At 39.8% G+C, this 108,900-nt stretch overlaps 6 protein-coding genes across 8 annotated transcripts; 4 read left to right on the forward strand and 2 right to left on the reverse strand.

Annotated features, from left to right (window-relative positions):
- Window positions 1-37,929: 37,929 nt before the first annotated feature.
- LOC310951847 (eukaryotic translation initiation factor 4 gamma 2-like) lies at window positions 37,930-46,370 on the forward strand (the record flags this gene model as incomplete). The annotated part of the gene is made up of 21 exons (XM_083920287.1): window positions 37,930-37,936; window positions 39,154-39,259; window positions 39,372-39,428; window positions 39,945-40,070; window positions 40,242-40,344; window positions 40,432-40,560; window positions 40,654-40,720; window positions 40,826-40,977; window positions 41,165-41,275; window positions 41,363-41,545; window positions 41,699-41,840; window positions 41,943-42,106; window positions 42,198-42,305; window positions 42,490-42,591; window positions 42,681-42,785; window positions 42,863-43,078; window positions 43,747-44,005; window positions 44,146-44,350; window positions 44,464-44,672; window positions 44,754-44,875; window positions 45,272-46,370. The coding sequence occupies 21 exons, from the start codon at window positions 37,930-37,932 to the stop codon at window positions 45,335-45,337; spliced, it is 2,739 nt and encodes a 912-aa protein (XP_083776413.1). The 3' UTR covers window positions 45,338-46,370.
- A 2,067-nt stretch (window positions 46,371-48,437) lies between these two features.
- On the reverse strand, window positions 48,438-57,997 carry ctr9 (CTR9 homolog, Paf1/RNA polymerase II complex component). Its single transcript, XM_083926238.1, has 23 exons — window positions 57,859-57,997; window positions 56,430-56,528; window positions 56,047-56,286; window positions 55,846-55,963; window positions 55,672-55,761; window positions 54,718-54,974; window positions 54,510-54,617; window positions 54,185-54,421; window positions 53,820-54,038; window positions 53,421-53,604; window positions 53,252-53,340; window positions 52,964-53,149; window positions 52,000-52,087; window positions 51,766-51,914; window positions 51,557-51,673; window positions 51,332-51,477; window positions 51,168-51,239; window positions 50,907-51,042; window positions 50,638-50,781; window positions 50,394-50,545; window positions 50,217-50,310; window positions 49,984-50,096; window positions 48,438-49,170 (listed from the first exon to the last, which is right to left on the reverse strand). The coding sequence occupies exons 1-23, from the start codon at window positions 57,901-57,903 to the stop codon at window positions 48,732-48,734; spliced, it is 3,522 nt and encodes a 1,173-aa protein (XP_083782364.1). The 5' UTR covers window positions 57,904-57,997; the 3' UTR covers window positions 48,438-48,731.
- A 7,985-nt stretch (window positions 57,998-65,982) lies between these two features.
- LOC310951856 (uncharacterized protein) lies at window positions 65,983-69,037 on the forward strand (the record flags this gene model as incomplete). Its single annotated transcript, XM_083920298.1, has 3 exons — window positions 65,983-66,432; window positions 67,570-67,726; window positions 68,859-69,037. The coding sequence occupies 3 exons, from the start codon at window positions 65,983-65,985 to the stop codon at window positions 69,035-69,037; spliced, it is 786 nt and encodes a 261-aa protein (XP_083776424.1).
- An 8,158-nt stretch (window positions 69,038-77,195) lies between these two features.
- On the forward strand, window positions 77,196-92,341 carry mrvi1 (murine retrovirus integration site 1 homolog). Its single transcript, XM_083920210.1, has 19 exons — window positions 77,196-77,331; window positions 81,335-81,441; window positions 81,538-81,599; window positions 82,305-82,469; window positions 82,684-82,772; window positions 83,142-83,189; window positions 83,662-84,117; window positions 84,220-84,322; window positions 85,214-85,325; window positions 85,468-85,498; window positions 87,028-87,168; window positions 87,377-87,508; window positions 88,827-88,980; window positions 89,136-89,185; window positions 89,626-89,760; window positions 90,187-90,248; window positions 90,886-91,005; window positions 91,186-91,314; window positions 91,831-92,341. Exons 1-19 carry the CDS (start codon window positions 77,260-77,262, stop codon window positions 91,991-91,993), a joined length of 2,331 nt encoding a protein of 776 aa, XP_083776336.1. The 5' UTR covers window positions 77,196-77,259; the 3' UTR covers window positions 91,994-92,341.
- Window positions 92,342-94,492: 2,151 nt separating this feature from the next.
- On the forward strand, window positions 94,493-97,233 carry lyve1a (lymphatic vessel endothelial hyaluronic receptor 1a). Its single transcript, XM_083911774.1, has 6 exons — window positions 94,493-94,624; window positions 94,739-94,922; window positions 95,025-95,164; window positions 96,033-96,248; window positions 96,449-96,521; window positions 96,738-97,233. The coding sequence occupies exons 1-6, from the start codon at window positions 94,543-94,545 to the stop codon at window positions 96,883-96,885; spliced, it is 843 nt and encodes a 280-aa protein (XP_083767900.1). The 5' UTR covers window positions 94,493-94,542; the 3' UTR covers window positions 96,886-97,233.
- Window positions 97,234-97,355: 122 nt separating this feature from the next.
- Window positions 97,356-107,946, reverse strand: ampd3a (adenosine monophosphate deaminase 3a). Of its 3 annotated transcripts, none has more exons than XM_083911746.1 (16): window positions 107,886-107,946; window positions 102,689-102,911; window positions 102,384-102,552; window positions 102,039-102,204; window positions 101,726-101,945; window positions 101,498-101,592; window positions 101,354-101,403; window positions 101,088-101,282; window positions 100,617-100,748; window positions 100,372-100,535; window positions 100,133-100,259; window positions 99,564-99,727; window positions 99,110-99,230; window positions 98,269-98,442; window positions 98,012-98,122; window positions 97,356-97,912 (listed from the first exon to the last, which is right to left on the reverse strand). In XM_083911746.1, exons 1-16 carry the CDS (start codon window positions 107,941-107,943, stop codon window positions 97,736-97,738), a joined length of 2,346 nt encoding a protein of 781 aa, XP_083767872.1. In that variant the 5' UTR covers window positions 107,944-107,946; the 3' UTR covers window positions 97,356-97,735. The 3 variants fall into 3 exon arrangements, with proteins under 3 accessions (XP_083767872.1, XP_083767874.1, XP_083767873.1); XM_083911748.1 differs by lacking the exon at window positions 107,886-107,946 and adding an exon at window positions 105,997-106,100; XM_083911747.1 differs by lacking the exon at window positions 101,354-101,403 and having other exon boundaries at window positions 101,463-101,592.
- Between the last annotated feature and the right edge of the window lie 954 nt (window positions 107,947-108,900).

Here is a 108,900-nt window from a genome sequence, read left to right on the forward strand (position 1 = left end):
TCTCCTCCCCAGACCTGCCACCCACAAATCATCCACTAGATTCACTCAGGCTCAATTCAAATGTCTGGAGTTCACCACACTTGCAGACTCGCTGACTTTGCAGACACATTCCCAGGAAGCAAATGAGTGTCATTCATCTTCAACCGCTTGTCCCTGTCGGGGTCGCGGGCGGCTGGAGCCGATCCCAGCTGACATCGGGCGTGAGGCGGGGTACACCCGGGACAGGACGCCAGTCTATCACAGGACACATAGAGAAGAACAGAGACAGACAACCATTCACACCTACGGGCAATTTAAGAGTCATCAATTAACCTAACACAGGCATGTCTTTTGGGTGGTGGGAGGAAACCGGAGAACCCGGAGAAAACCCATGCTGACACGGGGAGAACATGCAAACTTCACACAGAAAGGCCCCAAACCCGGGATGCAAACCTGGATCCTTCTTGCTGTGAGGCGACAGTGCTAACCACTACACATTACACCGTGTCCAAATCCACAATTCATACAGTCATTAAGAGGCCCCAAGTGGATTTCCAGAGAGTTAGTGCAAAGTCCAGACTTCACTGATTTACTTACCCACAATTTATTGCAGTATTAATGTGACATAGTTTTTACAATTGCAGATTAAAAAACAAAACAAACATATTATAAAGATAATAATTTTATTATTGCAGCATATCCTACAAAAAATGTGCAGTGTAATTCCCCATGTAACGTATGACCTATATGGCTGAAAAAACAATAGGCAAGTTCTGATCACTGTGTGTTTGTAGTTTTCACTCGAACGTTTACACAGCAACAAGTGAAACAGACTTATCAGACCTATCAGCATCTTTGTGGTCTCTCTTCCTCGCAGATTTGATGTGATGACAGTGAACATGTTTGAAATACGTACGACTGAGGTCCACGAGGGCCCAGTCCTCAAGTCCTGAGGGTGGACATTTGCATTCAGCATCTTCTTGCCAGTCTTGGTCACCTGACATCCCCTGCCACTTACACACCTGTACTGACTGTCCTCTTCCGCCCTAAGGAGGCTAAAATGGAGGGGAAGTCACACCACCATGTTGCGTCATATCATTGGGAAACAACACACACATGATCATAGAATATGGGGATGATTTGTGTCACTGAGGTCTTGATAAAGTATTGGCTTTTTACTTTGAAGGTTTTGTTGCACTTACAGAAGCTAAAAGCAATGGATATATAGAGTTGAAATCTCCACTCCCAGTTGTTTTAGTGGAATGAAAACATGACTAACTTGAGCCACCTAAGCATTGACAGTTAAACCGTATAGAAAATATTACAATTACAATAACCAGTTTTATGTAATCAAGAGTTTAAAATCATTCAGTTCATAATTTCATTCAAAATAATCTATTTAAATGAATTGTAGCTCATCTCTATACGTCTAACTGTAGCAAATGTAAAAGAGGTTAGTTATTTGCTTGGATTTCCCCCTTGTGTTGATGCTCTCAGGGTGGGTAGATAAACCACTGAGGCTGCAGGTACATTTCAGGCATGACTACAATTACTCTGATCTGTGCTGATGGATTGAAACTGCAGACAGGACTTCCCAGAGCAGTCTTCAGTAGCAGGACAGACAGACGGATATTTGGAAAAATAGGCAGACAGGATCAGCTGTCGCTGTACTGAGCAGGCGGTTTCAGACCCGGTCACATTACCTTAGCCCGAATAGAGTTTGTCTCCCAGCTGCTCAGCTGAGTCCTCACCCTGTCACCCCACTCTACTGGGATCTAATCCTGTCTGAGTCTATGCTGGGAGACATCTGTCAACATGTGTAGTGCACTCCAGGAACAGAACTAAAGTCTGTACCATGTGGGAGCAAGCTATCAGTGTCAATACATCTCAGCCTCCACACAGAAACAGGACGAGGAAGAGAGAGAGAGAGAGAGAGAGAGAGAGAGAGAGAGAGAGAGAGAGAGAGAGAGAGAGAGAGAGAGAGAGAGAGAGAGAGGCATTCAAGAAAAGAAGATGTTGCATTGTCAGACATTTTTTTAGGTAATTGAGTAATTTTTTTAGAGCTAATTCAGAGAAAAATACCCTATGAACTACAATAAACCCCATAATCCTAATCTCAATGAAAATCCTCTGATATGTTTGATAAATTATATGATTATGTGTTTAAGGTTCTTAGAGGATGAACATAATTTCCATAATTTGATACAGATTACCATAAATACATCTTCACGTTATGTTCAACAAGCAGTATGAAGCACAACAATGGTCTGAAAGGGAAATGGTGTGTAACGAAGCATAGCAAGCTGTTTCCATCCTGCCATAAACAAGCATCAGCAATATCTGACTCCAATGTGCTCAGAATGGATAATGAATATTCAGCAATTTGGTGAAAAGGCCTTCCAACAGTGAGTGGTTGAGTGATGGTCTGACCCTTTCAACATCCTGAAATCTCAGCTCTTTTTCAAAAACTTCTGCATGGTTCAGTGTATCAGTTAATGCTGAGTGGCTTCTGTAGCAAGGCAGAATAAATGCCAATACATCTAATCAATATTTATAATATCAAAGCAGTTTCCATGTCCGACCATGCGGCACACACACCTATTGTGCACAACCTCAGAGGATGAATGCATTTGTTAGTCTAGGCCCCTCTAAATGCATTGTTTTATTTCCAGGGGTGTTATTAACTGTGCAGAGCAAAATGCTTCTGAACGCAATTGGATTGACCTAAAACCAATCAGAGCCATGAAATGTGACCTACAACCAATCATAGCCACAAAACGGCTTGCTCAGTGAAAAACAATGGTGGTCGGGTCGCATACTTCCTCAAATTACAGCTAAATAGTACATTAAAATGCGTTTCTGAAACTATATTTCATATCAGTCCAATTTGATCAGCGCTGTCTAGTTTGGCAGTTTGATCTGAGTTTCGTGAGTCTGAAAAACTGTCCTGAATGCACCTGCAGACTGGACAGTGGATGGTAAGTCATCGTCTTAAAGCGGCCCCACATGAAATAAACAGTTGTAATTGGTCTGCCCACAGCCAGGTCAGCTGGAAATCTGTCTATATGTGAAAGGGGCAAGACCTAGCTGTAAGAAAAAATGAAACGTGTATTTGGTATTGTCGTCTGGTTTCTAGTATACCAGAGAACAATTTATTTTGTTGTTTATTTTTACCACTTTAAATTCTGCTGATAAACAGAAACACTGTCTGAGGTTGACTTCTTTTTTTTTTTGCTTAGGAAGGTTCCTAACTGAGTGAAATTACCTGGAAGAATCTACGGCGACATTCATACTGCAATCCTTATTGCTGAATTCAGATTTATTGCTCAGGTCTGATTTGTTTTGGTTGTGTTTGTTTGGTTGGCTGTACACATTATTTTCAAATGTGGCCAATATCAGATTCCACATGATGCAAAGTGGATGCCAGTTAACCTGATACGGACTAGGATGAAGAGAAAGAGAGAAATAGAGACATTTTTTTTATTATGGCTTTTTGTGGAGCAACGGATGTCACCTCTGTAGGGAGGTGTGTGTGAATGTGGAGTCCAGGAGTGGTGGGATTGTGACATGAATAGAAGATAGACATGAAGAAAGACATGAACAGAGCAGAATTGTGAGTGGTCGATCTAGAGAAACGTAAAAGTTACATAAATTCCAATATGACTGTTCAGACTGAGGTGAAGGGCCAAACCTGTATCTGATTTAGGATCACGGATGAAAGTGGCCCAAATCAGAATTCAGAACATCAGAATCCATGTTATTTGTGCTGTTGACACAAAAAATCACAATCTGATTTGGGCCCCTTTTGCTTGCAGTCTGAATGTATTAAGTTGAAGTCACAATAAGAGCTGGTCAGATTCTCTAAATGATAAGGAAAGGTGCTTCAATGCTTCCTTTCCGATCTCCATTATCAAAGGATTGACTCTATGAAAGGAAAGGAGATGTACCATCCCAAATTCCTTGCAGCAGTAACATTCAAAAAGATGCACCATTTGGCTGTCCATGAAGACAAACGACATATCTTACATAAATTGATAATAAAAACAATTATAATTTAAATAAACTTAACTTAACTTCAGAATGTTCTGAACGTCTATCCTCGCATAATTACGTCATGGCTGAGTGTAGGTGCTGTTGAATTCTCTGATGGTTATCTTTTCCTTATGAAATATCCTTCACATCTTTCTTTGATTTTATGACATTTTTAAGATCAAGGAAAAGTGTTTAGGAAAAGATATAGGATGTAGTAGTGTTTACTAGGCCTATTCGACTGCAGCCACAGTGGGTCCAGAAAGCCACAGTGAGGTGATCAGAATTGTGAATCATACCAAGTAGGCTACAAAAAAAGCATATAAGCTTCTCCATGTTCTTCATATCTACTCATTAGTGGATGCATGACTGATTACTCCCCTCAGGGTAACATCATTGCTGTCTAAACCCTTCAAGTCTTTTTTATTTATGCATTTATTTATTTATTTAGTAGACACAAGCATGGGGTTGTTAAGGATGTAAGTGAAGAAATGGCACTGCTTGGAGCTATTTTTTCTTTCTTTTTCATTAAATTTTTCAAGGATACATATGACCTTTACTGTACGACATTCCTTGAATATCAGTAGAATATATCAGCTTTTTTTCTTTGTGACTCAAACATTTCTGTTAAACAATACTGATTCCTGATATACTGAGCAGCAAAAAGACACGAAACATGAAAGCCATCATCAAGCCTATCATTAAATGCAATTATGAAATCTATCACAAAGGAGGATATAAAAAGCTAAGATTTGACAGCATTGTTAATCTCTGAAATGTGAAATGTGCAAAAGGGGCTTTTCTGTCTATATAACAACTCTCATTAAATGCCGCAATAAGTCATTCAGCTCTTAAATACATTTATGAAGATGGCTGGCTACAATCGTATATTTATTAAACAAGATTTAATCCTGCATGATTACTTTTAACCAAAACTGATTGGCTGACTGATATTTTTAAGAAGTAGTAAATCATGGCAATGAAAACATACTGTATTTTCTAAGACTCTTAAGCTCTATTAAAAAGCTAAAAAAAAAAAACCTCTATGGACTGCATTCAGTTGGGACTCAGGCTTGAGAACATTGAGCTTTAATGCAGCTGCAACAGGGTGATTTTGATGAATGACTTTATTACTTGTTTGGTTGTTGAGGGAAGATGTTTTTCTGCTGCCCAGTACATTAGTTCTTTGTCCCTACAGAATGATGCCAGCAGACATAACCCAAGGCAGACAGTACATTATACTGACTGGTTTCACACAGAAGAAGAAGCGCCTCCTCTATTTCTCTAGACCCAAGGAAATTGTGCGTCCCACAATGATGCTGATCACTTGGCCACCTTCTGGCTGCAGGGTGGTTTGATGGGTAACAATGTCTAAACAAGGTTGCAGGTAGAGCGCACATGACAGCTGGTGGCCATCATCCTCGAAAAGTCTTGGACCCTCAAGATCTCTGAAACTGAATCTCTGAATCAGTTATAAAGCGCATCAAACTTTCCTTTCTCTGATGTCGTTGATCAGCTTGTCTACAAGTTGTCCTGATTAGAGACAAAACCAGCATTTAGGGGTTTACTCAACTAGTCCAAATTAACTGACAAAATATACTTTGTCACATTCAATAATACAAATATGGAAAAATACATCTGTTTTATAATATGATAACACAGTGGTTAAGGTTTAGTTAGGTTTAAGCACAAAAACACCTTGGTTAGGTTTAGGGAAATATCTTGGTTTGGGTTAAAAGGACAACTTTTTAAAGTTAAAGGACTTCAGTTGTCGTTATAACAATCATATTCACATAGTTATGGTTGGGGCATAGACTAATATATTAGGCAAACACATGAGAAGTGAGGAGATCAGCAAAGGAATTACAATTCATTACCCTGGGAACCAGATAAATCTGTGAGCTCATGTTTTATTTTATTCATCTATCTGATACATCTGGTACCCCTCCCATTCAGACAGATTTTCAGCCGGCCCGGCCTGGGTTAGGGGGAGTCACAAGCGTTTATCTAATACAGGCCATGTTTGAGATGCTGACTGATAACTCCCGGAGCCGTGGCACTTTACTTTAAAAACCTGATAATGCCATTTTTGGCTTGCACACCCTCGCACCAGGCACTACAGCAAGCCTAAACCTAGCTTAGTAAAGAGGATCTAATTTTCAAAAACAACCAAGAGGGCTGCGCTGATATGGAACTTTTTTTCAAACTCCTGAGGGCAAAAGCAACAACACTGATTCACAAGCATGCTGATGCAACACAATCACAGCTCATCGCTGCACGCTGTAGTCTGTTTACATTTGTCTGTTGCTCAGATATGCTTAAAACCAAAAATATCAAAATCATGGTGGAAATGAACAGTTACTAAAAAAAACATATTCATCACTATATGTGTTGATTATGAGTTTTGTTTAAAACTGTGTAAAAGGACACTATACTTAAACTACACAGTATGCAGCCAGATTGATTTTTCTGTATTTGGTCTCTTTTTAACTTTTGGCTTATTACAGAGGGAATACTCTTCTTGCGCTCTTCTCCAACAAATCTCATGCTAATACCATCAGGCCCTCAGGTAGAGCCCAGCCTGAGTGTAAGCAGAGCTGGAATCAAGCACAGGGCATGTCACTGATGACTCAGACAGTCCCTCAAGCCCAACACAATTTGGCGCACAGGACAGCCACCATTGCTCTACCTCAGCATATTCATGCAGTGTGTGCTCGGAATATTAAACACACAATCTACACGAGTAAGTTTCTGAGTCCCATATGTTAATTTGCAATATCTGAGGCCACACGCCCTCTCTGCCATGTATGAACCACTCCATTAGCAATAAATAAGAGCCAATTAGATACCAAGCATGGAAACCCTGGTGTCTGGGAATGAGAGGCATGTCCTGGATAAACCTCTCTGATAGAGAAAAGGGAGAATAATTCATCCAAGCTATAGCTGTTCTTAATGTGATTCATGTTCTGTATGCTGGGAGTTCGGTCAATTAAATTTGCATTCCTAAGAGGATTTTCTCCCTGCTGTCCCTGTTCCTTAATGGATGATTTCTAAACTTGTTGACCTGCTCACCATTGTAAGTATGGAGCTTTGATAATCCTGAGGAGCTTGCATGATCCCTGTAATGTGTTTGTGCCAATATCTGCACATTATGGGAGATTAAGAGAAATAAAGAAATATAACTGGATTTTTTTTCATATATAGATTTATAGTCTTCTAAGAGTTCAGTCATTCACAGACATGTCTGTTTTGTGTGTGTGTGTGTGTGTGTGTGTGTGTGTGTGTGTGTGTGTGTGTGTGTGTGTGTGTGTGTGTGTGTGTGTGTGTGTGTGTGTGTGTGTGTGGGTGTCTGTGTGTGTGTCCATCAATTTCACAGCATTAAAATCCCAGAAGCAATTAAACAAAACTAAGCTGGTCCACAAAAGGAAATCCATTATTGTCGTAGGCCTGAATTTTAGTTGATTTTCGCATTACAATAGCTCAAGCAATAATTAATTACAATATAAAAGTTCTCATTTATAACACCTTTGTGTAAATATTTGACTTGGCACTTACTGTATATACAAGAATAGAAGAGAATAGAAATACTTTTAATGTTCCCCAGGGTGAAATTGGTTTGATACGGTTGCTTCATTCTTGAATAAAATAATTTAGAACAATGAATAATAAAACTGAAAAGAAATACTGAATGAAATAGAATAAGAAAATGTACACACATGCTGCAGTAAAAAGAAATGTGTATATGTAAATGGAAGCAGGAAATGGGTGGTATAGCATATATTATAGATATAATAAATAATGATATGTATATAATAGCATATATTTTGTATGTATTATTTATTAATTCGCTGATTTTTAGAGCATTTTATCTGTTTTTGACTATATTTAAATTATGCTGGTCAATTTGAAGTGTGCTATATGTTTAGCTGTTTTTACTTATGTAACTGTCCCATTTGTGTTGTAAGTTGTGTAAGTGTTGTCGGACACTGTGTAATTGAAGCCCACTTTTAAACTGCAAAACAAGTTAACCTAAGGGTACAAAGAAGTAACCTGAACCAGAAAGGTATTGAACTATGTGAATACATGCAGTGTAACAGAAATGCAGTATTAATATTATTAACCAGAGTATAATGTGTGAAAACAAGTCCAGGGGAACAGTCTATTGACTCAGAGTGTCTGACACTGAGGGGGAAGTTGAACAGTTTGATGACTTACTATTATAGAATATTTCTAATACAAACATTAACCTGTATACATTCTGCACATCAATTTGAATTTTATAAATAGAGAATTTTTCAATTTAAAGGAACATGGAAGCAAAATATATTTAAAATAGACATTTCTCACAGCATCAATTGTAACCGTTTAAACACGGGTCTAATTAACAAAATCAGTGATGACAATATTTCAGTCAGGTGTGCGTGCTACTGTGAATGCTGGAACAGAGCCGTCATCTGTATCCATTAATTACACCTTTATGTCATATGTCAAAATGTTTGTACCACTCAAGTAAAATAAATGGGACTCAATATCTAAGCCCTCTATCAACCAAATGAACCATGTGTTGCAGTTTGTGTATACGTTGATTTAATTGTAGTATTTATGTTGCCAATTTGTGTTTGATGTGTAAATCTTGCTAATGTTTGTATGGTACAACTTGTGAAATACAATAACTTCTAAATACAAGTACTGCTTTCTATATGAACAGGGGGGAAAGTCACAGGAAGCACTGTAGCACCATCTACTGGCTTCAAAAAACACAACTCAAATCATCATGTGTCTTTTTTTTCCGGCTCATTCATTCTTTTTATTAATGGATTGATATTTTCTTTTAGGCTTGAAAAATGGGAATATACTGTCATGCTTCTACTCAAGAGACCAGCATTAATCAACTTTCATAAGTTATTCAGTAATCTTGATAAGGCTCTCACAATGGTTTATATCCATCTGTGATGGCTAAAATTAAATTAATGATTAATTATTGCAATTGTAGTTGAGTTCTCAATAATAAATTGTCTAATTGAAAATGAGTAATTGCATTACTTTGTGAAAATTGGGTCATTTATCAGCTTTTACTGAACGCGGGGAAACATATTATAGGATGTTCCATACTTTCAATACCTTTTAACTTAGTTCTTCAGGGTTGTGGGTGTGTCATGGCCCGGCTCTGAGACCATAACAAATACAAGAAGCGGATACGAGGAATAAACTAAAAGAGAGGATTTTATTTCACAAAAGGTTTAGTCTAACAAATGTAGAAACTATGTTAGCCTACAAAGGATGCTGCCAGATAAACTAGAATAATGCAAAAACAAACTGTACAGAAAATCAAAGGAACTTCAAAGTAACATGACATGGTGCCAGGGACAGGAGCCCAGCAGATAACCAATGGGGCGGGCTTTAAAGGAGACAGTGGCCAGATGCTCCAATTCCTTAATGACCTACAGCTCATCAGACCATCCAGCAACACTTATAAACACAAACAACACACAGCAGCCTGGCAGAGGGCCGAGGGGCTGTCACAGGTGGAATTTCATGTCTTCCTGCATGCTCAGTGTCATTGTTGCATATTACTTTATCTATATAAGTGTTCAGACCCTGCTAACAGAAACGGCAAACTCACTATGATACTTGAAAGTAAAGCAGGTTCAAGATGGATGCTGCACCATAGTCCCACTTGACAGATTCCTTTGTCTTGCAGCTAAGGAGGTAATTTTCATTTCATCTTTCATCTAATGCCTTTTCTTGACTTATCCTCATACCGTTTCCGATTACAAAGGCTACAGTTTTATCACTAGGGGAACTTACTCTTGTCCCTCTGGAAAGAAGCACAGTGTTTCTGTGTTTCTGTCCGGACTTTTGTTCTACCTATCCTTTATGGAATAGGTTGTTCCCCTTTTTGTTATTTCCAGCAGTGCTCATTTAAACAATGCACGCTCCTCTAAACATATACATTTCACCAGATCTATGACTTCTCACATATCCCATCTCTGAAATCAGTTAGGTTAACAGTTTCGGCTTTAATGGCACAATGGGGGCATATCTGTTCTGCTCATATCTACTCAAATAACAAAGAGGCACTCTAGTTAGAAGGCTCTTTTACTCAAGAACAGGATGCACATTTAGTCATTTTGAGGTGACACTTTTTCCACATTTGATTGCAGTGCGTTAAATGTTTATGAAAATATTGATTACAAAATCACTTTGACATTTAAAGTCAAGCCTAGATTAAAAGATCATTCTTGCCTTTAGAAACAGCAGCTGACAAAATCCATCTCCCACAAGGTTCTCTCAGTAGCTGTACTAGAGCCTTCGATCATATCACACAATCTACCTCAGCTAATGGAGTCGCCCACTTAGAAATGCACTGTACATATTCAGTTTAAGAACTTATTTTTTGAGTTGGGTCATATTGAGATTAGCTGCTGTTTCTATGGGAGATATTTTCAAGAATGAACAAATAAAGTCCCCCTTTTTTCCAGTCTCATGTCAAACGCATTACTACTGTAGAGGTACATGTCCACATGGGTTACTTACAGTTCTAAAGGTACAATACTGAAAGTGTGTTTGATGGAAACGCAGCTTAACACAGCTACTTACGTTGCAGGACTATGTGCGTACCTTTTAAAGACAAGCTAATTCACATAGCTCACAGGTCAGGACTGCAGAAGGAAGTCAAGGGACAGTACAAACCTTTGAGCAGTGTGACTAACTTCTTATTTAGAAAGTGGTCACAACTGAGACTGTTGCAGTCCATGTAAATATATCCATGATAATAATGCGATTCAGTTCTTTGGAGAACTGATGTTTGAATCGGCTACAACAGCATAGCACAGACTTTGTTGAATTACTCAAGGACTCATCAACAGAGCCAACCACTTGTTGAAACCACAACCTAAACCAGGGTCTCCCCCAGTTCTCTCTCACCACAAAGCCACTGTCATAAGCAGCTGACATTTCATCCTCTTTATTGTAACTTTATCCTTCTTTCCAGTACCAGGTGTTCCAGGGAGAGAAGCGGTGCCTGGCTGTGCTTTCCCAGGTAGGTCTTTCCATCTTGATTCTTTGGATCCCCTTTACTGATAGGCATGGACATCTATTTATAGATCTAAAAAGAAGAAAGGCTGGGTTACCACTATAGCTTTACCACTTCATGCAAATATAAGACAATTGTGCTTTTAAATTATTTGATGAAGGAGAGAGTATGCAGAAAATAAGTTACCAAAAAAAATAACCCCACAATCTGCTTTTACTATTGAAGCCACACATGAATCGTGTTGTATGCTTGTATGAGGGGGTTCAATTTTGTTTAATAAGCAACTGAATCTCAACATCTCTTCTGAAAAATAGAAACCTTTTACAAATCACTCGTCAAAGTGACAAACCTTTTACTTACTCTAATGCTGGTGGTTGTTGTTAATTCTTGAATTAAGCTCTATATTCGACTAAGTTGATCGCTCTTAGTCTATTCTATTGGATAGACTTGAAAAGTGGTTTGGCACCAGGGACATGTTCTTTATCAAAGAGAACTTTCTCAGTAGTCATTGGTGAAGGCCACTGGGACATATCATACAGCAGACAACGAAAAACCGTTGTTATGCATATAAGTGCCCCATTACAAACCAGGAGAATAGGTGATTTTCATAATTTTGTTACTGTAGGAAAAAAAAGTGCTGGATGTCCTAAGAGTTTTTCCAGCTAAAAATGTAAACAAATTCCTATTTTACAACAACATCTTGGCTCCCTGTCTACAAACATCAAACCTGCATCCAAAATCCGGGTTTAATAGTGCCATTTCATTTGAAAAACAGATTTAACACATGTTCAATCATGTTTTGTTTTTTTTATATTCCGAACAATTGATAAAATTCAAGTATTTTCTCTGTGGTGACCAGTGTCTGTATTCCCAAAGCATTTTATCTTACCAGGGGGACTACTAAACAGCACTAAAAGCTCCTACTAACTCTTTCCAACTTAAGAGTTTCAGGAAACTGTGATTTCATGGATTGCAGTACTTTCTGTTGATTCTAATTTGTTCCTTGTTTTGACTCTCGACTGCGAGAGTTTAGCCCTGGGTATCAATAAAGTGACCTGAACCTGAACTTGAATATGGCTGTCTTGGGTTTTGGGCTATTTTGAATATTTTAAAATAAAATGTCACTTGTTTACCATGAAACAAAGAGTAATATAGGCTACTGGCAAGCTAATTGTCAGTCTCTTACTTGGCAGCTTGTTAACAATTAGCGGGTATCCACGTAAGAATCAGACTACAAGAAGCAGAGCTGATAGAGAGATGCAAACAAAAACCAAACTGGACTCAAGAACAGCTATTTCTAGTTGCCACACTTGAAAGCATGAAAGCAAGGACATTATTAGAGCAGCATTGGAATACCCCTGGAAATAAATGTGTCATTACAACTATAGTTAAAGCGCTCAGGATTGATTGTGATTTGCTCTCAGTGACTTATGAGTCCTCTTGACCACTTCTAACTTTCACAGATGTAAGAGCTGCTTTTTGCAGTTCAACTGCAAAAAACTGACCAAAAATCTAGGAGTCCTTTAATTAAGACTGACACACCTTTTTTTCCAGAGTTACTCCAAAATCAGCAAGTTAGGGGCTTTTTTCAGCCTTAAGATATTATGGGAATATGGGTCTCGATCTTGAGAAGGCTTTTATATCATCTTGGTTGATTCATGTAGTTCATTATATTCAGGGTTAAGACAAAAACATCTCATCTTATACAAAATGCAGCAACTTGGCTTTTGATAAACAGTAGAAGGAACTTCACTGGTTACCAGTAAGTTTTAAAATGTATTTTAAGACTAAAAGGTTTACCTGTAAAGCACGTCTTGGTTCAGCTTCCAGTGACAACGCTGGATTGCTCGCCTATGAGCACAGCGCAGCCTCAGAACCTAAGGCAGGGCTCTGCTGGCTATTCCTAGGTCCTGAATCTGAGGCTAGAGTATCAGGTCTTCCGGTCAGGACAAAATTAGAGCCATTGTCTCACACAAGTAGTGTCGTTTTCCAGCACAAACAATGTCATCCCAGGAGTTTAACCAACCCTTCTGCCCAATGCGTTTTGGTGGGACAATTCCAACACAGTCCTGCCCTGAGTAGCTTGTGTCCCAGGAGGCCATAGCGTTGTTTGGCTCATTGGGCTTCCAGTAAATTACATTTCTATGGATTTTTTTGCCAGTGATCCAGATGTGGAGGCCCTCCTTCACCAGGTCCTGTAACCCAATCCAGGCTGAATGGATGACTTCTTGAGGGTGTTGCTGTACATACTGAAAAGTCAGGTTAGTCAAGAATGCCTGGTCTTCAGCATTAAAAACAACAGCCAGGTCACCCCCCACGTCAAGACACTTCCTGCGAGCATCTTCCCACTTCAATGAATCTTCTGACATTAAGAAGCAACGTGAAGCGTGTTCGGTCCAACCAGGCAGGCAGCGTGAGCACTGCAGTGTGTCCTTGTTGCAGAATCTCCAGAGGAAGGACAGCTTGTCTGAAAACAGGATTGAAAGCTGGTGTTGATTTTCTGCTTTCAGCTGCAGGGAGGTTTGTTTTTCATTGTATAGTACCAAGCGCAACTGTTTGTTCTCTGCAGATGCCAGGGAGATGGTGTGCAATGATTCATTCAGTAGAAGGTTCAGTTGCCTGTTGTTCTCTGTCACAAGGTTCAACTTTTTAAGGGTTGAATTTAGGAACGTCTTCAGTTCTTTGTTCTCCACTTGCAACTGGGTTTTTTCTTGCGATGTGTTCTCCAGGCGCAGGCTTAACTCTACCTTTTCTTGCATTATATGCTTCAAGAGCAAGCTCAATTGTGTTTTTTCAGCAGACAAGATGGTGAAGTTGTATCGTGTTGCATTTAGGAGTAGCTTCAGTTGGCCATGCTCACTTCCCAAAAGGCTGAGGTTTTGATAAGTGGAGTTAAGATTGTGCTTCAGTTCTTCGTTCTTCACTTGCAACTGAGCTTTTTCTTGTGATGTGTTCTCCAGGAGCAGACTCAGCTGGGTTTTTTCCAAAGACAACAGGGTGAAGTTGTATTGGGTTGCATTTAGGAGCATCTTCAGTTGGCTATACTCACTTCCCAAAAGGGTGAGGTTTTGATAGGTGGAGTTCAAAATGTGCTTCAGCTCTTTCTTCTCCACTTGCAACTGAGTTTTTTCTTGCGATGTGTTCTCCAGGCGCAGGCTTAACTCTACCTTTTCTTGCATTATTTGCTTCAAGAGCAAGCTCAATTGTGTTTTTTCAGCAGACAAGATGGTGAAGTTGTATCGTGTTGCATTTAGGAGTAGCTTCAGTTGGCCATGCTCACTTCCCAAAAGGGTGAGGTTTTGATAGGTGGAGTTCAAAATGTGCTTCAGCTCTTTCTTCTCCACTTGCAACTGAGTTTTTTCTTGCAATGTGCTGTCCAAGAGCAGGTTCAGCTGTGTTTTTTCCACAGACAGCAGGGTGAAGTTGTATTGGGTTGCATTTAGGAGTAGCTTCAGTTGGCCATGCTCACTTCCCAAAAGGCTGAGGTTTTGATAAGTGGAGATAAGATTGTGCTTCAGCTCTCTGTTCTCTAATTGCAAATGTGTTTTTTCTTGTGATGTGTTCTCCAGGAGCAGGCTCAGCTGGGCTTTTTCCACGGACAACAGGGTGAAGTTGTATTGGGTTGCATTTAGGAGCAGCTTCAGTTGGCCATACTCACTTCCCAAAAGGGTGAGGTTTTGATAGGTGGAGTTCAAAATGTGCTTCAGCTCTTTCTTCTCCACTTGCAACTGAGTTTTTTCTTGCGATGTGTTCTCCAAGAGCAGACTCAGTTGAGTTTTTTCTTGTGATGTGTTCTCCAGGCGCAGGCTTAACTCTACCTTTTCTTGCATTATATGCTTCAAGAGCAAGTTCAATTGTGTTTTTTCAGCAGACAAGATGGTGAAGTTGTATCGTGTTGCATTTAGGAGTAGCTTCAGTTGGCCATGCTCACTTCCCAAAAGGCTGAGGTTTTGATAAGTGGAGTTAAGATTGTGCTTCAGTTCTTCATTCTTCACTTGCAACTGAGCTTTTTCTTGTGATGTGTTCTCCAGGAGCAGGCCCAGCTGGGTTTTTTCCACAGACAACAGGGTGATGGTGTATTGGGTTGCATTTAGGAGCAGCTTCAGTTGGCCATACTCACTTCCCAAAAGGGTGAGGTTTTGATAGGTGGAGTTCAAAATGTGCTTCAGCTCTTTGTTCTCCACTTGCAACTGAGTTTTTTCTTGCGATGTGTTCTCCAGGCGCAGGCTTAACTCTACCTTTTCTTGCATTATTTGCTTCAAGAGCAAGCTCAATTGTGTTTTTTCAGCAGACAAGATGGTGAAGTTGTATCGTGTTGCATTTAGGAGTAGCTTCAGTTGGCCATGCTCACTTCCCAAAAGGGTGAGGTTTTGATAGGTGGAGTTAAGATTGTGCTTCAGTTCTTCGTTCTTCACTTGCAACTGAGCTTTTTCTTGTGATGTGTTCTCCAGGAGCAGGCTCAGCTGGGTTTTTTCCACAGACAACAGGGTGAAGTTGTATTGGGTTGCATTTAGGAGCAGCTTCAGTTGGCCATACTCACTTCCCAAAATCGTGAGGTTTTGACAGGTGGAGTTCAAAATGTGCTTCAGCTCTTTGTTCTCCACTTGCAACTGAGTTTTTTCTTGCGATGTGTTCTCCAGGCGCAGGCATAACTCTACCTTTTCTTGCATTATATGCTTCAAGAGCAAGCTCAATTGTGTTTTTTCAGCAGACAAGATGGTGAAGTTGTATCGTGTTGCATTTAGGAGTAGCTTCAGTTGGCCATGCTCACTTCCCAAAAGGCTGAGGTTTTGATAAGTGGAGTTAAGATTGTGCTTCAGTTCTTTGTTCTTCACTTGCAACTGAGCTTTTTCTTGTGATGTGTACTCCAGGAGCAGGCTCAGCTGGGTTTTTTCCACAGACAACAGGGTGAAGTTGTATTGGGTTGCATTTAGGAGCAGCTTCAGTTGGCCATACTCACTTCCCAAAATCGTGAGGTTTTGACAGGTGGAGTTCAAAATGTGCTTCAGCTCTTTGTTCTCCACTTGCAACTGAGTTTTTTCTTGCGATGTGTTCTCCAGGCGCAGGCTTAACTCTACCTTTTCTTGCATTATATGCTTCAAGAGCAAGCTCAATTGTGTTTTTTCAGCAGACAAGATGGTGAAGTTGTATCGTGTTGCATTTAGGAGTAGCAGCAGTTGGCCATGCTCACTTCCCAAAAGGCTGAGGTATTGATAAGTGGAGTTAAGATTGTGCTTCAGTTCTTCGTTCTTCACTTGCAACTGAGCTTTTTCTTGTGATGTGTTCTCCAGGAGCAGGCTCAGCTGGGTTTTTTCCACAGACAACAGGGTGAAGTTGTATTGGGTTGCATTTAGGAGCAGCTTCAGTTGGCCATACTCACTTCCCAAAAGGGTGAGGTTTTGATAGGTGGAGTTCAAAATGTGCTTCAGCTCTTTGTTCTCCCCTTGATACTGAGTTTTTTCTTGCAGTGTGTTCTCCAAAAGAAGGCTCAGCTGGTTTTTTTCAGCAGACAACAGGGTAAAGTTGTATCGTGTTGCACTTATGAGTAGCTTCAGTTGGCCATATTCACTTCCCAAAATGGTGTAGTTTTGATAGGTTGAGTTCAGATTGTGCTTCAGCTCTTTGTTCTCCATTTGCAACTGTGTTTTGTCTTGCAATATGTTCTTCAAGAGCAGGTTCAGTTGAGTTTTTTCTTGTGATGTGTTCTCCAAAAGAAGGCTCAGCTGTTTTTTGTCAGTAGAACACAAGGTAAAGTTGTATTGGATTGTATTTAAGAGCTGTTTCAGTTGGCCATACTCACTTCCCAGGATGGTAAAGTTTTGATGAGTGGAGTTCAGAAGTAGCTTGAGCTCTTTGTTCTCATATTGCAACTGTGTTTTTTCTTGCAATGTGTTCCCCAAGAGTAGACTCAGCTGGGATTTTTCCATAGACAGCAAGGTAACATTGTATTGTAATGCATTTGTAAGCAGTTTGTGTTGACTATACTCACTTCCCAGGAGGGTAAGGTTTTGATGAGTGGAGTTCAGAAGTTGCTTCAGCATTTTGTTCTCCAATTGCAAATGGATATTTTTCTGCAATATGTTCTTCAAGAGCAGGCTAAGCTGTGTTTTTTCTTGCTGTGTGTTCCCCAAAAGCGTACTCAGCTGTTTTCTTTCTGCCCACAACAAGGTGAAGTTGTACCCTGTTGCTTTTATGAAGGGTTCATGTTGGCCATACTCACTTCCCAGAAAGGTACAGTTTTGAGGAGCGGAGTTTAAAAGTTGCTTCAGCTCTTTGTTCTCCAATTGCAAATGGGCTTTTTCTTGCAATGTGTTCTCCAAAAGAAGGCTCAGCTGTTCATTTTCATTAGACACAAGAGTGAAGTTGCATTGGGTTGGATTTGTGAGCAACTTCAGTTGGCCATATTCACTTCCCAGGAAGGTAAAGTTTTCATAGGTGGAATCCAGAATGTGCTTCAGCTCTCTGTTCTCCAATTGCAACTGTGTTTTTTCTTGCAATGTGTTCCCCAAAAGCAGGCTGAGCTGGGCTTTTTCCATAGACAGCAAGGTAATTTTGTATTTTGCTGCATTGGTAAGCGGTTCCTGCTGGCTAAACTCACTTCCCAGAAAGGTAAAGTTTTGATGAGTGGAATTCAGAAGTTGCTTCAGCTCTGTGTTCTCCAATTGCAACTGTGATTTTTCCTGCAACATGTTCTCGAAAAGCAGGTTCAGCTGTATTTTTTCTTGCTGTGTGTTCCCTAGAAGCCGGCTTAATTGGGTTTTTTCTTGCACTGTGTTCTCCAACAGCAGGTTCAGCTTGGATTTTTCCATAGACAGCAAGGTAATGTTGTATTTTGCTGCATTTATAAGTGGTTTGTTTTGGCCATACTCACTTCCCAGAAAGGTAAAGTTCTGATGAGTGGAGTTCAGAAGTTGCCTCAGGTCTTTGTTCTCCGCTTGCAACTGTGTTTTTTCTTGCAATATGTTCTCCAAGAGCAGGTTCAGCTGGGTCTTTTCTTGCAGTGTGTTCCCCAAAAGCAGGCTCAGCTGGGATTTTTCCATAGACAGCAAAGTAATGTTGTATTTTGCGGCATTGGTAATCGGTTTGTGTTGGCCATACTCACTTCCCAGAAAGGTAAAGTTTTGATGAGTGGAATTCAGAATTTGCTTCAGCTCTCTGTTCTCCACTTGCAACTGTGCTTTTTCCAGCAATGTGTTCTCCAAGAGCAGGCTCAGCTGGAATTTTTCCATAGACAGCAAGGTAGAGTTGTATTGTTCTGCATTCATGAACGGCGTCTGTTGGTCATACTCACTTCCCAGAATAGTAAAGTTTTGATGAGTGGAGTTCAGAAGTTGCCTTAGCTCTTTGTTCTCCACTTGCAACTGTGTTTTTTCCTGCAGTATGTTCTCGAAAAACAGGATCAGCTGGGATTTTTCTTGAAGTGTGTTCACTAGAAGCCGGCTTAATTGGGTTTTTTCTTGCACTGTGTTCTCCAACAGCAGGTTCAGCTGTATTTTTTCTTGCTGTGTGCTCCTCAAAAGCCGGCTTAGCTGTTTTTTTTCTTGCAGTGTGTTCCCCAAGAGCAGGCTCAGCTGGGATTTTTCCATAGACAGCAAGGTAATGTTGTATTTTGCTGCATTTACAAGTGGTTTGTGTTGGCCATAATCACTTCCCACAATGGTAAAGTTTTGATGAGTGGAGTTCAGAAGTTGCCTCAGCTCTTTGTTCTCCACTTGCAACTGTGTTTTTTCTTGCAATATGTTCTCGAAAAGTAGGTTTAGCTGTATCTTTTCTTGCTGTGTGCTTTTCAAAAGGCGGCTTAGCTGGGTTTTTTCTTGCAGTGTGTTCTCCAAGAGCAGGCTCAGCTGGGATTTTTCCGTAGACAGCAAGGTAAAGTTGTATTGTTCTGCATTTATAAGTGGTTTGTGTTGGCCATAATCACGTCCCAGAAAGGTAAAGTTTTGATGAGTGGAGTTCAGAAGTTGCTTCAGCTCTTTGTTCTCCACTTGCAACTGTGTTTTTTCTTGCGATATGTTCTCCAAGAGCAGGTTCAGCTGGGCCTTTTTTTGCAGTGTGTTCTCCAAGAGCAGGCTCAGCTGGGATTTTTCCATAGACAGCAAGGTAACGTTGTATTGTTCTGCATTCATGAGCAGCTTCCGTTGGTCATACTCACTTCCCAGAATGGTAAAGTTTTGATGAGTGGAGTTCAGAAGTTGCTTCAGCTCTTTGTTCTCCAATTGCACCTGTGATTTTTCCTGCAATATATTCTCGAAAAGTAGGTTCAGCTGTATTTTTTCTTGCTGTGTGCTTTTCAAAAGGCGGCGTAGCTGGGTTTTTTCTTGCAGTGTGTTCCCCAAGAGCAGGCTCAGCTGGGATTTTTCCGTAGACAGCAAGGTAAAGTTGTATTGTTCTGCATTTATAAGCGGTTTGTGTTGGCCATAATCACTTCCCAGAAAGGTAAAGTTTTGATTAGTGGAGTTCAGAAGTTGTCTTAGCTCTTTGTTCTCCACTTGCAACTGTGTTTTTTCTTGTAATGTGCTCTCCAAGAGCAGGCTCAGCTGGGATTTTTCCATAGACAGCAAGGTAACGTTGTATTGTTCTGCATTTATGAGCGCCATCCATTGGCCATACTCACTTCCCAGAATGGTAAAGTTTCGTTGAGTGGAGTTGAGAAGTTGCCTGATTTCTTTGTTCTCCACCTGCAACTGTGTTTTCTCTTGCAATGTGTTCTCAAAAAGCAGGCTCAACTGGGTCTTTTCTCGCAGTGTGTTCCCCAAAAGCAGGCTCAGCTGGGATTTTTCCATAGACAGCAAGGTAAGGTTCTTTTTTGCGGCGTTGGTAAGCGGTGTGTGTTGGCTATACTCACTTCCCAGAAAGGTAAAGTTTTGATGAGTGGAATTCAGAATGTGCTTCAGCTCTCTGTTCTCCACTTGCAACTGTGCTTTTTCTTGCAATGTGTTCTCCAAGAGCAGGCTCAGCTGGGATTTTTCCATAGACAGCAAGGTAAAGTTGTATTGTTCTGCATTCATGAACGGCTTCTGTTGGTCATACTCACTTCCTAGAATAGTAAGGTTTTGATGAGTAGAATTCAGAAGTTGCTTCAGCTCTTTGTTCTCCAATTGCAACTGTGTTTTTTCCTGCAATATGTTCTCAAAAAGCAGGTTCAGCTGTCTTTTTTCTTGCTGTGTGTTCCCTAAAAGCCGGCTTAATTGGGTTTTTTCTTGCACTGTGTTCTCCAAGAGCAGGCTCAGCTGGGATTTTTCCGTAGACAGCAAGGTAAAGTTGTATTGTTCTGCATTTATAAGTGGTTTGTGTTGGCCATTATCACTTCCCAGAAAGGTAAAGTTTTGATGAGTGGAGTTCAGAAGTTGCTTCAGCTCTTTGTTCTCCACTTGCAACTGTGTTTTTTCTTGCGAGATGTTCTCCAAGAGCAGGTTCAGCTGGGCCTTTTTTTGCAGTGTGTTCTCCAAGAGCAGGCTCAGCTGGGATTTTTCCATAGACAGCAAGGTAACGTTGTATTGTTCTGCATTCATGAGCAGCTTCCGTTGGTCATACTCACTTCCCAGAATGGTAAAGTTTTGATGAGTGGAGTTCAGAAGTTGCTTCAGCTCTTTGTTCTCTAATTGCACCTGTGATTTTTCCTGCAATATGTTCTCGAAAAGTAGGTTCAGCTGTATTTTTTCTTGCTGTGTGCTTTTCAAAAGGCGGCGTAGCTGGGTTTTTTCTTGCAGTGTGTTCCCCAAGAGCAGGCTCAGCTGGGATTTTTCCGCAGACAGCAAGGTAAAGTTGTATTGTTCTGCATTTATAAGCGGCTTGTGTTGGCCATAATCACTTCCCAGAAAGGTAAAGTTTTGATTAGTGGAGTTCACAAGTTGTCTTAGCTCTTTGTTCTCCACTTGCAACTGTGTTTTTTCTTGTAATGTGTTCTCCAAGAGCAGGCTCAGCTGGGATTTTTCCATAGACAGCAAGGTAACGTTGTATTGTTCTGCATTTATGAGCGCCATCCATTGGCCATACTCACTTCCCAGAATGGTAAAGTTTCGATGAGTGGAGTTACGAAGTTGCCTCATTTCTTTGTTCTCCACCTGCAACTGTGTTTTCTCTTGCAATATGTTCTCCAAGAGCAGGCTCAGCTGGGTCTTTTCTCGCAGTGTGTTCCCCAAAAGCAGGCTCAGCTGGGATTTTTCCATCGACAGCAAGGTAATGTTCTTTTTTGCGGCGTTGGTAAGCGGTGTGTGTTGGCTATACTCACTTCCCAGACAGGTAAAGTTTTGATGAGTGGAATTCAGAATGTGCTTCAGCTCTCTGTTCTCCACTTGCAACTGTGCTTTTTCTTGCAATGTGTTCTCCAAGAGCAGGCTCAGCTGGGATTTTTCCATAGACAGCAAGGTAACGTTGTATTGTTCTGCATTCATGAACGGCTTCTGTTGGTCAAACTCACTTCCTAGAATGGTAAGGTTTTGATGAGTAGAATTCAGAAGTTGCTTCAGCTCTTTGTTCTCCAATTGCAACTGTGATTTTTCCTGCAATATGTTCTCAAAAAGCAGGTTCAGCTGTCTTTTTTCTTGCTGTGTGTTCCCTAAAAGCCGGCTTAATTGGGTTTTTTCTTGCACTGTGTTCTCCAACAGCAGGTTCAGCTGTATTTTTTCTTGCTGTGTGCTCCTCAAAAGCCGGCTTAGCTGTGTTTTTTCTTGCAGTGTGTTCCCCAAGAGCAGGCTCAGCTGGGATCTTTCCATAGACAGCAAGGTAATGTTGTATTTTGCTGCATTTACAAGTGGTTTGTGTTGGCTATACTCACTTCCCAGAATGGTAAAGTTTTGATGAGTGAAGTTCAGAAGTTGCTTCAGCTCTTTGTTCTCCAACTGCAACTGTGTTTTTTCCTGTAATATGTTCTCGAAAAGCAGGTTCAGCTGTAATTTTTCTTGCTGTGTGTTCTTCAAGAGCAGGTTCAGCTGGGACTTTTCTTGCAGTGTGTTCTCTAAGAGCAGACTCAGCTGTTTTCTTTCTGCACACAGCAAGGTAACGTTGTATTGTTCTGCATTCATGAGCAGCTTCTGTTGGTCATACTCACTTCCCAGAATGGTAAAGTTTTGATGAGTGGAGTTGAGAAGTTGCTTCAGCTCTTTGTTCTCCAATTGCAACTGTGATTTTTCCTGCAATATGTTCTCAAAAAGCAGGTTCAGCTGTCTTTTTTCTTGCTGTGTGTTCCCTAAAAGCCGGCTTAATTGGGTTTTTTCTTGCACTGTGTTCTCCAACAGCAGGTTCAGCTGTATTTTTTCTTGCTGTGTGCTCCTCAAAAGCCGGCTTAGCTGTGTTTTTTCTTGCAGTGTGTTCTCCAAAAGCAGGCTCAGCTGTAATTTTTCTTGCAGTGTGTTTTCTAAGAGCAGACTCAGCTGGGATTTTTCCATCGACAGCAAGGTAACGTTGTATTGTTCTGCATTCATGAACGGCTTCTGTTGGTCATACTCACTTCCCAGAATGGTAAAGTTTTGATGAGTGGAGTTCAGAAGTTGCTTCAGCTCTTCGTTCTCCAATTGCAACTGTGATTTTTTCTGCAATATGTTCTCGAAAAGTAGGTTCAGCTGTATTTTTTCTTGCTGTGTGCTTTTCAACAGGCGGCTTAGCTGGGTCTTTTCTTGCAGTGTGTTCCCCAAGAGCAGGCTCAGCTGGGATTTTTCCGTAGACAGCAAGGTAAAGTTGTATTGTTCTGCATTTATAAGCGGTTTGTGTTGGCCATAATCACGTCCCAGAAAGGTAAAGTTTTGATTAGTGGAGTTCAGAAGTTGTCTTAGCTCTTTGTTCTCCACTTGCAACTGTGTTTTTTCTTGTAATGTGTTCTCCAAGAGCAGGCTCAGCTGGGATTTTTCCATAGACAGCAAGGTAACGTTGTATTGTTCTGCATTTATGAGCGCCATCCATTGGCCATACTCACTTCCCAGAATGGTAAAGTTTCGATGAGTGGAGTTACGAAGTTGCCTCATTTCTTTGTTCTCCACCTGCAACTGTGTTTTCTCTTGCAATATGTTCTCCAAGAGCAGGCTCAGCTGGGTCTTTTCTCGCAGTGTGTTCCCCAAAAGCAGGCTCAGCTGGGATTTTTCCATAGACAGCAAGGTAATGTTCTTTTTTGCGGCGTTGGTAAGCGGTTTGTGTTGGCTATACTCACTTCCCAGAAAGGTAAAGTTTTGATGAGTGGAATTCAGAATGTGCTTCAGCTCTCTGTTCTCCACTTGCAACTGTGCTTTTTCTTGCAATGTGTTCTCCAAGAGCAGGCTCAGCTGGGATTTTTCCATAGACAGCAAGGTAACGTTGTATTGTTCTGCATTCATGAACGGCTTCTGTTGGTCATACTCACTTCCTAGAATGGTAAAGTTTTGATGAGTAGAATTCAGAAGTTGCTTCAGCTCTTTGTTCTCCAATTGCAACTGTGATTTTTCCTGCAATATGTTCTCAAAAAGCAGGTTCAGCTGTCTTTTTTCTTGCTGTGTGTTCCCTAAAAGCCGGCTTAATTGGGTTTTTTCTTGCACTGTGTTCTCCAACAGCAGGTTCAGCTGTATTTTTTCTTGCTGTGTGCTCCTCAAAAGCCGGCTTAGCTGTGTTTTTTCTTGCAGTGTGTTCCCCAAGAGCAGGCTCAGCTGGGATCTTTCCATAGACAGCAAGGTAATGTTGTATTTTGCTGCATTTACAAGTGGTTGGTGTTGGCCATAATCACTTCCCGGAATGGTAAAGTTTTGATGAGTGGAGTTCAGAAGTTGCCTCAGCTCTTTGTTCTCCACTTGCAACTGTGTTTTTTCTTGCGATATGTTTTCCAAGAGCAGGTTCAGCTGGGTCTTTTCTTGCAGTGTGTTCCCCAAAAGCAGGCTCAGCTGGGATTTTTCTTGCAGTGTGTTTTCTAAGAGCAGACTCAGCTGGGATTTTTCCATCGACAGCAAGGTAACGTTGTATTGTTCTGCATTCATGAACGGCTTCTGTTGGTCATACTCACTTCCCAGAATGGTAAAGTTTTGATGAGTGGAGTTCAGAAGTTGCTTCAGCTCTTCGTTCTCCAATTGCAACTGTGATTTTTTCTGCAATATGTTCTCGAAAAGTAGGTTCAGCTGTATTTTTTCTTGCTGTGTGCTTTTCAACAGGCGGCTTAGCTGGGTCTTTTCTTGCAGTGTGTTCCCCAAGAGCAGGCTCAGCTGGGATTTTTCCGTAGACAGCAAGGTAAAGTTGTATTGTTCTGCATTTATAAGCGGTTTGTGTTGGCCATAATCACGTCCCAGAAAGGTAAAGTTTTGATTAGTGGAGTTCAGAAGTTGTCTTAGCTCTTTGTTCTCCACTTGCAACTGTGTTTTTTCTTGTAATGTGTTCTCCAAGAGCAGGCTCAGCTGGGATTTTTCCATAGACAGCAAGGTAACGTTGTATTGTTCTGCATTTATGAGCGCCATCCATTGGCCATACTCACTTCCCAGAAAGGTAAAGTTTTGATGAGTGGAATTCAGAATGTGCTTCAGCTCTCTGTTCTCCACTTGCAACTGTGCTTTTTCTTGCAATGTGTTCTCCAAGAGCAGGCTCAGCTGGGATTTTTCCATAGACAGCAAGGTAACGTTGTATTGTTCTGCATTCATGAACGGCTTCTGTTGGTCATACTCACTTCCTAGAATGGTAAAGTTTTGATGAGTAGAATTCAGAAGTTGCTTCAGCTCTTTGTTCTCCAATTGCAACTGTGATTTTTCCTGCAATATGTTCTCAAAAAGCAGGTTCAGCTGTCTTTTTTCTTGCTGTGTGTTCCCTAAAAGCCGGCTTAATTGGGTTTTTTCTTGCACTGTGTTCTCCAACAGCAGGTTCAGCTGTATTTTTTCTTGCTGTGTGCTCCTCAAAAGCCGGCTTAGCTGTGTTTTTTCTTGCAGTGTGTTCCCCAAGAGCAGGCTCAGCTGGGATCTTTCCATAGACAGCAAGGTAATGTTGTATTTTGCTGCATTTACAAGTGGTTGGTGTTGGCCATAATCACTTCCCGGAATGGTAAAGTTTTGATGAGTGGAGTTCAGAAGTTGCCTCAGCTCTTTGTTCTCCACTTGCAACTGTGTTTTTTCTTGCGATATGTTTTCCAAGAGCAGGTTCAGCTGGGTCTTTTCTTGCAGTGTGTTCCCCAAAAGCAGGCTCAGCTGGGATTTTTCTTGCAGTGTGTTTTCTAAGAGCAGACTCAGTTGGGATTTTTCCATCGACAGCAAGGTAACGTTGTATTGTTCTGCATTCATGAACGGCTTCTGTTGGTCATACTCACTTCCCAGAATGGTAAAGTTTTGATGAGTGGAGTTCAGAAGTTGCTTCAGCTCTTCGTTCTCCAATTGCAACTGTGATTTTTTCTGCAATATGTTCTCGAAAAGTAGGTTCAGCTGTATTTTTTCTTGCTGTGTGCTTTTCAACAGGCGGCTTAGCTGGGTCTTTTCTTGCAGTGTGTTCCCCAAGAGCAGGCTCAGCTGGGATTTTTCCGTAGACAGCAAGGTAAAGTTGTATTGTTCTGCATTTATAAGCGGTTTGTGTTGGCCATAATCGCGTCCCAGAAATGTAAAGTTTTGATTAGTGGAGTTCAGAAGTTGTCTTAGCTCTTTGTTCTCCACTTGCAACTGTGTTTTTTCTTGTAATGTGTTCTCCAAGAGCAGGCTCAGCTGGGATTTTTCCATAGACAGCAAGGTAACGTTGTATTGTTCTGCATTTATGAGCGCCATCCATTGGCCATACTCACTTCCCAGAATGGTAAAGTTTCGATGAGTGCAGTTACGAAGTTGCCTCATTTCTTTGTTCTCCACCTGCAACTGTGTTTTCTCTTGCAATATGTTCTCCAAGAGCAGGCTCAGTTGGGTCTTTTCTCGCAGTGTGTTCCCCAAAAGCAGGCTCAGCTGGGATTTTTCCATAGACAGCAAGGTAATGTTCTTTTTTGCGGCGTTGGTAAGCGGTTTGTGTTGGCTATACTCACTTCCCAGAAAGGTAAAGTTTTGATGAGTGGAATTCAGAATGTGCTTCAGCTCTCTGTTCTCCACTTGCAACTGTGCTTTTTCTTGCAATGTGTTCTCCAAGAGCAGGCTCAGCTGGGATTTTTCCATAGACAGCAAGGTAACGTTGTATTGATCTGCATTCATGAACGGCTTCTGTTGGTCATACTCACTTCCTAGAATGGTAAAGTTTTGATGAGTAGAATTCAGAAGTTGCTTCAGCTCTTTGTTCTCCAATTGCAACTGTGATTTTTCCTGCAATATGTTCTCAAAAAGCAGGTTCAGCTGTCTTTTTTCTTGCTGTGTGTTCCCTAAAAGCCGGCTTAATTGGGTTTTTTCTTGCACTGTGTTCTCCAACAGCAGGTTCAGCTGTATTTTTTCTTGCTGTGTGCTCCTCAAAAGCCGGCTTAGCTGTGTTTTTTCTTGCAGTGTGTTCCCCAAGAGCAGGCTCAGCTGGGATCTTTCCATAGACAGCAAGGTAATGTTGTATTTTGCTGCATTTACAAGTGGTTGGTGTTGGCCATAATCACTTCCTGGAATGGTAAAGTTTTGATGAGTGGAGTTCAGAAGTTGCCTCAGCTCTTTGTTCTCCACTTGCAACTGTGTTTTTTCTTGCGATATGTTTTCCAAGAGCAGGTTCAGCTGGGTCTTTTCTTGCAGTGTGTTTTCTAAGAGCAGACTCAGCTGGGATTTTTCCATCGACAGCAAGGTAACGTTGTATTGTTCTGCATTCATGAACGGCTTCTGTTGGTCATACTCACTTCCCAGAATGGTAAAGTTTTGATGAGTGGAGTTCAGAAGTTGCTTCAGCTCTTTGTTTTCCAATTGCAACTGTGAGTTTTTCTGCAATATGTTCTCGAAAAGTAGGTTCAGCTGTATTTTTTCTTGCTGTGTGCTTTTCAAAAGGCGGCTTAGCTGGGTCTTTTCTTGCAGTGTGTTCCCCAAGAGCAGGCTCAGCTGGGATTTTTCCGTAGACAGCAAGGTAAAGTTGTATTGTTCTGCATTTATAAGCGGTTTGTGTTGGCCATAATCACGTCCCAGAAAGGTAAAGTTTTGATTAGTGGAGTTCAGAAGTTGTCTTAGCTCTTTGTTCTCCACTTGCAACTGTGTTTTTTCTTGTAATGTGTTCTCCAAGAGCAGGCTCAGCTGGGTTTTTTCCATAGACAGCAAGGTAACGTTGTATTGTTCTGCATTTATGAGCGCCATCCATTGGCCATACTCAATTCCCTGAATGGTAAAGTTTCGATGAGTGGAGTTGAGAAGTTGCCTCAGCTCTTTGTTCTCCACTAGCAACTGTGTTTTTTCTTGCAATATGTTCTCCAAGAGCAGGTTCAGCTGGGTCTTTTCTCGCAGTGTGTTCCCCAAAAGCAGGCTCAGCTGGGATTTTTCCATAGACAGCAAGGTAATGTTGTATTTTGCGGCGTTGGTAAGCGGTTTGTGTTGGCTATACTCACTTCCCAGAAAGGTAAAGTTTTGATGACTGGAATTCAGAATGTGCTTCAGCTCTCTGTTCTCCACTTGCAACTGTGCTTTTTCTCGCAATGTGTTCTCCAAGAGCAGGCTCAGCTGGGATTTTTCCATAGACAGCAAGGTAAAGTTGTATTGTTCTGCATTCATGAACGGCTTCTGTTGGTCATACTCACTTCCCAGAATGGTAAAGTTTTGATGAGTGGAGTTCAGAAGTTGCCTTAGCTCTTTGTTCTCCACTTGCAACTGTGTTTTTTCCTGCAATATGTTCTCGAAAAGCAGGTTCAGCTGTAATTTTTCTTGAAGTGTGTTCTCTAAAAGCAGACTCAGCTGTTTTCTTTCTGCACACAACAATGTGAAGTTGTATCCTGTTGTATTTATGACCAGCTTCTGTTGGTCATACTCACTTCCCAGAATGGTAAAGTTTTGATGAGTGGAGTTGAGAAGTTGCTTCAGCTCTTTGTTCTCCAATTGCAACTGTGATTTTTCCTGCAACATGTTCTCGAAAAGCAGGTTCAGCTGTCTTTTTTCTTGTTGTGTGCTCCTCAAAAGCCGGCTTAGCTGTGTTTTTTCTTGCAGTGTGTTCTCCAAGAGCAGGCTCAGCTGGGATTTTTCCATCGACAGCAAGGTAACGTTGTATTGTTCTGCATTCATGAACAGCTTCTGTTGGTCATACTCACTTCCCAGAATGGTAAAGTTTTGATGAGTGGAGTTCAGAAGTTGCTTCAGCTCTTTGTTCTCCAATTGCAACTGTGATTTTTCCTGCAATATGTTCTCGAAAAGTAGGTTCAGCTGTATTTTTTCTCGCTGTGTGCTTTTCAAAAGGCGGCTTAGCTGTGTTTTTTCTTGCAGTGTGTTCCCCAAGAGCAGGCTCAGCTGGGATTTTTCCATAGACAGCAAGGTAAAGTTGTATTGTTCTGCATTTATAAGTGATTTGTGTTGGCCATAATCACTTCCCAGAAAGGTAAAGTTTTGATGAGTGGAGTTCAGAAGTTGTCTTAGCTCTTTGTTCTCCACTTGCAACTGTGTTTTTTCTTGCAATGTGTTCTCCAAGAGCAGGCTCAGCTGGGATTTTTCCATAGACAGGAAGGTAACGATGTATTGTTCTGCATTCATGAACGGCTTCTGTTGGTCATACTCACTTCCTAGAATGGTAAAGTTTCGATGAGTGAAGTTCAGAAGTTGCTTCAGCTCTTTGTTCTCCAACTGCAACTGTGTTTTTTCCTGCAATATGTTCTCGAAAAGCAGGTTCAGCTGTAATTTTTCTTGCTTAGTGTTCCCTAAAAGCCGGCTTAATTGGGTTTTTTCTTGCACTGTGTTCTTCAAGAGCAGGTTCAGCTGGGATTTTTCTTGCAGTGTGTTCTCTAAGAGCAGACTCAGCTGTTTTCTTTCTGCACACAGCAAGGTAACGTTGTATTGTTCTGCATTCATTAGCGGCTTCTGTTGGTCATACTCACTTCCCAGAATGGTAAAGTTTCGATGAGTGGAGTTTAGAAGTTGCTTCAGCTCTTTGTTCTCCAATTGCAACTGTGATTTTTCCTGCAATATGTTCTCAAAGAGCAGGTTCAGCTGTAATTTTTCTTGCTGTGTGCTCCTCAAAAGCCGGCTTAGCTGGGTTTTTTCTTGCAGTGTGTTCCCCAAGAGCAGGCTCAGCTGGGATTTTTCCATAGACAGCAAGGTAATGTTGTATTTTGCTGCATTGGTAAGCGGTTTGGGTTGGCTATAATCACGTCCCAGAAAGGTAAAGTTTTGATCAGTGGCGTTCAGAAGTTGCCTTAGCTCTTTGTTCTCCACTTGCAACTGTGTTTTTTCTTGTAATGTGTTCTCCAAGAGCAGGCTCAGCTGGAATTTTTCCCTAGACAGCAAGGTAATGTTGTATTTAGCTGCATTTATAAGCAGTTTGTGTTGGCCATAATCACATCCCAGAAAGGTAAAGTTTTGATGAGTGGAGTTCAGAAGTTGCCTTAGCTCTTTGTTCTCCACTTGCAACTGTGTTTTTTCTTGTAATGTGCTCTCCAAGAGCAGGCTCAGCTGGGATTTTTCCATAGACAGCAAGGTGACGTTGTATTGTTCTGCATTTATGAGTGCCATCCATTGGCCATACTCACTTCCCAGAATGGTAAAGTTTCGATGAGTGGAGTTGAGAAGTTGCCTCAGCTCTTTGTTCTCCACTTGCAACTGTGTTTTTTCTTGCAATATGTTCTCCAAGAGCAGGTTCAGCTGGGTCTTTTCTTGCAGTGTGTTCCCCAAAAGCAGGCTCAGCTGGGATTTTTCCATAGACAGCAAGGTAATGTTGCATTTTGCTGCATTGGTAAGCGGTTTGTGTTGGCTATACTCACTTCCCAGAATGGTAAAGTTTTGATGAGTGGAGTTTAGAAGTTGCTTCAGCTCTTTGTTCTCCAATTGCAACTGTGATTTTTCCTGCAATATGTTCTCAAAGAGCAGGTTCAGCTGTAATTTTTCTTGCTGTGTGTTCCATAGAAGCCGGCTTAGCTGGGTTTTTTCTTGCAGTGTGTTCCCCAAGAGCAGGCTCAGCTGGGATTTTTCCGTAGACAGCAAGGTAAAGTTGTATTGTTCTGCATTTATAAGCGGTTTGTGTTGGCTATAATCACGTCCCAGAGAGGTAAAGTTTTGATCAGTGGCGTTCAGAAGTTGCCTTAGCTCGTTGTTCTCCACTTGCAACTGTGTTTTTTCTTGTAATGTGCTCTCCAAGAGCAGGCTCAGCTGGGATTTTTCCATAGACAGCAAGGTGACGTTGTATTGTTCTGCATTTATGAGCGCCATCCATTGGCCATAATCACTTCCCAGAATGGTAAAGTTTCGATGAGTGGAGTTGAGAAGTTGCCTCAGCTCTTTGTTCTCCACCTGCAACTGTGTTTTTTCTTGCAATATGTTCTCCAAGAGCAGGTTCAGCTTGGTCTTTTCTTGCAGTGTGTTCCCCAAAAGCAGGCTCAGCTGGGATTTTTCCATAGACAGCAAGGTAATGTTGTATTTGGCTGCAATGGTAAGCGGTTTGTGTTGGCCATAATCACTTCCCAGAAAGGTAAAGTTTTGATGAGTGGAATTCAGAAGTTGCTTCAACTCTTTGTTCTCCAATTGCAACTGTGATTTTTGCTGCAATATGTTCTCGAAAAGCAGGTTCAGCTGTACTTGTTCTTGCTGTGTGTTCCCCAAAAGCTGGTTTAACTGTGTTTTTTCTTGCAGTGTTTTCTCCAAGAGCAGACTCAGCTGTTCTCTTTCTGCACACAACAAGGTGAAGTTGTACTCTGTTCCATTCATGAGCGGCTTCCACTGGTCATACTCACTTCCTAGAAAGGTAAAGTTTTGATGAGTGGAGTTCAGAAGTTGCTTCAGCTCTTTGTTCTCCAATTTCAACTGGGTTTTTTCCTTCAACATGTTCTCCAAGAGTAGGTTCAGCTGTATTTTTTCTTTCTGTGTGCTCCCCAAAAGCCGGCTTAACTGTTTTTTTTCTTGAAGTGTGTTCTCCAAGAGCAGGTTTAGCTGTGTTTTTTCCATAGACAGCAAGCTGATGTTATATTGTGATTTTTCCTTTAATGTTTTCTCCAAGAGCATGTTCTCCTGTTTTTCATCTTGCAGTGTTTTTCCCAAGAGCAGGTGCAGTTGTTTTTTCCCCGCAAACAACAGGGTAAAATTGTACCCTGTTGCATTCATGAGCAGCCTCAGTTGGCCATACTCACTTTCCAGAAGGCTGAAGTTTTGGTAGCTGGAGTTCAGAAGTTGTTTGAGCTGATTACTTTCCATTTGCAACCTGCTGTTTATTGCCACATACTGTAATTCTTCTTCCAGACATTGCTTTTTATTCATCTGAGCAAAGAGGAAAGCGGTCTCTCCACAAAAAATAACCATCAATATCCCAATCAATATAGCTTGCCAACTGGATCGCAGTCTCTTAAAGCAGCTGTTCTGAGTCTCTACTCTGCCCGTTTCATCTTCAACTTCTGTAGCAATTTTTGCTGGTTCCTCACCAGAATTTTCCCCTCCAAATCTAAGAGAAGAATAAGAGAAAGAAAGAATAGGGATCAAGAGATGTTACTATAAACAAAATCCATGTCTTCATTATCAGCTTCTTCTTCAGCTAGTCCCCTGTAGCCATCTTTGAGACCACTGGGGCCTATACAGTGGAGATAAAAAATTAGAGAACAAATAATGAAAACTTGATTTATTAATATATACTGTTATTTTTTATTGTTCAGAATTTGATTTCATATCCGCTATGTCTATACCACTGCTGTACTAGCATATTTCAACAAAAACTTTTTGTGAAAAAAACAGTGAGCAAAATAAAAGAACAGTAACCAGCCGAAGACAAGATTCAAACAATGTTTTCTTAGGGCTATAGGATTCAAAAGTTTGGGATAATTTCACACTTAAAAAAAAGCCAAAAAGGTGCAACCTGTCCATTTCAAACTAGAACTGTTACCACAAGGGAGCCGAAAGCAGCCTGTTGTTAACGCCACTTCACCAAGCGCAGCTGTTCCGGTTTAAGGAGGGCGGTTGCTGTAGTGATGGATAAAGAGGAAGAGAATGCATAACATTAGCTGTCCTCGTGAATGCCTCTATGATTAGTTTTTCATGAATGTTAGACATAACGTCAGCTACCTGATCAGTCTTTAGAGTTTTGTTTGAGTAAACGTGTAAGTCGCGTTTTGTTCGTTGCTTGGTGTTACGGTAAACAGGAACACAAATCTTTGTGTTGAAAGGAGCCAGTTGAGGTGGTTCGGGCATCTAGAAAGGATGCCCCCTGGGCGCCTCCCTAGGGAGGTGTTCCAGGCAGGTCCAGCTGGGAGGAGGCCTCGGGGAAGACCCAGGACTAGGTGGAGAGATTATATCTCCACACTGGCCTGGGAACGCCTCGGGATCCCCCAGTTAGAGCTGGTTAATGTGGCCCAGGAAAGGGAAGTTTGGGGTCCCCTGCTAGAGCTGCTGCCCCCGCGACCCGACCCCAGATAAGCGGTTGAAGATGAGATGAGATGGGATAAATGTACGTAATATTATTTATTAACAAATAACAAAGTGTACATTAGCAGCAAAAATAAATAAATAACATTTCCATGTAAAGTGCACTTCAAACAGATATTTTAAAATGTAATATAAAATATAGCAGCTGCCTGAAACCCAACAAACAATGGCTTAATTAACTTGCTGTGTATGATTATTAAAAAAAAGGAAATGACTGGATAAACCCCATTCATCCGATATCTGATCCTGCTAATTAGTCAATATCAGAGCCAATATCTGATCCAAGTATCGGATTGGTGCATCTTTAGTTCAGACTAAAGAAACAGAGCTTTGCTTGGTATGAGAAGTATTCATTTTTTTAGAGTACAGGCTTAACAATACATGTGAGATTTTTGTTGAATGTGCATCCATAGATCAAAAAAACTACCTGACTTGATATTTTCATGAAAGCATATCCGTTTTTGTTGAGACGACCTTATATTACATCTGGAGACATATTACTCCAGACTGCATTTTAGGATTTTATTTTACGCATTGACCTTCAGAGGGACAGGAGGTGGCTATATGCGCTTTATCACTGTTGGTTGGATCTAATATAAGTCAGACAAGAAGAGGCAGAAGAAGCAGCTCTGAAGTTAATCGTGTCAGTGAAATGAATCAATGCTTTGCCAAAGAAAAGGGGTTCAATTAAAGGACCTATCCATCGCACATCGGCTTACTATGATATGCAGGCATTTCTGTTTTGTGTTTGTTTTTTGCGAGAACAATCTATATTTAGAACAGGCCCAGCCAAAAAAAACCGCCGCTATAATGGGCTAAAGCGCCGAATTGTTGCACTAGCTAGCGCCGCGCCTGGTCCAAACACTTTAAAAACTGCCAACAAACTGTAAATTCCCACGACGGAAGGCTACTCTTTACCTCAGGGACACTTGGACGTCCTCCGTGTTAATCATGTCTTCTCTTTTAAGGTTTTCTTCTGGAGTTTCCCCAACATCATGCAACCGCTCCATCAAGAACTTAGCATGAAATTAAAAGTAATTTGGATTTGAGTTCCCCCACCCCCACGTTTCCATAGCAACATTACGCTCCGGAAGTAGGCATTTTTTTCCACACACACCTATACTGAATCCCCAGTTACACTTATTGATTAGCAAATTGATATATTCAGATATTTACATGATTAAGCAGCATGTTCTTATTGCCTACTTCTGAATGGGTTATTAAAGATATAGCCTCAAAACTACATCACACAAGAAGTGCTTTCATAACAACTACTGGGAGAGAAGGGCTCTGCTGAAAAATAACACAGCATAAGAGAAAACATGCAAAGTTTACTGTAAAATTTAAGAAAAAGAATAAAAAGTTGTTTTTTCAGACCAGTTTTGGTTGTTTGAATTAATGATGAAGCGGTATGAAGCATCCAGCAGGGGATTTTTCAGTTTTTACCACATAATAGTAACGCACAAAGAAAACAGACACAGAGCTCCTCGATAGACAGATAGACAGATAGATAGATAGATAGATAGATAGATAGATAGATAGATAGATAGATAGATAATTATTGTATTTATCCCCGAAGGGAAATTATTTATTTATTTAGAATTAAAATAAAAATAGAAATATCTGGCTATAAGAAATAAGTAGGAACACAGAACGGAACATGGGCACTTAGACATAGGCACAAGATAAAGCAAGATAAAATAATAAATTTAATTCAATTCAATTTTATTTATAGTGCCAAATCATAACAAAAGTTTTCTCAGGACACTTTACAAACTAGGTAAAGACCACACTCTATGACTTATTTATGATTTACATAGACCCAACAATTCCCCCGTAAAGTACGGTGGCAACGAAAACCTTCCGTATAACAGGCAGGAACGTCAGACAGACCCAGCTCTGTGGAGGACGGCCATCTGTCTTGACCGGTTGGGGAGGAAGAAAAGGAGAGAGAAAGAGAGAAAAGACGGACAGATGGACAGAGAGAGACAAAGACAGACACAAAGAAAGAGACAGAAACACTTCCAGTAACTATAATAATATCTATAGTAATGTGAATATGACTTATGTGTTATGGCAGTTAATACAGCAAAATAGTAGAAACAAGCACAGCTAAGGTTATAAATTATAATAGTAGCAGGAAGCGTCATGCAGGACCACGGCAGCAGGCACCACCACAATCAGCACAGACGACAAAGCAGGATGATGGTAAAATAAAATACTAATGTATATGTATATGTACATGCACTATATGATATAATATGTATGGGATATGAAGTATGGGTATAATATACATACTGATACTACAAAATACTATACTAGGAATATGTGGACAGAGAATGTGCAAGAATTTACAGATCTGATTTAGTCCAGGTGGGTGATTGAGGCTCTGCGACATCTTGGTTAAATTCAATTTTGAAAAACTAATTCATGCATCAGTTCATCCATAGTTAGTTATATCGTCTCAAAGCAAGACGGACCTGTATTATTATTAATCACTTATATGGCAAAATAAAGTTTAGCTTCAGCATATTTCTATTTAATACTGGAGGTCCAAACAAAGTTCAAATAACATCATTAGATCATTGATGACCACATCAAAGAGAAACAAAGCAAACCAAATTAAAAAATAACCTCTGTGATTTGCAAAGCGAGCCCTTCCCTGGCACACTGGGCTTAATTAACTTGGAGTGGAGTGTTTAATGTCAGACAACTGGCTTCATTTTGCTTTTGATGAATGATTGATGCCCCTCAGGAGTGAAGCACACAAGTTCAGGTGAAGAAAAAGGTCCACAATCCCTGTACTGACATGGAAAACAATCAAATAAATATATATATCTGATACTCTACATTCACCAGACCACAGAACCTGTCCTTGTGGATTTAAGGATGTGAAGAAAACTAAAGACTTTTACAAAAGAGATTGGGTCTCAATCTGGGGGTCGAGACATTGCTGATACATTTGAGGGGTTTCAGAATGTATAAATATATAAGAAATATGCAAATGCTAAACATGAGTAAGAATGTGTGACACAATCGTTTAAAGGAATAGTTTTACCTTGTATTTTGTTTGTTTAAGCCATACAGAAGTCAAGTCACCATTTTTCATGGGGTTTTGTGCCAGACTGTTTCTTGTCTGGAAGCAGTGACTTTTGCTAGTTGCCTGGCAACTGGTCACAGCCAAGAAATAGCCCCCCAAAACTGCAAATGGCTGTGTTTACTCCTCAGGTTTTTTTGTATAGATTAAACAAAGAAGATACAACATGTAAATTAGTGAGCTTTAGAGGCGTCCATATGTGTGATTCTGTTGGCCTTTAACAGACCCTGACAAGCAGGATCCCCCTGCTTCCAGTCACACCAGACACCAGACTCTCCACCAGAAAGGGAATGTTCCTAAATGTTGAACAATTCCCCTGAACACAACGTCCATTAGATTACGTATAAATGTTTATTTTCTGACTTTTCTCTAATTTTTTGCTTTTTTATTGTGAAATACTAGTTTCTTTTACCAGTCTTCAGGTCTTTAAAATCAATAAATGAAACAATTAAATCACAAGCAAAAAGGTTGGAAATCACTGATCTAAGTTAATATAGCTTGCATATACGTATGAGATAGTACAAGTTTTTGGTAAATTGTGTAATCCACACTAGAGTCCAATTAGTACTAACTATATGGTTGTTTTTCCACCAAACACTGTCAGTTCAAAGAGTTCAAGCTGCATTGACTATTCAGGTTTACACGTCACAACAACACAGTGTAAATGCAGTTTCAACTTGCTATCGTCAGATTTAATATTGCCTCTGCACTACAATTACTCATAAGCACCATAAAAGTGAATGACTTTCGGAAACAAACAGTGCCAAACTCTTTTAATATGTGTGTGTCTTATCTAGATTATGTTGATCATCATCATGCTTATCTTGCACAAGGGGCAGTACAGTGTAACCTGAGCCTCAAAGAGGCGTTACATGTCTGATCTGGCAGGGTCGGACTAGTCATTTACTGGCAGATGGAGGAAGTGACTCATGTTGCTGAGTCAATGCGAACAATAACATGGGTGTCGTATTCTCAAATATACACCCAATCCACAGAACTTCTTATGAAACTGTTACCACCCACACCTTTTACTCCAATGTACAACTTCTGAGGAAACAACAAAATGAGGTCCTGAAATAAACTGCAGAGCTCATCAGATCAAGATCTTACAGTCTCTCTCTCTGGACATACAGCCTTAAATGTCTATAAAAACCAGCTCTAAAGAATAGCGAAAAAGGTTCACATTTTGATGATGGTGCTACTAAGAAGGTCAGGTGATCACTATTATGATTCATCATAATAGTGATCATCATATCATGAATATCCACTGCAAATGATATGGTAATCTTGCCATTACAGTAACTTTTGAAAGGTCAGGTCGTCATCAAAAGCGTAAGAAATCCTCTGGGGAGGTACCGCACACCAGTTGGCAGAAGCAGGAAGGACGAGTGTGAAATCAGTGCATGTGGTAAAAACTCAATAAATGGTTTTATCATCCAGCATTACACTCATAGCCTCAGCTGTGGCAGACTGCAGTTGGAATGAGAATGGTGTCATTGACACAGCATCGATCCTCCTCCTGTGTCATCCTAGAGTAAAAACACTCAGTCCCTAGCGGCTCCTGAGTCGATGCCCTGTACTTAACCCTGTGATTGGGCAGTAAAGGAGAGCAAAAAAAATGTGTCTCCCTCAGAGGATCGCGGTCGCTGTTCATTGGAAGACCGTTTTTTTCACCAAGAAAAGAAAAAATATATGAACAGGCAAGATAAAGATTTCATATATATATATATATTGTATGTCAAAATGATGAGTCACTAAGTCAAAATTATGGGATGAAAAGTCTAAATTGTAAGAAAGAACATCAATATTATAAGATACCCAGTCATATATATGAAACAGTAAGTCAAAATCATGAGACAGAATATTTTGAATCAATAAAACTAGGGGATGAAAAAGTCAATATTATGAGACACTAAATCAATATTAGTAGATGAACGGTCGTATAAGATAGTAAATTGAAAATCATCAGAATGAATAAAATAATATATTAATAATTATAATAATGATTTTTTTTAAAAGCATAAAAAAGAGAAAATAATAGCGTACTGTATATACACAGATTAATCGTCAATTGTCAGTGATTCTGGATTTGCCCCAGCACAACTCCAAATGCTACTTGTAGACAATATACCCTATGGGTACAAGCGGATCAATCATCAAAAAATAGATATTCATACAAATAAGGCCAGTGTGTAAATAATACATATAAAACTATGCCTACCCAATATTATAAAATACTAAATTAAGTGTATATATATAATAAATAATAAAAAAATAAACAAAGACAACAATAGGTCAAACAGGGACCACAGAAAACAATTGATCAAAATGTGTCAATGAGCGCTCACGTTTTATTAGTTTTCAGTAGTTGACGTCGGCAGGGTGGCGCGATGACGTGTGAGACGGCCCCCATACAAAATGCGGCTTCCGCATGACGTAGGTGACCAGTCAGCATTCTTTCTTCGCTGTGGCAACCACCGTCTGAACCGTCGTGCTCCAACGACATTACCAAACCTTCTAGGTTTAAAAACACGACTTTTTCGACCTTAATCGCCTATTCTGTATTCATTTTTTTTCTCTTGGTCGACACGACGATAATTACACTGACGTTCCTTTTGTAAAGGTAAGATATATCCGTGCCTTGGTTGACGTTAAGCTAACCTGGCTAACATTCACCGACCGGTCTGGTCTGGTGGGAAGTTCGTCGGTAAACGTTACGTGATATTCAAAGCGGAGTATATTTAATGCGAATTTTCAAGTTTAACGTTAGACGATCTCGTTGACATGGAACTATTTTTTTTGTTCGTGAAAAACTGGCTGTATCTCCCGGGAGTTGTTTACAGCTTATTAGCTTGTTAGCTTACCGGCGGCCTGCAGAACAAGATGTCGCTGTGTGGTGCACATCCGGTGTCTGAACAAAGACCTCATAAAATCAGCTGATGGGATTCTGTTCAAAGGTCTATATTTAGGTCATTTTTATATCGGAATCAATGCCGCCATCGTTGGATAATAGAAAATATTAACAACTGTTTAATATTCTGTGTTTTAGCTTTTATATATATAAATCTTATGCTTAAGCGATATAAGTGTGATTCGCGTACTTGCATTGAACATACTGAGAATTGTTTGCTCAGTTGTATTTAATTCCTAATCATCCTAAATTGACCTAATTGGCGTGAATAACAATTTCGACGAGGCACATGTTACGTTAATCTTGGATCTCCCCTCCTCCCCGTAGAGCGTGCGACCGCGAATTAGGTCAGGTTTAGGTTATATAAGGTAAGCGTGGGTAACTTGGGTCAACGTTAGATTACGATTAGTAGTCGAGTAAGACGACTGGCTGGGGTTCAGGGATGGGTGAAGGTGACGAGAGGCACAAAGCGATCGGGAACAGGCGGTGACAAACCACCAACGTGACGTGCTAGCATCACCTAGCCACGGTGGTGTGCTAGGCCAACGTTAGCATCAGCCACCGTCCGCTTAACAGCAGCGAGACATATGTCAGATATTATTGTTTGATTGTAACGTTCTTGATGTTAAATGTATTTTATTGTTCATTTGCGTTTTACACCGTATAGCTATAATCTAATTAGTTTCTTTGTATCTTTCTCCAGGTCGCTCTTTCCTCTCCATTCCCGGAACATTATTCTTTTCAGATATACTTTGTCAAGCCGCCAAAGTGGAGAGTGTCGTTGCTTCAGGGGGTCCTTCTCGTTTCAGGTATTACTACATGGCCCGTTTATACTGATAAAACCTCTGCAACAGCTCAAGTTAAGGTTTAGGCTCACATCTCCTTATGTTAAAACCTTTTTCTTTTTGTTTTGTATCGCAGTGTAGGGGGAGGAGGTGGGGGTGCACCTCAGCACTATCCCAAGACTGTCGGCAACAGGTGAATTTTCTTTTCATATGGACCACTTAGTCCCTAATCTCCAATATATATTCTATCCATAACCATCTCCACTGTGCTTAAATTGCACTCCCACATGTTTTTATTGTTATAACAACACATCTGGGGCAAAGAGGCATCTCTTATAAATGGCTTCTTTGGCCTCTGAATATAAATTGGTATAGGACTAAACACCATTCCTGCTGGTTTCCAGTTGTTAGTATAAAACAAATATTTTACAGCTTCACTTGTGACCTACCACTTAGGCAGTGATTCAGTGTCATCAAAACTGTGGCACCGTGTATATTAAGCAAGCGTAATCATTTTTTCTTGCCATATACTCCCAAGTCGTGGGGTCAGCTTTTTGGATATCAAATAAGATTATAGTGGCATTGCTCTGAAGTGTAACAGGGCCTTTGTAACTCACCCACCATGGATCAGGACAAGATGCACGTGATATATATGATTTTCTGAAATATGTTTTTGCATGTAGAATTAACTTGTTTGTGTCCAATACAGCGAGTTCCTGGGGAAAACCCCAGGTTCTAGCGGGCAGAGATGGGTACCTTCTCGAAGCACTAGACGAGATGCCAACTCCTCCAACGAGAAAGGGCAAAATGATGCTATCTTCAGGAAAGTGAGAGGGTACGTTTTTTTATTTTAATCCACATTAACTTCAATTAGTTTGTATAAATTCTTGGAGTATTATTTAAATTGCAAGCTTGTACCTGGATAACGAGGTTGGTTGATGCTAAATTGTGTTGTATTGTCTTTAAGTGTGACATTTGTTAATCACTTGTCCTTCCTCCTCTTCAGCATTCTTAATAAGCTGACTCCTGAGAAGTTTGACAAACTATGCCTGGAGCTCCTCAATGTGGGTGTAGAGTCAAAACTTGTCTTAAAAGGAACCATCTTGTTGGTGAGTATTTTCTTTAGCGTTACTCTTTTATTGCTGTAACCTGTTAAAATTGTCACTTTAATTTTCTATTTTCGGTTTCTCTTTTAGATTGTTGACAAAGCCCTCGAAGAGCCCAAGTACAGCCAGTTATACGCACAACTATGTCTACGCTTGGCAGAGGATGCACCAAACTTTGAAGACCCAACGGAAAACCAAGCAACACAAAAGCAAAATACTGTAAGTTTTGGTAACAATGGGGTTTTCATGATTATGTTCCCACTTTACAACTCTCTGGTATTGTCTGGATTTTGAACACATTGTGTTTTACAGACCTTCAGACGGCTTCTGATTTCCAAGCTTCAAGATGAGTTTGAGAACCGCGCCAGCAATGTTGAAAGTAAGTGATACAAGCATTTGATACAAGTAGTCTGTTACAAAATACGTTTAATCTGGTCATGCGTTATTGTTCCTTATTTTCAATTTCCCCTGTGTCCCCCTGTAGTCTTTGACAAACAGGACACCCCACTCACCTCTGAGGAGGAGGAGCAGCGTTCTATTGCAAAGCTCAAGATGCTGGGCAACATCAAATTCATTGGGGAACTTGGCAAACTCAACCTTATCCATGAATCTATCCTTCATAAGTGCATCAAAACAGTAAGATTGTTGAACACTTACATGGTTAGGTGTAATTCTTAACCTTATTTGTATTCTTAACTGGTGTGATGCCAAAATCAAATGGTGCTGCTCGAGCGTTCTGGCAGTTAGATTGCCAGTCCCCTCAACAGTTGTGAAAGAAACAGTAGTGTGTATTGAGTGTTTTCTTTATCTTTCTTTTTTTAAGCTTTTGGAGAAGAAGAAGAAAGTCCAACTCAAGGATATGGGTGAAGATTTGGAATGCCTCTGTCAGATAATGAGAACAGTCGGACCTAAACTTGATCATGAAAAGGCTAGGGTGAGTATATTGAAAACAACCAAAATAATAGTCTTGTGTAAAAGTTTTTGTCTCATTTTAAAAAAAAAAAATGCTCTCTCCTTCCAGTCTTTGATGGATCAGTACTTTAGCCGCATGCAGTCTTTAACCAACAACAAGGAGCTGCCAGCCAGGATTCGTTTCCTGCTGCAGAATACCGTTGAGCAGCGGGCCAACAACTGGTCCGCTCGCAAAGCGTATACTGACAACGGACCAAAGACGATCAACCAAGTTCGTCAGGATGCAGTAAAGGTAAGTCTATTTTGTCCACTTGTCATGAGACAAGTGCTCTGGTTGTTGTTTTTTTATTTTTATTTTTTTTTAAATGCAATCACAATTACAATTACTAGTCCATAGTGGGCCTGTATCCTCAGATTCTGACTAGATTTCAATTCTTCTTTGTAGGATTTGGGTGTTTTCATTCCACAGCAGACTGATGGAATGAGGAATGAATTTTTCATGGACAACTCCTCCTTCCTGCCATCAAGGATCAAGTTTGACAGGGAAACTCTTGGTGGGCTGGCTGATATGTTTGGACAAATGCCTGGTATGTTACAGCTTTTATCCCCTCAGTGATAGAGATTTACAGTACCTCTGAATAAGGACTGCGCCTTTCTAGAAATGTCTTAATGTTGGTTGTTTTGGGTAGGAAGTGGCATTGGTACAGGTCCAGGAGTCATACAGGACCACTATTCCCCTACCATGGGACGTCATCGCACAAACCCGCTCTACAATGGTCACATTGGAAACGGCAACGGGTCACACCAGCCTCAGTTTGAAGCGGGAAGCAAACCCTATATCAAACCAAACCAGGTACGTACAGTGTCTTTTTTTTTAGTACTTAATAATGGTGAATCTCGAAAGTTGTCATTTCTAACAATAAATGTGAAATATCTTTCCAAAGGGGCAGGGTTCACCCGTTTTCAACCACAAACAGAATCATTCTGTGCAGATGCAGACTAAGGATATGGCTCCACGGTTTGGCAAGAAGGGGAAGGTTAATGCTGATGAGGTAAAATGGTGTACATTAAAAAAAACTAAGAATATGTTTGATTGTTGTGATTGTCAGTCTGTGCTGCTTTTTTTTTTTCTTTTTCTTCTTTTTCCTATCGTTTCAGATGGATTGTTTTATTGTACACCTTCCATCGGTATGTATGGAGTAATAATGTATACATGTGGTGTCTTAATCCCTTTAGATCAGTCTCAGGCCAGCACAGTCCTTCATCTTGAATAAAAAACAAATCCCAAAGCTGCAGCCACAGATGACCTTGATTCCTTCGAGTGCCCCACTCGGACAGGTAATATTTACACTTAAATCAAATGTCGGGCTAAAATGGTAAACACCGGCTCCAGAGAACATATATTGAATTGTATTTTCTTTGTTCAGTCTCCACAGCTTGGCCTGAAAACCAATCCTCCTCCAATTCAGGAAAAGCCTGCGAAATCCACTAAAAAAGCTCCTCCTACAAAGGAAGAGTTGCACAAAATGACAGTAAGCGTCTGTTTTCTTCATGCTCAATGTAATGTGTGTGTGTAGCGTACTATATCTGACTGTCATTTCCTCTTTAGGAGACATTGGTAGCAGATTACCTGAACAGCAAAAACATCAATGAGGCAGTGAATGCTGTGAGGGAGATGAAAGCTCCGAAGCACTTTTTGTCTGAGATGCTGAACAAGATCGTGGTCTATTCACTTGATCGTTCAGATGAGGATAAGGAACATGCAAGCACCCTGGTCCATGCTCTCTGCACAGAGGGCCTTGCCACCGGTGAAAATCTAATGCAGGTCAGTGTGGTAACTAGGGATGGGTACAAGTAGTTAATTCCAAGATCAAGGATCACATTAATTCAATAGAGTACTCGTATTTCCAAGTCTGTTTTTGGAGCGAAACGCATCTTGCTGCGGGAATAATGATGCACAGCCGTACACCCTACCCAACACCTAATTCTTATTCTCAATCAAAACCATCACAGTGACCCATTAAGGATTTATTTTATCACAACCTCAAAACCAGAACACTCAGTTTTTTTTTTTAACCAGTTCCTGGTGGGTTTCCTGAGGATGAATGCATCGCTCACTCACAAACTAGTCCTCCCTAAAGAGGGTGTCCAGCGCCTTGACGTTGCGGCCCTGAATGTCACTGCATTTCCCTCCACATTGCCTGGGCCTTGCACAGTAACCCCGGCATGTAGGTCACACAACGTCTCTCAGATGCTGAGTCGATTCCAAAAATCAAAGGTTTTTCTATCTCAGGGGGAGCTCACATGCATACAAAAACTTTTTTTTTTTAATCAATCGAGTTAATTTTAAACAAGGACTACTTGAGGAATCGATCACTCACACCCATCCCTAGTGGTAACCTTCAAGTTTTTTAATTAATCAATACTTTTGTGTCTTACTATCTAAATATTAAGCTGTTACTTGGCATTAACCACTCTGCTTGTATTTGATAGGCCTTTTTGAGTGTTCTGGAGCAGTGTCCCAAGATCGAAGAAGAAGTACCACTGGTGAAGTCCTACCTGGCACAGTTTGCAGCCCGTGCAATCATTGCTGATCTTGTCAGCATCACCGATTTGGCCCATCATCTAGAAAATGGTGCACATTTCCCACTGTTCTTGCTCTGCCTACAGCAAATGGTCAAACTGAATGGCCGTGAGTGGTTGGCTGACCTTTTCCAGCAGAGCACAGTCAACATGCAGAAGATGCTACCTGGTATGTACAACCCACTCTGACCATGTTTATACCTGATGTCATTAGTTATGCTCTTATTTCACTTCTGTTAAAGAAAATTAATAGGTATCTCATGGAGTTTTCATCTGTGTATTTTGCTACTACTTGTTGTTTTTTCCTAGAAATCGACCAGAACAAGGACAGGATGCTGGAGATTCTGGATGGCAAAGGTCTAAGCTTTCTGTTCCCACTGATGAAACTGGAAAAGGAGCTGCTGAAGCAGATCAAAGTAGATCCCTCTCCACAGTCTATCTACAAGTGGATCAAAGACAACATCTCTCCTAAACTCCACACTGACAAAGGCTTTGTCAACATCCTCGTGACCAGGTACAGCAGTGGACAAAGATAAATATATCTGCTTTATCCACCACCCATTTGTTGGTTAATGCAACTCGCAATATAAATTTGCTCAGCATATTCATTTTCTTCTTGTCTACCAGCTTCTTGCAGTACATTAGTAATGAGATCAACCCCGACGACGATGAAGAGCAGCTTTCAGCGCCCAGCAAAGAGCAACTGGATGAAGAGAAGCAGCAACTGTTGTCTTTCAAGCCAGTGATGCAGAAGTTCTTACACGATCACATTGACCTGCAAGTCGGCGCGTTGTATGCCCTGCAGGTTCACTGCAATACCAAGGGTTTCCCCAAAGGTATGTTCACATTTGTTGTTCAGTGTAGCAGCTCAGGTCCAAGTCAGAAGGTATTAATCGTTGATTACTCTTCTTTTCCAGGTATGTTGCTGCGTTACTTTGTGAACTTCTATGACATGGAAATAATCGAAGAAGAAGCCTTCCTTTCATGGAAAGAAGATGTCACCCAAGAATATCCAGGGAAGGGCAAAGCATTATTTCAGGTAATTTTCTGTACATTGCTAACAAGTATTTTTGTTTCTACAGTTTTTCCACATTGCTCTGACAATGAACAGCAGCTCTGTGCATACAGACTAGTATCCTGGGTGACATCAGGTTTATGTGCACGTGAATCTCATCCTGGTTTCAAAAACCTGTAAATGCCCTTTTGTCAGTTTTGTGAAAGTAGATATTCTAGCTGGAGTATAGCTAAAAACTGCTGATGAAACAGATGACCAGAATATTATGTAAACAGAGATGTGAATAACCATGTACCATACAAATTAAGACTCAGTGTACTTGTTTAAAGCTGCTCAGATTTGACGCCCATTAAAGTGTTGTTGTAGTGATTGATTCATCATAAATAACGTGGCCTAATGGAGATACTGTTTATGGTGCAGGTGAACCAGTGGCTGACCTGGCTGGAGACTGCAGAAGAAGAGGAATCGGAGGATGATGATTACTAAGGAACAGGCCAAAGCCATGTGTTATCAGGATGCAATGATATATTGGGTTTTTTTTTCACGTCTCCATTTGCCCTTACCCCTTCCCTCTTTTTATGAATATTTTCCAACCACTGTTACAATTCTATGAAATGTTTTGCCAGATCAAGCCAGCACCACCATCATGATATTGTATTTATGCTTTCCTTTCTAATGTTAAGTCCTGCAGCAGATGTTTTATACATTTCAATATTGCGTTTTGTTTTCTTCAACATTAGGCAGTATTTTGTAGGAAGCACCAAAACCTGACCCATTGTATCACCTTTTACATCTGGTAGGAGTCACCAAGTGCTGCCATATAACTAACTTAAAAACTGTTTACAAAAGAGAAAAGGCTCTAAAGTATTGCAAAGAGGCTTCTCTCATTGTTTTATCTGCATTTGTTAATCAGTTTTTAGATGCACTTTGCTCAACATCATGAGTCGTTGCAATAGTAAGATACACTTTCCTTGATTTTGTTTAAACAATCCTAAGTTGTAGTTTTTGGCTGCCATAAAATAATGGTTTTCTTGTGCTTGAGAGCAGACCATTTTTATCTGAAAATTCACAACGATCTGGATTTGACGATGATTAACAATAACGGGCTGTTTGATTTGCACAGTGTGATTTGAGTTACCCACATTTAGTTTAGTAAATCAAGAGTTGTTTTTTTTTATGTACAAAACTTTTGTGCTGTTAGGAATGAATCGGTGTGGCCTTTTTTAATTTATCAATTCATATGGATATACCTCTAATGTATCTCGGACTATACTTGAATGTCTCGATTTTAACATTGAGACAGCCAAAGCTTAGTTTCCTGTGCAACAGTTGTTCACCACCATGTGTGGAAATTTTACGTCGGTTTGCCATATTTGTCAAGTTTTTAAATGGTCTTTTTATCTTCATTAAATTACAAAGAATGTACTGTATGTGTACACTTTCTCCTTCTTTTGGGGTGTCACTGTAATGTTAAGTGCAAGAAGTTTAGTGTACAACTACAGATCAACCTTGAATAAAGTTTAACAGTTCATTTCATTGTCCTGAAGATGTTTTTACCCTTGAATGTTTGTGGTTTTTATTTGCATGTCAAATTTAGGGCTGCAACTATCTTCATTGTCAATACGATCGGATTATTTTCTCAGTTTGTTTTTTGGTTTTTAAATGTCAGAATGGAAAAAATGTTTGTCCAAGTATATTCAGTTTACATGCATATACACTCACCGGTCACTTTATTAGATGCAAATTTCTAATCAGCCAATCACATGGCAACAACTCGATGCATGTCGATATGGTCAAGACAATCTGCTGCAGTTCAAACCTAGCATCAGACTGGGGAAGAAAGGTGATTTAAGTGACTGATGAAGTGGTTTGAGCCAATAGAAAAGCAACAGTAGCTTAAATATCCACTGGTTACAGCAGATGAATCTGCTGATCTGTCAACACTCAACACAACCTACTTTCTAGCAGCTGGGTAACAGCAGCAGAAAACACTTTATTAAGCAACAGGTATGCCTAATAAAGTGGTTGGTGAGTGTAGGTGGTGATGCAGAACATGAAGACATGCATGTTAATGCTTGAATGATGCAACTCCATGTTAGTATGTACTAGGGCTAGTTACCATAGTAATTATGATACCAGTACAGATAAAACATTTAGTACATTTTCATAAAGCCCTTTAATACTTTGAGCTGACAGATGAAACTAGAGGCATGTTGTCCAGTTCCTGTGAATGCATTCTCAGGAACGCCTGGCTGGAAGTTTCTTCAGATGCCCACTTGGACTCAAGAAGAAGAATTAAGAAGAATTACTTTATCCCACACGGGGAAATTCAATATTCACTCATGTTACACACACAGGCCCGTAATACACATGCAATTGAGGAGAGATGTTAGAGCGAGGGGGCTGCCAGTGACCAGCGCCCCAAGCAGTTGGGGGTTCGGGGCCTTGCTCAACAGCACCTCAGCACCCTACGGTTCCCAGCCAAGTCACCTATGGACTGAGCTACTGCCGCCCCGAGGATGATTTGATTAGATTTTGTCGATCAAAGGTCAACCCATTTTTGGCCCTAACTGAATTCTCGCCTCAATTATATTTCTCACAAATGTCTAATGGGATGTATAGAAGTGATGACATTTTATATCCAAAAGGTGAACTTCACTTTGACATGTTTCTGAAGGGGAGACATTTGGTCGGATACGGAATTGCTGACAGATCTTGAAATTGGTGATTGTTTAGATCTTCTGTGCTGCCCAATTAAAGAAAAATGCTCTCAAAACCTTTTTCTAAAATACCTTCACTTCACTACATGTGTTATGCGAGTCTGGACAGACATGGATGTAGACTGCTACGTGACTGGTTGGTGGAGGCATAGCCATCATTTAGCCTTGCCAAACCTATATCTCCACGATGTCCTCAACGTCAGGTTAATGAAAGCATTCAGTCATGTAAACGCCAAAAAAATGCCAACGCCAATTCTCCCAGTCCAAATCATTTTCACATAGATGCATTTTGAAAGTGTTTACATTTTTAAAACATCTGATGAGTAACTGTACAAAACTGTAAAATATATTATTTTGGGCCTACTTCAACACTAGATTGTGCGGGTTGTAACTGCTGTGGTAGTGAGCCAATCCCACATTGGATAAATCGAACCACCTTTGCATCGGTTGGCTAGTTGGCTGTTTCAATACTTATTTGTACTGCGTGTACCAGTACCCAGACCTAGTATGAACTGAGGTACAGTAACACTTGTAAAACTTTGGAAATAAACACCTGATACTTGTTTTGAAGTTATTGAGGAAAACAACTTATTTAACGAGTTAAAACCAAAGCTCCCATTTCATCCATTCGATTTAAAAAAGGTTGCAGACTGAAATCAATATATCACTTCCAGCTTGTACTGGTATTCATAGTGACATTTCACTAAGATCATTACGATGCTTACGAAATCACAAGAAATCTGATGCCATTTCTTCTATTATGCTGGCATGAGTAGAATGTAACAATCCACATCTTTGTCATCACAAATCACATCACAATTCTGTTTTCTCTTTTTTTTATTTTATATTTTCCCCTCTCCCCCCATTTTGGGGTTATTGTCTCGTCTGACCATCTGAGATAGAAAATAGATGTTTACACCTTGTAGTTCACTTCAAATCATTTCATCTGTTCTTAACAAAACATCTTTGACAAAACAGCATCTGTGAAAAAACATTTCCAGTAATACGTGAGGAATACACCACAATGCTGTACCAACAAAAAAACTACACTTTCCTAGGGTAAATCAAGATATTGTACAGACAGAAATCCCTGCTCTTAATAGAAAATAAAATTGCAGATGAGCTTCTCAGCATTACATGGGACATGTTTGTGAGGAGGTTTAATCGCTGTCATCATTGTTAGAAGCTTCACGCTCGGAGCCAGAGTGGCGTGGGGAGCCCTGGTCAGAGCGGCGCGGGGAGCCCTCGTTGTCTGATCCCGCATCAGATCCCCTGTCTGATCCTCGGTCGGACGCTGCAACAGGCGAACCGGGCCGGGACTCGTTATCAGATCCTGACCGACTCCTCTTGCTCTCGTTGTCCGACTGCTCCGAGTCGGACTGCCGCTGCACCCTCCTCTTCTTCACTGGACGGTCGCTGCCAGAGTCGCCATCCTCGGAGCCTGCAGAGCGCCGCGGGCTGCCCGCCTCACTGCCAGAGCGGTTCCTACCTCCCTCACTGCCAGAGCGGTTCCCACCTCCATCTGACTCACTGTCGGACGCAATACGCTTCCTGTGGCCGCCCTCGTCATCAGATCCTGAACCACTGTCTCTTTGTTGTCTGTAGAGGACAAAGCGGACATGTCAATTTTCTGTTACAGACCTTAGAATCCACCCACTCCACAGAGTTGACTGATTCGTCTGGCACCACGACACAAATCTGCGCTTTCTTGGTAAAAAACACAAGCCAATAAACTCCCCAAGGGGACTAACGATAAGCCAATCAGCGACATCGCACCATAGCCTACTCTGTTGCTACTGTCACAGTTTACGGTTGCTTCTGTTACTGCTGCAAAGCGGTGGATAAATTGTTTCAAGCGTTGCAACCTCCTCCAGGTCTGATAACGTTAGGAGAATCTAGATGAGAGAACAGATGCACTTTTGAATACTTTTGCCCCTATTCGTGTTAGCATAGCGCTAAACTTAAAGTTAAGCTGTGATCCAGTTGAACTCAGAACTCTAAAAAATTTCAACCGGCACTTTCAGGAATTTGCAAGTTCATAATTAGAAGATCTTTCGGGTCCCTGCCTCAAAATCCTAAATGGCTGCGCCCAGCATCAACGGTAGTTAAAGCTGTAGGAATGTATTGTTTGATTACACACAGTAAGCACGCAATACATCATGATGCATTACCATCAGCTGGTATTGCTAACAATGGCTACCCTGTTAAATAGATCAGTTTTCCAATCACTAGAACTAGACCAATAGCCTGCACGGACCGGACATCTCTTGTGATTGGTTAGGGAAAATCAAATCTCACCTCCCTCATGGAAATCAGTTAGAGTGTAGGCAATATCAGACTGAAGATGGAAGTCGAACTAGTTGACAATTCTGTCTGATATCAGGCAACTAACGCACTTGTTTGTCATCTTACCTGTCTTCAGCTATTTTCAGGCCGTCCTCATCTGAAGAGGACTCAGAAGAGGAGATGATAGCCTTAGACTTGATCTTTCCTTTGAGAGACGGCGGCAGACGCTCAGGCTGCGGCTAAAAATTATGAAAATATGTTAAATTTATAGAAATAATATAGAAAGAAACGTTTTTTAAAAAGCATTTCTAGAACAGTCATCACAACAAAAAAACAGAACAAAGAAAACTCAAAAAGACCTTTTCAAACTTCTTGCGTTCCTTGGATTTACGCTGCTTCTTGGGTCGTGATGCTCCCTCCTCGTCATCACTGTCATCTCCCCCTCTAGCGGGTCTGTAAGGCAAGGCAACATTAGCTCTGAGTATCTTATGTGCCTCGTTCAGCAACCCAGAGAAACATAAGTGTAGCAGACTCACCTCCTCTTCTTTTTGCGTGACTTCTTCTCTCCGTCCTCGCCATCTTCCTGCTCGCTGCCACTGCCAGCCCTTCTCTTCTTCTTCTTCCTCAGTGGCAGGTCCTCGTCAGAGTCATCGTTGACAAACTCATCCATGTCGCCTCCTTTCTTACGCTTGGAGATTTAAGAGAATAAGCATGTTATTCATGCAGCATTATGTGCAAGTTAGGTCTGTTGATGAACTTGTTACCACTGTGAACACTTACACGTCCACCACCCTTCTTCTTTTCTTTGGCCATTTCCTTTGATCCCTCAGCGAAGGTGAGCAGGTTCTTTGTCTTCTCCACGTACAAAGCTCTCTGCTCCAGGAGTTTCTTCTGTTCCTCCACCTCTTTGTTCCGCTTTTCCTCCTAACAAGGTTTGAGGGTGACAAGCCAACCAATTAATAAGAAGCGCTTTATTGTAGTGCCAATATGTAATGCAAAAAAAAGAAAAAGAAAACGAGACATGAACAGTTGCTGTCAAAAAGATTTACCTGTTCTTTCATCATCTGCTGACGAAGCTGGTCCCTCTCCTGTTCTTGTTTGGCCCGAAGCTCCTTCTCCTCCTCATCCTGCTTTCTGGCTCTCGCCACGTGGTACTGAGCCTGACTCAGTAGATCAGAGCACTGCCTGCAATCCCACAATACACCCACCAAAGTATAAGGTTTAAAAAACTATACATGTCCATACGGCTTAAACTGCATTTTGTGGTAAAAAATGTATTTAAACTGTGATGAGAATAAATTCAGACTGACCGGGCCTCAGATGCCGCAAGAGCAAGGTCAAATCTCATCTTGTCTCCAGACTTGCTGAGGTAGCTGAAATATCTGTGGAGAAGGAGGAGATAAAACAGTACGCTGAGGCAGAGGACATCCAGAGGAGCAGACTGGGAGGAGGAGGTATGAACCAAGTCTAATACCTGTGAGCCAGTTCAAGCTCTTTCACAGCGCTGAGCACAGCCTTCAAGTTGCTCTTCTCATCTTTCAGCACAAGAGTGGCCAGTCTCTGAAGCACCAGGGCCACATTGAACATCAGCACCGTGTCGCTGGGCGCCACGTGACGGGCCTTGTTGAAAACATGTCAGAAAGACGTCACACTCCCCTCATATTATAGCATAAAATAAAAGCCATTTTCTCCTTGTTACCTTCAGCAGCATCTGCTTGCACTCTTGGAGTTTCCCACATTTGAAGAGCGCCCTTGCCAGATACAGCAGCACCTCCGTGTTCTGATATTTGTAAAATTTCTTCAGGCAGTTCTCATACTGCGGAGCAGAATAAAATACACAACTGTACAGAGACAAACACACGAACAAAGACAATAATTTTTATAGGCAACCACAAGTGAGGCCCTTACCATCTGCACAGCACTGATGTACTGCTTCTGTTCAACATAGATGTGAGCCAGGTTTAGCCACACGTCACTGATATCTGCTGTGGCCTCCCTCACCTGTGCAAACACATCACGAGCCTCTCTGAAGAAGCCCTTATGGGCCAAGACGGCACCTGGACACAGGGAATTTATGTTGAATACTTTATAAACATACAGAAGGACGAATAAAAAGAATCTAAAAAATAGAAATCTACGGACCGATGCCATTGGCAGCATAGAGGTTCTTGGCGTCATTTCGCAGGACTTGTTTGTAAATTGCCAGGGCACGATCCTGGTGTCTCTTTTCCTGTCAAGACAAAAAACACATTTGGAATCTATTATTTCTCTTCAAACACACAAGAAAAACAATGTCAATTTAGGTTTTCCTACAGCATCTTATCATAGATACGTTCCCTTGCCTAAAATAGAGAGCACCTGTAGTAATATCAGAAAATGATTAAATAATATGAAACATAATACAGTGAAAACCACTTATAGTGCTCAAAAAGCTTTGGACACATTCATTCCTCCAGAAATGCTCTTTAAATAATTTGTTTATAGTGCTGAAGCAGTCCATTTACAGTGTTCATTTGGGGTCTCATTATACATGACAGAAAATCATTGTTAAAACACATTAATTCTAATTTTGTAAAATGATTTACACTCATGATACTTTGCCTCGCTGTGACCGATCTGTTAAGTCTGGCTACCTGAGGCTTGACAGGTTTAATCATGACAGGTTTAATTTGAACTATCGAAACTATTCTTGTTTTATTTGTTTGTTTTCAATTTGTTACAGGTTCAAAATAATTCAAATAAATCTACATTAAGCTTTATTTTATGTACAATACTGTACTGTATTAGTGTCTTAACACATTTAATTTGAAAAGAGTTTGAAACAGCTGAACTCTATTTTAAAACAGCCAATAGAAATCAGTAAATAGCAAAGCTGTCCATTTCATTACTTTATATCCATGTAATAAATATCCAAATGTCAATGAATGGTTAGCTACATGAAGAAAAATAAATGGTTTTAATAATCATATGCCTATAGTGATCAAATTGACCCAGACAGACGTGATCACTATGAGAGTTTTCATGGTATTAAACTTTAGAAGAAAGCAACCGTTTCATCACACAATGAGTTGGGTGATTGCTGATAAAAAAAAACATTCGGCTGCACCTTTTCCCGGTCTCTGGTGGGCTGGTGCAGAGTCTGCAGCCACACGTTACCCAGAGCCAACATGGAGTAGGTGTCGTTCTGTGTGGACGGCTGCTTCAGAATACGTTCAAACTTCTTTTGACCCGGCCCCCATTCCTGTTTGGCCAAGTGAAGGTTCCCAATCAGCGACCAGGCATCTGGGTGATCCTGCAACACACAGAACGCCACATAATGTTGAAGAGAGAATGACATCTGATGTTACTGAATTCTGATGCTATAACATTCACACAAAATCAGGTGACAAAGTACCTGATTAATCTGCAGGGCTTCTTTGAACCAATCAGAGGCTTCGTAGAAATTTCCTTTGTCGCGAGCCATCGCTCCAAGGCGCAAATAACCTGCGGACCAAAAATTACAAAGAGTACAAACAGTTTTCTTCTTGCGCTCACTTTTGTATTGTATAATGTTGCATGCTTACAGTCCACGTAGTTGGGATGCTCTCTCAGGATGTTTTTGTAGAGTTTCTCAGCTTCGTGGAATTCACACATCGCCTCATACAGACGGGCCAGATTGTAGGATGTGGTGACAGAAATGGCATTGTAATAATGCTCGTCGTGCTCCCCTTCGGCTTTGGCCCGGTCGAGAGATGCGAGAAAGTATTTCTGCAGTAGAGAAGACAAGACCCATCAGTTAAATACCACTGTTGAATATGCAAATATATATTGTTCTGCACACTTCATGATCATGGATAGAAATGGGGTTGAATACCGCAATGAAAAACATGTTAATGTACTGTATATGCAATTCATTCCCAAGAGAATGTAGCTGTTTCACAATGTTGGTGTAATTAAAAGCTGTGATGTTTATTGATAGCTACCTTGGCCTCTCCAAGGTTGCCCAGCCTGAAGTGAAGAGCCCCCAGGTTGTTGAGGATCTCAGGGGGAACGTCCGCCTGCACCTTCTCCTGCAGGATACGGGTGGCTGTGCCGTACGCGGACAGCGCTCCTTGAATGTCAGTCTGCTCCAGGATCTGAGCCAGCTCGATCCAGGCCTCCACATCATCTGGGTACTGCTCCGTTACCTTCTTCAAATGACCCTAAGGAACAGAGACAGAGAAGTGTCTTCAAAATGGTCATTCAGCATATTACCCAAGCTAATTCTGTTTTTGAGATCTTAATGTAATCGAACATATTTAAAAGCCATAGCACAACTGTGATGAAATAATATGTACAGGATACGTACTTTTGCAATGTCTCTCTTTTCTTGATCATCAGACGTTGCGTAGAGAGACCCCAGAATTTTCATGGTTTCGTAGTTGTTGGGATAAGCCTTTAAAACTTTTTCAAAGCACTGTGCCGCATTCTCCTTGTCCCTTCGATACACGTACATCTGCCCGAGGCCAAAGAAGGGCAACACAAAAGTGGACGAGGCAAACTGTGTGGCCTGGTAGTAATACTGAAATGCTTGGTCATAGTCCTCCTGAAAAAGAGAATAGAGAGATCAGAGGCGTAAAGTGATAACACGGTCAATAAATAGTAAGCTGTCTTGGGACCAGGTACGATCTTACCTGCACGTGAAACGAGCGAGCTAACTGGTAGCAGCTCTCAGCCTGCATGGCCTCAACCTCTGTATTATGGAAAGCGTGGAGGGCCAGATGCTGCACTTTACTGTAATCCTGATAGAAAGCAGAAAACACACAGGTGTGAATTGTAGTTAAATGACACTCTGGTTTAGAACTGTGTCCGTATTTTAATGATAAACCAGACTAGGACTACCTTTTTGAAGAAGAAGTGGTTGGCGAGGTGGTTCAGCACCATGGGGTTGCTGGGGTCGATGGTGTAGGCCCTCGACAAGAGCTGCACCCCGTTCTTGATAGAATCCGACTCCTTGCTGTTGAGTTCTAAAACCGCCAACCCAACAAGAGCTCCCACACATTTTGAATTAAGCTCTAGGGCTCGACCGAACGCCAAACGAGCCTTCTCCAGTTTGCTGAGCTTGACAAAACAGTGGCCCATCCCCAGCCTTACTTCAGCTGGACAGAGACATTAGAACAACACAGAAGAAAGATGACGAATAATCTGTAACACATATGTTAGGATGAAAAATGCCTATAATTATAATAATAATAATAATAATAATAATAATAATAATAATGCCTATTTATCATTTATCAAGCACAAAATGCAAGATGTTCTTTGGGCACTCTTAAAAGTAAGGATTTGCTGCTTTTCTCAATTTCCTTACACTGAATAATTTATATCTTTGGTTATTTGAAGAAGTGACCTTGACCTGCAGTGCATTTTTCACTATTACATTTTTCAACATTTTATACACTAAATTAGTGAATATAATATACATATAATTTGGTAATTAAAATAAGTGTTGGTTTCCAGTCTTTTGTTTCCCCTTTAATTATTTATTATAAGTGTTTTCAGTTATTTATAATAATAGCAACACTTTCCTTTTTGATCACAGTGGTTATTTGTCAAATGTAAAGCATAATTTTTCAGTATATTTCAGTACAGTACATTTTTGAACTCTTGAAACCAAATTTGACAGATCTTTATCCAGGGCATTTATTTTACCTTTTGTTAAACTATCGGCAGGTATATCATTACCATATTTTTTTATACCCAGATATTGATAACTTGTATCGGCCAGACTCCAGCAGAAGTAGTGAATAGTAATAATGTCTTTGTATTAGAAGTAATCAGGAATAATGTCTTTACCTGGGCAGCCGGGGTTTGTACGTAGAGCCTTTTTGTAGTACGCCAGTGCCCCTCTGTAATCCTTTTTATTGAAGGAGATGCAGGCCTTACCTGTTGAACAACAACAGTGTGATTATTTCAGTGAATCAATCACAGTGATCAAGATTAATGTCTTATCTTTAACATTCATCTTGCCAAGCAAAGCAGGGATGTTGTTGGTGGACTGATTGAGGACAAAGTGGAACTGAGCGTCGGCCTGGTCCATCTTGTCTCCTTCCAGCAAGCAGAAACAGGCTCTTCCCAACAAGTGGTTCTGAGGGAGCAGGGGCATCATATATTTACTTAGAATTCAAGTGGAAATGTGGCAGTTTTCTCTCATCATCACTTTTTTCTTACCTGATCATACATGATGATCTTGTCTGCCATCGTATAAAGCAGCGTGGCCTGCGTGATGAGCTCTTTCTTTGCATCTTTGTTTTTCTCTTTACGTGCTTGCTGGACATAATAAGCTGCCAATGTGTCCAGACAGGTCATCTGGTCCTTCTCATGGTCTCTATAGTCAAGGTTGCCATCAATACGAGCTGCCTCTAAAAGCTTGACAAAATCTTCTGTTTTGCCCTGCTTATAGTACTCCAACTGAAAAAGACAGAGTGCACACAGTTACAAATGATGGCATGAATTCAAATTTGATATCAAGATTGTGTAGACTAACATTCTACATAACGATAATGTACATTTATATTATCAATTGATAGACTGTGGGCACTACGTTGACTCACCGCCAAAGCAATCCATATGTGCAGCTGTGTGTGTTCCTGTTTCAGGATACTGATGACCTCGTCTCCTTCTGGTAGCTGGTCAAAGTCAAGCTCAATAACCTGCAAGATACAATTTATTCAGGGAATTGAGCATCAACGTCTGAAAAAAACTCACACTCCATGGATCATTTATGTTAGGCAAGAGTTTTTACAATGCCATTCATACAAGGCTAGGTTATAAGTTAATTTATATGACAATTTCAAACACAAAGTAGCTTCATTAACGGTACATTGTAACCCCATTCATGCTACACACATAATAAACATGTACACACATATACAAATAGTTTAGATTAGAATGTAATAAAATTTGATAATCTAACAACATATACGGTTATATACTAATCATTATATACATATAAACTACATGCTGGCTATCCCTGCAATATCTCTGTTTATTAGGCCTTTGTGGGTGAAATTAATGTGCATGACTGCTTTATGGCATTGTTGGATTTTTTATTTGACTTTTGCGTTTCATCCACTAATTGTTTCCGCATTGTTTTTACACAAAACTCACTTAAAAATACTTGGATACATTCAATTGTCATTTAATAAGGTACATAGAGACTTAACTATAATGTCCAATACAACAGCCCTGCTGCATTAGATGTTACCTTAACTAAGGTTCTAGTATTTTAAAGAGTTGTCGGTGTAACTTTGCAGTCATTTTGGAGAATTATTTATTTATTCAACTGTAACTGTCAGATCTAATGTGGATTGATTCACTGAGAGGGACAACGGCAGAAAACATCACAGTAACTGTTCATGTTGGATAATGTTGGACTTATTTTTAAGGGGGGCAAGTGCACTCTTTTTTTCTGTGTAATAAGAATATCCACAATGTCCACAAACTCTATTTAATGACTTGTTTTACACACACAGACGTATATACAGTTTACAGTATATATATCGTGCTCTTATTTGTCTGTATATTATCTTATCTACAGTGATGGTACAATTGCCTTTTGCACTACATCCTTTGAGCACATGCTCTACCATATGCACTTTTTATATTATGTATTATATATATGTATATATAAATGTATGTAGATACTTGTGTACTCGTAGTGTTCCTGTATTGTGTGCTTTTCTCTGTTTTGGCTTTTCAGGTTTGCTCTAAACAGAGTTTCTTTTTACTTGCGTGCAGTGACAAAGTATCAATCTATCTATGTATCGTTACTACCATGCATCATATTTCTGAAGACACTAATAATGTTTGCTAAATGTATGTTACTCCTGCCCTCGCTGCTCCAAACATCACTGACGTTAAATATCTACACATCTCTGTCTGCTAGCTACAGTTAGCATGATGGGCTAACTAGCAGCACAGCGAGGTTCACTTAATCAAACAAACACAAGACATCAAGGTTACAAATAAGACGACTTTTACCTCATCTGTGTCCCGTAAAGGGATCTCGATAGATCCCCGGGACATCTTGACCGATGAAAAATCCACTTTGAGTTAGATTAATAACAAAAAAAGTAGAAAATATCCAGCCCGTTGTCTGGTAACGTTAGCTACTTCATGCTTCCGACGGGAAACAAACACACGGACGGTGCAACAGAAATTGTGTCCGGGTAGGTTGATGGGGGGGGGGGGGGGGGTCCAGAAAGTGTTCTTCCTAGAGGTGAACACACGATGCTCTTTGGTGAAAAACACAACTAAAAATAGTGTTATTAACTAACTATCGTGTCGCCATCAAGCAAAGACTGGAGGGAAGATGGTAAAAGTAATTGGAGGGAGAGTGGAAAAGAAGGCCCAAAGGAAAGTGGGAGAAATTAGATTTACATTTTGATTTAATAGATATTTCACAAAAAGATTCAAATAAGTGCTATCAAGTTATATTGCATTTTCCCAGGGTAACTTATTGGTTTGGAAATATATAGGTTATTATTAGTATGATTATATATTTTTTAATTCATTTTTATTTATTTTATTAAAGGTTGAATATGGAGAATGAGCAGCAACACCGCCCTCCAGTGTCTCAAGATCGTAGTCGCAACAACCAAAAAAATAATTCTAGCAGTCGGGTTGCCAGGTTCGTTGTCGAGTGTGTCAAGCATCAGCCTGCACTATGTCAAGTGATGAGTTATACAGGTAATGACTAATTTCGACTTATCAATTAATTTTACAACAGTATTTAATGTTAGCCATTCTTCAACTGTATGTCTTTCTTTGAGTGGTGTGTCATCGATCAGCTAGCTCTCAACTCAAAATGATTCCTTGTTTCTGAAGCCTTCAACAGACAACCCTGGCAACCCACAATGCATTCAGCTATTGGCTGGTACAATGTAAACAGAACCAGAAAGTTATTATCAAACCCGTCAAATTTTTGTTGAAAATTTATTTCAGACTAATTCGATTTTTTAATGGAAAAGCAATACTTTCATTCTGTACCCCTCAAACCGCCCTGTGGGTGTATTATTATTATTATTATTATTATTATTATTAATAAATATATAAAGATTTAATAAAGGGTCTACATATTCAACCTTTAATATAACTTTGATTTGATCCACACTCCATACCCATTGGTGGCAGTAATGACCAACAACCAAAAAAACTAGAAACGAAGAAGAAGACACTAAGCATTTGCACGAATATATGTATTTTATTTAGCATCTCCAGAATCATTTTGGTTGTTTTTTTCAGTAAGCCTGATGGGATTCAGTATCAATTAAACTAAACTAAACTAAATTTGTAGACCATACTTAAAGAACCATTCGTTTTACTATTGTTTTATTGGATTTATTATATTTTCCTTTGCCAAAAATCACTGAAGGGCAAAATAAATTGACTCCCTACATATTCAAACTGTGGCTGAAATGCTTGGCAGACTGTGCAATTGATATGTTTTTTAATTCCATTAACTGCATCAGCAGGGCATCATTTTGGCAGGAGAGGGATGAGGTGTGTTTGGTGAGGAGGGGTGGGAGGGAGGGGGTGTCAGCTGGTTTTGATGTGAAGCAGTGAAAACAAGCATATGGGCACATTGAAGACTTCTTATGCAAACATCACAGTGAGTCAGAGGAAGACTGGAAAAAACATTTCACTGTCTTTTTTTTTGCTTTTCAGAGGAACTGCACCAGACAGAGAAGTAAGAATTTATTTTGTCTTCTTTTCTTCTATTCTTTTTAACATATCATTTTTCATATAATCTTAATGTACATGATTTTGTGGATCACTGTCCTCCCTGTATATTTGCACAGCATTCATATTTTGGTTTAGCTGTTTTGTGTTTTTCCTTGAAATGATGTTATTTTCACACATTATTGCCATCATTATTGTTTATTATTATAGTTACATATTTCTGCATAATTTTAGTATGACAATCAAATTTTTTTTATAGCACACTGATTAGATCCCACTGCGTACACACAAGCATGAGAAGCAGTCCCATCTGAAGAGGAGTTATTCAAATTATAGATGCTACATCTTAGATATGAATTGATTTAATGTGTGATTAAATGTTTATCTGTGTTTCTACTATGAGTGGTGGCCTCTAGATGTAATAAATACAGGTAAAGATCTGTAAAGTTGGCTATGTGATGGTTTTTTTTGTTTTTTTTAATCAGGTTATGTAAGAACCTCAGCACATTTGCACTCAGAAGAATTCAGGAGAAACAAGCGCAATGTCTGACGGCAGTGATGGTAAGTGTTGCCTTTGTTCTTTTATCAAATTATCAAACATATAATTTATTATCTTCCTTTATGCTTCATGACTTTTGTTAATCTCTACATGTTTAGAGTGGGAGTCAGCCGGCAGCGGGACGAGGGATTTGCTCGAGGACAATAAAAACACAAGTGAATTCTCTGAACATGAACTCCTCGACATCCTGTATAATGCATGTAACACCTCCAACACAGGTGCACAGGCTTATGTTGATTTTACCAGAACAGATTGAAATAATCATATGATCTGGGAATCACTGATCCTGCGTCTCTCTCATCTTCAGGAGAGGTGTTGGCCTCCACCATCGCGCAGTACCTGCAGACGATGACGGCTCAGAGTTCGGAGCAGGACAGACTGGCTGCCCTGCGACGGTTGCTCGACCCTGACTGTCAGGACCCTCACGTGAGCAGAGAGACTTTCCACTCCACCATGAGGGAGTGGATCGCACAGTGCAGCCAGGAGAGGTGAGACAAAACTTCCCAGGAGGGATACAGATGAAGTGTGTAGGCTTCATAAGAAGAAGCACTTACACCAAGCATCACATTCACAACAAAGCATCTTCTGTGTCACATTTGAGTGAGAATCAATCTGGAGAATAAATAAAAAGCATGGTTGTTTGTAAAGATGACTTTCCGGCTGTTAATCCACATATTCTCAGATGGATATCAATGTGCATTATGGATTTTTAACCATCAAGTCCATATTTGATATCCACCATGTCACTTTTCTCAACAACAGAGCAAACAATTAAAGCAAAGAGAAAATGCAACAAAACAAATATTTAGACCATAAAACACAAGATAATGCTTAAAGATGCACAAATAAAAATGTCAAAAGGTTGACAGATATTTACATAGATGTGAATGTTCCCAAATGTATCAGAGATAAGAGTAAACAACGGCCATCTCCAAACTAAACTTAACTTTATGTTCTGAAACTTCAGTGTCAGAAGTTATTCCCAAACTTCTCCCCTGTGGCTGCTCGTGCTCCACAGCACATTTCTGAAGCCAATTAAATGAAGGGGTTAAATGTTTATTAATGACTTAGCTTATTGCCCAGCAGTACATTTACTCAAGCAGTGAACTTAAAGTACAATTTTTAAGTACTTGTGCTATTGTAGTGCATATCATGATACAGCATGTCTTCTGGTAATTCAGAAAATAAGTAGTCTATGAAATAACCACATGGTAAAGCCTATTTTGGTATACTATACTACAGTATAAACGTATATACAGTATAAATTTAAATCAACATGTTTCTAATGAGCGTGCTGTTGAATACATATTTTATTAATCAGCATTTTCGCCGAGCTGTGGGGACTAATTCACTGCTTCTTCATGTGTTTCAGTTCTGATATGGACGGCATTCACGTGTCTTGGCCTGACTCTTCTAAACTGCCTGTAAACGGTAGGCTGTCACTGTTTTGTTCAGACTTCTGAGAAACATCTTAATCAGATCAGTTGACTACTACTTAACCTGATTCATTTGCAGGACTGGATTTCTCGGCTTCTCAAAGCAAAGCTGCCTCCTCAGAAAGTCACCAGTGTCCCTGGTTAGTTATTTCACTCCTTTCATGACTGCATGTGTTCACCTCCCATGATCAATGTGTTGTCATACTTCACCACCAACTGTCTGTTTGGCGTCAGTGATGGAAATGACCTGTTAGGCACAGTGGCCGAACTGAAGCACGCTCACCGCAAGCTGAGCGAGCAGAACAGCAGCCTGCTGAGGACGGTGGCTCAGAGTGAAGACGTAAACCTGCAGCTCACTCTGGAGGTCACTGAGCTGCGAGCGAAGTTGGCCAGGTGAAGGATTAACTACATTCTTCTTCATTTAGTTGCAGTAACAGTACAAAAGCACATAATCTTTCCATTTAATTTATCTATTTCCCAGAAACATGTTAGTGTATATTAATGTAACACAATAATACACATTAAATGATCGAAAGGGAGCAGGGAGAACAAAGATTAACATCATACTTAAAAGCAAGACATTTCAATGCAACCTGACCCGGATCACACATGTCTCTGTCTTGTCTCCTCACACTAATCTTTTAGCTGCTAGGAGCTGCAGCTAGGAAGAATGGTCTCAGAGTTAGAAGCTCGAATTAAGAAAGTCAAAAGGCTTGTTCAAAGCTAGCCAATATAAATAAAGATCGTTTATGAAAGATATTAGTAACATGAGTAAACTAATAAATAGATATTACGATATTGATGATATGGAAGTCCTTGATTATGATTTATTTAGTCTAATATAAATTGTATTCTCTCCTGTGTTTATGACTAAAGAACAGGTGAAAAAAGGTTTTGCCAGAATAATCTTCCGTAGTTACTCAAATTTACTTTTTCTTGAAAAGGATGATCTGGCAAAACTTTTTTTCCCCTCTATTCTTAAGTCATAAACACAGGAAATAAAACAATTTAGGGTCACATTTTAGAAAACTGCCCAACAGCATTCAGGCAATGTGGCTCAACCCTGACTTTTCTGTTTGAATTTGGGTGAAACCAGAATAAAATCTCTGTTCTCTCTCTTTTTTGGATGTGAGTACAGGTGAATAAAACAAATCAAACAATAAGCTTGGAAGTTTCTTGGTGTGTGCAGTGCCCAGCGGACTGCAGTGAGAGCCAGATCCTTGACAGAAGAACTGGAGGAAACCCGTCGGTCTTTTAAAGAGGCCCAGGACAGAGCCAGCCGCACTCAGACCAGCTGCACCAAACTGGTACATCACACACTTCAACGGCCTCCTGGTGAAGCTATCTCTTCTAAGTTTGATAAATTTTTCATATACTAACTATTTACATGTAAATCTTTTATCATCTTCAGAGCAACGAGGTTGAATGCCTGAAAGTTCACATTAGGAGGCTTGAAGACAAGGTAATGTAGATCTTAAATGTAAGTCCAAATGTGTGCCCTTTCTAGGTTCATTTATTGTCATTCTATAACACAGGGGGTACACAACAAATGCAAACTGTAATCCCTTATGCTACTCAAACAAAAATGTTATTTATATGATAGTGTATCACTTAACATTGCAGCTCCATTTACAGTAATGTGTAACATGCAGTCCTGTTGTAAAACATGTCAGTGAACAGCAACATCACAGTTCATCTTTATTTGTTTTAAATCATAGAGGTGATTAAGTCCAGCCAAAATGGTGGCAATGTCAGAAAAGTGCGTTTTGGATTTTCTATTTTTTATATTTTACTCAATTAGTGAGTTCCTATATTTTTTATTCAATATATTTGGTTTTGAAAAGGTTCTCTTATGATGGATTTGTATTAGTATGATTGTTTTATGATATATTTCTTATGAAGTATTTTTTTATGATCTTGTTCTTCCTACTCTTTCTATATACAGGACATTATTAAAAGTTTCCAAGTGTTTTTAGGTATGCACATTTTGGGTTGAGGCCTTTTTTGTTCAAACTTAGAACCACCCCAGTTGCATTTCTCCAGCTTATGAAGGTCGAGGCAAACTCTGCACCACGCTACTGCAAGATTGTTGATTTCCTCCTGAGATGCATTCTCATTGTCTGTACTCCGGCTGATGATGGATTTAGAAAACTAAAGTTGAGGTTCTTTATCCTCATGTCTGCACAGAATGAAAAACTCAGCTTTGAAAGGACGTGTTCTGAAGATGGCATCAACAAACTGAGGAAGGTCAACGCTGAGTTGAGGGTAGGAACAGATCAGTAAAACACTCCTGTGTTTGTCTCTGTGTGACGTGTTTGAACTGAGACTTAAACATCTATATGTTCACAGGCAGAACTGGAGGAAACTCTAGTCATGTTGACGCTGAGAGACAGAGAAATTGCAAAGGTTGGTCTATCTGGGTATTCTCAACAGCAAGATAAATTGTAAGACCACACTTTTATTTTGTCTCTAAACTTTACTTTCAAATGTTTCCATGTAGAAAGAAATTCTTATGGATAAGATGAAGAACTCCCATGTGGAGAATCACAGCATGATTGAGGTATGTTTTGGTCACAAAGCCAGAGACAACACCAGAGACATTTGGACAAGATGGAATTAAGTGAATCTTATTTGACATCTCATTATAAGGAGTAGAGTAGTGTAGGTACTTTACGTCATGATGCAAACACTTATATTAAGCATTTCAAAGTAATGACTAAAGTATAACAAGAACGAGAGAAGTGGATTTTATTATAGATCATATCTTGAATGTGCTTATATTATATTAACTGGGTATTGATTGTACGTTTTGGCTGTTATTTACCACATAAACTCTCTTCTGGTGCTGCAGAGTCTGCAGTCAGAGCTGGGGAGGTTAAAAGACCATTCACACCAAGTTCTTTTGAGGTACTTCTAACTATCTCTACATCTAACATTTTTTACTTACACTTTTATGTAACAACACTAAATCACCTATTCAAGCCCAGTTTCCTTTTTTGACTAAGAATCATAAAGTTGAGCAGTAGTAACAGAATTGTGCATTAACACATGGTATATGTCTCTTTACATCGTTTTGTAGAAAAGTAAAACAATGTGTTATTGTAAAGAAAAAAAGAACATAATTGAGAGAATATTTCAACACGATAGGCCTTTCACAGCAGACATGTTGACTTGATAAGAAAAGCACATCTGTTATTCATAAAGTTAATTCAAATGTCCCAGTGAACCGTGACAGTGAGCCGGCATGTGCCAGGACCCTGAAACTGAAGCAGCTAAATGGAATTCAGCCATAGAAATAGAAATGGGCCTAGTCCGTGTGAATTACACAATAAATATATATTTAATTAAAACGTAACTTTTCATCTAAGATAAATAGAGTGAGTGTTTTTATTCTGTTTCTGGCAGGTATGACCGACACTGTATCAGTCCTCAGAGCCTCTACAGTCGAGATCCTCCAAACCACCGCTCTCTGCAGAGTGAGATGCAGGATATGCAGCAGGTAGGAAGAGCTCGCTGGTCTGCAGGTCACCTTTTCACGGTGTTGATATTCTGTCCGTCACTGCACTGTTTTTGTTTTGTGTCTGCAGCAGCATCACAGAGCTCTGGATGACATAAGCCTCCCGTCTCTGCACACACACAGCGATGATATTCAGAGCATCATCCATAGGCTCAAGTCTGCAGAAATAGCTCATCTTCTACACAATAAATATCCTGAAAAGGTGAGGAGCGCGTCAGCAGAGGATGCTAATTATTACATGCCACAAAATGAATGTTTATAAGTCTTTTCTCTCACACGCAGGACTCTGCTCCTGTAGAAACACAGGAGAGGCCTTTTCCTCACCGACAGCAGCAACAGGCAAGCATCAAGCAGCAGCTTGTCAATGTGTATGTGAGTTTTTTACCTCCCTTTCTCCTGTTATGGTAACAGGCTGGATTTGGTTGATGTTATTCTCTCTGTTCTAGGAAGCTTTCTCCAGTGTTAGAGGGGTGTCTGGTTTTACAGTATATTTATGGGCATATCTGTTACGCAACTCATAGGAATTATTATCTTCTCTGTGTCGGACTCTATCAGGCATAAGTGCAGTTTTAGTACCCCTTGGTAACTACAGACATAACAGTGTGTAAAGGAGATGTTTATAAAGCTGCGGTGGTGGTTTCAGGCTGCAGGAGCTGGAGCTGCACAAGTGTGTGTGGGAGGAGAAAGGGGAGAAGGTGGAGGAGCGGTGGAGAGCCTGGGAGAAGGAGCAAAAGCAAAGCCTGATTGGGAGTCAGACTCAGACACAGGAGGCCAAGAAGGTGGCTGTGGTGAACTGGTGGAAAGCTCGCAGCATAGGGGGGGCTAAGGCACGAACAAAAGACACACAATCAGGCCAGGAGATCTCAGACACACAAGTAAAGCTCCAGCAAACTGAGCAAACGATCACTGATATGAGGGAGCAGATCTGCCTCCTGCAAGCCTCTCTAAAATCCGCACAGGAGCGTGTCACCGAGGAAAAGAACAGCAGTCTTTATATCGACAAAGGAACCAACACTGAGAGAGAGAATATAGACAGAGCTGTGGAGACGGTTTTGAATGATACGAGGGATGTAGCAGTGGCCACGGAGATTACAGGTGAAGCCGCCTCAGAGCAGGAGCAAACCCAGCTTCGGGTGACTGCAGACGGCCTCCTGGAGACCCTCAGAAGGATGGAGGCGATGGTCAACAGCGCCCTGGAGACCGCCGAGCTGGTGAGAGAGAGCGAGCAGAGGGTGAGCCAGGTGAGAGTGAGGATGGAGAGCATCACTCAGAGGGTGGAGGAGGCTCTGGGGCGAGCAGCCGACACTGACGAGCAGCTGAACGATCTGGCAGCTAGGATCGCAGAAAACGATCCAACTCAGGTTTGTTAAAAATCTATGTTTGAATAACAGTCCAAGTCAACTGTAGTTTATTTAAGGATCTGGATTTCAAAAAGTCACACTGGTGAAAGTTGGATTCATTTAACAAGATTTCACATAATATAATGTAGAAAAAATCATCGTAGAAAAGCACAAGCTAATTATAAAAACGTATCATTTTAAATTAAATGTATTGTCACGTGTCCAGTCAGTATTTTGAAACATGAATATCGGGGAACTGAACCTAATTTATAGTGTAATCAAGATATCATCTCAAAGTGTTTTTAGAATTCATGAACAGAATAAATCATGCTGGTATTAAAGGGTTTGTGTTGAGGTTACAATAGGGCTGGACGATATGGCCTGTTCATATCTTGATAACGATATATATCACAATATAGCATGTTCTCTGGTAATTCAATAAATAAATCGTCTATATGAAATAGCCAAGTATAAAGTAACATAATAGAATTATTCAAGTAAAGTACCTCAAAATTGTAGTTAAGTACAGTGCTTAAATGAACATTTCAGCCTCAAAAGACATAGACAGAGAAAAATACAACTGGTCCAACATATTAAAAGCATCGTTTCTGTTCATCCCATTCATAAGCCTGTGCCTGGGTATCCCATTCATGTGTCATATTTAAAGACCAGATGAGGTAAAACTACAGAGTGTTTCAAAGAAAACAGCATAGAATAGATACATGTCCAAAAAAATAAGCATCATTTTGTTTAGCAGAATAAAGATTTTCTTATTTCCTGTACTGGTGATTATCTCATGACCAGTCAGAGGCAACTGATGACCCCTTGTGGGGGTCTCGACCCATACGTCGACTGCTGTAAGGGAGTGTACAAAAATAGAGGTTGGCAGTTTATAGCTTTGGGAGATTTTTTCACATTCACATGCAGTCACCAGACTTTCAACCAAAAATAGATACGACTTAGAACCTTAAATTTATAGTTGTAGTTAAAGTACTTGCTGGAGTATTAATGTAATATTATATATAGTATATTATGTTTACATAACGTAAATTGTAGCTCTACGACATTTAAACACATAAAGTGGATTTGTTGTCTCTCTCAACGTCTCTTATGTAAGGCAGTGATCAAACTTTTCATTCTGTCTCTACTTTTCTGAAGTTCCCAGGTCCCAGTCTGCCAGCTGATCCTGAAACAGGCATCACAGGCATCACAGGCTTTACTGCTGAGTCCGATGTGAAGCCTGAAGATGGAGACAATCCTCCTCCATCTCCTGCAATCCCAGAAGTCAGTGAGCCTCCACAGCTACCCGTGAATGGTATGATTGCTGCAATACATTATTATCGTGGTTATGGGGTACACTGTGAGACACGTGAATTAAAGCTACTTCCCTTTCTAATAGTTACCCCCTGAGGATGTCTGAAAATAGACACAGCAGATATTTACATTGCACACAACAGCTGCTACAGTGAGGAGGAAGAGAGAAAGACCTCTGAAGGAATGTATGTTATCTATCAAAAGGGGCCATGGGGGAAATGAGGAGAGGTCAGAATATTTTTTTATGTAAACACAGTGAAGGTCAGTATTTTTCTTTTTAGCTACATCCCATTTTTAATTGACAACAGTTTAATACTTTGTTTTTGGCTGTGATTGTTTCAAATGTGGCTCAGCCCACTTAACATTTCTGAATTGTTCTGTAATGCCTTGAGCAAGTTTATATAAAGACGCTAAGAAATCTGTAGCTCCCAAAGTACAGTGCAAGCTTAGGGTGCATTACAGTCAGGAGTTAACAAAAGCAGAACCATTTAAATGTGAATAAAATAATCTACTTTCTTCAAATGAATTAGAAAGTAGCGCTTATATGAGTCGCTTTACAAAAGAGACATTTATGAACAATCTTGAGGAATTCTTATTCATTTAATTGATGAGTTAGTTTTGAAGAATAATGCCACTCTCGTGTTTTTACAGTAAATATGAAGCTACGGTTAGTAGACAATTATCTTAGCACAAAGACTGGAAACCAGGGAAACAGCATGCCTGGCAATGTTTAAAAACACCCTTCCAGTACCACCAAAGCTCACTAGCCCAATGAACACATTCTATCTTTTTTGTGTTTTATAACAAACACGTACAAAAAAACTGTAAAAACACAACTTGTTTGTACTGTTTGGTTTATGTACAAATCAATAAAATAAGATATGCAATCGGTGGAGCTGAAAAATGAAGCCAAAGCACAAAGTGCCAAAAAACTGTAGTTCCTCTAATGGCCACTTGAGGCTGGTTCTAAAAGTGAGTCAGTTCCATAGATGTTAAAAAGGCCCAACTTTACAATAGAAATAAACATGTTTATACACAAAAATCTCATACGCTAATTTCCCCGTTTATGACAAATGTAAAAAAAAAAATGTATATAGTTATGCATGATTAAGGGCATGTTCGTATGACCTCAGCTCAGTCCACGCTCCAAATCTTTGCCCATTTTTGGATTAGCTGGCAACAGGCAGAGTCAGGCGCTGCCAAGATGGCGGCTGCTGGAGTTGCCATCATCAGCTTCATTTTGGCCCTTCAGAGGCCTATGGGTGATGTTACAGAGACTATAAAGGATAAAGATATTCACCTTCAGACGTAGACAGGCTAGCTGTTTCTCCCTGTTTCTAGTCTTTATTCTAAGCCGAGCTAGTCGGATTTAGCTTCATATGTAGCATTAACTATTCCATCAAAACATTTCTTAAAAAATAAACTACATCATGAAAAATGTTTTATTTTTAGCTACAAAGAGAACCAACCCTTCAAGAAAGGTCATGACACGTTTTCTCAAATCCTCCTTCCCCAGTAAAAACAGTCCCTTGATGGTTCAGAGGGTCCAGTATTCAATGTAATTGGTAATTTGTGATGTAGATAGATGTTTGGAGTATGTTGAGGTTGCTGAGAACCAGTGGGTGGCCTCAGAGGGGGAAATACTATTTTAAATGAACAGACAGTAGTCGTCTCCATGTCTGCTTGTTTGTTTATTTTATGGCCTTCTGTCTAAAGTTTACATGCTGCCATGCTGGTGTGGGCTTTGCTTATCAAATGAAGCACCATACACATCGCAAAAAGCTGCAGCAGGATGACATTTTATGTTGGACATTGCTGTGATTAAAGATGATATACTGCAACTTTGACGTTACTTTGGATGGTGTATGATTCAATCCAGTAAATGTTAATGTGAGGAAGGATTCATCATATTTGGAGCTTACCCCAAAAGGCAAGCTTTATGTTAACATTTTTCAAAATTCTGTACTTTACTGTTTTATTATTTATCAGGAACAACACATATGAGTTCATCTTTAACCAAAATGTTTCTTGCACAGTCCCTGAACGTGTTAATGTTAAAAAACAAACAAACGATGGCTTAACAATTATCATAACTTTATAGACAAGACAAAACATTACAAAGGACTACAAAAATGTAGTAGTAAATGCCAACACTAAGGAAGCATGAAACTACACACAGTCATAAACAACATTCAAGGATACTTTTCAAAGGAGCTTAAGACTTCAGGAATGTTTTTTTCCTCGGCCAAATGTACAGTGTACCTTTCTCTGGGTCAATATGTTGAACTTTTCCACCTACAGCTTATAGCCTCTTTATCTACCTTACACTATTAAAACATTAATATGAGATAGTATATCCACTTTAGGCAAATCACTGTAACATAACAAAATGATACAACTTGTTGTAGGTTTTATGTTGCTGTTTAAAAGAAGATACAGTCAGGTTGAGTAATGAATAAAGATCCATTGGAGGCAGAATGTAAATAGTTTAGAAAAGCAGTGGATATTTAATGCTGTGTGTGGGGGTGTGACTATAAACAATGTGCTCTTTGATGGAGAATCGGTAAATACCAGAATCTACTGTAGGTGAAATGCAAATTGATTTATGGTCAGGTTGAACGCTTCCAGGGGGGAAAAAGACTCTGATCTGGAGAGAAAAACAAAAGCATCTGAAGTGAAAATGGGCTTAAATCAGAACAAACGCGTGTTAACACAGCTGCCACAACACCCCAAGAATCTACTGTATGTTTTTATTACGCAATGATTAAAGTAAAATACTGCTGTAAAATTGTAGTTTTTGCAAGTAGTTTTTGTGTCTGATTTGGGCTTTCCAAGAGTCAAAATTCTTCAAGTCAAAATAAGCAGTATAAAGCAGTTTAGTGTTGTTTGTTTTAATCTATATTCTCTCATATTTGATGGTGCATTTAATGACCTTTAACTCAAATCCCATTTAAGTGCCATTTGCCGCTCAGCTCTAATGGTGCTCTAAATAAAGTCACTGGTGTTTGGCCCTTTGCTTGGTATCACAATAATGCTGACCTTTTCCTGAGAGTGCCTAAACCAGACGACACAATAGCCTTTACTTGGGCAAAGAGCTTTCAACCAGTGGATCAAGCACATCATGTACTCGACATGGTTGCCAGGTTATTGTTGCCCCTAGTTATAGAGGTGGACGGGTGAAGTGAGGTACTTCCTGAAACAAGAGTTACAGTAGTTATATCAATCAGATGAATATCACTACCCCAGCATCAACTCATAGCACCAAAAAACTCAATTTTATCATTTCCCCATTTGTTTTTATCCCACACACACTCTCACTTTTCTGTTTTTTTAAACCGTCTCATGACATTTGCATTGCATTGTCTTTCCTGTTACATGCAAATCAACTGTTTTCACTGTGTCTGTGCTCTGGCTCCAACAGGCGACACAGAACGAGACAGCTGCAGCAAGGTAAGCCTCCCTCCTGCTCCACTGCAGTAAAATATTTCAGTGTGTAGATACAGAACTATACGCTCAATGTGTTGTGTGTTTTTTGTATCTCTGTTCTTTTTTGAACTGGCTCATTGGAAATGTTTTTTTTTTTAAGAGGATGTTGATTACCAGTCCCAAGTGTGCCAATGTAAAGTGCAGTTTGGGCAGAAGTGAAATAAAACGTATTATTACTGTATTGAAGTATTTCCATCCTACGCAACCTTTACTCCAATGCAATTCAAAGGTGAATATTGTACTTAATACAATATCCCCCCATTGAATAAATGGTTTAAAACACACTATATTGTAGCTGTAAGCAGATTTAAGACATAGCACATGAGCTTATGCAATACAATAGATAAAACACAAAATGTAACCAGCGGTTCCCATCGTTTTTGCCTCATACAAAAAAAGTAGTGAATATTTTTGTCCCTGTCATTTTTTAGATAAGTTGTTAGCAGTTCCACCAAAGAGAAATTTCCCTTCAAAGCTTATCAGCTGGTTATTAGTTAGAGGCGCAAGAGATAAATTATCTCATATTTCCTCTGCCAGTGATCATCTCACAACCTCTCAGAAACTATCTACACCTCAACCAGCTACAGCAGTAAAAGGCTACTTACATATACAGTATGAATTGATGCATCAGTATTATAGAATAGAAATACTTTATTGATCCCATGCTGGCAAATGCAGTAGTTAATAGACTAATAATGCAATTTATGATATTTTCTCAGTCACAAGGGCCATTTTTCTGTAGAACAAATAGTTTTACTTTTGATATATTTGATTATAGTACTTCACTGTCAGTTAAGTAAGATTTTGAATGCAGGTCTTTCACTTATAGCAGAGTAATTGTACATTGTTGTACCGTTACATTTACTTTTGGCAGTTTTTCAAGCCTTTATTATATAGGACAGACAGGAAATTGGGCGAGCGAGAGAGAGGGGAGACATGCAGCATAGGGCCGCAGGTCGGAGTCGAACCCGCGGCCACTGCCTCTGACCTTCAGCCTCTTTACATGCTACTACTTTTACTTTAACTAAAGGTGGTGAAAGAAATTGTTCTTCCACCACTGGCTTTGGGTAAACCAACCCAACCGCAATGCCTAAAATAAGTTGAAAAAGATATTCACTCGAGTTGAACTAAACAAGAAGAACATCTGACTATTTTTCCGCATATTACTCCTTTGATAAACTGTTTCGTTCACATTGTAGCACTTAAGATCACCAACTCACGTTAATTCAAACGGTGATGCTGTAATTTGCTGTGAAGGTCAGCTGCACTCCCTCAAACAATGTGACTCTGTGTGCTGTGCTCTTTTCCCCCTCCACAACATTCAGGATGATCACTGCACTTAAAACCCAAATCTCTCACTACTAAAAAGCAGCCTAAATGGCGCTAGGTTTGACAATACAGTTCACCGAACAATAATGAACTTCAAGAGCTCGGAAGTGGCTGCATGGATTCCTCTAAGGCTGCAGAGTAAACACAGACACGGAAACAATCTATCTATCTATCTATCTATCTATCTATCTATCTATCTATCTATCTATCTATCTATCTATCTATCTATCTATCTATCTATCTATCTATCTATCTATCTATCTATCCATCCATCTATCCATCCTTCTATCTATCTATCTATCTATCTATCTATCTATCTATCTATCTATCTATCTCTCACAAACATGCAATAACAACACACAATGTCTCCTACTGCTCCCACACTATGATTAGAGAAACAAAACAAACCCTGCAGGAAAAAATAACATACTTTCTTCAGGTTTTAGTTGACGGATGATCAGTGAAGCAGCAGCCTGAGAACACACACACACACACACATACACACATACACACACACTTCACGGCAGCCCAAAGAGGCATACGGAGCCCTTCTCCTTAAATGGTCAAAGCTCCCAGGAGTGAAAGAGAGGCTGCTGCTGAAAAAAGACAGGGAACGGAGGGGACGGGAGAAGGAAGGAGAAGCCCCGAGGATAGAGGAGATTTCTGAGGAAAAGCCTGAGAGTGACAGTTGCACTGTGGGAAGTCGGTCTGAGTTGGAGAGATCGGCAGGAGCGAGTGTGTTTTTACACAGCACTAGTGGTGGACTCAGGTAACGTGCATGCTCTCTGTGGACAGGTTCAGATGATCAGCTGCGTGGAGCTGTGGGGTCTTAGTGGGTGATGGTTTTAGGAGGACAAAGGAGATGCTGGTTCAGTTCCATCCGTCTCTAGCGTCTCTGTGGCTGTGTCAACACTTGTGCAAGAAGGTGTGTTTTTGGACTGTTTGACAGTTGTTGGTCTGACTTGTGGCTGCTGGGGTGAGTTTATATAATCTGTCTGGAAATGAAACTCTGTCATCTTTCCTCCTTCTATGTGCGTGCATTTTTTGAGTCAGTGGATTTATCTGCTCCCTAATCTGACAGTACATTTCTCTGCGTGTCCATTTTTTTTTCTGTCCTTCTCACACTTCCTCTGTCCTGTTATCTCATCTGTAGCAACCACTTCCTCTGCTGGCCCTGTACTCTGTGTTTCACACAACCAAATTTTAAACAAATCTGGCAAGTGGGAGTGGGCTTATGTAACAGGGGAGGGGAGGAGGGTGCTGGTCCCCTCGTCTCCCTCTGAGGAAAGAGACAGCTAGGCCTGGCAGCAATGAGAACTTAGTTCTGACGGTGGTTCTTAAGGATAGATATGTTTTATTTTAGAAGTTTTGGGTATACTGTAAGAAGATTGTTCTTGTTTGCTCTCATTGTGATGCTGGGGCTGTCTGTATTCAGGCTTGTACGTTCCATCCTGTTCCCCCCAGAAATAATCTGAGTGATTCAATTACTCTGCAATATTTATCTCTAGTCTCATGGTGTGCGGGGGAAATAGTCTGCACCCTCAAGCCTCCTGCAGGGTGGTATCTTTGTTTGGGCTGAGTCAGGATTCTGTCCTCAAAATATGATTAAACTCGATGCATTTGCTTGTTGGGTTGCTTTGAAAGTTTTTGGCACATGGCAGTACAAATACACACTATTAATACAACATCTGATTTATTTTAATCATCCATCTCTTTATTTGGCATTCTTTTAGCGACAATTAAGATAAGATATTCCTTTATTAGTCCCACAAAGGAGAAATTTCCTTTTTACAGCAGCAAGTGGATCGTAAACATAGAAGAAGCATCAATAAGAAACAATAGATTGTAGAAAATATAGAAAAATATAAATAATATAAACACAGGGAAATATAAAAAATAAGAAAAACAGGAACAATATATACAATATTTAAATATTTTAAAATCACACTAAGGCACAGGGGAAAAATAAATTACTATTGCAAAAATAAATACAAACTTTTACAGATCTGGAAAGAGTAAAATGAAAAAAATGAAACAAGTGGTTTGATGTTTAGTCAGTCAGGACAAACACAGGTGGTTGTTACCAAAAGTAGCTCTGAACTCCAGGGGCAGTCAGATAGTCACGTTAGAAATATTTGGAGACTCACTCTCATTTTTATACATGCAGCAGAACCTCAAAACTCACCTCTATTGCTCTGATTTGATACATAATCACAGAACTATTATTTGAGAATCAGATGAAATAAGTTTTGAAAATGCTAAAACATCTGCGTTATATTCTACTTTCTGTCCCTTTATGTTCCCAAGAACATGTCAAGTTTAAACAGCACACTGCATATTCTGGCCCTGAATTTACAGAGGATTTGTCCTTGCGTAGAGTGCATGCCATACCTCTGAAATAACCCATAACCCATCACACCTTTCACTCGCCTGCACGCCTTATTCATCGTCTGCTGAGCCTCATCTGTGATGGTTATACATATGTAAATCTTGCTATTTTTGGTGAGACCAAACAAACAGGAGTTACATTAGCATCCAGCACACTAGCCGCTCACAATCGTTCATACAGATGTCTTCAAAGGGTTAAATCTGCTCTTCACTTAGATTTGCATAAATTTGTTACTGAACAGGGAGGAGCTGTGAGTTCAAATAATGTTACATGCATAATGTTTAACTAAATTAGATGCTTCTATTAAGTGTAGCCAGGTAACACAACAGAAAAGAATAGAAAAAATTGAATAGAATAAACTTTATTGTCCCAGAGGACACAGTGCTACAGTCAGTTGCTTTACATAAAACGTCACAGAGCAACGTAAAACATCTTAAAACAACATTAGTTTGTTTTGACACTGACAACGAGGCAGTGCAAGAGTACTAAAGGGCTTTTGTGTTTTTCTTTTTAGGCTAAAACACCTTTTCACTGGCCGCAGCTTCTTAAAGTGAGCATTTGGATTTATCTGGATTTTTTAAACTGCTGGTCAGACAAAACAAGACATCTGAAGATTGATCAATAAAAGTTGCACCCCTGTTATATATCCAAGACAGCAAAATCTTTGTTTTTGCTTTGGGAGAGATTTAAACATAAGTAGACTGACTTTGACAGTAAGATGTTCCACTAACATATAATATATTTGCATGGACCATAACACAGGTTCAGATTGCACAAACATTTATACTGTACTTAGCCGTTCTTCCAGTAATGTTGATCATTAACGCCAAGAATATATGATCGATCAATTAGTTATTTTCTTTCTCCTCACAGCTAAATGCTGCATCAGTTTGCTGTTGGCTTTTCTCTAACATTGCTCATAGTTTGTTGTATCTTTTGCCAGTTTTTCTTCAGTCTGTGGTCTCATTCGTTACTATAATAATACTGACAGTTTCTCCCACGTTGCACTTTTAAACATATTGAATGAATTCACAGTGTGGGTTAGCTTTAAGCTAAAAAAAAAACAACGAGTGTAGCCTAACAATCTTTCCTCTCTGTCATCTTTCATGGTCGTTCCACACAGAGTGTTCTCATACAAGCCCTCGGGAGCTCATTTCCTCAGTCGACCTGTGAGAGCAATAAGTTTCATAACAACCCAGTGTATCCCAGTGAGTCTGATACTGGTCAAAACAGTAGCTGCCTGCTGAAATTCATTGTGTAGAAAGAAAAACATGCTTAACCGTGGCTTCAAACTCAGGCATGAGTGGTATTTATTTGTGTTATTGATCACTCGTTCATGGTGTTGCTGTTTTTCTTCGTTGCTCCACTGAACTCTGAATTTTATCAATGTTTCAGGCCTTTCACTTCCATTTTCCCTCTTAAAAATGCATTGTGGCGTTTTCTTGTAAACAAACAAAAGTTATGTCAACATTCAATCCTCTTCACATTTCTGTTTGTACTTCCTTTATTTGTTTCCTCGCGTGCTGTGTAGCCCTTTAATTTTAAAGTGACATCAATGAAATATGAAGTGTGGCACGGTTGCCATGGTTTTCTGTGTCACACCTCTTTTATATGTAACAGGTGCCGAAAAAACCTCTGCAAAGGATACACCTGTGCATGCTCATTCATAGCTCCTCCGGCAACCCTCCACTCTCCTCCAGATGCATTTATTGTGGAATGGCATGAATCCAACAGCAGAATATGGATTGTTTTGACCTTTATCATGCATTTTGAAACAGAAAATATTTAAATTACTGTAAAGTATTTTGCTGAACATCCTTTTATTCCAGGGTGATGGAAAAAGTTGCATCCACAGTGCCTCATTAATGTCATGGCTTATTAAATGTGTCATGGCATTTTTCCTCTTAATGTTTAACCGTACAGTAGATTCTCACTGGTAATGAATGTTCTCTTGTGAGAGCTGTGTTTCTGACGAAGCTGCTGTCCCAAGGCAATTGAGAATGAAGCTATTTGGGGGCTTATTTATTTATAGTGTCTATTTCTTGAGGGGAAAAGTCTTTCTTCAGAATACTGCCCCATTCATAAGTAATCCAGTTTTTTAAAGGAAGAGGTTAAAGAAGATTTACCCTCTCAGCATTTACTGATCTAATGCATAACGTGTTTGTTACTTAATGATCTCGCAGCTCCAGGAAGAGGAGGAACATTTCCTGCAGGGATCTCCTTTGGAGCAAAGTGACCACAACTCCAAGGAGTCCTGTGCTGCACCCTGCGCCGCTGAGAAACCTTTTATTTTCCCCCACACTCGTTCACGCCCCCCACTGCTCCCGGCTATGCCCACACTGCCTGAGGAAGAGGAGGACTCCCCAGAGGAGCTGGACAGTTCCTCCAGCTCTCCTAGTACAGTGAGTATCACTTTTTTATAGGACGTACTCTGTAAAGAAAAAGCATGGCAGGAATCTGACGCTGAATAATCAATTTGGCTCTGGTGAGGAAATTCTATCAATGTTGCAATTAAACATCTGTCAACAAAATGCTGCTGTCAGTTTAGCAGCAGAAGCTTTTGAGTCATCCCTCGTCAGTGAGAGGACGCCACACACTTGTTTTATACTCTGGTTACAAATGCTCCCTGTGGTTATCCAGCTGAGGCTGTGCTGTGACAACAATCATTTTCAATCAGTTTTGGCTCTTATGTTAAAGTGTATCTGTAATTCAACTGATTCCTGGATTTTTTTTTTGAGTCTGTGGAGGCCACTTTATCTATCTTTATAGTAAATCATCCATGTTAGGTTGGAAGATGTCTGTCTCCATAAAATGTCATGTTTAATCCTCTTTGGGTCAAATTCGTGATTTATGGTTTTGGGCTATATGAATATAAATTAACTTGAATTGACATCAAGATTTAAAAAAATGCTTGCTGGATGATTGTGACATTTCATTCAAACCCTCAGACTTAATAGGATCTTGGAACCCCAGCGGGAGCAAGTACTTTAAAGGGTCATTTCACCCAACTTACATTTAAAGGTCCCATATTAGGGTTATTTATTATATTTTCAGGTTCACACTTGTATTTTGGGTTTCTATTTGAACATGTTTACATGCTTTAATATTCAAATACATTGTTTTTCTCATATAGTCTGTCTGAATATACCTGTATTCACCCGAAAAAGCCCAGTCTGCTGTGATTGGTCAGCATTTCCAGGTCTTCAAAATCTGCGCTCTCTGTGTCTCTGCACCTTCATTACAGCCAAGGAATGATTGCTATGATACGGCCAGTGATGGCAAGTAACGAAGTACAAATACTTCGTTACTGTACTTAAGTATAATTTTCAGGTAATTTGTACTTTTAGAAGTATTTATTTTTCTGACAACTTTTTACTTTTACTCAGTACATTTGTAACACGATTATCGTTGCTTTCTACTCCTTACGTTTCCCAAAAGGCTTGTAATCTTAAAAACAAACAAAAACATCTATTTTCTTTTTGGCATTGTGACGTATGCACGCCAGCCTGTAGCCTGCGTTTACAGGCTCCTGCCTGCCATCTTGAGAGAGGCACAGCAGAGACACGGCTGTCTGTCCGTCAGTAAATCAGATTGATGATTTTTAGACCCAGGAGGGCTAAGCTATGTTCCAAGAGCTTCGAAAACCTTCTTCTCTTGAAGTTGAACAAACAATTTTGGTACATTAGTTTTCCCTGCCTTCACATTCGACTCGCATAGAGGGATGAAGTGATGTAGTGTAGTGATGAGGATGGCGGTCTAGTATGTGTTATAGTAGTAGTATTGTTGCCTGATGTGCAATTCAAAAGGTTGATTAACAGCTGGACCTACTAGTATAATTTATAACACCACAGTTTAGAAGCCAATCTTGGTCTAAAATGTAATGTTCAGAAGTGTGATGTGTGAACCTGACATGTACAATACAAATGCCTACAGTTGACCATGGTAAAGTACATTAGGATACATCTTGTGTTTTTTCAAACAATGACATTGATTAAATGGATTCCATATAAATTATCGTGTGGTTATTAGCTTTGCAGTGAATCGTGCAATAGAAATACTTTTTACTTTTTATAATACTTTTGAGTTAATCTACTTGAATGAATATTTGGATCAGTACTTTCACTTTTACTTAAGTTGTTTTTTATACAGGTAGTCTTACTTCTACTCAAGTAAAGAATTTGGGTACTTTTTCCATCTCTGGATACGGCACTGTAGCGGCACTTTCTACCTATATACTATATAGTTGTGACATCCCAACCGTACAGAAGTTGTGGCGGCTTGTTTAAAGAAACAGTTTCAGAATATATGTGACTTTCTCTGTGGATTGAGCATTATGATACTTTCACTGTATTTACATAGCACCTCGAACTGCTTTATAAAAAAAAAAAAATCGACATAGTAGTCTCACTTTTTACAAAATTATATCTTTAAAAATATTTTCTTTTCCAAGCCAAAACTATCTGCATGGCTACATACCAGTAGAAGTAAATGGAAATTAAATATTTTTCTCATTTAGGTTAACTGTCCCATTAAATCATGAACAGCCCCGAGATTAGAGATATACTGTGTCTTTTCCAGCATTACAACAATATGACGAATATAATATTGAAGGGGTCAGATTCAGATCCAGAAGTTGATCAAACATCCTCCACACAACAAAGCGTTAAACACTCTGTGGGCATCGCCTTCCGCTGCAGTCACTCATAAACACACAGGCTAGATAAGACATCTCTGCAGAATGTAATGAAGCTGTGTAATCCAGTCTTCAGAGCAGATGCCAACACTATAAAAGTATCCACCTTTACTACAGCACAGCCTTGGCCTTTCTGCTGCATTACCACCAGAAGGAATCCTTTTATTTGGATTCTAGGGCAAAGATAAGTTGAGAGGAGCTCTTAGGGAATTAGTGTTTGATCTCAGTCTGTGTTTACTTGCCTACATACCTTTTATGGTTGGACAAGGATTAAGGATTTTATGAAACAGGAACTGATGACCTATAATTTAAGAAGATGTAAGGTTTTCTAAATGTTTGAAGCTGTGGGGTCATTAAAGGGGTGATCCACCACTTTATACACTGAGTTCAGTTTACACATCACTAGAAGTCCAATTTAGCATGTGGAACTATTATACATATATTATATTATATTATATTATATTATATTATATTATATTATATTATATTATATTATATTATAATGTGTTATGTGGCTCTGGACAGACAGCCTGCATTATGGAAGGTGTAGGATCTTGCAGTCTTTGAAACTTGAACCACACAAGAGAAGAGGACAGGATGTCTTGGCCTCTGCTGCTTCGATTTGGACCATTCATTTTTGCATTGCTTTCATTGCTGAAGTGCTGAGAGAAACAGATTTATCATAACGTTCACATTCAACAAAAATTACCTGAGTGATGATTTGCTCATTTTCATTTTCAATTGCAGATATCCATACTCACAGCAGGCTATACTGTAGGTGCCCGCTTCAACAAACCAAAAATCTATTTCTTTTAATTATAAAGCATTTCAACTTCCGTTTTAAAAAAAATATTATTTTTCAAGCCTTTTAGTAGATAGGAGTTGAACCCTTGGCCACTGCCTTGAGGACCTTCAGCCTCTTTACATTAGGCGACTGCTTCAACCACTGTCCCAGCAGCCACCCCCGAACTTCCCTTTTGTGTTGATTTTGGCGATCCCTGTGGACAAAAGCAGTAGCTAGTGTTTCCATGAGCGCCATGCCGCCTCGTGCCATAAAGATTTTTATCTGGCAAGCGCTCACATTTGTTTTTGAAGTGAGTGAAAGAAAATTATAATTGATGTAACCACAAAATATAACGTCAATAAATAAAATAAAAAATAAAATTCTCTAAAGAATAATCTCCTCCTGCTTCCGTTCATCTGGCTAACGTACTACTCACTGCTAAACATTAAATGTAAACATGTTTCTCTGATTTCATGAGGAATTGGACCCAGTGACGAGTATTAAGAACATAGACATAACCCATCTCCTCACTGATTGTCTTGTTTGCTTTTGTAGGCCATGTAAAGGCATCAGTATTAAATGGAAACTGTTTCATAACCAGTTAAAAACTCCTTGTAGTTACTTTAAGGTGATCCCAATAGCGGACGCAAATCTTTCCTGCTGTCCCTGTAGTTAATGCTGGATTACCAGCTGTTTAAATGTGTTCCACTGTAGCAAAATATAAACTGCATTTTTACCCAATTTTGAGGCCCTGTCTTGTTGAGGATATTACTGTAAAAATCTAGTTTGGATACTTGTATCATGTGCTAATATCATGCATATTTATTGAAAAAAAGTGACACCTATATATATATATATATCTATATATAACAACAGTTTTGCTTTGTTTTATCTTTGACACGTTTGTTTTGTCGTGTATTTTGCACAGTCCACACCAGGCGAAGGCTTAACAGTCATCATGACTGCCCCCACCATCGTCTACCCACAGCAGGCCACTATTGTCCAACAAGAAGGACATCCTATGGAGCAGAACAGGTAATCGTCCACCATCTCAAACACTGAAATAGTTTCCTTCTTTTTTGGCTGCAAATAGGGACAATGTGTCTGTATGATTACTGTTTCCTCTCTCAGGCCACACAGTCCAAGGGCTCGCCTGGCCAGAAACTCCACTGAAGGACCCATCACCACAGTCGGTGGGTAAACCCTGTAACCTTGTGTGTACATACCCACACACACCCACACACACACACACACACACACACACAAAGATTTGTCTTTCAGAGGATGAATCAAAACAAAATACTCGACTGATATGGGTTTTTTAATGGCCAATGCTGATGTTTAGAGAGCAGACTTTATAGTGAGGAATCCCATTTAAATATTTGTTTCAAATTCAAATGCGCTCACAGCCTTTTTAAACTTCTTGTGTGCTCAAAACGTCTTGTGCAAAATGTTTATTTTTAAAGATTTATTACTAATGTTTGAACAGGCAAGCAAGCCTACAGATAAGCGCTGCTACTTTTTTATAACTGCATTTGGTTCGCTTTAACTTGACATGTCTAGAAAAATCTAGAAAACAATGGGAAATCAAAAAGTGCGAGTGTGTGTGTGTGTGTGTGTGTGTGTGTGTGTGTGTGTGTGTGTGTGTGTGTGTGTGTGTGTGTGTGTGTGTGTGTGTGTGTGTGTGTGTGTGTATGTGTATGTGTATGTGTATGTGTATGTGTGTGTATGTGTATGTGTATGTGTATGTGTATGTGTATGTGTATGTGTATGTGTATGTGTATGTGTATGTGTATGTGTATGTGTATGTGTGTGTGTTTGTGTGTGTGTGTGTGTGTGTGTGTGTGTGTGTGTGTGTGTGTGTGTGTGTGTGTGTGTGTGTGTGTGGTCTTTCTCAGACAGCAGAGGTAATGTGATCGACCTGGTAAAAGATCAGCTCCCGGAGCTGCATCTCTCTGATGAGGATCGTCAGAAGAACCTGGAGCTGCTCCAACAGGCCAAGAAGGTCAGCGACCGTTTCCTGACACGCCGCGGCCGCCGCTCCCTCACTGACTCACCCACAGGTAGTGAAGACACACACACAAACATACACACTGTACATAGGAGATAATTTCTTAAGCATGAGTTGAGTCTTAGTGAGTTTATTTTTGAGGGTATCTGGTAAACTGATTTATCCACTGTCCAATTGATTTAGTTTGTTGCTTTAAAAATGGGTTAAAGTCACATTGAACTCAATTAGTCATGTGTTTAATTCACAAATGTTTTTTTTTTCTACAGGTCTTTCTCCAACTCCAACTCCAACTCCGTCGTCCTCGCCATGTTCATCTAGAAGCAGCTCACTGACGGTGGCTCCTCAAACTGGTAATGTGCTATTGAAAACAGATATTTACAACTCGTTTATAACTTTTCTACCCTGTTTTTCTAGAATTCTTTTTTGGTCATTGATCTTTGCAAGACTCATTATGTGGGGCATTTTGTGCTCTTTCAGCTGGAGGACCCACAGAGGCATCCCATGTCAGCTCACAGTCGGTCGGGCAGGTAAAGAAATTATTGTAACCATTGATTAAATAAACAACATTCACTCACGAGTTGCAATGCAGATATTTTTTGATGCATGCTTCTTTCCCCCCGTTAAAACTGACTGAGGTTTCATTTTATTTGCCTTTGTTGTGTTTTTAAGTTGTAAGTAATATTAATAAACACAAGCACATTTGCTATGTTGTCCTCTGTTGTAGCTTCTGGAGGTTCCTTCAGTGCGAGAACAACCGACTCAGGATCAGGAGGTCAGAGTAACAGATTCACTCACTACTTTTCTTTTTATTAATGCAGATATGATGAATTAACGTATTGTCTAATGCACGCCTGAGAGAAAGGTTTGTAGAAGTTATGAAAAAGACAACAATCACACTGGTCAACATGAAAAAACATTGAGAGCCAAAGGCTACAAACATTTTAACAGACATGTAGCAGCGTGACTATGATGGCAGTGTCGGCCGGTCCACCGCTTTGGTCCAGACTGAAATCGCTCAACAGCTGTTGGATGGATGCATGGAACTTTGTGCCGGCATTCATGTTCCCCAGAGGATAAACCCCAACGATTTTGATCCTCTCGAACGTTTCACTTATCTACACCTGCAACATGGAGTTGCACAAAATGTTGTACAAACATTCATGGTTGCCTGATGAAGGATGCTGATATAAACACAACATGAATGCTAAATGTATTAATTCAAGTTAATATCTTGTTAACCTCAGGGCAACAGACTGTTGGTGGACTGGAAGCCCTCTGAGAAGAGGAAAGTGTCCTCTGGGACTCTGACACCCCGTTTTGCTGTTCAGAAGGAGAACTGTGATCCTGCTGCACCTAAGAGTCCTCCAACAGTCGGTAAAGCAGATGAAGGACCTGGTCCAGGCCGAAACCCAAACCAGGTCCCGGCCACAGGGGTAGCCAAGCCCGTCCCCCGACCCCCTACTCAACAAGCCCCCTGTACAGCCGAGATCAAGACGATTGGGGCCTTCCCTCCTCTTATGAGGGCTGTTTCCTGGGATGCTGTAGGCACCCTTAATTCTAGAAACGGAGCCCCGAGTTTCCCTCCTACAGCGGAGGATACATTCGCAGACAAGCCCAGAGATGCTGTCTTCAAGTCCTCAGGGTACAAGGACCTCCCCGCCCAGCAGGGGAGTGTACAGAAACTGTCTAAATTCAGAGAGGTAAAGCATCAGTAACATGACACTGCCTGCATTTTTGGATAAATGCCTCTTTTCTAAAATTACGTGTAAATGCTTTGTTCCTATGTGTGTTTGTGTACACAGGAGCACAAACTGATGCGTAACCAAAGCATAGGGGGATCCAAGTTACCAGATTTGAGTGAAGCTGCTGAACAGGAAAAGGGTAACAGTCTTTGTTTTCCCTCTTGTATGCGACAGAAGACAGAAAGTACTTTCAACAGTACATTCAGCAACGTCGCCAAGGGTGTGCACTTCCTGAATCTCAGGGAAAATCTGTTCCAGTCAGAAAATGATGATGATCTGTTTTTTGTTTTTTTCCCTCTGTGCCACCCATTTACTGGCAACCTCATAACTGAGAAATAAATGCTGTTTACATTTTCCATCAGCAGATGGCATGCTTGTTAAAGCATGTGAGCCAAAGATGAAAATGAGGAGATGGTTTATGTATCGTGTGTGTTTTGGTAAAGATACAGAGCTTTGGACCTGGGACTTGAGACTTTATTTGGACTTGACTGCTCTGAGACTTTACTTAGTTGAAACTTGACAGGCTTAAGATTTGACCCAAAAATGCTTTGACCTATCTATCAACTATCAACACATCTTTGAAGGAAACTGCACACATGTTGTATTTTATTTTATTTATTCATCTTAAAGGTCAGCACTTAGAGACCTTAAAAGCGAGACTGGCACTTTTGAAAGAACACATAATGACTTCTTACAAATGAAAAGTTGAAGTTAGAAGAAATAAAATGCAAATCAGTTATAATGCCTAGTGTTAGCAAACAAGATATATTTAGCAGTGTAAGTAACTTACTGCATCGCTTTACTGACTTTTCTTTATTTTGCTACATTTCAGTATAATTCATTGTCCTGTAGTTGTCACTTTTGTGTACAGTGACTGCTGTTAAGGGAAAGATACACATTCTCACTTTAAAGAGGTGTAGCTTTACGTAGACTTGCACATGATCACTTGAGTCCTGACTTTAACCAGTCTCCAATGACTTGACACTTGAAGCAAAACTTCTCTGGAAAAAAAAGGCCAGTTAACTTTCTTTAGGTCTGATTTATGTGTCTGCAGCTTCTCCAAACTCAGCCAGCAGTGAGGAGGCAAAGGAGAAGTCAGACGCCATGCCAAACATTTCAGACGTGATGCTGAGAAAACTCAAACTCCACCGAGGTCTACCAGGCTGGTGTGTAACAAACCAACTGTTGCTTAAGTTAACTTTTTTCTTTTACCTTGCTAAAAAATAACCTTCCTTGCATCTTAATATTAACAAAATACTTATGTACATTACTTTTCATAATAACAGTTCCTCTTTGATTTTGTTCCAGTGCACCCCCTCTCACTGAAAAAGAAGTTGAGGTTGGTATCTGATCTTTACGGGATTTTGGGTGATTTTCACAATATTTCTGCTAAAAAAATAAAGATACAATTCACAAAAACATCAAATTATTCCCTTTTATGATTAAGCATTTAAAGTTACCACTTTAATTACTGGTTAGCTTAGCTTAGCGTAGAAATTGGAAAGGGGGGACTGTTAGCTTGGCTCTGTTCAAGCACAATACTAACACTAATTAACATGTTACATCTCGTTCGTTTATCCATCCATCCATCCATCTTCAAGCGCTTGTCCCTATCGGGTTGGGGGGGGGGGGGGTGTAGCCAATCCCAGCTGACCTTGTTCGTTTAATCTGTAAAAAGGGTTTCTTCCTGGTTTCTTTGCTTTTTGTCTGGCAGCTGAGTTTTGAACAGATTAGACATTGACAAGCAAGATATAAAGAGTTGATCAGTGAGCTTTAGAGGTGCTGGTAGGTGGATTTAGTTACAGAGTCCGCCAAGCTGTTTCCCCCTGTTTACAGTCTTTATGCTAAGCTAAGCTAACAATTACCTGGCTATAGTATAGCTTCATAATACCGTGCAAGACATGAGAGTGCCATCAATCGTCTCAACTAACTCTCTGCAAGAAAGTAAAAATGTATATTTCCCCAAATTTTGGACTATTTCCTTTAATAACTTAACATTTTAAAAGTCACTTTGGTGGTATATGAAAGTCTGAATAGTAGTAAGAGACTCAACTTATTCACAATTTAAACTGGTATATAGCAAAAGCAAACAATAATAATAAAAGAATTTGCCTCAAATTAAATATATTCAATTTGATATTCTCATTTTCATTTCTGCCTTCAAAACACTCAACAGTAATTCTGTGCATGACTCATACAGTGGGTCATAAAACTGACCACCAACAATAATCTGTTTACTTTGAACAAAACAGTTGCAAGCAGATCTGTTGTTCCACTCACTGCTGAACATTTGCCAGGTGTTCTGTTACCAAAGTAGCTAATTACACCTTCGTAAAAATTGGCTGCCTGAGTTAGGCGGTGTTCTGTCAAAAGGAAAGTGTTTTACTCTTCCTGATCAGACCGAAGAGACCGAGAGTGATTTCCTGTGGAGAAAAAATGCAAACATTAATGACGCGGTTGTGCTCAGGCTGCAGCCCCTCTCGCTGCTCCCTCGGGGATGTGTCTGGATCAGGACAGTCAGAGGTCATATATTTCCTCTCAGCTGTGGCCGATGTAGGTTGGAAAACTGTGCAGGCTGGCTTTGATCAACGTAGCAAAAACATCAAGAGGTCAAACGTCAGAATCACAGCTTGTTCCCCATGCTCGTCTCAGGGCTTCACAATTCTCTCTCAAAAGTGAACCTATAAAAATGCATATTAGTATTATACAAACAACTGTGTGTGCGGCACTGTGGGAGAGTTTTCTATGCATTCCTCTGATTTATTCCTCTGAGTTGGAGTGCTGCCAGCACCAGCAGTTCATCTGTATTTAATGTGCTGTTTAATGTACCATTCTGAGTGTTATATCGCAGTCATTTCCTCCCCACAGAACGCATTTGTCCAGCTGTCACTGGCATATCGTAATGACAACTACACTCTGGAGATGCGGCTCAAACAGGCAGAGAGAGAGAGGAACCTGACTGAGGAAGACACCGAGAAAGAACTAGAAGAGTTCAAAGGAGCACTGAAGGTCAGCCTTCGAAAACAGCAGCTGATATTGGATAGAAAAGAACAATTCCCTCTGGCTCTTTAGTGCTTGTTCATCTGTTTAATGTTTCCTGGAAGTGCCCCACAGTAAATATTTATCTTGTCTGAGTCCAATCTCAGGTACAAAGAGAACACTGATGTACACTTTGTCTTCCTGAGAGAGTTGTAACGAGATGTTGTGTTTCTTGTAGATGACTTCTCCCCAGTGGCAGAACCTGGAGCAGCGCGAGGCCTACCAGCGCCTCATAGAGACGGTAGCGGTGCTGCACCGACTGGCCACGCGGCTCTCCAGCAGATCAGAGATCGTCGGAGCAGTTCGACAGGTGCAGTTATACAAACGCATGCAGATGACAATGCAAACCGTTAGTGACAGAAAAAGAGAATGGTGCAGTGTGTAAATATACAGTTCATCTTATTGTTTAAACGATTCTGTCTTCGTCAGGATGTCTCTGGGCCTCTGGGACGCCTGTTTGGCAGCATTGTTAAAATTACGGGGAAGATTTTTATCTGATATCATGGCCGACTTCGTCCCGTCCAAAGCAAACATCAGTTATAGAGCAAATTTACTGTTTTTGCAGTAAAGAGGTCTTTAGCTGTTTATAACCTCAAACCGCTCAAATGAATTACCACATATTTATGTCTTTTCTTTGAACTGCTGCCAATCTGTTAATAACAATATAATTATAAGGCTCTATCAGCTGCACAGAAATGTAGGCTCATATAACATTTTCATCTAATTAAGATGACTAGAAGTCTCTATTATTTCAATGTTAAACGGATAGATAGGATATTTTTAAGTCGGATTATGTGAGGTAGCACCTACAGTAGATGGCGGTCGGCACGCCCCCAATTTTGGAGAAGCAGGCAGGAGGACAGGCATGTAAGCTAAGCAATACACTGCTGTGGATGTGAGCAGCATCAAAACGTATCTTAGCCACCTAAAAAAGGACCACCCAAAAACTCAATATCAGTTTGCGTAAGTGTACACTATATTAAGAGTATTTTCACTGCTTTACCTAGCTGTCAGACAGCCCTCTAGTTTTAAGGAGAACTGAAGCCATTATCTATATACTCTTTGACAAAAAACTTTTGCCTCACAGGACACGGGAGTTGTTGGTCTAATGCTGCCTTAAGTTTGTTTGTTTTATTAGTTCCTAACCCCTGTGTTCTGCAAGGTAAAATTGTTGTTTTTGTCAATGGAGTCTGGTGGATTTGAAGAAGGCATGTTAACAGCTTCAGTTGTCCCAAAGTAAACTTAAACAGGGCTGTCTGTTGTCAAGGCAAACAGTGAAAATATTCTTTATATAATAGCGTACACGTAAACTGATATATATATATATATATATATATATATATATATATATATATATATATGTTTTTAAGGTGGCTAAAATATGTTTAGCTTATATACAGTATAAAGCAGGCTTTATTGTTACTTTTTTCTTAAAGTAAAGTTTTTCTCTTCATGAGCTCTGTGTAGATTTAAATATATATATATATAAGTCAAATGTATGCTGGACATTCATATTGTTTATTTATTTATTAAAAATATAGATGTGTCTCTTTGCTTTAAGGTAGTATATAAGTTTGGTTCTGTGCTCAATATTGTAATACAGTCTTGTATTTTTCATTGTGCAACAGGAGAAACGTATGAACAAAGCCACCGAGGTCATGATGCAATATGTGGAAAACCTAAAGAGGACTTATGAGAAGGACCATGCAGAGCTGATGGAGTTCAAGAAGCTGGCCAACCAGAATTCAAATCGCTGTTATGGAGGGTCCGTAGACACCGGAGGTGAGATAGCGCTGGTGACAACATTCACATCAGGCACAGGAAAACACAGAGAATGAAGCGCAGACAACTTGACATTACATTTCTCATTACAAGTTAATGGTTTTTGGGCTTGCATAAAACTGTATTCTGTGTTTTTTTTGTATATCTCTCTACAGATGATGGAGTTCCGCGGCCATCGAGATCCATGTCTCTCACCCTGGGAAAGGTAAGCACTTCTCTTTCTCAAGTTTTTTTTAGTGCTGAAATGATTACTCGATCACCAGAAAATTTGTGCCAAAAACTCTCTGATTCCAGGTGCTTTTCTCTATTTCATATGGTTGTAAATTGAATGTCTTGGATTTTGAACTATTAGTCAGTCAAAACAAGCAATTTGAAGACATGTTTTGTGTTTGTGTTTATCTTGTAATAAAACTAAAACGTTTACTATGATCCCCTCTTTTTGGTTTACAAAAATGTCCAAAAGCTGTCCTGTTTTTTAAGCTCTTTTGTGTTTCTCGGATAATGTATGAAATCGTCTCTTATTTCAGAGACATCACCGTACCTTTGTAGTTGTAAATGTCCAGACATTTTGCATCCCTAATATTCTCATTTTCCCTTCTTAACAATGGCACGTGTTCTGTCTCCTTTTCACCCGGCCCTCACTAGGCTCTGCCCAGGCGTAGGGTGAGCGTAGCGGTGGTGCCTAAGTTTAACCTCCTGAACATCCCAGGTCAGTCCCCAGTTACAGCCAGCCCAGGCCCCAACGTGGGACCCACAGCTGGTGCTGCTCTTCCTGTCCTGGTAGGTCTTCCTGTCCTGTCCTGTCCTGTCCTGTCGGGAAATTATGGGAAATTACATCTCAAGCTTATAATGCACTGACACCCACTCTACCAGAGTGACTGTTGAGGGGAAGTTACACTATGTACAGTGGGTTAGTGTTTAGGACATCTTGGGACATGATTTTTTTAGGAAATCAACTAGTTTCTTTCCATTTCTAAATAGATAGTATACAAGTTATAGTATTTTGCAATGTAAACCCATTGCTGTAATTCACTGGTCATCAGTAATAAATTCTCTATTTTTATATCACAAAAAGGCACAAATCAGAGAAAAGCCCTTAATATGAATATAAATGCGTGTTGCAGAATTTTTCTTCTTTTCTCTCCTATTAATAATTTAAAAACCCCATAGATATCCTTAAACAATATTAAACACTCTTCTCTTTAGTGTGAAGCAAATGATGTGAAAACCAACGCTCCCGCAGAGGCGCCACAACCAGCAGCAGAATGGTATGTTTTATGTACTTGCATGTGTTTTGCTTACACGCACACATACACACATGACTGCATGTACAGTATGCACACATACCATTGGTTTTCAAGGTCACCACAGAGTCCTTAAAACAATGGGCCAAGACAAGACTGAACTTGTAATCATTCTTATCAAAAGCATTCTGTGCTGCAGTGGGACCTTTTTCTTGTTTGTGTGACCTTCAGGATGTGTTTTACGGTGCAGAGAAAGCCCCAGTGGAATGAAAATAACCCTGACAGTATAAAAAATAATCAAATCCTGCTGCAGTTGATGGATATGCTATCTTGGGTCGTAATCTAAACATTTGTGCAAAGAGTTTGACAAAGTGCAGGCACAAGGCTCCAATCACATCCTGGTTATAAAGAGAGCCTGAGTGGAGCTCTCAAGTGTCTAGATGTTCTGTGAGGAGACAAGAATAGCAATAACAAATGTGCAAAGTGCCAGCTCCATTTTTTTTTCTTCGCACTCGCCTGTAATGCACGCTTCCACTCCCAATGCTGCAGTTTGTCCATTATAAAACAAGGCCATGGTGTTGTGATGGAACCTGAATGTTCACTCATCTCGGTTTTATAACGTCTGCTGTGGTGGCTGATTGTTCTTTCCGAAACAATGCAGTGGAAAGAGTGCATCGGAGCAGGAAAGTGAGCCAGCCAAGCCTCCAGTCAACTTAGAGGAGATCAGAGCCGAGATCAGAGCCGAGTTCAAGGCAAAGATCGAGGAGGAGTATAAAAAAGGGTGAGGCCTTCTCTCATCCTTAACTACATACAAATATGGGACTTTTATGGGACTCATCAGTTATGTTGTTGTTGTGCAGAATAAGTCCAATATTATATGTTACTTCCTGATGGTAGGGCATCAGTATTATAACTTTATATCCTTGGATCTTGCTGGTAAATTTTAATGTTTCAAATGCAGCTACCAAGAGGGACTGAAGGATAGCAAAGTGCTCCAGGAGGAGAAGCAGGAAGAGGAAAACACTGCAGAGAAAATTCTGGAATTGAAGAATAAGGATGAAGAAAGCGGAAAGAGGAGAAGGACAATCAGGTAAACTAAAGCTGCTGCTAAAAAAGAAATATGTGACAGTTCTTTGACAGTTTTGGCATAAGCAGACCAAACAATCAAACCGGGCCACAAAACATAATCGAAAAAGAGTAAAAGAAATCCGTGTCAGTATTATATGCATCTTTTAACTTTGGAGGTATATTTTGTTACTGTGCACACCTATTAGGCACTTGAATGTTTATAATCAAACATCTGTCATTTGTATCCTGTTGGTTAATAATGATGATGATGAGTCAGTGATAAGAGCAAGTCTTTATGTAGCTCTACAGAGTTTGTGTATGATAATCCGTGAATGGTAAAACATACAACAAAGATAAATCAGATTTAAAGGAATAAACTCTCATGTTCATTATTCTTGAAAAATATTTCTAATATCTCTTTGATGGGTTCAAGATAGATTATATAAGTTTTTTGCCGTTAAATATTCAGATACATATTTTTCATTTAAAGAATACACATACAAAACTGTTGACAGCTGTGACGTTATTGTCTTCACAGGAGGACGGAGGAGGTCCTGGTTCTTCTTGGTAGCTTTTGTCCCAAGATTCCCTTGAATCGCCGCCTCCTCTGGACCGCCCTGACACTGTTTGTGGTGATGTGTCTGGTTATCAGTATTTTTACATTCTTCAGTGACTACTACAAGAGACGTGAGGACACGTAAGCAAAGACGGACTTTGAGTGTAGCAGAACAACCAAAGAACCCCAGAACAGAATAACAGAGTCGTCCTCCGTGTCACTCGGACTCACTTGAATCCATGACCCTGACTCCGGAGGGCCAAAGACATTTTGGGAGGCTTTATGGATAATATTACCTTTGTCATAGTTAAAAGCATTAAGTTATCATTTTGTTTGGGTTGAAAATTTGACAGATTGCTGCAGCAAGAAAAAAAGGTAATTTCTGTTTAGGGACCAATTATATAGTGTGCTGATATATAAAACTAGATGCATACGTAATGATATGTTCTGGTTTGGGTGATGAATGGCACTTTCCATTAAATGCCACACTCTAATGTTGAAGTATAATCTCTCAGGTCCAATAGATGATAGAGCCCCTGAGATATTTTGAACTAAAATTTAAAGATATAGAAAATAAAGGAATGTGTTATGTTTTGTTTTAATGTCTATAATGTGTATTTAATTACTTTAAAATATAAGCACATTCCACAGTTATTCCTTAAGTGCAATATTTTGCAGCTGATGGTTCTTGTTTGTGCCATTTTGGATTGTGTCTTCAGAGCACTGAGATGTTTTCTTCTTGTATGAGAGCACTGATTAGATGGCATGAGGCTTATTTTGATCTTCTTTGCACATATGTGCCTAATTTTGTTGTTTGTTCTTCGTGGATTTGATTCCCTGCCACTTCACCTTTAAATAAAGGTGCCTAAAAAGACATTGTATTCATTTCTATTGAGAAATATAAGGTGCTACCGAAGCTAGTTGGTTATATAATCTCTCTTCTACCATGATAACATCTAACTTTTCTTTTATACTATATATGGGGGCAATGGATTCAAGACGTTATTAGCATAACATTCACATATCACATTTATGTTGGTATGGTGACAGTTGCATACAAAAGTTTCTGGCTTCCTGGTAAATATAAGTCTAGTATTCATCCTCTCTCTGTATTTGGTCTCTACCAACTCCTGAAGGAAAATCTGTCTCTTTAGCTGCTAAATGCTCCACTATGGTCACTAGAGAGCTGCTAATTATGTCTGTCTGATGTTTGGAGCTGAGCTTTCTCGCTAAAGCCATTTTAAAGGTATAGTTTGACATTTTGCAAAGTACACTTATTGGCTTTCTCGCCTAGAGTTGGATGAAGTTTGATACCATTTTCATGTCTGTATGGTAAAATGAAGCTATCGCTGGTTAGCTTAGCACAAATACTTAAAATAGGGTAAACCGCAAGCCTAGCTCTTTCCAGTGGTAACTAAATCCACCTACCTGCATCTCTAAAGCTCGGTAATTAACATTTAATATGCCGTATTGTTTCTCGAAACATCAAAACAAAAAGTTGGATTCTTGACGTCAATGTGAGGTTACGAAATAGCCGTTCCCCCTGGTAATTCGCAAAATCTGCATGGTTTACTAGGCTCCAGTAGGTGTGCCGGCTCTTGAGGCCAATTTGACAGCCATGTGAAGCCATTGCCCAAAAAGACCCATAGACATTGGGAAAGAGACACCTGTAAATAATTGGATGTTTCTTTATTTATTTTCTGTGTAACAAACCCCGCAACATGATTTATATTACTTTCATCATCGTCATCATTAAATTAATAATGGCTGAATTCGATTTTAACTGCTTCAGTTTCAGAATCCTGTTATTGTCATACTGTCAAAATGTCTGCTGTGAGAAAAAGGTCTATGCCGATTATATTTTCTTCTCTTTTCTCATTTTCCCACCATATCATGTCATCTCAGGAGCTTAGCTTAATTACCTCAGGAAACCATTTAACGTAATGTAATTTAACTCTAGAAGGTCTTGAATTGACTCTGGAGACACACAAACGCATTAAGAGAAGTTAAAAGTCCTTTTCCGTAGCTCCCAATTGTCATATATTTTGCTCTCATTGACACCTCACATCTGACAAAAACACTCCTGTGCGTTCGTCAGCCCTGCGTCATTTCCTGCCGTCAGGGCTCATGTGGAGATGTTTTTGTGGAAGTGGGACGTCGTCGTGTGCCAAAGGCTCATCAGAGGATGCCAGAGATCATAAGCATGTTCATGACTGAGTTATTCCCCATGGGAGGAAATCATTTGGACAAGGTGCCCACTGTCAGATGTCAGTAACAGTGCAAATCACTTATTCTATGAGGACATGCTTAAACCGCATTTATTTCAAGCTGTATTTTCACTTAAATCCAATAATTGTTTTGCTTAGATTCTTAACTCAAAGAACAATTCTGCTTAATTCGTCATTAGGCCTTTTACAGAATTTGTGCAGCGTTATCTCCTGTTGACATATTAGTTTTATCTCTTTGTCTCCTGGGCCCTGCTCCTAGAACATATGATGGCTCTTGATCTGACCCATGAGCAGTACTTCCCTCTTCCTTTTCCTCTGCTTTCTGGCGATAGCAGAGTCCCCCCCCCCCCCCCCCACTGGGCAGAATCGACTGTATTTAACCCTGTCATTTGGTTCACAAGCGCATACTTTGCATCATTTGTCATCGCTCTGCATTCATCCGACTCAACTCTGACCAGTCATAAATATGAACTGGCTTTGCATCACATTGGTGTTGTCAGTTACTTCAGTCATCTCGGATCGAAATATTGACAGAATCCGCATCAGAGGTAAGTAATTAAAGCATTTTTTAATATTTATTCATTTTTGTCTGTAGATAAAAGTAGGCAACACTTTTTACTGCAAGAAACTAAATCTATAAGTGTTTTTTATGCTGTTTCTAGTTTTTCCAGCAGAAAACCAAAGTATTGCTGGAGTATTCCAGGTTAGCGGCTTAAATTACCTCAACCAGCCTCAGTACACCTTCAATGCCTCTGAAGCTCGGAGGATCTGCTCGTCCCTTGGAGTGAACATCGCCTCAAAAGCACAAGTGCAAGACGCTCTCACTAGAGGTTTAGAAACATGCAGGTAGGACCAAAGAATACATGATCACCTCAGTCATCTCTGTGGAGTTTGGTGAAAAGTGAATGATGTTGTGTCATGTTTTTTGATTTCTGTTTTTTTATTTAGGTTTGGATGGATTGATGAACATTTAGTAGTCATTCCCCGCATCAAAGCTCTTTCTAACTGTGGCCAAAACCAGACAGGCTTGGTGAAATGGCGAACCCCTGTTACAAATAAGTTTGATGTGTTTTGCTTCAATGAATCAGGTATGACATATGTATTTGTCACTGGTGCTTAACATTACAAAATAAGAGGCAACAGTTAGTTGGAAATATTATGCATGCAGCGTTGGAAGAAGTATTCTGATGCTTTACTTAAGTAAAAGTAACAATACCTCAGAGTACAAAAACTCTACTAAAGTAAAAGTCCTGCATTGAAAATATACTAATAAGTACAGTACAAGTATTATCAGAAACATTTACTAAAAGTATCTAAAGTAAAAGTACTCATAATGCTGTAAAACTGCTCTTTTACTCTTTATACATTGTATAATTGTATTATTCTAATTATTGATGCATTTATGTATCTATGTTAAATGCAGTTAGGTAGTTTAAAATATGCTACATACAAAACAAGATGCACTGACATCATGTTACATAAATTCATCATATGTTCTGTTTGTACAATTTTAGTCTGTGAGTAACTAAAGCTATCAAGTACAATACTTGAGTTAATGAGTTACAGCCCACCACTGCATGCATGCTATCCTTAACTGACCTTTTGTTCTTCAAACAAAACAAATAGTTTAATAATGTCGACTCAGGCTGTGCTAACAAGTTATTTTATTCACATTTGGACTGAATTTGGATTAAGATGCATTTTTGTTTCTATTCTACATGCCCTGTTTTTCATGGGAAACAACTTTGCTCCAAATTTCATGAGAAATGAATGTTTAATGTTTTATAAAATGTTTGTTTAACAGGATACATAAACTAAATATGTACCATTATTGCTCGGAGCCCATCCAGAAATGCCTTTTTATATTTTCCTGTATCATGTCAAGGCAACTGTACAAGGACTTCACTATAGTTGCAAACTTATCTTATCTCTCATGTCCTTTATTTACATTCAAAGATGCAGCAACACAATTGCAGGATGCAACAACTGATAGTCTTTTGAACGAGAGGGATTTCTCAGGGCAAACCCAGTCTCCCTCTAAGACCCCAAGCTCCACCCACACCACCCACACCACCCGCACCACGCACTCTACGTCCTCCACAACTCCTCAAACCATAGACAGTGAGGCAGAGCCAGCCCGGTTTGTCGGCAGTCAACAAAGCTCAGCTGGAGGTATGCGGATTTTGTTCACAAGGGAATTAATGCTGTGGAGGAACTTTTTGTCATATTCGATTCATACTGCAAAGAAAACACAGTACAAGTAAAAACCATATGAGAAACAACTACAAAAGACCTTTTATCATAAGTGTTTGGATGTGATTTGTGTGTTTGTATGACTAATGTATTTTCCCCTTCATGTTTTATTGTTCCAGCAAAGACTATACTCATCACTTCAACTTGTGCCCTTCTCCTTATTGCAATAATCATCATTGCATACCTAAAAATGTGAGTGGTTTTCCATTTGAACATTAATACTGAGGCCTCAAGGCAGATTTGTTGTGGTAAAATGATGTATGATGAAGTATATAAAGAATCAGTTAAGAGTGGAATGGTTCTTAATTGGCTCGATACTATATATACTAGAGTACTCCTCAAGCTGTGACAAAACATCTTTCTTTCTTTAGTGCATCGTGTGATTTGTTTCTTTCTCTCTGTGAAAAGGAGAAGGAGTGGTGCCCTGAGCTCTGACATGAAGCAGCAGCAAGAGTACATCGAGACAGAAGAGTGGACGTGTGTGAAGAATATAAAAGTTACCAAGAAAGCCGCTGAGGAAGATGAGAGGATAGAAGTGGATGATGATGCAAGTTAAATATTTTTTCTGATGAGATATTTTTTAGAAGTACTCCATGGACAACTACTGAGTTTGTTTATTTGTTTTTTAGGACAAAGATGCATCCCTTGTTTTTTGTGAAAGTAATGTAAATGCATGGCCATGAAGACCATCTATTTTTGTATATATATACTGTATATACAGTATGTGCGTGTGTGTAAGTATTTTTAGTCATCTGATGTTATTAAATGGTGCTGTTTAGCCACTAGATGGCAATGTTTGCTATACAATAAATGTGATGTTTATCATAACTATTTCATATAATGAACATACATGTGAATGCAATGTTAACAAGGCATATGTCATAAAGAACTACCAAAACGTTAATATATTGATATTTTTTCCAAACCTCTTTGAAACAAGCTACTTTAGAGAGACAGGAAATGGACCAGACATCACCTGTTATCAGAGTCGTCTCAACTAACACTGTGTCACGCTCTCTCAAACACAAGTGTTCCTGTGTCTGATGTACAGTGTATATAGTCACTGAATTTCTGTATGGAAATACCCCCATCACAAAATGGAGTGTGTGGGACAATTGTTTATTCAATGTGGGTTCGTGTAATGACAAGTGTGTGAATATTCTTCACACGTGTGGCCCTTGACCACTCTTGTTTAAGCCTTTGAGAACCAAAGTGCCATCAGTCATCCAAAGCATGCATCTTCATTTTGCCACAGTTCTTATCAAATGGTGACCAGCTAAGCATTGCTTTTAATTGACAGGATATTGTATTTTTTCATTAAATCATCACAGTCACTCACTGGCACTTTTCAAAATAAAGGAGAATGGTGATTACTGAGAGTTCAGCATGCTTATTTGAGGTCCATATTATTCATACTGTGAATTCATAGCTTCAGACTTCACTGCATCGACTATGAAGCTGAGTTCATTGCACAGTGTCTCGTGTCTGTAGGCCATGCGGATCTGGGCGACGTTGGTCCGACGGATATCGTTCCCCTCAGGTCCATCTTTGAGATAGTTCACTCCTAAGAAGTGCTTCTTATCCTGTGAACAAACAACAACAAAACATTTTGGGAGACAGATAATATCAATGTTGATCTAATGTGATGGAGAATGTGCAGAGAAAAATGGAAGTGTCACTACCTGGTGAGACAGTCCACTTTGCAGCACACTGTTTCTGGCTATTTCACACACATCACAGGTGCTGAGCTTCCACAGCTGAGCCGCGATAGCGTACTCTTCCATCAGTGGTTCCTAGAATCAGGACACAATCAAAGGATGAGAACAATTTACATAGAATCTTAAGCACACTGCAAAAGTATGCTTATGACAATGAACACCAAGATTCTGGCATCCTGGACTAGAAACACTTTATCTCCTTTGTATTCGTTTCTGTCTACCTTGGTGTAGTGGAACTGCATGGGATCATCTGTGGACAGGGACACACACAGGCCTTTGTGAAGGAACTCTCGGAGAGGATTTTTGGAGTATTCAAGGAACAGGCTGTTGTTGCTTAGTGGAGACATTGCAATTGGTACCTGCGCCAGGTAATAGAGGTACTGCAGCACTGGGCTCTGAGGGAACATGAAGTTTAAAAAAATAAATAATGTTCTGACAGTTGTACACGTGCACATACAGTAACAGAGCCGGAAACAAGCTCAGTTACAGGACGTATTGTATTGTTAAATCAAAAGCATTACATTTTGTTCCACTCCCAGATTTAGATACTGGCAGATACAGTTGGATTATTGCAATTCTAATGAATACATTTTCCAGATGAAAACCTATATAAGCACAGTGAAAGTAAGAGGCTTGCTACCTCATTGAACAAAATTACTAAAATACTGATTATCTGGGCAGTTCGTGTTGCAGATCAATATCAGTCATTGTCATCAACGTATCTTTCCTCATAAACATAGTGTCTTACAGTTCTCCCATTTCCAGTTGCTACGTGATGAACCATATCGCTAATAGTGAAGGACAATAGGACTGCAGAATATTTTGGATACACAAGCTGAAATACAACTTGGTCATGAAACAATCACTCTCCTGTGTTCTCAAAATGCGGTTGCTATTTTGGTCTAATGTAATGCATTTTGGACAAAAAGCATAGAGGATAGTAATATCGGGGTGGGAGTGAGTCCATCTTAATCCCTCCCTGCTCTGGGAAGGATTATTCTTTTGATCATTATAAGTTCTGTAAACAGCATTTGAATTAACCTGTTCATTAATCTGAAGTACCTTCTTCAAGTTGAGTCCATGTGAGATGTTGTCTGATGTGAGAAAGGCAGAGACCAAGTGTGTGATGGATCCAGCTTCTCCGCAATGGGGACGGAACTGGAAGGTGCTCAGTCCACGCTCTCTATAGAGGACACAAAAGGATAATCAATACTCAAGCAACTCGCAGGACATTATGTAATTCTGCTCATCCTCCTATTCATCAAGCTGAGAGTATTTAGCGATATCAGCATATTGAGATGTCCAAGCTACTCTCATCAGCTATACAAGTGTTCAGAAGTTTGATACTTCTCAGTTTCCTATGATTAATTAATGAATCACTTCTTCCCTGAGAGCTCTAAAATGTAAACTGTCCACTGAGTGCTGAACACGCAGCTCCTACTTGTAAAGGCAAACATTTTCCTCCATCAATCTCAAAGTGTATGTTGTGAAGAGGAAAGAAGGTGTTAGCACTTACTTTCTGAGGTTGTTGAGGACCATGATGTTTGCATACATGTGGAAGATGTAGTAGCTGTAGGGGGGGTTGTCATCTGTAGTCCACTGTTCTGGCTTTGGGCTCCTGAAGGAGAACATGTGATCGCTGTGTTTGGACTCATCGTCTACACTGTCAAACCCTGACACCTGCACAAAAAATAGTCTTTCACCACTGGGATGGTTTTATAAAGATAATCAAGGGAAAACTGTTTTTATAATCATGTCACAAATATAAGTTATTTGTTTTCCTCTAACTTATGATTCTTACGTAATGAACTGCTTCATTTGTTACCTCAAACAGTATTTGTCAACAATTAGAATGTCTCATATGAAGACATATTTAATATTATCACAACTGTAACCCTCTTAACTCTTTACTATATTGTCATTCATTATCTGTTTAAAAACAAGCAGTTATCGCTCATCTTACAACTGTATTAAGTGTGTAATAAACCCTTTATTAAGTGTTTATATACTGCATATACATGCTAAATGGGTAGTGATGGTGGTGGGGTTCAGGGTCAAGTAAAGTACGACTTCCCACAAACATACATATTTGAGGAAAACATGAAGTTGTTTGTGCTTCTGTGGGTTAACAGTGGCCTCAAATAGAGGAAGGAATACGTTCTCCAGTATCTTGGCAAAATTTGGTACCAGCTTCTTTGCCTTGAAAATATCACTGAAACACATAAAAACAGAGCCTTACATTTTTAGGAAATTTCAAGATTTCACATTTTATGAAATTCTAAAAGATTAGAAGCTTGAGCTTTTCTAAAGGCTGTAGCACTCACTATATTCTGGGCACTTGAATTATCCACCTCATGTTTGGAGAGAATACTTTGTGGTGAATAAACCACTTCGATAGACTGTCCCACTCCTCTGGAGAGCGTCCGTAGATGGAAAGGCGTGGCTCTGCATGTTGGTACTTGCTCTCCTCCAGGTCATGGGCCACTTCCTATTTACGGTGAGAAGTAGAGTGTGCTAAAACTGTCTCTGCAAAGGTGCGCTTAAAATGTGCGAGTACATGATATGATACCTTTATGATGCGAGCAAAATACTCTCCATTCTGAAGGTTGTCTGTTTTCAGGAAGATATCTCGAAGTTCACTGGCTCCCACTGGATTATACTTAGAATTGAATTTATCAAACCGGTGGAAGGTATGTCTCCCCTGTAAAAGTTAGAAATTACAAAAAATAACTGTGAATCAAGAATGATCAGTCCTTTCAATAATGGTTTTGACCTGCATTGGTACTGAAATGAAGTGACACAAATAAGAGGTAAAGAAAGTGATGGTGCTGTGATCAGCAGACAGATTTTTGAAATGAAATTCCCATATATTTTTTTTGTCTCGGCAAGAACATAATAGACTGTTTATAGTCACATTAAGATATAATTACAAATCATATCATTTTGCTCCCTATTTCAACATATTAAAATTAACAGAAAAAAACAACATTTTTATGAAAACATAATGTTAAAGCATGGTGGCATTTTCGAATTTTCTTACAGCATGTACATCCAGCGAGTCTACGGTAAGGTCATAGGGGTCCTTATTGAGACTGTGGAAAACCTGCTGGAGGGTCATCTTTTGACCAGCCTTTTCCAACACCACACAGTCAGCACCAGTCTTGTATGTTTCCTGGATGAAGGTCAGCAGGTGTTTCTGAGACATGCAGGCAGCTGCATGAATATGCGTATCCACCTGAAAGAAAGAAACAGTGTTCAGTCTACTTGACAAATTAAGTATTTAAAAACACACAAAGCATTTCTTACCTTTTTTCTTAAATAAACAGCATGTACTGAAGTGTTTTCACACAGGCAATCTGTTGGATACAATATCATACACTCAGGGAATTATTCACTCTGTAGATGTAAATCTAACCTTCCTAACATTGTAGAAATCTCTGTGAGGCACACTTTTCAGTTCCTTTAGCTCAGCCATCTCATTGAGCATCTCATGGAGGTAGAACTTCGAACTCAAGAAATTTAGTCGTCTGTGACAGTAGGTCTTCCTGAAAATTAGAGTGGGCCTCAGTTTAGTAAGTGTAACTAAATACTGCGTGCATAGGTGGAAACAACCAGTTTTACAACCAGGACTGTTTATTCAGCCGGCATAGCTGTAGAGTCTTTGTTTTGGCAACTTACGTTGGTCCATCTGCAATCATTGCCAGCACATGACTGAGGTCTATGGCAAAGGTCTCTAAGTCTGGGTAAGGAAGGTCGTGGGGTTGGTTTTCTCTCAGAGCCTCTGCATTCTCATACACACACACTATCCCGTCCTTCATCTTCAGTTCATAGTTAAGATTCTCAGGGATATTCTCCATGCTGTAGGGGTCTTCCCCATATTTTGGACACGGGCACATATCTGGAGGACACAACATTGTTTTATTACGTCATATAAACCAGAATAAATGATCAGTGGGTATATCAATTACCATAATGCGTATACACTTCAAACCTGGTAGAACCTCATCTTCTTCACTCCATCTCATGTTCTCAGCGCTGCGGAGAAATTGGCTCGTGGTTCTGCAGAATCTATGATAGGCTAGCTTTGAGTATTTCTCGCGAATAAGCAAAGCCTTAAACAGACTTCTGGCTGCCTGTTCATAGTCTTCCACTGTGATCTGAATGGGGAAATGACATGACACATAAATGAATCTTAAATCTTAAAATCGTTGAACCATTCAGCCATTCTGTGAACTTGACAATAATTAGATTGGGACAGTAAATAGGAACATGGTAAAGCTGCAAAAGCATTAGTTTCTTTGATGATGATGCACAAATTTATGTTTCTAGTACTTACCCCAGCACAGTAATCACCACTAATAGTGACCCTCTGGTAATCAGGGCAGCTTTCTGGCATTGATGAGCAGGTGGAGCTGGGGGACATGTATGGCGTGACTGTAAAATCTGTATTCACTGGGATCTGCAGGGACATTGACTGGGAACGAATTATCTTCAAGCTTTTCTTTCTGCAATATAATTAACATAAGGTAACTTTACCAGAAGTCATGATACAATATTTCAAAAGGGTTTCATTCGTGGCATTGATCTGACTGGTGACATTCTCCTACTGTGGTTTGGTGCCAGACCAATAGCAGGGCCTACCTCTTGGTACTCTGCTCCGACTGCTGCTCTGCCAGCTCCTTAAGCAGTTCATGTTCCTTGGCTTGCTGGAGGCCAATTGGGCAGTCCTCAGGCACGGTGAACATTGATAAGGCATCCTTGTTGTCTTCTTCCTTTAGTGCTGATGCATATACTTTCTCTGCAAGCAGCTGTGTCTCCTCATCTGCCTCACTCAGAGTTACCCTCGGGAATTGACGAGGCATGTCTTCAAGAAGATAGAAGCTACAGTAAAATGACTGGTGATGGTAGCATGCACTTATGGTATACAAAGAGGACCTGCCCTCTTTATCAGATCTTTACTTGCTCTGACCAGTTTGTGTTTGTTTTGTAAACAAGAAAATCTACCTGTGTGAGGGTTTGGGTGCAGGACATTTAGGAACTGACTGCTGTACAGCATCCCCACCTGGAGAGCTCTGTGTAAATTGTGTTCTACAAGATTACTTTTAAACACCTCACTTTCTACCTAGATGGGTATTTTCCCAAATTCCAAATGAAAACAATTTCAAAAATCACCTTTTGGTGCTACAAATAAACCAGCACACAACGTCAACGTAATGTAGTCATAAAATGCCTCTTAAACAGCTTACATATTTATTTACTATCTTTATACCATTATTTAGCTGTGTTGTTGCTGCCCATAATTTGCTTTTTCTGTTTTTATTTGTCATACTTAGTGTTATATTTGGGATACTATAATGGTATCACTAGATGGTCTTAATCAAACTTAAACTGAAAATAACTGTGTCAGATAGTTTCATTAAATTCTCCAGATTGATGACCTTTATAGGAATGCAGGTCCCCCTGAACTACATGTTACATGCTGTTTTAGTTGCAGTGACTTTCACCCCTTTATAAAACTATTGGTAGTAATTATGTTTAGCATTTATCAGCAGCATAGCTGGAAACATTAGATATAATATATAATAAAAAATGTTTAAATCCTGGATACACTCCATCTGTTTACAGTCATGCTCACATCACAGACACAGCACAACAGCTATGTCAAACAGAGAACTGTCTATTTCTGCAAGGAGATAACCTGGGTGAACTGACAGTGTCTTGTTGATATGGCTGTGATACAGGATACAGTTCTGGTCCCAACAGAGAAAGGCCATGCTGCATGGTGTCATATAAGCCAATTTTCCGCTCTGCCAGGGTGCTTCCAGGAAGCTTATCATTCCGGACACACAACACTATATCCCGATAACAGCTGTGTGCACCATCAGAGCTTTAAGGCACCACATGCACTGTGAAAATGAGATAGGCTCATAAAGCGGTATTGATCTGGAGACGATGGCCTTATCAATCATTAATTGTCCTCTCATATAATAATTTGAATGGCATTTTTCTTTTTTTTTCTCACAGTCAAGCACGCACACACACACACACACACATAAAAGTTGAGTGAACCGCGTCCCGACTGCTGGGCAGGAACTAGCTAAACGCAACAAAATCTTTGAAAGACAAGTAATAATTATTGCTTTCCCCCTCACTGAAGTTAACTGATATCTATTGAAAACTAAAACTTTTGCGGAGAGAGAGAAAAAAATAACCGTAAATTTGATTATAACATCTTAAGCTTACCACACTTTCTTAAAATCACTGCGCGGCTAACGTTAGCTGCTGTAGCGTAAATTAATATAACATTACGTCAACGGTTACTCTAACGTTAGTTAATGGCCACGTTTTGTTTTGGCGTTATGAAAGTTAGACGTACTATTATACAGTAGCTATGGCTAGGTAACTTTGTATCACGTTATAACTTATGCAACATGAGCCTTACGCGAAAACGCTAATTGCATTGTCGCAAGCTATCGTTAGGCTGACCTCTATTATGAATGCACCTCGTACACGTTTTTACCTTTGACGTTACTCATCCAGATGCTGCGGCTGCTAAGATCATTTCAATAACATTGACAGGTGTTTGAGTTTAGACTGGGTGTGTATGGAATTGAAATTTTAGGTAATAGAGTATTTCGCTAAATAATGACAGCTTTCTACTGCGGTCCTTTGCGGTTGCCATGACAACCAGGGTCAAGGACGTGTCATCATGACCATGGACACAGTGATTATGGTTCATCATCATCATCATCATCATCATCAAATTGAAGTAGGCTAACTTACTTGCTTTTATATGTATTTTCTCTCACTGTGTTTATTGTTATGCATCTAAACACAGAGGCACGTTCCTTGTATATGAAATATAAAAGGTGAAAACCTAGTTGGCAATTCGGGCGTTTCTACCCCAGGTGCCAGCCTAGTCAGAGACCCATACCGTCGCCTTTAAGAGGCTGTAACAGGTTCTAGCTTAAATTTATGGTGCACATAAAGAAACTCATGACCTAAGGAACCCATGGGTACCAATAGCCTTAGGCTAGTTTGTCTGGAAGGGGGCTAAATAACGCTCCAAAGTTAGGCTAAATATTGTCGAGGGAAAAACAAGCAAAACCATTTTCAAAGGGGTCCCTTGACCTCTGACCTCAAGATATCTGAATGAAATGGGTTTTATGGGTACCCACGAGTTTGGGGCCAAACATGCAGTTTTCTCATGAAATAACATTCAGTTCAATACAAATGCGTTATTCGGCCTATTCTAAAATTGTGTATTTAAATATTTATGCATATTGGGGTCCATAGACCTTGAATTGCATTAATTGGGACTGACTGGACACTCAGAATCTTGTGGATTCAATGAGCCCAATTGTATTAATGTGTGATGATGTTAGTCGTCATAGTAGACATTTCATTGTATTGAGAGAGTTGTGACCTCAAAGATAATCACAGCTTCATGAAACTTTACAACCTAAAGACCTATTCAACAAATTACTTTACTTTAGATTTACAACTTAGCTCACTACAGCCTCTGAAAGAAGAAATAGTCAGTGGGCCCGCCAGTGGCCAGTTGGGACTTTAAACAGTTAAATGTTATTCATTTTGTTTTCTTTCTTTCTTTCTTACTTTCTTTATTTCTTTCTTTATTCATTGATTTGCATCAAGTCAGATTTAGTTTATGAGGTCATATAAAAGTAATTTTGTTTTTTTCAAACTGCCATGAATAGTTTGGTCTTAGAGTCCAAGCTTCTCAACACCTAGCAGGGACTCTTCTCCCCCACACAGGCGGTCTAACTTTGCTGCTGACCAGCTCAGACTCCGACTCCTTTCTTATTACCACATGCTCTGAATAAAAGCACATGTGCAGTGATACAGATAGCTTATACTGAAACTTGACTTGACTTCATTGCCATTTGCCTATTATCTCACATTATACCTCTCTTCAGGTCTGTGCTTACCTTCGGTGCCGCTCATATCCATATCTCGGGTTGTTGTCATTTCAAGTTAGACACAGTAAAGCACTCAGTGGTACCTTACTAGATTGTTTCAGCATCTATCTGGGTCAGACTCATTCAATCTATGAGTCAGTCACAGTGGCATACAATTACAGTTTTGTTTTCCTGACTGCCCATCTCTCTCTATTTTAAGGAGCCAGTGGCCTCATGTTGGCGGAGCTACTAATCCTGAGACTATGTCAAAACTGGGTGTCAACAAAGAGAGGGCTTTGAGTAGACAGAGCCTGCTGCCTTCTGCTCTATTTATTTCCCTCACTTACTGTCTCTCTCAAACACAAATACGCAAGAACTATGTCACTTACACTGTGTACACACATAGAGAGGGAGTGAGGAAGAGAAACTCCTCAGTACTTCTGGCGCAAAGAGGCATCACAATCAGGTTGACGTTGCAGTTGTCCTTTTCAGTCAGTAAGCCACATGTTGCTATGATCATTTTCTTAAGAATCCCCAGGTAGGCCGTCCAATCCAAGCGTTTGCCCATTCAGCACTGTTCTCTCGCTTATCAGCACAGTTTTTATCTGGGCTCTGACTTTCATTTTGTACACCTGAAAATACATAATCCAGCCGTGGTGTCCTGGCAAAAGTCACTCTAAAAACTCAAAAAGAACTGCCCCTAGAAGACATTGTGCTACCTTACACTCTCTGTTTCCCACTCAGATTTGTGAGATTGCAACTTTAGACAAATGATCCCTTCATCCATTTGTTATCTGTGTATAATGTAGAACTGCATAATTCATTTAATTTATATACTTGCTTGCTGCCCAGATATTTATAACACAGTGACCAGACTGAGAACACTCTTCTAGCAGTCAATGTGGTAAAATAGCCTCCATACTGTATGGTTCTGATGCTGTTTAACTAGCATAATAATAATAATTGGACTAATCTCATCATTCCCTCTATCTGGATTAGCAGCCAAGCTATTTGTTGGAAGAAGAAAATCACAAATTCCCCCTGGATCAACTAATTATTCCATTTGTTGATTAGGATTTTCTAAAAATGCATTTATTTATATTTTTTCAATTAATCAAATCAAAAGATTTTGCAGAGCTTCAACAATTCTGCTAAAAAACAGGTGTTTTAGCTACTTGTGATGTACAGATGGTCATGTTCCTCGAAGTGTAACAAAAATATGGCAGAGAGTCAACAGATGCTGCACATGCTGCATGCTTGAATTCCCCACAGAGAAAAAACTCATTCACTTAACATCAAGGAGACCTCCAAATACAACCCCATCACTGCAGGGTAATCAATCAATCAATCCCTAAAAAATAAAAATGCGGTTCTTTCTATAGTCAGGACTCCCTAACTCAGCACGAGATAAAATATTTAATTCAACATTCACAGGACTCTTTCTCTTATTGATCAAAGAGTCTGGTTTAGGTAACATAAGCTCCGATGGCTGAGAAACAGTATAGCTCTGCAGAAAGCATTATCTGACACTAATGCGGAAAGTATCTTAATGCTGCTCTGGACTGTGGTAATGTGGGTGTGTGTGTCCTTGTGTTTGTGAGTCTACTTAAAGGCACTGGAAATGTGGAAATGTGGAACTGACCATGTATCATTTGCACAGTTACTTTGGAATATAAGGACAGTCATTCATTATTTCCCATTCACTTTGTAAATCCCATAGGAGGCTATTAATCGACCACTCATCGCCCGACCTCAGACGCAGCACTCTATATTCTGCTGTCTTTATCTAGTCTTTTTTGTCTTTTCTCAGACACGCTGTTAATGGCCCCCAAAATGGATCTTTATCAAAACAACAACACAAGAGAAACCATTTACATTACAGAGATACAGTGATGAGAGGGGGAAGTAAAGAAGCTCACTCTTTCCCAAGCAGGGACTTGACTGCTGCTTTAAAAGAGGTGTGTCTCCTCTTCTCATCTTTCTCAGTGGCCAGGGTCTGGAGAAGATAAAAACAGAGGAAGTGCACTCACCCATGAATGCAAAACAGCCTCACTTACAGCTATCCTCTAATAAAGATACGTTTCCTGGAAGTCAAGATGCATTCTTTTTAGTGCACTGATGAATGGGTTTTTATATTGATACATATAAACCAGTTACCAGTTATAATATCTCACATACACAATAACAAAACTGCTTATGACTATAAATCAATCAAAATCAAAAGAAATTGTGAATGGAGATTTGAGGAGATAGAAAGATACTGAAAGTGATATTTACCTCCGATTGTCAATTATCATCAACTGGTTGTCAACTACTAATATGTCAAATAAGTGCACTCACCTCCTCAGGCTCTGCTGTCTCTGAAGTTTGTAAAACTGTGCACTAGATCCCTCAGAGAAACACCTAAGTCATGCTGTGCTCTTGTTGTGGAGTGTATGATATCCCATCCTCTTCCCGTCAGTGCTCCTCACTCCATCCTTAACTCTTTCATCGCTGCAGATTAGTGCAAGGACGTGAGCCAAACAAATGCAGAAGATGATGCTGTTTCACCATGTTTTCAGGCAGAATTAATGGATATAGTAGTATATTCAAAATGGGTACAATGTGTAAAATAGTAGTGTTCCCTTGTTTTCTCCCTTCTTAATGTTTTGATAATTTGGAGGACATTTTGCTGAGACAAGAGCAGACAAGTCATCGCAGCAATGTAAGAATGACATTTTGATGAAATAAACACCAATTGTATGAATAACATAACTAACTTGGGAGACAAATTTGTTTCAAAGCTTTAAATCCCTACTCTTCTGTCTCTTTAACTACAGTCCCTCATCTAAGATAAAGACTATTACAGAACACTCAACTGGACTTAGCTCATCAGTGTACGTCATGGCAAAAGTAAGTGTCTCTATTGTTGCAAGTATTCTGTTAAGGGTTAAG

This window comes from Echiichthys vipera, assembly GCF_963691815.1.
Source record: "Echiichthys vipera genome assembly, chromosome: 1".
NCBI classification, from domain to species: Eukaryota; Metazoa; Chordata; class Actinopteri; order Perciformes; family Trachinidae; genus Echiichthys; species Echiichthys vipera.

Coding starts and splice junctions, on each gene's coding strand:
- ctr9 (XM_083926238.1), bottom strand. CDS start 57,903: ATGTCCCGGGGATCTATCGAGATCCCTTTACGGGACACAGATGAG. Junction 55,762..55,845: donor CAACATCCCTGCTTTGCTTG/GCAAGATGAATG, acceptor GTTGTTCAACAG/GTAAGGCCTGCATCTCCTTC. Junction 51,240..51,331: donor GAGCTTGAACTGGCTCACAG/GTATTAGACTTG, acceptor CCTTCTCCACAG/ATATTTCAGCTACCTCAGCA.
- mrvi1 (XM_083920210.1), top strand. CDS start 77,260: ATGCCCACACTGCCTGAGGAAGAGGAGGACTCCCCAGAGGAGCTGGAC. Junction 82,773..83,141: donor TGGCTCCTCAAACTGGTAAT/GTGCTATTGAAA, acceptor CCTCTGTTGTAG/CTTCTGGAGGTTCCTTCAGT. Junction 87,509..88,826: donor TCGTCGGAGCAGTTCGACAG/GTGCAGTTATAC, acceptor ATTGTGCAACAG/GAGAAACGTATGAACAAAGC.
- lyve1a (XM_083911774.1), top strand. CDS start 94,543: ATGAACTGGCTTTGCATCACATTGGTGTTGTCAGTTACTTCAGTCATC. Junction 95,165..96,032: donor GTTTTGCTTCAATGAATCAG/GTATGACATATG, acceptor TTACATTCAAAG/ATGCAGCAACACAATTGCAG. Junction 96,249..96,448: donor TCAACAAAGCTCAGCTGGAG/GTATGCGGATTT, acceptor TTATTGTTCCAG/CAAAGACTATACTCATCACT.
- ampd3a (XM_083911746.1), bottom strand. CDS start 107,943: ATGAGAAGAGGAGACACACCTCTTTTAAAGCAGCAGTCAAGTCCCTGC. Junction 101,946..102,038: donor AGAAGATGAGGTTCTACCAG/GTTTGAAGTGTA, acceptor TGTGTCCTCCAG/ATATGTGCCCGTGTCCAAAA. Junction 98,443..99,109: donor ATGGACTCAACTTGAAGAAG/GTACTTCAGATT, acceptor ATGTTCCCTCAG/AGCCCAGTGCTGCAGTACCT.